At 40.4% G+C, this 117,610-nt stretch overlaps 1 protein-coding gene across 2 annotated transcripts; it reads right to left on the reverse strand.

Moving 5' to 3' along the window:
* Nucleotides 1-48,171: 48,171 nt before the first annotated feature.
* ACSL3 (acyl-CoA synthetase long chain family member 3) lies at nucleotides 48,172-114,025 on the reverse strand. Of its 2 annotated transcripts, XM_033112344.1 has the most exons (16): nucleotides 113,767-114,025; nucleotides 98,714-98,773; nucleotides 77,871-78,288; nucleotides 68,717-68,894; nucleotides 67,309-67,418; nucleotides 66,167-66,305; nucleotides 64,046-64,196; nucleotides 62,608-62,731; nucleotides 62,286-62,357; nucleotides 60,893-61,032; nucleotides 59,493-59,665; nucleotides 57,581-57,655; nucleotides 55,831-56,022; nucleotides 54,223-54,337; nucleotides 52,724-52,881; nucleotides 48,172-48,914 (listed from the first exon to the last, which is right to left on the reverse strand). In XM_033112344.1, exons 3-16 carry the CDS (start codon nucleotides 78,246-78,248, stop codon nucleotides 48,757-48,759), a joined length of 2,163 nt encoding a protein of 720 aa, XP_032968235.1. In that variant the 5' UTR covers nucleotides 78,249-78,288; nucleotides 98,714-98,773; nucleotides 113,767-114,025; the 3' UTR covers nucleotides 48,172-48,756. The 2 variants fall into 2 exon arrangements, with proteins under 2 accessions (XP_032968235.1, XP_032968236.1); XM_033112345.1 differs by lacking the exon at nucleotides 98,714-98,773.
* Between the last annotated feature and the right edge of the window lie 3,585 nt (nucleotides 114,026-117,610).

A 117,610-nucleotide genomic window follows, 5' to 3' on the forward strand; every position in this document is an offset into this window, starting at 1 on the left:
CTTTGGCCATCTTCTCCGTGTGACTTTCCTCCGTGTGTCTGTGTCCTAATCTCCTTCTCTTATGAGGACACCAGTCCTATTGGACTAGGGCCCACCCTGTTGACCCCATTTTCACTTAGTTTCCTCTTTCCAGGACTCATCTCCAAATACAGTCACATTCTGAGTACTGGGGATTGGGATTCAACATATGAGTTGAAGGAGGGGATGCAAATTCAGTCCCTAATAGCAACCAACACTTGGGAAGCTTCTAAACAAAACAAAGCAGTATAATCCTCCCTCAATTTTCAAAGTAATGCCTCCCCGTAAAATGTACTATATGTTATTAAAACCATGCCCCACCCCAACAAAACCAACATTATGTTTATATGTAAAATAGAGTTGAACTCTAGGCTCAGTTTATTAAAAACAGGTTTTCCACCTGCATAGATGTTCCACTGGGCATTTGATAATTATGAAGGCCAAGAGACAATTCATTTGTGCAGGTCTATTGGGCTTTGAGCCAGTTCAGGCACCACCAGCTTCCCCCTGCCAAATGCCAGTGACATACTTCAGTTATTGTGACACTCAATATGCTCCCTAGATGGCAGAACTGGTTCTGCTGAGAATGCTTGATTTAAAGGAACCCAAGAATAAATCTTAATCTAAATATTTCTGTTTTCAGAAGAAACCACCGCCCCCATTTCATTTGTTTAGTAAGTTTTGATTTTGTTATTAGCTTTCCTAAAATTGGGGACACACTATTATTTCCTTCGATACTTGACCTTGACTGCAGGGTGAGGTGATGTACTGGAAATTACCCAAGTCAAAGAGAACCCCAAATAAAAACTGTTTTGGTTTTATGCTGTTGCAAATTAGCCACACCAACAATTCTGCCAGTTGGTCTAATAAATAGTTCAAAATTGAAAGCATGCAATAAGATAGTAGAATTTTTCCCCTTGTTATACTCTTGGGGAAAAAACTAAATAAATAACTAAACTAAATGTGCCATTGATCAAGTCTCCTAAAAATGTTTCAAAGTTTGAATGTTTACCTTGAATTTGAGTTTGTATGTGTTCCCCCATTTAAAAGGGATAAAGAACAATATAAAGAAAAGGCATCGCTGTTGAACGAGTAGTATTATTGTCCCCCAAATCCCAGAGTCAGCAGGTGGTGAAGCCACTTACCCAGCCCAGGTCTGTCTGACACCAGAGCTCTACTCTCCACCTCCACTCAACACCACGTGGATGGAATGTCCTGGAGAAGGACAACAACAAAGCAGACGCACACTATAGAAAGTGCAGCATTTCTCCAAAAAACCATGAGAGTTTTCCTGGCAGGTAGAACGTGTGTGACACTCCCCTAAAGCACCTCATCTCCATCACCTTTAGATTTTGATTTATTTAGACATAATTTTATTCGCATTATCAATGTCTAAGTCTAGAGAAAAAAAGACATACTAAAACATACATGCTTCAAATAATTGGGCTCAACCTGAACTTTTAAATTTTAAAATGTTGACTACATTATTGTTTAATGGTTAGATTTAAAGGGGTCTGACAATTCATATTATTCTTCTATGTTTGGCTAGTCCCTTCTCCAGCATATGAAAGAGTTTGCTCTGTTGGGTCTTGAGATATGCCAAGGGAATTATATTTTTACAGAGCTGGGGGCAAGACTGTCCCACAAGACTAGATACTCTCCACCGAGACTCTCTCTGTGCCTGCTCTCAGCAGCCAGGAGTTTCTTCCATGGAGAGAAGAAAGAAGGGAGCTAAAGTCTTAATGTTGTTGCCACTTTTTACTTTTTTTAACTGATTTTACTTTGCTGACAGTTATCGATGCTTTTATAGCATAAGTTTAATTATTTACAGCCATGTTTATATGTTGCAAAATAAAAGACAGCCTCCAAAATATTAGCTAGAATGGTTTTCATAGTTTCCATAGCCACTATGAATCATAATGCAAGTGATGGCATTAACAGTTTGACACAATTTTTTTGAATGAATGGATGGATGATAAGACAGATTGAAAGCACGTGAATACTTGAAAAGTCAAAATGATCTGGAATGGTGAATATGGTGACAGACATGATAAGAGTTTCACCAGAATGTTATCTTCTAGTGGACAGAAACTAGGGATTTTGTTTTAGCTAAGGCATGCAAAACCATGTGTTTTGGATGTTTTTAGACACAATCATTATTTGTATTTTGAGTCATTGAATGGTTCTCAAGGACTTTATTCTGGCAAGAAGAGATGTTGTTTATAATACATCAGATGCATGTTACAGTACTTTATATTGTGTAATTTCATCCCAAGTCCCAAGAGTCCCCACCACAGACTCTGTCCCTGTGATACTGAGGCTGTAACAGTGTAGGATTAATGAACAGGCTCTTTGCCAGTGGTGTGTAACCATTGCTCTCAGCGATCCCACAGGTTCTCCTGTGACCCTATGCCCATAGTATATACACGCTGCCTGGTATGGGTTATAAACACTGTAGGAGTTCAGAGAACATAGTAATCAAACGACATTGGATTTAACCAAATTCTTTTCCCTTTCACTTCCTTCTTCTCTGAACATATTCAGGGATGCCTTCTGTGATTGATTATATCATGCGTGCATGGATGATGCATCTAGGTCAATGTCAAGAGAAAAATACCCAAAAGGTGTGTAATCATTTGTAGGCATAGTATATTCCAACTATTATGATAGTTTTACAATAGTCAAATTGAATTTGAACAGTGCAACTAATGTTCCTTTTAGGTCACTTCTGTTATGTACTACCCCACTGACTATTTGGCAATTGATTTAAGGGAATTGTTGAACATCATTTTATAACCTGCCCTGAGACCACCAAGGGAATTTGACACCCACCCCCAAAAAAATGGGGAAATATAAATAATAGTCTATTTGTGGTCCCAGCATTCATAGTTTTCCAAGACCTTTAAAAATTATTCATCCATTCAGCACACATTTACTCAGCTGCTATGTCCACTGCATGAAACTATATCAGATTTCAAAAGATGAATAATGAATACTCCTCAAGAAATGCAACACTGAACCAGAGGACAGACAAGTATACAATGACCTATAACATAATGCTGACTGTCCAGTACCGTAGCCCTGGCCAAATGTCACTGTTGAGCACTAGCAATGTACTTAGTCTAAACTGAGTTGTGCTATAAGAGTTTAATACACATCAGATTTCAAAGAATGTGTTATAGCTCATTAATAAGTTTTATGCTGATTACCTATTGAAATGATGTTTTGAATATATTGGATTAAATAAAATACATTATTAACGTTAATTTTGCATGTTTATTTACCTTTTTAATGTGGCTACTGGAAAATTTTAATTATACATTTGGTTCATGTTCTGTTTCTATTGGACTGCACTGATACAATGTATATATCATAGGTGTGGTATGTATAGAAAGTGGTATGTGCACAATTGTGCACAGAGGAAAAGATCATAGATTCTACTGGACAGAGACTGTGACATTTAATGTTGGCCTTTAAGAGATTTCTCTGGAGGAAGTTTGAGGAGAAGACGAAATAGAAGAAGCATGAGCAAAGTCACAGAGGTTTGAAAGTACTTGATGAGTTTATAGAATGGCAAGTAGACCAGTGTAGGAGAAGGAGGGAAGTGAGTAGCAAGAGAAGAGGCTGGGAAGGCATGTGGAAACCCACCCGGGTAGAATCTTGTTGCCATGGTAAAGACTCCAACTTGATCCTGTGGACTAATGAGTATCATCAAAGGTCTTTCAGCAGGCGATGGATATAACTAGGTCTTGCTTATTCTGGGAGCAGAGAGAAGAGGCTGAGGAAGGGAGACATCATTAGAGAGGCCATTAGAAAACCATGCCAGGAATAATGAGAGCTCAGATAAGATCAGTGATGGTAGGAGCAACAGGAGTGAGACATGGTGGATAATTTTCAAAGCACTAAGGGATGCAGCACTTGCCTTGATATCAGAGGGCAGATTTCACTCCCCAAGTTTGTGCTTAGTTTCTTAAGCACACTTATTCTCATTATCAACCATTGAGAGGGAATAAAATTGTTGAGAATCATACTCGTTTTCAGACAGATTCTTTTGAATTTGTACCTTATTTCATTTCTGTAGGGCTTTTCCCCCATTTATTGTGAGTCCATTGACGACTGTGACAGCAGCTACTTGCTCAGCCACCCACGTGGAGCACTTCCTCTTGAGAGAGGCCCTCCTTTTTTCTCATGCCGTGCTATCATTGAAAAAGACTAGTCCACATGGCCAGCCTTGGATTTGAATTGCCCTTTTCCCATCTGCTTTCCTTTTGCACAAAGGCCACTGAAATCTGTTCTATGGTTCCTCTCTTGTTTACATAATAGCTACTTCGGTCTTCTGTCATGTTTTCATTTTCCCTTGAGGAGAAAAATGTTACTCTCCCCAGGATTCATGAGAAAAAATGAGGAGTGTAGTTCAATTAGCACTCATCAGAAGCAAATACTGGAGTGTTCCAAGTTAAGTAGCAAGAAATAAACCTAGTGGAAATGTTAGTGCAGGTTAAGAAAATAAAATGGAGGGCAACACCACAGCAATAGTTTAACCCAATAAAGGGAACTGGGAAGATAAAGGGAAATATTTACTTTTATTGGGAGAGAAATGAGTAAATGAAGTGAGTAAAAAACTAAAAGACACACACACACACACACACACACACACACACACACACACACACACACACACACACACACCAGCCACTGGCTACAGCTATAGAGATAAAAATCTTCATCTTTTTTTTAAAAGTTAGATAATCTTTGCTCTCAAGAGTCTACGGGATGATTAGTATTATCTTCATATCTTCTCAGCAGCCTTCTGAGAGCAATCTCTTAGGGGATCATGTGTAAGAAAAGTTGAAACTGAGTCATAAAGAGAAACATTCAATTTCCAGACATCTTGGTCTATGACTCAAGTAGTGAGACCACAGATCTGCTCGTAAGGAAAGTGTAAGGAATTCCATTCTCTAAAATAAATGCTCAAAAGTATTCTGTAATCAGCTACTGAAGAGCCAGGGCATCCTAAAAGAACCGGTGAGGACTAAGCTGAGAAGCTGGAAACCACCTAAATCGAGCAGGGCTTGTTGGCTGCAAGCAACAGAAATGGACTCTGGCTACATTAAGTTAAGAAAAAAGAAAAGTATGGGAAAGCTATAGAACAACTCACAGAAATGAAGGAAAACCAGAGTGGCCAAAATTTCAGAAAATTAAAAAATCAGGGAAGTCCTGGAGATCTACATAGCAGGAACCAAGGGACAGTCTATTCAGGGTACGGTCATCAAGATTCATCATTTCAACCGTAATCCTCTGATTGCTCCACGTGATATCCTAGTAAGAGAGCTTCTTACCAGCATAGCTTGGATCACCCATCCACTTTTTGTCCTGGGAAGACAGGGCTCCCTGGATGGAAGAGAGGCTTGACTGGTGTTTCCTACCAGCCTGAAAGCAACAGAGAATGTAGTTGAGTTTTCCAAGGGGAAGAAGGGATGATGGGCAGGCAAGAGCACCAGATGTCCTCTATTGGACCCATGCCCTTTCATCATTCATGCTATCCACTATTCTTACCTTCTCATCTAAAACCTACCCACCCTCATGGTCTACCTTCAACCCCCTTTCTCCAAAAACTCTCTGCTGGATACTCCAATCCCCAATGATCTCTTTCTCTTCTGAACACATATAATACAATGTGCCAGGTACTCTATTAAGTCCCCGTTCTTCTCCAGTAGCTCTCCTCCCCATGATGTTCTAGGTGTAACTGTTCGTATTTAAGAACTCAAGACTTTAAAGCATTGATTGGTCACCATCAGTGTTTGATACCATGATAGGTATCAACTTTGGACCAAATGCTGCAACCTAGATATAGTCTCTGGAATTGTTTTAATAACCTATATCACACAAGTGCTGACAAAACCAAAGTATTCAGAGATACTTGCAAGACAGAGCAAGTCTAAGTCATACAAGCAGAGATCCTCAATTTACATTTTATGTGTAGCTATTCATCCATTCAAGAAACGAATATCATTGATTATCTTTTCTGTGTAGGACGCTTTGCTAAGCAGAGCTGATACATTCAGCAGGATACACTGGTGCGCTGGCATCTGTTGTGAAAACTCCCACACTGGCTGGGAAATCGCCACTGCCCTGAGCCTCCAAGTACCCGTCACCACCACAGCCACCCCCCATTCCTATGGTCCCTCCTCCAGCACCCCAACTTTTCTGCAATCCAGTGACTAAGGGTTAGTCTCCGGCACAGGACCCTGTTGCAGCTCTCTGGTCAGTATCCGTTCTGATGGGTACCTGTGTCATCCCTGTTGATAAATACTTTTAATATTCTGGTTGTAAGCAAAGTGGTGGATACAAAGGTGGGCACATCTTGCACTTAAAGAACTTACAGATGTAGAACTACTAGCAAAAAAAAAACTAAGTAGATGAATCTCAAAAACATTGTGTTGAGTGAAAGAAACTAGACGAAAAAGAGTACGTACTGTATGGTTCCATTTATACAAAGTTCTAGATCAGAAAATAAACTGCCTATGATAATATAAATCTGAAGCGTAGTTCCCTGGAATGGTATAGAGAGTGGAGGCTGTTGATTGCAAAGGGACACAAAGAAATTTTCAGAGGTGGTGAAAATGTTTTATAGCTGAATTTTGCGGGGGGCGGGGGCAGCTTAAAATTTGTTCACTTTGTTGTATGTGAATTATATATATCGAAAAGAGCTTATAGTCCAACAAGGAAGATGACACCTCCAAAACCTAATTTAATACTAGTTAGAAAGCCTAAGTCCCATGAAAGAGGCACAGCTAGAACCTGCATAGCCGAGGGGTTATAACCATCCTCGCTGGGGTTGCACAGCACTGTCTGGGTTTAAATCTTGTTCTGTGTGGCTGCTGGTAAGTTATTTTAGCTCCCTCAGTTTTCTTACCTGCAAAATGGTGACAATAATAGTAACTACCTAGGGGTTGTTGTGAGGGTTAAATGAATTATCCATTAAAAGCACTTAGAACATTCTGCACATAGTAGGTACACAATTAACATTCACTATTAATAGGATCATTATTGGACTCCAGAGGAAGAAATCGTGTCCAGCTGGGAGAGCAGTGAAGAGGTAGCATTTGAGCTGAGTTTAAAGAACTGTTTATAAAATGTGGATATGGGGAGATGGGATTCCTTGTATGTACAGTTATCCCTTGGCATCCATGGGAGATTGGTCCCACAACACCCCACAAAAGCCAGAATCCCTTATATAAAATAGTATAGAACAATGCATTCAGTTGGCCCTCCACATCTGCAGATTCCCAACAAAAATACTGTTTTCGATCCACAGTTGGTTGAATCCATGTGTATAAAACCCTAGGATATAGAGGGTCGACTATATATTTATTGACAAAAAAAATCCATGTACAAGTGGACCCACACAGTTCAAACCGGTGTTGTTCAAGGGTCACCTGTATGTGTACTCACCTGGCTATTCCGGTCCAAGAATTCTCTTCAATGTCACTTCCTCAAACAAGCCTGACCATCCCTCTGGCTATCCTACCACCCTCTGTACATGCTCTCAGAGCACCCTGTACGCTCTGTGCAGCACTTAGTACACTTGTATTTAATCAATAAATTAATCAATTTGTATTTAAGTATTTATTTCATATGTATCAGTCTTCTCCAGTAGACTAGAAGCTACAGGTGGCCAAGATGCTTCCTTTTATACCCCCAGGCCCTAGCACAGAAACTTGCAGAAATTATTAATTATTAGTAAATGAATAAATAATGAGTACATTATGTATTTTATATAAATCAAGTTATAATTTTAGTCCATTCAACTTGATTCACAGTTTGTTTATTTGAGGAACTGGTGGGCTTATGTGCTAGCTCTGCCATTTTTCTCCAGATGAACGCCGGGAGCAAGTTAGTTACGGGTTAATATGTAGTTACCTGCTAATATCCAGTCTCTTTATATGTAGACTAGGGCAGTAGGAACTCATCTGCATAGATTTGTTGTTACAAACAACAGAATGTCTATAAAGTATGTTGCACTGTGCATATCACACAGTAAATGCTCAAAAAACATCAGTGTCATTATCATTCTCTTTGCCCAATCTATGAAGCTACATCACTCCACCCAAGATGTTGTTACACCAAAATCATCAAAATGTACTTAAACATGCCTGACTATAGGGATCCTTCTTCCCAGACTCTTCCCACAATCCACTATTGGTGGAGCGTGGAATAAGGTTCATAGGTGCTTTGTCTCCATTGCATGTGTCTTGCACAAGAATGCATTGTAAAAAATAAAATAAAATCTACACCAGTACCAACCATTTGACTCTCCAAGATCCTATTTTCTAGTTCTTCCCAATAATGAGTTTGTGAGTTTTACAAAATACTGAGCTTTCCAAAAGCATTTTAAATTTACAGAAAACTTGTACCCACTTGATCTCATTTTACACTTAAATTAAGCTGACTGTAACATTTTTCAATATGAGATTAGAAAATGAGGAAGAAATGATATAATCTGTCCCACCCCACAGAGAGCGAGGGGTAGGGCCAAGTCCAAATCCAAGTCTTCCAGCTTCAAACCCAACATTCTTCAGCTTCCAATCTAGAAGTCACTTTCTGGAAATTTCTATAGTAGGAAACAAATGACATTTCTGAGTATCTATCAGTCTGGGTATGATGAGGCCCAGTGCCTGATTTCTTCTCACTCTAGATCTAAGCTCCAGGGAAATCAGATTATACTTGATAAATACAGCCTGAGTTTTCAAGATTTTAATTAGTCACTGGCCTAGCAGGAATTTCCTGGAACAAAAACCCAGCTGAGTAAAATCCAACCAAATCCTAACAAACATCTTGAAAAAACTCCTACCTTGAAGAGGTGATGAAATTGCCTGTCACATTAGCAGAGAAAAATAAATTCTTAGAATTAACAGCCCAATCAGAGCATATAAACATCTGCTAACTGTGCTTCTATTTTTTTCTTCTGCATCAAATTCTATTCAGAGGCAATGGAATAAAGTCATTTTCTTTTTTATCCTTTGTTAATTACCTTATTGGGTCAAAAGTACTATATTATGTCATATGTATTTATATAATTTATATACATATATAAATTATACAAATATTTAATGGGTTTTTTTTTTGTGTGTGTGTGTGTGTGTGTGTATTCAAGTGTAATTTTAAGAGTTCTTTTACCTTAATAAAATACTAAATTCTTAAGTGAGGAAATAAATGTGAGATTTCTATTCAAGGCACATTTGGGTACTCAATAAATGCTAGGAATCTGCTTAAATTTCTTTCTGGGGGTCTTTTAACTTTCCACAACAGGCACCCAAGATGAACTTTTCTCGTAACCCTACCATGCTACTAAATATGCCAGAACACAGAGCTCTTCTGAAGCCCTATTCCCTTGCCTAAGGAGTTTTGACACATCAAAATACCATTAAGTAGAGTTTTGAAAGTCAAAATAATCTGACCACTTTTCACCACAAACCCTGGAGAAATAAAACTGCAAACAGCTCATTAGAAAAGCTGAGAAAAAGCCATTTTGAGGGCGATCCAAAATATTGTCTCACTATTGAAAATTTTCTCTGGGATGTTTTCTCTCTGAATATTGCAAGAAAAAAATGAGCATTTTCACACGTGAGTATGTCTAAGACCATAGGCTCCAATTTCACACACAGAAGCCTCGACAGTGCCCTTTTTTTGAAAAGAGAAAGGAAGACCAGACTGATGCTTCCTCATTTGCATTTACCTCCCTGAGCTGCTTTGCAGGGTAAATGCCATGATTTTAAAATGAAGCTTGGCTTTTTCCACATCCAAAATGTCTTTATTTGCACCATGGAAATGGTGCTGTCAATTGCCTTACAAATCCAGGAGGAAAAAATCCCAATTAATTGTAGTTGACAAGACGGTCGCATCTCTGATAAGGGTAGCCACAGAGCTTGTCAGCACAGTGTCTGTTGCCATAGTTACCCGGAAGGTATGACAACAACTGCAGCTCCAGACATTAGAGTGTTACAGAACAGAGAATGACTGCATATCACTTAGCTAAATAATCCCACATGGCACCTTAGCTGATTATTAGAGTGGGACATTATACTCCTTCAGGTGACAGGGCTTCCTCAGGGTTTCTATCTTCTAGATCCCAAAAGACTGTGGTAAAATGATCTCTTGCTAACTCTTAAAAGCAGTTTTTCAACCTTTGTTTTTTAAACAGTTTAGAAATGCCATGTCATAATAATTGACCAGTTGAATGACCCTAGACTATATAATGCCACTGACAAAAAAGGAAAAGTATAGTTAATATGTGACTTGTCCAATCTATATGATAGTCAACCTAATCGATCTTTTCCCATAAATAGCTGGTTGCATTTCAAAATAGTTGTGGAGGGAATCAATCTAAGTGTGTATTTCACTAAGTGTGTATTTCACTAACTTAAATGAATGAGAAAAAATTGACAAATTACTTAACCTGCTTTTACATGTAAATGGGTCCATAACTTAAAGATTCTTGGCAGCGTTTACTGAGCTCCATGCCTGCTTCCATCAAAGGAGAAAGCGGAGAATCAGAAATAATCTGTTTAAGGCTACCCCGCTGGTTTCAGACAGCTCACACAGAGCCATTCTCAGCTCCTGGAAGCTTCTTAAAAGGTAAATTAGGTACAAGAATCAAATCTCCTTAGAGAAATAATGTTAACTTTATTACAGTGTTTAGCAAGGAGAGGAGGAATTGAAGTCTTAATGATAAGAGAAATAATGTGCTTTCCCTATAAAAGATTAGATTGTATTGTTAAAAATAAACACACACACGCACTTTCTGTGGTGAAATATATTAGAGGGTTGAGGGGTAGGATGTAGGTGTAGGTTGTAGGATGTAGGTTGTAGGTGTAGGATGTAGGTTGAGGGTGTAGGATGCCTCAACCAACAAGTGTAGACATCCTACACCCACTACATTTTCCAAAAAGAAGGGTTGCCATAATAATTGGAATATAAAAATATAAAAAAGATAAAAGGCCCAGATTTCCCACAAAACCCTGCCCTAAAAATGTACAGAAGAGAAACACTTTTTGGCCAAGAGCTGAATGGTGTTTTTACTCTTCATCCAGAAAAACAAAGATAATGCAAAAGGAGTATTATGCTTTCCCATCTGATAGAAACTTTGGGGAAGAAAAACCTACATTTGCATAACATCTTCATAGGCGTTCTTAGTACATCATTGTGATTCGGGTCCTAGAATTTGGTGAGCCTAATATTTTTGTCTCTGTGATATTTCTCAGCTGCCTGGGATAGCTTGAAAGTGTTTAGCCTCATTTCCCTGGTGGCTCCATGTCAGAGACAATATCGGAAAAGGAAATCCAAAGCCCTTATTTCATCGCTGACATTGGAGGGGACAGCAGAGGGATCACAGGCTAAGGCTGGCAACCAGTCCCTTTTCTCACAGAGGAAAATTACCAGAACTCTCTGCGGATTGGACTCAGAGCAGCCAGCAGGGCTGCCCAGTGTTCTCTCAACTGAGACCAAGCAGACAGAGCTTTACAAATAAAGGAGAAGCCAGGCAGAGCAGGCCACCTCTGACCAGGTGGTCCTCACAACACATCCAGCAACATTGGACAGACGGCATGAAACATTAACGGGCAAATGCACCGCAGGTGCTTCCTAGAACAGCGACAACACTGGAAGTCACCAGAATGGCCCTCACGGCTAGGGTGGGTATCGGCTTTTTCTTAATACGCTTGTGGAAATGGAAGCCCCCAAGATACCATTGGCTTATCCAATTGCCTGGCAGACATCAGTCCACGCTGAGGCATATACTCTTGACAGTGCCCTCCCCGCATCTGCTCTAGATCTCAGAGCTGCTAGGAACTACAGGACTCCCGTGACAGAAAAGAGAGGAAAACCAGAAGTCAATTGAATATTGTATTGTAGAGATAATAGAGATGTCAATTTATTGCCTGATGTTGTATCGGTTATGAACCTCATGAGGGCAAAGACCCTCTGGCTTATATTTCCTGGTAGGGAAACAGGCTCCTGCTAGAGAAATGGGTTCCTGGTGGAGAAACGGGCTCCTAGCAGAGAAACAAGCTCATAAGTTGCTCAAAAAAATAGTACATGAGTGAATAAAGGAACAAGTGAATGAATGAGACATTACCTACTTTTCCTCCATAACCAACCCTAATCATAAAATAAAGCTGATATGTGCGTTGTGTGGTGTGTGTGTGTGTGTGTGTGTGTGCATTTTCATTGAATTCCACCTTCGGAATGACTAAAATCCAGAGGAAAATAGGATCTTTGTACATGGGTAGCTAGTTAGACCATGACCAGAGAATGTGGGCTGTCAAAATGTCCTACTAATTAGAGATTTTGAGTCTAGTGATTCCATGGATTAAACCACACATTTCAATGTTTTAATATTTAATTCTTATCTTCCCATTGGAGGTAGGAAATGGAGCCATTCCTGGGAGAAGGCAAATGGGTACAATTGCACCTAGATGAACAAACACTCTGGGGAGCAAAATCCCAGGCACCAGTGGAACCAAGGCAGCAGGCAACTGTCAGCTGGCAGTTGAAATACAACTAAAATGCAACTGCAGGCATCCTACCACCTCCATCATCCACTGTCTCCTGGTAAAGCCCTCAAGATACTTGTTATCCCTCTCTGGTGCCTCCCCTCAGAAACACTTCTTCCCACCAGCGAGACTTCCTGATAGCAATACCCTCACTCTACTAATCACACCTACTCTGAATATTCTCATTAAGCAGTTGCTGCCCATATGCCAATTTCAAGGAAGAGATGAGCACCTTCCCTCACCTCTGGCCCTTTGGAGTTTTGGCCCTGACAGGAGGACAATTGGTCTGGGATATTCCAGAACAAAGAAGAAGCACTGTAAGCCTTTAGCCCTTTCCCAAGCAGAATCTATTAGGTTGGTGCAAAAGTAATTGTGGTTTAAAAGGTTAAAAACAATTGCAAAAGCCACAATTACTTTTGCACCAACCCAATACTATGTATGAATGAGGCGGGATCTCCTTTCAGAGCTAAATGTAGCAGCACAACTTTCTGGGAAGATCATTGCCAGTGATATGGGCAGCCAGGCTCCAGGGCTCTTGCCCCCACCATGACCTTCTCTTCTATAGACAGAGCATGTTCCAAGAGTCCCTTTTCCAGACTGTATCCACACAGAAAGGGTAAAAAGAAACAGCACGAAAGAGTCTTCACCTCATCCTGCTTCTGCAGTTTAGGCAGGTCAGCACTGCTATTGCCCATTCACCCACATGGACGGCCACCCAGTTCTCCCCCTAGAGAAGACCGCCTATTCCCATATGGCGACTGAGCACGCCAGAACGTTGGACACTTAGTTCTTAGGCAAAATGAGTCATCATGGAAGATGATTAAAATCTAGCTCTTGGATTGGGAGTAAAGGAAGCCTGAATGGGCCCCACAGGCCCTTTGGGGTTGCCAAGGTTATGTTTTCCAGCAAACTTTAGCTGAACAGGCTGAAAGGGAAGGTTCTGAAGTTCTGGAAAGGAGTATGAAAAGGAAAATAAACAGAATGGAGAGACAGCTGGAGTATGGATGCCTGAGTTCCTCCTGAACTTTGTACAGGGAGACCTCACATGTTCTCATCTCTTCCCTCACAAGCAGGGAGAGATGGACAGTCCTGCCCACACGACCAGACTGGGAACCCCAGCTCAGTTTTTGAAAATCCATAGGGATTTTTCTCTCTGGTCCTGAACCTGAGGTAGTAATGTAAAGAGGTACAGCCTTGCTTTCCCTTCCCTGCTGTTTCAAATATTACTCTCCACACTGTAATCTCTTCTAATTTCATCCCTCTCTCTCTCCTTCATAGCTCTGCTCTTAGGCCTCCATCCCATTCTCATCACGGGAAATGGGAAAAGAATTCTTGGGGGGTAGAGGGGAAAGTGTAAATTTCTCATCACAAAAATAAACTTTTGGTGTTTACCCTCAGAGAGTATCTTAAACAACATCTGTTTTCACTCATTCAATAACTATTAAACACCAACTCTGTGCCCAGCCCTGTACAGAAGATATCAAGGTGAACAGAATGCAAATCTGCTACCCTAGGAATCCCAGTGCTATTATAATTTGTTTCTGCGCCTTAAGGTTTTCATACAAATAGGAGCAATGCATTGTGGGAGTACAGTAGAATAAACTTTTAATTGTCCCCAGAGATATTGAGGAAAGCTTCTTGGAAGGGGCAATATTTGAGCTGGCTCTTAAGGGATGAATACTAATTTTCTATGCAGTCAAAAAAGGAAAGAGCTTATGAGGCTAAAGGAAAATCATCTTAGAACATGAGAAGATGAAAAATAACTTATGAATTCAGGAGACTGCATTTAACAGCAATATTAGAGATGAGACCAATCAAAGTAGGTAGAAGCCAGAGCAAGGAGGGTCTAATGCTCTGTATTTAGAGGTTTAGACATTATCTCATGGAAATTAGAGAAACTGACGTGTTTTAAGTTACAAAGCATTATGATCAAATTTGCGTATTAAAAAAGATCCCTCTTGCCATGGTACTGGAGATAATGTAGTCAGGGCAAAACCAGAGGCAAGGAAACTAGTGAGGAGATTCTGAGAAGTCCAAGCCAGAGATCATGAGCGTCTAAAGTAAGGCAGGGTAATGGGTTTGAAGAAGAGCATTTCATATTCTTTGTCACTCAGTTCCCAAGGTAACATTTTTTTCCTAATATTGTGCTGTGGAATCAAACAAGAGAATATCTGCATCTGAAGGCCAGGACTGTGTATTTTCTTTGCTTATATTTGTTAAAAAATTATCTTGTCCTGAGCCTGAACTAAGCTCTTCCACACAAAGCGAGTGATGGTGGTGCTGGTGGTGGTGGTGGATTGTCATTGTTGGTGATGATGATGGTGATGACGATGAAAAACCATGTAGAATACGAAATCAAAATTCAAACCCTTCTGAATTAAGACTGAACAATTATTCCCACAAAAAGGTTTGAAGTTATATTAGTAGGTTGATGCAAAAGTAATTACGGTTTAAAAAGCTACAAATAATTGCAAACTGCAATTACTTTTGCACCAACCTAATATCTTCAGAGGTAACACTACCACCATGAGTTGAGGCTATTCTCGCCTTCAACCAGGATCCCCCCAGGCACTGCTGAATATCCAAACCAAAGAACAAAGACATCTTCTGATATAATGATTCTAAAACTTAAATCTAGAATGAGAGGCCTCCTTATCTACGTTCTTATTGATATTTACTCTTCATTTTGCTGTTCCAACCACACTCCCCAAACTCCTCCACTACCCTGCCTCTTGCCACAAAACTCTCACCAAATTTTCCACAACTCTCACCCTTGTACATGTTGTTCCATTTAACTAGGAGTCTTTTCCTCCATCCACTCTGCCTGGGAAACTTCAGCTCATCTCTCAATTTTTAGCTCCAAGGTCACTGCCTCTTTGCAACATTCTCTGATCCCAGAGTGGAGTTGCTTGCTTAGGACTCCAGGAGCCCATAGATAGCACTGTGCTCGAAACTCTGTTACAATGCGTAGATATGATACTGAAAGAAAGAGAAACTGACTGAGACAACGAAGGAATTACTGAGAAACTATAATCATAGGAAGACAGCGCTATAACCAACGGTGAAGTACAGATTAAAGACCTAATATAATTCAGCAATGACCAATAATTAAGAACCAGGACTAAATGGCACATGTATGTGTATTTTTCTGGACAGAGGGTCAATAGCTTATCAGATTCTCAAAGGGATCTGAGAATAAGTGATTAGAAGAATACTTGTTATACACAAAGTAAGAAAGGGTTAACATAAAAAATTCTAAAAGAAGTAAAATACTCCAGTGTACTCGGATTTCTGTTGAGTCTTGTTATTCAATCATGTTTATGTAACTGATTCATTACATGTATCAACAAAGAACAGAAATATTAAATATAAATATATCACTTAAGCAGTTTTTAACTCAAGGAAGAATAGTAATAGAATGGCAATATTTTGTAGTAATAGGAATAGAATGATCCAATGAGTTCTGGCCTTGAATCAGGCAAAGCCATATAAAATATCAAAATCCAATAGGATATAATTTTAGATATTTTTACCTAAAAATAAGATGTAAGTGTTGTATGGTCCCAAGAATATAAAAGGTTACAACAATTCTAAAATCTATGAAGTTACATTTCTTAAGATCCCATCACATTCAAAGATTTAAACATAGAAGGGGAAAGACATGTGCATATCATAAAAGCTTATCCGCTTAGTAGGAGCCATGAGCTTTTCCCAGCAGACAGAAAACTTAGGTAACGTGGATGACTTGCATTCACGTAAGTGGACTAAGGGGACATTCCCCTCATAAAGTCAAGGAATCGTTGACATTACAACATAAATAAAGTTAACACATAACCACAGACCCTCAAGTTCACAAACAACAAACAAGATAGCCTTCTGACCTACAGCTCTTCTAGTAAGAATATAAATTGCAACAGAGCCTCCAGTGCCAAGGTCATTCCGTCTGTTTTCATGGTGTCCGCAGGATCGAGGACCGGAAGGCGCATCCCAGGAAGACTCAGTTATTTCCCGGCTGTTTCCCCAACACCCAGACACAGGCTGCCATTGCTGTGTCACAACGCCCACGCAAGGCCGACCGCGTACTCCACATCGGCACATCCAGTCCAGCAGTAGAATGGGTCCACACAGATGAAGTCTGAAGAAAGAAGTGGCAGATGTGCACCCAGACAGACGGGGTCTGTGAAATCCTCCCAACCTCCTTCATGGATAGAGTCTCCCTTCCAAATCAGCTGTGCTCTGTCAACCAGTGACCCATGGACCACAGACCTTATCACATGAAAGAAAGATGAACTTGACTCTTTTACAAATCACAGATAGCTCAAAAATCCAGAAGGGAATCCTTCGTTTTCTTTGTCCTGTGGCAACATTAGCCTAGAATACGAAAATATGTGCCCTGAGACATCCTTATTGATCAAAATTGAATCTCAAAGAACCATGAAGAAAAACAGGACAAGAAACATCAGAATTGCTGGTATGTTCTGGAAAACCACTGGGCTGATGCTGTGAACTACAAAATGAGAAAGTCTTGCCCTGGCTCCAGTTGTGGTTTGCTTCTGCCCATCAGGAAGGGGCTCCTTCCATACCCCTTCACTTGCCCACCGCCCTCAAATTTCTTTCACAGTAACAATGAGGAATCACAATCCCTAGCAAATTACAATATTAGCCAAAAGAAAATATAGATATGAATATGTGGTTCATACATACATAGAAGGGAAAATAGTGAGGAAAGTAAGCACCAATGTCAAAAGAACCTTATGTCATGTATTTCTAAAAACTGCGGAAAAAATACTGACTTTTTTTTTAACTACATATCTGAATTATTTTTTTATAAACGTATTTTAACCTGCATCTACTGGGACTGCTTTTGCTTTCAAACTGCATATTTGAGTTCCTTTTCGGATGTTTACATACACACACACACACACACACACACTCACACACACACTCACATACACACACGAGGTCAGAAAATTAAGTTCTCACACTCATCCTAGAAAAAGTGCTACATACCTCATTGCTGAATATCACTATGGTCACCTTCAAAGTACTCCCCTTGGGAAGCTATGCACCGACACGAGTGCCTAGTCCACTCTTCCAAGCAATTTTGGAACTCTTTTTCTTCAATGACCATCAGAGCTGTCGTCATATTACCCTTGATGTCCTGAATGTCACCGAAGTGTATTCCTTTCAATATTTCCTTTATCTTCAGGTAAAGAAAGAAGTCATTGGAGGCCAGATCAGGTGAGTAGGGAGGATGTTCCACTACAGTTATTTGTCTATTGGCTAAAAACTCCCTCAAGACAGTGTTGTGTGAGCTGGTGCATTGTCCTGATGCAAGAGCCATGAATGGTTGGCGAAAAGTTCAGGTCATCTAACGTTTTCACGCAGCCTTTTCAGCACTTCCAAATAGTAAACCTGATTAACTGTTTGTCCAGTTGGTACAAATTCATAATGAATAATCCCTCTGATATCAAAAATGGTTAGCAACATTGTTGCAACAAGTTGGTAAACTTAATTGTCAGACCTCCTGTGTGTGTATGTGTGTGTGTGAGTGTGTGTGTGTGTGTGTGTGTGTATCTTTAAAATTAAAAAAAAAAACACTGAGATGAAAATATGATGGCCTTGGCCACAGGAATATTAATAGCCATTTCAGGACCTTTAGCAAGAGTCCATCTTTGTATTTCTGGAGCATGAAAATGCAGGAGCCTGGAACACCACGCCAAGCCGAAGCAGCAGATCTCCTGGCATTCTTTTCCGCTCAGAATTGATCCAGAATAAGCAACGTGTTCCAGATAGCATCATGGGATAGATGCTTGCTACTCAAAACGTGGTCTGCAGACTGAACGCAGCTGCATCTCCTGGGAGCTCGTGAGAGAAACGCAGAGTCTCGGGTCCCGCCCAGACCTACCTGATCATAATCTGTATTTTTCTAAGACTTCCAAGTGATTACTGTGCACGTTAGTGTTTGAGAAGTCCGGGTGTGGAATGTACTACCTATCCTACCACTGGCACCTGGGGGAAAGGAAAGGGAGAAAGGCACTCACACGTCCACTTCGCAATGGAGGAAAGCAGGACAGAGCTGTGGACCCTGATGGTGCTTTCCAGGCAGAACAAGTTGAAGATTTGGATGAGGATGACAGTATGCCTCTCTCAGACGGACTGGGAGTTTGCAGACTCGAGTGGGGTTGCTTTAAGGTAATTAAATCTCCCTCTACTTCTATTTTGACTACTAGCTAACACTTTTGACCACTCTATGCCACAGACTATTTAAAGTTCTCCGTGCGTACTATCTCAAATAACCCTTTTCATGACCTATGAGTAGGTTCTACTGCTCTGCCCATTTTGCAGAGCCATTAATTAACTTGCTCAAAGTCACAAGTCCCTCCAGCCCCAGAGCTCTCACTCTTTTCCTCAACACAATTATCACTGCTTCTATGTGGGGTAAAGGTGGGCTGTGGGGTCACGAGCAAAACCTTTATACACATCCATAACCAGATGATTGAGCTACAGGAATGCCAACCGAAGAAGGCAACCACAAAAGTTCGACATTGCAGAGTCAGAGGTACATATTGGCTTCAAAGAGAAAGTCATCACTCTGTGGGCAGGGCCCTTCCCTGGCCACACGGAAATGGCCCCCAGGCTGTGATGCATGGTAGCCAGAGCTCTGTGAAAAAGCTGCTATTTAAAGCATTTTGCTGAGACAGGGAAAATCAAAGCTGATGTTCTCCTTTGAATAAAGCACTCGGATCTCCTGGGATCCCCCAAAAGAAGCATGACTGACTGAGGTGAATATTTCTCCACCTCTGTTCCTCTCCCTGAAGAGGACACTGGGTAAGGCTAAGTTGCTACAGGAGCAGGTAGAGAGAGAGGCAAGCAGTGGGACACTAACGACTAGGGGAGCAGCTGGGAAGATTGTGACAAGCAGGAGACTGGGGCAGACGTCCAGAGGAAGTGGTTTTCATTAAAGCTTACTAAGAGCAACAAAGGTTCTGGGAAAACTGAGGGTGCCATGGGGAGGTGAGTGACACAGACCTTACAATATGTGCTTCTTGAGATCAGAAATTGTCTACTCACTGTGGCTTTTTTTTAAAATCAGAGTCCTACTGGATAAACAAGGTTTCAAAAGACTTAACATTTTCATTTTAATCAAAATCCAATCTGATTCCCTTGAAAGCCCCTGTGTCTTGCTTTCAAGATGCCTTCGCTCTCCTGGATTTCAAAGCACAGATGTCAGGTTTCCAAACAGGCCAGTCTACTTTCGAGGATCAGAAGTAAAAGCAAGAGCAGGAAGAGATGAAGAGCACAGTTGGTCTGTTGCAAATGGGAGTTGTTTGTGTAAGGCACGGGGGCCGTCCTCAGTTCTGCCAGCTCATGTGCAACTATCAAAGTGATTATACCCAATGCAAGAGGCAGAAGTGCCCTCAGCCTCACTGCAGAAACAGGACTTGAAAAGAAGAGCGTCTTCAGAAGCTGTTCCGTCTTAGATCCTGGGGTTCAAAGATGTCGGTGGTGCAGCCAATGGGAGATAGCTAGCTGGTAATATTGTTTCTTTAATCTGAGTGTTTTAGTTTTATTTTATATGGGAAATTCTCTTTAATCTTACAACAAAGAGATTTGTTTTAAGTCTTTTTTTAAAATCCCTTAAATTAATGTTTGAGCCATAGGACCAGAAATAAAAACATGCCACATTCTAGAAACAATCGTAGGTTTGTCTTGCATTTATCATGTCTTGTTTTCCTTTGCATGTTTTGTTTTGTTGGTCCCCACTTCTGAATCTTTTATCAGGCCACTTTTATTTGTAATCTATTTCATAAAAGACGAAAGCATCCCCATTCTGGAGATGAAGCTGAGAAGGTCCTTTTCCTGTGACCAGTGTGTGTCGTCACTCTGTGAACAGAGGCTTAACAGACTTGAGTAACAAAGGAGGGGGAAACAGACGCCATAATTTACATTTTTTTATATTGTCTATCCATTGGTCAATTTTTGAAGTAATCGATATTCTTAATTCTTTTGTCCTTTAACTTTTACACTAAAATTAAGAGTCGTTAACATCCAACCATTACACTAGTACAGTATTATCGAACTGTCTTTATATTTGCCTTTATAAAATGAGTTTTATACATTTGCATGCCTATGTCCAAACTCATAAAATTGCATACGTTCAATTTTTGCAACTTTTTGTGTATCAATAAAGCTGTTTTAAAAAAACAGCTAATACATATTTTTCTTAAGGAGGAGGGAGAGCAGCCTCAGGCTATCTCACCACACCCTCAGGCATGCGGGGAGGTGGGCAGATGGTCTTAGCGTAGGAGAGAGAGTGGGCACCTTGCTCACTCCTCCAGGTGGGACCTGGCACACTCTTCAGGGTGAGCTAGGCAAAGGAGCTACAGCTGTATTGGAGGTTGTCCCAGAAGCCTTTGAACATTGTGAAGCCACATCAGATCCTCCCCAGTAATACTAACTATGTCTCATGGGACTAGCCAAATGTGTCAGGGAGAAGCAGCAGCAGCTTCCAGCTGGGACACACAAATTCACAGTGGCTGGAAGCAGTTCTGCTGGGTCAGGCTGCCCGAGGAGAGGGCCGGTGGGTTTCTCCTTTTAGAGCATGAACTGGATGGAGACAAAGCTTCTAGGCCGCTACAGGTTAAGCTGCCAGTGCACAAATCACCTTCCAAACATTTTAAATCACTAAAAAGCAATCACACTCTGATTTAAAACTCATTTGCTCGAAAATTTTAACTTCTACACTATGACAAAATGGCATCATCTTGTTTTAAATTTTAGGCCTAAAATATTCAGTGATTTTTTTTGGAGAATTTGGTGCTTGCAGGAGAGCCTCTAATTATGAAGACCCAAACACAAACAGGGTAGAGGTTTTTCCCCAGGAACCACTACCCATGAAGAAACTTAGGGATAAAACAGACTCCCGTGGGCTCCTGAGACCGGGCATCCAGGGCCATTTTCCGCTAGCTGCAACCAGACCTTAGCCTCATCATGCACTCTCCCAGGAGCAGCATCTCCTCATGTGCTAAACATCCCACAGGCACCTCTTGAGCCCTAAACATTCTCCATGTTCAACAAACTGAGATGGTTGGTGTGAAAGACCACACCTTAGCGCCAGAAAATTTCCAAGACTCTCCCACAGGAATGCTGTCACACCTTTCTTATTGCCTCATTTTTAAACCTATCTAAATGACAGAAAGCAATGGATTCAGTCATACTCTATTACATGCATATTAGAAGAGCATCTGCGCAGATCAGAAAAGTAGCGTTATGTACATAGGAATGTCTGACAATTATGTTCACAAACTTGTTGCAATGATCTCACTAATCTTTTTTGACATCAGAGGGATTATTCATTACGAATTTATACCAACTGGACAAACAGTTAACCAAGTTTACTATTTGGAAGCTCTGAAAAGGCTGCGTGAAAACGTTAGACAACCTGAAATTTTTGCCAACAATTTATGGCTCTTACATCACGACAATGCACCAGCTCACAGAGCACTGTCTGTGAGGGAGATTTTAGCCAGTAAACAAATAACTGTATGGGAACACCCTCCCGACTCCCCTGATCTGGCCCCCAGTGACTTCTTTCTTAACCCAAAGAGAAAGGAAATATTGAAAGGAAGACATTTTGGTGACATTCAGGACATCAAGGGTAATACAATGACAGCTCTAATGGTCATTACAGAAAACGAGTTCCAAAATTGCTTTGAAGTGTGAGCTAGGCACTGGCATCAGTGCATAGCTTCCCAAGGGGAGGACTTCGAAGGTGACCGTGATGATATTCAGCAAAGGGGTATGTAGCACTTTTTCTAGGATGAGTTCACGAACTTAATTGACAGACCTTGCATGCATGATGCAGTATTCATGAGTCTAATGCCTGGTGTACAGACTGATCTGCTGGTTCCTCACAGGAATTTAAAGTTCCCGGGACCACACGGTCCCATCTCTGCTCAGAATGTGTGCTTCCGGTTCAACCACATTAGAGCAAAGCACCAGAGCACTGGACACTGACCTGTGGTCATTGTCCCTTTCCCAGGAAAACCACCTCCCCCAAGGTCAAGTACCATTGGACTCAAAGGGCCATCTGGCTGGAAACAATCCTCACTGTATTTTAACCCCCAAAGACCCATCACTGCCTGAAATTGTCTCAAAATCCTAGAAATATCTTCGAATTCCCAAGCCATTGTAGTCAGCAAATTTGGTGATATTTATATTTTTACCTCAATGCAACCGTGCATTCTGTAATCTCCCTCTTGCCCTGCTCTGCTCATGAGTGTGCCTTCACGCTCTTGAGACCCTGCCGTCAGTGCAGAGTAACTGAAGTGGCTCCTGCACTATTCTATTACAGCCACAATTTTTTCCTTCTCTCTCCTCTTCCTCCTCCTCTCCTCTTGCTGGCCTCCTCCCTCTCATTCCCACGCTAACCACACCACCTCCTCCTTACTTCCATTTCCCCCATTTGTGCAGTTCTCCCACGCCCTAGCTCCAATGGTAGCACCATAACCACCGCACACATGCTCTCACACTCAGGACCAAAGAGGCTCTGATCCACGCATAATTTTAGAGATTTTCCTGCCTGTGCAGTTTCCAGCAACAATGCAGGCTTCTTGGTAAAAGAGATAAGTAACCCAAAGTGTAGAACCAGACAGAGCTGAGGTCAAATAGTGCTTTGTTCATGTTCCCATTCTTGCACCTTTTAAAAAACATTTGTTGAGAAATTTCTATAGGCCTAGTCCTCTTTTAAGTGGTGCAGATACAATAGGGGACAGAACAAATTCAGTCCTACCCCTCTAGAAGTGTCCAGTAGAACTGGGAAGGCAAATTTACTAAAGGATTTTATGAATGATTGTTGAAACTTGCAATAAGTAATATGAAGATTATGTACAGGTGGGATGAGAATATCCAGCAGGAAGGTTTAACTTAGTCTGCGAGGAAGTAAAGTTTAAGCTGAGACCTTAAGAGTGAGTACGAGTTGGCTGGGAGGAAGGACAGAGGGAACAGAAAGCAAAGAGAGAAGGGAGAATGGCTGCAAGACCAGGCTGGAGTCACGGGCAGTGCCTGAAAAGCGTTTTGATGATTTGGGATTTTACTTAAAAAGCAATAGGAAACTCATATCTGAAATAATATTAAAGAAAAAAAAAACTCCTACAACTCAAAAAGAAACAGACAACTCAATTAAAAAGCAGGCAAAGGTATGAACAGGTGTGCCACTAAGGATATCAAAACGGCCAAGAGATATATGAAACAGTGTTCAACATCGGGAGTTATCTGAGAAATGCAGATTAAAGCACAGTGAAATATGACTACATATCCACCAGAATGGCTAAAACTAAAAATGTGACAGTACTAGTGCTGATGAGAATGAGAGCCAACTGGAATACGCTTACACTCCCGGTAAGTGTGTACATTTGTACAATCACTTTGGGAAAATGTGTGATGATATCTCCAAAAGCTAAACCTACGCACGCGTACACCCTGTGATCCACCTTTGGACGTGTACCCAAGATTTCTGATGTCCACCAACAAAATGTTCATAGCAGCTTTTTTGGAATAGGCCCAAACGGAGAACAACCTAAATGTCCATCCACAGTAGAATGAATAAATCAATTTTGAAATATTATTATAATAGAATACTACACAATGAAAAAGAATAAGTGACCAAAGCACACATGAATAAATTTCACAGACATAATGTTAAATGAAAGAAATTGAACAAAAAAGGGTACATGCTATATGACTCCACGCATATGAATTTCAAAAATAAGCAAAGCTAAGTTATGGCGTAGAGGTCAGAATACAGGCTCCCTTGTGGGGATCTGACTGAGCGGATCACGCAGGAGCTTTCCTGGGCACTGGAAATGCTCTACCCTTGACCTCGGTGGTGGCTACACGGGCGTACACATAACTGAAAATCCATCACACTGCATAGTTAAGATGTGCTCACGTTAGTGCACCTAAGTTATACCTCAATATTTACAAATGAGGAGAAAGCAATGAAGAATGAATGCAGGCCAATGGCGGAAAGAGACAGGTGGGTTCGAGGACAGAGCAGAGAGTCTAGGGGAGAGTCCTGCCCTGAAGACTGAGCTGGGAAGGATGAGGCAACCAGCAAAGAACACAGAAGGAGGAAGAAAACAATCTAGCGAGGGACATGGAGGCCAGCTGACTCAGCCCTTACAGACTTTAGATATGGAAGGATGGAAATAGGGTGATGGGGCAGAAAGACCCTCCAGCCTCAGTGGTGAACATAACATACAGAGAAAGGTCATAACTGCTTGCGAGGTTTAGAAGTTATCGGGGTGATTTAAAAACTTGCTGGAGAAGCATCAAGTCTCCATTCAAGGTAAATGGGAGTCATATCCAGGCACCACCGTCAGAATCCAGAGGAAGCTGGGGATCCATTCTTCCAGACCCTTCAGAAATGGACCCCAGTGGTCTGTTTTCCCCTGACCCAGACAACGGGGTGACCTTCAGGGGCACCTGGCCAAATGCAGAGAAGAGAGGACCTGAATGAAGGATACATTATATTAATAAACACCTACAGTTAAGTGAAACAACTTCAGTTTTCAATGTATCATTCGTCGGAAAGAGTTAGAATGAGGTTGATTTTAGGGTTATAGCATATTTGGTACTGTACTGGGGACGACTTAGCAAAGTGGAGGTTTTCTACAATGCATCTGAAGGACAGGGCTTGTGGGCAAATACCATTCCCTCCTCATGATTTCTAAAGCGCTTTGGTGAAAGGCTTTCTCAAGACATCCATTAGATTCGTCCTTGTTTTGTGTTTCTTTGTGTACTCTCCTTTCCCTCCATATTAGATTGTCAACACCCTGAGACAGAAGCCAGGTCTTTCCATCTCGTATCCACTCACTCCCCGGTGGCTACACCCACCTGGTCCTCACTGACCTCAGACGCCTCAGGTGTGGGAAGCCTGAGCGGCACCTGCATTGTGGGGATGGAACCAGAAGGGTGAGTCCACCTTGCGGGCATCCAGTTAGACTGAGTCACACCATCATGAGCCTGAGGCAAGACTGCTTCTCTGAGAGAAGTAAAAATAAATTGTTTAAAATTCAAGGAGGCATTTCAGAGAAACAGAGAGTAGGTGAAGGCAGCTCTTGGAGAGGGAGTTCTGAAGGAGAAAGACAAGGTCGCCTCGCCCTCAGTCTCATTAGTGCAAATAACACTTACAAGAAAGTAACATCTTTTAACGATGTTTGAAAGTTTCCTGGGTGATCATGAAATTGCTGGTGACAACATGAGATTTTAAAAATATACAGAGCGTGCCCTCAGAGAGCAACTCAATTGGCAAAGCAGGGACGTGGAGCTTTTCTTCCCTTCTTTAGCTGTTAATGAAGAAATCTGATGAAGAGGGTAAAGGGAGTCAGGCTTATGGGGAAAGAGGGAGAAAGGACTCTGGGTGGTGAGCCCACAATGCACTATACAGATGATGTATTATATATAGAATTGTACACCTGAAACTTACATAATGTTATTAACCAATGTCAACTCAATAAATTTAAAAACAAAAGAAATCCGTGACATATTGGGGACTTGATGTTACCTAATGGGTGAAAGCTCTCGATGGTGATGACTAATAATATTGGTATATTCAGGACTTGATCTTGAATTTGATTTCCTGGGGTGATTAGGTGTGAGCAGCAAGGCTGGTCGTCTTACTCTGTGATAGATGTTTGATATGGGTATACGAAAACTGATTGCCACGGGGTTACGAAAGTTAATTTGGGGAATGCAATCAATAATGCTGTAAAGATTTTGTAGGGTATCCGATGGACAGTTGTCTCATTAGGGAGACCACTTCAGGGATGATGTAGATGCCTGATCACTGCACTGTACACCTGAAGCTGACCAATAATGAATGTCACCTACAAGTTTATATATATATAAACTTTATATATATATATACACATACATACATATGTATATACTTACAAGAAGCGGAGCACAGCATTAGGAATAGAGACGGTGGAAATGTAATGGCTGTGTGCGATGTCAAAAAAAAACTGCAGTAAAGCAAGAGGAATAAAGAATTTTACCCTCTTGCATTCTCCCTCCACACACACCCGACAGTGGTCACGTGGAGGTGAGCAGTCTTCACATACAGGTGGGTGTTCTTGGGAAGATGTGCAGGCATCCATGTTGGCCAGCCAGCCGGCAGAGTTCATGTCAGAAGCTCATAACAGGCAGTGAAGCAAAGACGTTTTAAGAACGTGAACTCAGAGTCAAGCACGTGTGATTGTTCTTCGCTCTGCCCCTTACCAACCTCAAGCAAGCGTCTTAGCCCCTCTGAGCTTCGGTTTTACTCTTCTGTAACAGGACAATAATGATGGAACCTACTTCAGGACTGTTTTGAGAATTAAATGAGATAAGACATATAAAAGGCTTCGTGGGGTGTCTACTTCCTGATTAACTGCTAACAGAAATATTATTATTATTTTGATTACTCTCTGAAAATGTCTTATAATTTAACCATTTGGGTTTTTTTTTTTACAAAGTCTGAACCACTTTGTAATCGTCACTCCATCCAAGGAAAGAGGAAGGGACCCCTGCTGATGGAGAAAATTACAAACAAGCGGTCATATGTACAGATTTCTACCTTGATGCTTAAAAGACAGCTCTTGATCAAGCCTCGTGAGGACCACACAAGGAGACTTTAAGAGCCTGTTGACTGAGGAGACACTCAGTAAATATTGCACATTATGGAGGTATGTTTATGGTTCCAAAGTAAACCAAGATCTTTGGAGAGTAGTCCTCTGCCAGACTTGTTCCTTCTACTGCTAGTAGAGAAGGGTCTCTTGAATTGGTGTTGGCATGTTGCCATAAAAATGGGGATGGCCAACACAAGGTAATCAAGGCCTACCCTGCAAGCCAAGTGGCACTTACAAAGTTTGCGTAATTATTAATGAACGGGGAATGGAGGCACCATGGCCATTCATTGGGATATTCTTGGCTTTTCCCTTCCCTTGGCTGAATAGAGTTATCCAGCCTTCTTTACCGAGGATATTCTGAAGAGGACAATAAGACGGATGGGCTTTTCTCTGAGACTAAGCAACCTCAAGAGAGAGAAGGCATGAGGTCCCATCACTTCAGGGGAATGACACAGGCACATTGATATCAAGTACTTTGGCTAGCAGAGTCTCAGTGACCTAGGCACCAGCATCATTTGACCAAAGCACAAATAGCGCTGGATGCTAGGGTTCATGGCCAAGAAGAAGTGGAAGAATAAATTAAAAAATTTAAAAAGAGGAAGGAAAACGTTTGCCACATGTTCAACAGAAGGCCCCTCAAAACAATAAGTCAAAAGATCACTTTTCACAGTTATGGATCTTCTCTGATCTTGCCTTCAGTTAGATACCAATTTGTTGGGGACCTCAGGTTCAGCAAATTACAGAACCTCTTCCTTGACTAAGACCTAGAACTCCTTCATTTCTGTTAAAATAAGTCAAATAATCCCCCCAAATGCCGACGTGGAGTCCAGACCTGGGCAGAATCACCAGGGCACATTTCCAAATGACAGATGCTGTGAGCTCATCTCACATGGACCGCTCTGGACTCTCCAGATGGGTGGTCCCCATCGTTCTAAGCACCTATGACGACCCCTGCTGATGGTGATGGGCAGCCAGCTTTGGGAAGCCCTGGAACAGGCCGTTTCCATGCCCAGGTTTACAGTGTCCGCACCTGAACGTCACGTCCTCATTCACAGGCCTTCTTGTAACTCTCATCAGAAGGCTTGCCCAGCAGGTTCCAAGAAGGTCACACGACACTGGTAAGTCTACTTACCCAGGGTTTTCTTGCTGTAAAAAACGTCTCCTTCCAAAGTCCTAACGCTTTCCACTTAAATTGGCCTTTACTTCGAGCCATATCTGATCTTCCCCCTCTCAAAGCAGAATTCAATTCACCCCTTCTCACCGTGAAGATGTTTTCTGTTGAGTCTTATAAATGCAACATGAGTTTGCCCTCTGAACATATTGGCTAAATGTCCAGAAAAGGAATAACAAAATAATCATTCCAATAGGTACTCAATAAAATTTCTAATGAGCCCATGGAGTGAGTATCTGCTTTAAAAAAAAAAAAAAAGTGTTTTATTTCAACGCAGCGTGCGCGCGCGCGTGTATGTGTGTGTGTTAGGGGAGGAGAGATTTTGAGTCAGATTTAAGCAAAGCAATAAATTAATCTTGTATTCCAATGGGGGGAAAACAATCTGACCTTGTATCTGGAAACTAGAAGACAGACAAGTTTCTCCTTTATCACTTTGGAAAAATGCCAGGAGTGGGGAGGCAGGAGAAGTAAGGAGGGCAGAAGCGGAGGTTTTTCTTTTTTAATCATAGTTTTTAAATGGTATAACATGTATTGTCATGCCTAAGTCTTCATAAATCATATTTCAAAGGGAAAAAAAATCTTTTAACCTTCAGTCTTCCTTTGTGGGAAAGAAAGATGTCATGGAAACCATGCTTGTGCCTAAAGCAAGAGATGGTGAAACTGATACAACTGTTTCTCTGACTCCAAAAGGCGATGTCGGTCTCTACACAAACATTTATCAAACGTCAGGAATTTTCCCCTGGCTGAGATGCCTCCGTCCACTCTGCCCCAGTTACTCTCCGTCAATAGTCTACACAACTTGTAAAGCCAAATTCAAATTTGTCAGCTTCTCCAGAAGCCTTGTCTCCCCTCAGTTAGAAGAAATCATCGTTCTGAATGTTAGCTCTTCAAACCTTCGGTTAAAGTAGGGGCTCTCCATCAGGGTGATTTTTGTCCATTGGGGCACTTGTGGCAACGTCTGGAGACGTTTTCGGTTGTCACAACTGGGAGGAAGGTGCTCCTGGCATCTAATTAGTAGAGGCCAGGGGTGCTGCTACATATCCTACAATGCACAGGACAGACCTCACAACAAGGGATTATCAGCCCCAAACACCTGCAGCGCCAAGGTTGAGAAATCCTGCTTGAGAGTGATTTGCATGCTGGCACTGCAGCAGCCGACACAGCTGATGTCTCCCTCCTCCTGGACTTTTTCCTCCTTGGCTGCTAGGACACCACACTCTTTGAGTTTCCTCCAAGCTCACCGGTCCAACCTCTTGTCTCCTCTGCTGGCCCCTGAACAACTCCCCAACTTCGAAACATTGGAGTGAGCCCAGATTCCGTCCTTGGACTTCACCTCTCTACCTATTCTCACTCCGGTCTATGCCTTTACGTATTTACTGACCCCCCAGACCCCTCCCCTGAGTGTATATCTCAGCCCAGACTCCTCCCCTGAATTCCAGGTTCATAGACGGTAAACATCTCCCCTCGGGCGTCTCCAGAGCTTCTCGCACAGCACATCCCAAACTGAGCTCCTGATCTTCCCCCAAAAATTCTGTTCCTCCAACTCAAGTCAGTTAACGGCAATTCCATCCGCCCAGTTGCTCAGGGAAATAACTTTGCAATCTTCCTCGACCCCTCTCTTTCTCTCAATCACTCGTTCAATCTACCATCAAATCCTTTTGACTCAAAATATGTCCAAAATCTGATCACTTCTCTCCACTTCCTCTGTGGTCCCCCTGGCCCAAGCCACCATCATCTCATGTCACCTAGAACATTGCAATAGTGTCCTAACTGGTCTCCGGGCTTTACTTCTCTCCCCTTCTCCATACAGGAGCCAGAGTGACCCTTTTACAATGTAAGTCAGGCCATGGCCCTTCCGTATTCAGAATCGTCAATGGCGCCTATCATTCCGCAGTAAAAGCCAAAGTTCTTATCATATCTTACAGAGTTTTGCACAGTCCTTCTGCTTCAAAATCCCCTAATCTACCCCAACAGCAGCTCTGACCCATGTCCTACTCTTGCTCCGGTCACTGTGCATCTACACTGGCCGCCAGACACCTTCCCACCTCAGGACCTCTGCCGCCGCTGCACTCTCTGACTAGGACCATCTTCCCACAAAATGCCATGGCTTGTCCCATCAATCCTTCAGGTGTTACCGACATGTCACCTTGTCTCAGAGCGACCTTCCACGGCCACTAGATTTGCAGCCCTCCTCTTCCACTTGTCCGTTTTAATATTTTTTCCATAGGGCATGTCACGGTCTGGCACTCTACTTATTTTTCTTGTCCAATTTGTCTCCCTTTCCTCCTAATAGGATGCAAGCTCTCGAAAGGCTGAGAACTTTGTTCATTGTTGTCTGTCTGCACAGTGCCCAGATAAGCGCTGCCCATGGTAAATGCCCAATGTGATGAATGAACGACTCCCAGGTGCGACTTCAAGATTTTCTAGGCACATGAGATGCTTTGCATCACCTCACAAAGCATCTGTCCTCCCTGTCTGTCTTTAAGCCCTTGTATAGGCAGTCGCTGTATAGGGAGCGTTGGTACACCTTAGTAATTTCATTTAATTTATTAGAAACTCGATCCATTTTTAATTGAATATTCAATCTCAGTGCTTAAGATGTCAAAAGGCATCTTCTCCACAGCGAAGGCTTCATCACGCCTTCCTAACCAGTTCATCAATCTGCAAAAGAGCCTGGCAGAGGCTCCAGTCCTGCTGTAAGCGGAGTTTCTGCGCCATCGTGTGGACATCCTGGGAACTACATTACTGAAAGCGGTCTTCCTGTGTTCCAGCGTGTGTGAAATGCTTTGGTTTACCGACGTCTCCTCCCCACCCCAAGGGCAAAGCCAACCTCCTCTCCTGCCAGTCCTGGACTTCCCAAATTCTCCTTGGCTGGGAGTATTTTAGGTTAGTGATTCTCACTCTTCTTCAGGAAAAATATAAATGTTGAGGTTTTGATTTCTCCCAAACCGTCCATCCAATTCAACTCCCTAAGTCAGGAGACCCCGTGGACAAGATCAGTCTTTACTATTTAAAGTGGCTCTCCTACACAGCGTGACTTCAGTGGCACCTTGGAAGGCTGTCCCACCCTCAGTTCTCAAGACTCAACACCCACCAGTCTGGTGGGAGTTCTGTTAAACGCCTCTTATTCCACTATCAGAACTAGGTTTTAGATGTAAATACTCCTGGAAGAGATGACAGCTTGATTTCCAATCTTACCAACCTAAGTGACCCATAGCCACTCTAAGGCAGGTGTTAAAGAGTGAGGACAGAGGAGAAAGGCCATTTGTCACCTAGAAGGAAGGTCTAAATGTGGACACTAAGGGGCAAGGCCTGTGACGAAGAGACCAACAGGGCCCCCAAATGCAATGTGACACACTTACAGTTTCCCTCCTGTTCAGCCTACCTACCCACCGGTCATCTGCGACCACCACTGTGCATTTGGACTGGAGAAAGGGAACAGGTCAATCTTCGGTTGTGGAAATTCTCCATTAAAATAATTTATAAAGCAGTTCTATTACTCTCAACAACCCCAAACGATATTAACTACAGCCAACAAATTTGGGAAGATTGTAGACAAAGATGAGGATTTGTAATCAGCACATGAATTGTTTGAAAGGAGCTTGTACTTCTGAGGTATGAGAAGGTTCTCGAATCACTTTAGCCAACAACAGAATTGTTTGTTTTTGTGATATCAATATAGAAAATGAAAGAGTGTGGAGTGTTAAATCAATTTAAAATTTAAACCAGTATATCTGATTGCCATCAGAAGAAGAGAAGAGAGTGAACATGTATTAACAGTTCTTATGGAAAGCACTACCTAGACATATTACAGAATATTTACCTAAATTTAATAACTCTCTTTAGAGGCCAGCTCCGTGAACTCGGGATAGTAGCTTAACCTCTCTGAGCCTCATTTCCCTCCTCTGTGAAAAGATGCTGATGCAAAACAGTTTGATGGTTCCTCAAAAAGTTAAGTATAGGATTATCATATGACCCAGCAACTTGCACTTCTGAGTATAGACCCAAAAGAAGTGAAAGCAGAAACTCAAATAGATATTTGTACACCAAAGTTCAAAGCAGCATCATTCACCAGAACCAAAAGGTAGAAACAACCCAAATACCCATCAACAGATGAATGAACAAACAACACGTGGTACATACATACAATGGATTCAGCCTTTCAAAGGAATGAAATTCTGACACATGCTACAACATGGATGGAACTTGAAAGCATTCTACTAAGTGAAAACAAACACAAAAGGACAATATTGTATAATGCAACTTACATGATGTACCTAGAATAGGCAAACACAATTCATAAAGACAAAAAGTAAAATAGGGGTTACTAGGAGCTGGGTGGAGGGAGGAATGGGGAGTCAGCGTTAAAGAGTGCAGAGTTTCAGTTTGAGATGATGAAAACGTTCTGTCAATGGATAGTGGTGATGGTTGTACGATATTGTGAGTGTGCTGGGTTGTACTTAAATGGTTAAAATAGTTATATGTGTATATATATATATATATACATATATATGTGCCACAATGATAGATAGATAATAGAAAAGAGTGATGAGTTATTATTCAAAATCATGTCTTCCTTAGTCCTAAAATCAATGTCCTTTCTACTATATTGTCTAATTCCAAATGTGTTAAGTTGTGGCTTTGTTAAATTGTACTCTATGCAAAACGTGTGTTGAATAGATGTTGTGAATTAACTGGGGGTAGTTTTCTTAGTTACTGAAACACAAAAACAGAAAACCATTACAACGTATTTTTCCAAGTACAAAATACACAGTAGAAAAGAATTTTCTAGCTTTCCTCCTGAGCTGATTCTACCCTGGACCAGCTATCTCCCTGGGGAGACCCCAGCAGGGCAGGCGATTTCTCTTCTTTTACAGTTCGATGAGAAAAGTCTCTGCGATGTACTTTTTTTTCCCACTTACAATGTAGAAGAATGACTTTTTTCCTCCAAATTTAGTTGAGATGGAACATTCCAAGACCAAGAAAATGTCATGCATTAGACGATGAGTAAGCTGCACATCATGGGAATGACAGTTACAGGACACAGCTATTAGCCAAAAATGTGACCTATGGGATTTAAGGACCATGTCACACTGCCCCACTTGATGGGTTTTATTTGGATGAAATAAAACCACCGATTTAGTTTTCTTTTAAGGGGAATGATGTCCAGTGTATACTAGCGGGGCCAGGGTGCATGCAAATGCACACGTCCACATGGTCAAGGTCGCGGGGAAGGAGGGAAGGGTGCCTGCCCCCTTACTCAGGGAACTCTGGAACTTACAAGAGGAAATAACTTACTCTCCCTAGTGAACCAAAACAACAAAAGCAAGAGATACAGGATAATAAAATGCCCAAGTTACGCTTTTACCTGGAAGAAAAGTAACACCAAAGAACTGTAACTTTGAAGACAACTTATAGAATATGAGTCTCTCCACATAGGGAACTTACCATATTTTCTCACCTCTTTCAGATCTCACAGAAACGCATGGTCAAGACTGAAAATATAAAATGGAGACACAAACTGGAGGCTCTCCAGATGTGAGTCTATTCTGTGAGAAATCACCTTGTGAGGACAGATAAAAATGTGAAACAGGAAGAAAAGTGGTGGAGCTTAAATGTTAAAGCCAACTCAGTTGATAAGCACTGATTGAGCACCTACCACATAAAAGATATTGCGCTCCAAGAAATAAAGAATGAAACAGGACCCTTTCCCCTGTCCAGATTATTATCTAGTTGTCCACTTTAAAAAATCTAGTTCCATAAGCAGAAAACTATCCTGATTTGAATAGTTCATTAAATGAACAGAAAGTTCTAGATGGACGGGTGAATATTTGTATTTAGTTAAATACATATGTATTGAACTCCTCCCTCTCCTGAGTTCTCATTAAAATTGTAGCAAGAAAATGTAAAGAGACATAAATCCACAACAGTAAAGAAAATAAAAGGGGCCTATTGTTGATGAAAATTCAACCAGTGTCTGGAAGATAGAGGATGGATGAAGGCGTGTGAAAAGGAAGTTCAGAGGAAATCACAGCCTAGAGTCTGCGTGGAAGGGAATATATTCCAGAAAAAAGCCTGTCTATTCTGCCAAATCTTGACAAGGTTCAGAACTCAGACACAGCAGGAATGACAGAGGTCATGAAATGAAGCCGTGTACAAGAAACAGCTGCCCCACTGCGCTCACTCAAATCACCTGGAAGCCTATACTAGAGGAGAGGAGCAGCTCGGCTTACATTCTGATCTAATTAAATTAGATCCCTCTGCGGCCAATGTGGGCATCAGACAGAACGTCAGTGAACAGTATGTGTCTCAAAAACCATGCTACGTGCTCTGACCCTGAGAAATACACATCTTCTTACCCTGGAGTAACTTAGTTCAGTGGTGGGTTTTTGGGTTCCTTGCTCCATGGGAAACAATATTCTCTCGCCCCTCATGAGTTCATTTTCCAATAAATCTCCTGAGTTCATCCACTGTTGAGAAATCACCTCCCACCAGTGAAATTCCATTTGGCTTCTGGTGTGGTTCTTTGAGAAGATTGTGCCATTTCATTGTTAATATTTGTGTCATATGTTAGCTGGAGCAGCGTTTACAACCATTGGACTGATTCATAGTATTTTCATGATATAAAGATCAAAAAGCCCTTAGTCAGCTAGATAATGCTTGTGATTTAATCATGAAGTTGGGAGGTGATGACATTTCCAGTCATGTAACAATTCACACAGCACCTACTATGTACCAGGTACTGTGTGGATGCTGGATACAAAGGCGAGACAAAAAATTGCCACTGCCCAGATCCTGGAACCATTAGACAAGAAGGGCCTGGGGTTAAAATTATAAAATTTAAAACTGTGACTGTGGCAAGTGCTATAAAGGAGAAATTACACGGTGTAATTACAGTGGAAAAAAAGGGGGAAGTTGGATCTAATCGGGGAGCTCAGAAAAGGCTTCCCTGAGGAAGTGACAGTTGAGCTGGGATTTGAAGGATGAGTAAAGTTAACTAAGTGAAGGAGGATGGATGGAGGTCCAAAGAGCTTTTCAGACCTACAGCTTAGTGAAGACAAGGAGCCAAAACAGTCCACTGTGGCCAAGTCCTGGAGCTTAGAGAGAAACCGGTGGGCCAGGTGGGATCATTCCGTGAGAACTAGGGCACCAAGAAAAGAGGGACTGAAAAGAGGGACTAAGCACCATGGAATGTCACTGAAAAGCTCTAAAAGAGGTATGATTAACCATAAGATCCGTAATTCTATTCCTAGGTAGACACCCAAGAGAAATAAAAAAAACATGTGCACATAAAAACTTATCCACAAATGGTCATAGCAACATCACTCATAAAAGTCAAAAAGTGGAAACAGCCCAAATGTTCCTCAAGTGATGATGAAGGGGTAAACAAAATGGCACATCCATGCAACGGAATATGATTCAGCCCCCCAAAAAGAAGGAAGTACTGATACGTGCTGCAAAATGGATGAATCTTGAAAACATTATGCTAAGTGAAAGAAGCTAGTCCCAAAAGGCCACATACTGTATGATTATATTTATAGAAAATGCCCAGAGTAGGCAAATCCAGGGACAGAAAGTAGATTGATGGCTGCCTAGGGCTGGGGGCATGGGGGACGGGGAGGTGACTACTAACGGGTATGGGGTTTGTTTTGGGGGGCGGTGATGGAAATATTCTTAAAATTAAATTGTGGTGATGTGTGCACAACTCTGTGACTTATTAAAAAGCATGAAGTTTATGTTTTAAATGGATAAATTGTATGGTATGTGAATTATATGTCAATGAGACTGTTCTTTTAAAGCATGATTAGATTTATATTTTGGAAAGATCATTCTGGTAGTACTGTGGGGAAACTCAAAGGAGTATAAAAAACTGAACCCAGAAGGACCAGTGAGGAGACCGTTTTCACAGCTGAGGTGGGTGTTGGTGACAGACTGGACTACCAGCCACGGGGGAGACGGAGACACGTGGAGCGTGTAAGAGAGGTTTAGAAGCAAGATAACGCTGGAGTTAGTGTCTCGTTGGCTACTGGGAATCAGGGTGAGGCAGGAGCACAGGATGATGCCGAGGTCATGGCTAGATGGACAGGTGGCTGCCGTCACTAAGACGGAGCACGCTGAAGGAGGACCAGGCTTACTTTTATGGACAGGGTTGTGATGTAGCTCAGAGGGGCTTTTGAGATGTTCAGACAAAGATGTTCAGCAAACAGAGACACTGGATTGGCACCCAGAGAAGACGGAGCTGGAGACAGTGCTGTGTGGGTTACCAACCAGCATGTGGCAATGAAGCGTGGGGCTTGGGGTGGGGGGCAGTGGGGTGGGGAGCAGAGAAGGGTCTCGGGCCAGAGCCTGAGGAACTCTGTGTAAATGGGTGGCTAGAGGAGGACACACCCACACAGGGGAAGCCAAAGAAAGAGCTAGAAATGTAAGGGGAAAGCCAGGGGAATGGTGCCAGAGAGGAGTTGTGCTTCCAGATGAGTCCATGATGGGGCGGCCGGTTAGCTCAGTTGGTTAGAGCACGGTGCTCTTAACAACAAGGTTGCCAGTTCGACCCCCACATGGGCCACTGTGAGCTGCGCCCTCCACAACTACATTGAAACAACTACTTGACTTGGAGCTGATGGGTCCTGGAGAAACAAAAATAAATAAATGTTTAAAAAAAAAAAACAAAAAAGATGAGTCAGTGGCATCAGAGGGTATTGTGAAGTCCAGGAAGGTGAGAGCCAGTCGTGTGCATTGGGTTTAGCAAGACCCTGTTATCGGGGCTCTATGTAACAGCTGCTTCATTGGAGTGACGGCCCAGAATTGGCATGGATTTAAAAATGAATGAGAGGGGAAGAAATAAAGATTAGGTGTTTGGGGTTAGTTAGGTCCCCAGAAGCAGACTCTGGGACAAAAGTTCAAGTGCAATTGATTGATTAAAATGTTCCAGGAAAATAAAATACCAGTCAGAGATAGATGGATGAATGCATGGACGGGAGTGGGGAGAGAGAAAGAGAGAGAGAGAGAAGAGAGAAGAGAAAAGAGAGAGGACAGAGAGAGACGATAGAAAGAGGAAGAAAAGAAGGAAGGAGGGAGGGAGGGAGGGAAGGAAGGAGGGAGGAGATCGAGTACGAATAGATGATTGATAGATACTTATAGATAGATGATAGATAGATAAATAGATAGATAGATGTAGAAAGAAATAGAAATGTCTCCGTGTAGCTGAAGAATAGTCCATCATAGGACTGTACCACCATTTGAATCTGACTATTTCCCTGATGTTGGATACCAGGTTTCTTTCTTCCTTGCACCTTGTTACCACCTAGTCTGGGGTCAGACCTAGTTTATGCACATCTATGCTGTGTGATCAAGTCCAGTCCAGTTTACTTAATGTCTCTGAGCCTCAATCTTCCTCCTCCTTGGGGCTGTACACGGACATGTAACACTGGTGTGTGAAGTGCCCAAATGAAAGGTGAAGGCTTGCTGCAGACAAAGCACTCGATGACAGCAAGGACTCTTTTCCTACATAGCTCAGCTCCAGGAGCCCAATTCCTGCTATGAGGATCTCAGGCCACACCCCAGGTTATAGAAAGCACATCTGCTTCAGCATCTTTTGCAAACAAACAAACAAAAATATAAGTGGGGCAGAGAAGAAAGGTCTAGGAGCTTAGGAGCACGCATGCTGTCATTGGGCTGTCTCCTGAGATGAGGTAAGGGGCGTGCTTATGTCTCATCAGCATTCTGCTCAACAGCAACACCGGCGACCCACTCGTGTCACCGAAACCTGAAGCAGGACCGTGGGAAGATGACAGCCTCTCGAGCCAGGAGGAACCACGCATACGACCCCACCCCCCACCACCATTTCCCGAGCAGAGGTAGACAAGCTGGGGAGGTCTGGGTGAACCGTGGGCCCAGAGAAGATGTCTTTGGTAGCTTAGGACATGCCAGGTCTCTGTTCCTCCCCCATAATCTCCCCACAAAGGTGAAAGGGTCCAATAGAAAGCTGGGAGGAATCCTGCTGGAGCTACAGAGGGTGTCCATGTCCCCATAGGAGTCCCATATATGAGGCTCTGGGTGAAGTCGCCAGAGAGCCTGCAGGTGTCTGGGGTTCCCCTAAAGAAGCAGAATGGGAAGCCACCGGGTTGAGAAAAGCAATAGCCAGGCTGTGAGCACTGGTGCAGGACACCACAGCTGGAGCTGATAGAGAAGCAAGGCCCAGAGGGTCCACAGTGCAAATTCTGCCCCCTCCCTGAGAAAGTATTAAAGAGTCCAGGGCAGGGGGCAGGAAAAGAAGCGCCAGCGTGCCTGTAAATGGGCAGGAGGCATCTGTCTGAGGTCAGGGAAATGTTCGGGGTTGTGGTAATGGTTGCCCAAGTCCACCAATTTACTAAGTATTAATATTATTGAATTACACACTTAAAACGGGTGAATTTCATGGCATAGAAATTCTACCTTAATAAAACTGTTTAAGAAAAGAAAAGGGAAACCATTGGAAGGAAAGTTTAAATGGAAAACGTGGCCACAGTTTTCATATGCAAACCAACATAGAAAGACTGACATGTCAGGCATGCGATAAGTAGGTTGGCTGCTCTAAGCCAAAGGTAACAAAACTCTGTTCTGAGACTACAGTAATCTTCCTGTTTGCACATAGCCAATGCGTTTATTTATACCTGGTCAAACTTAAGGCACTTTGCACAGTGCTGGGCACACAGTAAGCCGTTAGCTGAGTGGTGTCGTTTCATTGACTGTTCAGGACAGATGGTCGGTGCCAGGCTTGGATGCTGGGGCCGACCCAGAGAAGCAAGGGCGGGAGGCTAGCTGGGCAGCATGCGGCTAGCATCACGGGCCAGCCAGGCAGTGCGGCCGGGAAGAGAGGTTTGGAGTTCGTAGAGCCAGTCAACAAGTCAGGACCAGCAGGATGGCTCTGATAGGCAGCAGTAACCAAGAGAGCCAGGAGTCTGGGAGACCAGAGTCCACCAAACTAGTTTGCAAAGTAGCTCAACTGCCTGGGTTCCTCCCCAGCTCTGTCACCTACTCATTTAAGCTCTGTAAGCCTCAGCTTCCTCATCCGTAAAGCAGGGTGAATAGAAACACCTATTTTCATGGCACTGTCATGGGGTTTCATGGCGGTAACACACATCAAGTACTTGGCAAATTCTCGGTGCTAACTGCTTTCATTATTATTATTCCAGAACTCACAAGCATGAGAATTACCAGTGTCTTACAGAGCATGGCTACTCAGGAGATTTTTCCAACAAAATGAAGTCATTTTTTCTGTATCTTTAAAGCAAAACAAAAAGCAGGAAGCACGTGGAGGGAAAAAAAGGGAGAGACCAATCGGGAAATTCACAAAGCAATTCTCATTACCAATACTGCAATTCCAAAACCACTCTTTTTTTCATGATCCACCATCAGTTTCAACATCAAGGGCATGTAGGTGACTAGTGATCGTGGGTGTCTCGTGGTGGTGGGTCTGCATCCGTCATCCTCTCTACCTCGAAAAACAGTTTCCTGCTACACCTGATCCTCATGACTCTGTAAGAGAAGCACTCTGTGTCTGTGCCACTCCGGGAAGACAGAGCTGGTGAACGTCAGCATGCGTGGCCGTCAGCATCACGGGGCTGGTGAGTCACACAAAGGGAATGTGTGGCAGACGGTGGCAGACAGCAACATCAACTATCCCCACACAGTCCCTGCTGCTTTTTGTAAATGCTGTGGGGGAGGGAATACACAAAGATACACAAAGGCAAGGCTGCCTTCAGGTTCTACATCAAATGCCTGCAGAAGCCTCTGATTAATAGTACTGTATTCATTTTTATTTTACTCATGATTTGTGTGTAACTGGGAAAGGATAGAACGAAACAATTCCACAAATGACTCAAAAGGCATATGAAATCATTATTTATAATCAGAGATAAAAGGAGGAAAAGAGGGAGGGAGGCTGGAAGTAGCTGGGGGAAACACGTGACAAAAAAAAAAAAACCAAAACAACCTAACCCAACACAGGATCCATAGAAGCTCCCAGGGATAAGGGCTGCCTGTCACATTGTACATTACCTTTACCCTTATTCCCTACATTTTAGCTTGGATTAAAGGCTAAAATGATTGATCAAAACCATATTGTAGCACACACTTATTTGGAATCTCTTAATAGAAAGACATATTACACTAACTAAACTCCGGGGATACAAAGAATCACGAAAGCATCCACATTCTCAGGAATTCAAATTTACCCAAGGAGTCAAGATATACACATTCAAAACAAAATACCAATTGGATAGCTTGCAAAACCTTTCAGGTGTGATCTAGCCAGGCCACCATTAGGGAAATATCCTACAGATACTCGAGTTTTCACTTATGCACAAAAATCTTAGTAAGAGCTGTTTGTTGTCACATGGATTGAAATTGGAGTAACCTAAATGCCCAGCAATGAAAGAATCATTAAATACATGAAAATACACCCATGCTATGGAATATTATGTCCATGACCATTAAAAAGGTTACTTTATGGAAGAGATCCAAGATGGCAGAGTAGATAAGCACTGTCCTTCCATGAACACATTAAAATTACAACTAAATTGCAGAACAATCAGCCTGAAGAACCATCTGAAGTTTAGCTGAATAGAAGTTTTATAACTATGGATATAAAGAAGGCAGGTCGAGACGGGTAGAAGGGGCGGAGACGCTAAACAAGCTGGTCCCACACCCACCTGTAGCAGTTGAAAATCAGGAGAGATATCTCAATCACAGAGCTTCCCCACAAAGAAGCAAGGGGCCCCAGCCCCCCATACCAGTCTCCCCAGCCCACAGTACTGGTGTCTGGAAGAGGAGCCCCCACAACTTCTGTCTGTGAAAAACAATGGGGATTCCGACCTTCTGGGTAGGATGGAAGGCTTTGGAAAACCCAGACGTCCTCTTAAAGAGCCCGCGCAGTCACTCACCCTGGGCTCCAGCAGAAGGACGGTGACTTTGGGGGTGTCAGAGATATATGGGGTGAGGACTGAAGGGACAGTCCCCACTTTCCCTGTGTGGAGCCCTTCTCCCATTCAGGCGGCAAGCAGGCGGCATCTTTCCTGTGTTGAGCCCACCCCCACAGGCCTAATCTGAATCTGATTGGCCTGATGAGCTCCACTGCTCCACCCTGCTGACTCGCTGAGACCCTGCCTCAACCAACTTGTGTACCGCAGGAAGCTTTATCAGCTGCTGAACCTGAAGGGAGCCAGCAGGTGCAGCAGGACTCATTTTGCAGCGTGGTCTCTCCATGGGCCTCCAGGTACAGCACAGGCAGAAACCAACCGTGGATCACCTTGTAGTTTCTACCAGGTAGTCCCTGGTTGGTCACAGGCAGTGGGTGACCTGGGACTGCACCAGAGCCCCTCCCAAGAGGCCCCAGAACCAATACACTTGAAGGTTGGCTTCAGACCACTGAAGCCAGAGCACTGAACAATTAGCCCCACAAATGGTACACACAAAGAGTGGTCTCAACAGGCATCAGGGCCCACTGGGGTGAATCCGGTTCCATGGAGTAAGACCCCCCACACACACACACAGCAGCCCATAAGCTATGGATGTGGCCAAACCCCACAGCCAATCAGCCTGAGGGTCAATACCACTCACTGACATGCCAATAGCAATCGAGGCTAAATTATAACAGGAGGGCACACACAATCCACACAAGGGACACTCCTGGAGCACCTGGCTCAGGTGGTCGGGAGACTGTGTCAGGGCCCCACAGGACCCCTAATACATAAGGCCACCCAGCAAGACTGGGAGACATAGAAGATCTACCTAATATATAGAAACAGCCAAAATGAGGAAACAAAGAAATATCTGCCAAATGAAAGAACAGGAGAAAACTCGAGAAAAACAACAAAACGGAGGCAAGCAACCTACCAGAGACAGAGTTCAAAACACTGGTTACAAGGATGCTCAAGGAACTTAGTGAGAACTTCAACCAAGAGATAGCAAGCATAAAAAAAGGACATGGAAACCATGAAAAAAAGAACCAGTCAGAAGTGAAGCATACAATAATTGAAATGAAGAATGCACTAGAAGGAATCACCAAAAAAATGAAGACAAGAGACCTGGGGGACAACATCAAGCGTAACAACATTCGTATCATAGGGGTACCAGAAGGAGAAGAGAGAAAGCAAAAGGTTTTCTGGTTCTTTCTTTACCAAACATGAGACAATTTCAAGAAAATTTCTCTTAAAAATTATTAATTTTGCCAGGATAAGAAAAATTTGAAAAACTTTAAACTATTCTCATTAAGTTTGGATTTTCACAATAACAGTAACGCCATTACAAGAAAACAATGTATAAGAAAAATATGAACGGAAAAATAAGTCAGCCACCATTCCATAACCACATCAGCACATTTCCTTCTAGACTTTTCTCTGCAATATGCATGCAACACATTGCACACATGTGCACAACTTTGTGACCTAAAATGCCTATTTTACTTTGATTCCTACTTTCTTTTCCCCAAATAATTCATAATATGAAATCACTCTCATGCTATAAACAGCTGTGTAAACACGTTTGTTGCCTCTATAATCAATGAAGTGGGCGTTTAGCTGTTTAGATACTAGGGCATTTGGGTTGCTTCCAGCAGGTAGGTCGTTACTGTAAACTTCACAATGAAGGTCTTTGTGCAAAAACTCTAAATCCCCATCTGTTGGGTAGTTCCTTCGATTTCCAGAAATGGAATTCATGTGCCAAAAACATGGAAGCATTTTTTCGGCCTCTGATGCATCTTGCTTCCTAAAATAAGATGAGCAGTTGATCACTTGAAAAGGTTTCAGACAGATTCTGGTGGCTTCTTGCGACCATGGCTCTAAAACAGCAATATTTCCTTCCATTCGTGGGGCTTTTTCTTTTTATTCTCACAAGTCTTGCCACACTCCTCTTGAGGCAGAAAACATTCAAACCAAGAGGCTGGTGTGACAATGGTGTCAGCACGGAAGCTGCACCACGCATAGCAGGCCCAGCTCCCAGCAGTGCCCTGGGCTGGCTTGCAGGTTGCAGCCCACAGCGAGGCTGGGCGGGCAGCTGAGGAATCACGAGGCCCATCTCAGCAGCAGACATAGGGGCTCCCAGGACAGCACTCTAACTGCTGGGCGTTAGAGCTGCAGATTCCACACCCGAGCTGCTTCCCGCCTCTCCCCTCCTCTCCAAGCCAGCCTAAGTCTCCTGCCCATCCAAGCCTCCCCTGAAAGCCATTCTCTGATCTCATTCAGACCTTTAGTCTTCAGTATCCTCTTGCCCAATTTCCGACATCGAGTATTTCGGCGGGATGACAAGGTCCAGAATAGGGCAGTGGGGGTTGACAACGCCTAATGGCTGGGCAGGGCAGGGCATAGGCTTGACAGGCATTTATAAATAAAACTTGGAAAGCCGAGGCATCAAATTATTTGGGCAACATAGTAGTAGGTTTTTCATTCCTATTTTGATGAATATGGGATTTTGCAGTATCATAGAACAAATCTTTCACAGCTGTGTTCCTCTAAAAGCTACACTTTTTTCCCAATGGAAAGTTGCGAGTCAGGGGTGGGGGAGGTACATCCATCCTGAGGAACCTCTCTACCCTCTCATAACTTTTTATCTTAATATGACTATGGTCATTAAGGAAAACCAAAGTGAATGATTTTCAAATTCTACATGTTTCATGGGAAAGAATAAACATTTTAGAAAAAATGTGTCATTTAGAAATATCAGATGTAAGCCAAATGCACCAAAACTTTCTAGGGTCCTCTAAAATTTTGTCAGTTTCTTTCAGATTGGAAAAATGTCCTGAAACCAAAAAGTGTGAGAGCCACTGCCTTAATCAATATATGAAGAATCATACAGGTATAAAATCCTGACTGTAAAATGTTGGTAAAATCTTCAGGGACTGCCCTTCCCTTATTCAACGTGAGTTCACACACGTTTTTTAAAAATTAAAAACCTACACGTGAAGAAAGTGGGGACATCTTTAGCTGCAATGCATCCTTTAGTCCACATTGAGGAATTTATACTAGAGGAACTGGACAGATGTGGTTCTTGTGGGAAAACCTTCCCTTGTAGCTTGTCCTTGATAAACACGGAAGAACCCACACGGAATTGTACAAAGAAACCCTGTGAAGGCAGACTGTGAGAAAAGCTGTAGCTCAACCTTCTCTCAACATGACAGAACACTCCAAGAGAAAATCTATAAATGCGCTAAATGCAGAAAAACACGTTCCACATCACAAAACTCGTACTGGACAGAAACCCTTTCCTATAAAAGTAACTCATGAACTGGCTTCAATCTGAGATTGTTTCACTGGATAACAGAACTCGCAGCAGACACTAACTTTTCTTCACAAAGAACTGAGGAGTAATCTAACAAGGAGTCACCAGATGGGGTGAGTTGCTTCTGAATGAATACCACCGAAGTCAGTGTTGAAAGGTATGAGTAAGGCCCTCAATGGGGGTTTGCTATTCTGCAAAGTCTGAACTAGAAAAATGTGCGTAACATTAAATGCAGACACACATATATGCATGTCGTCTTCACTGACATTTTAATTCACTCAAAAGTTCTTGAACATCTGCTAGGGGGACCAAGCACCATGTTAAGCCATGGGGCAGGAGGGGTTTCCGAATGGTTATGCCCTGTGGGCCACCCTGCCACACGTGGACCGAGTAGAAGGGACCCTGAGATACAACTTTTTTCAGGATCAGATTGAAGGTATTTTATTACTTAGATCAGGCACTACATGTACGTAGCTTGCTGTTTTGATACAGTGAGAAGACTCTCTACATACGTCACAATATAGCCCTGTCTTATCCTAAAATTACAGGTGGATTTGGTGTAGAGGAAATACTAAGCTACCAATGTTTAAAAGAATAATCTGAGGAAAGTTAATGACAGAAGTGAGACACATGAAACAAAAAACACACTGAAGCTGCTAGATGCTTAAGTATGTCTTTTTAGAGGATTACATACAAAGACCTCCTATGACAAAAGTGTAAGTTAGGGTACAGGTACACATACCCAGTTTTGTCAGAAACAAACTAACTGCTGGTTGGAAGCAGGGAGGGCCTGGCTGCTGAGACATCACGTAGAACTCTCCCTCTCACAAGCAAAAGATTAAAAGGTTGGCACAAAATATGCCACATTGCTTCTACCTCCAGACTTTAATGCCAAATTATTAATTTCTCAATTATCTGCATTCAAGACTTCATGTTGTGAAGAAGCGTATAAAACATTTTATCAGCAGACTTTAAAATGTTGCCAGCATAGCTTCAGTGTAATCATAACCAAAAGGAAGGAATGGAAAGGAGGCACTCAGAAAGGGTGGGAGCGAAGTGATAATAGAAGAATACTAAGAAATAAAGAACAAAAATCCTAGAATAAAAAATTTTCCTTCAAATGGATTGTTAGGCCAAGAAAGAAAAATTCCTCCAAACTTCTTTTTCAACAAGTATTTCAGGAAGGTCGCCAATTCAAGTTTGACTTTATTATAGAGGAAGTATTTTTTTTTTTTTTTGGAAAAACAAAATACTGAGTTTTAGTATCAGAAATGCTTTTACATATCTTTATTATTCAAACTTCATGTCAAATTACAAATAGTCCACACCATGTAGCTTCTTTATGTACACTTCAGGCAGAAAAATAGCAATAGCCAAGTAAACATTGAAAATTAACTCACAGTAAATAACCAACTGTTAAGTATAGAAAGGAGGCGTTACATTTCAGTGTGCTCCAATATGACATTGTTTAAAAGTGGAGCCCCTTTAAAACGTCACAGAGGTACATAATTTTCTTACAAAAGATCACAGGGACTAACTGTTGAAAAATTCTAAATCTTGTGAATTTTAGCAGGAAGGTTATATACCAGGTTAACCCATTTTTAAACATTGCTGAAAAACTTGCAAACTTTAGAGAACATTATGGGTACCAAATCCATTACTTAAAACCAAAGTACTCCTTAGAAAGTAGGTCACACCTTCAGCTTTGTTATAGATAAAAAATGAAGTTGAAGCTAAAAAATACCAGCAGGGGAGTGCAGGTAGTCACCCGTCTATGTGCTATAAACTAAACTTACTGTAACAGGAAAGGTTTAAGAATTCTTCAGCTTCTTCAGAAAGCAACAGGTCTTAGGAACCATTCTTTTAGGCTCTATATTCAGCTGTATCAGATTCAGCAATTTACTTTGAAATTCCAAGTTTTGTTCCCCAATTATCTTCTCGGTATTTCTTGTAATAGTTCTAGTTTAGGGTTGTTTTTTTATCAGCCAACTTTTTCTTTTTGAAAGTATAATATTAAAACATACTATTTTTCAAGTCACTAAAGGTGGTTTGCGTAGGAGAGTTGTTTGAAAGGGGATTCTACTTATTTGATTTCCTACTCTGCTGTGACATCTGACACCAGACATCTGATATGTTTAAGGCTGAAAGAATTATAAAAAATGAGAAAAATGGAACTAGATATAGATTAATCCAGTCTTATTAGGTATTTCTGAAAAGAAACAACTTTTATTCTGAATCAATGATAAGCTACATATTTACCTGACACTATTTCAAGTCACAATTTGCAGTATTTCTCCATTGGAGCATTGAACCTTCTTTTTCTAAACACAACCTTTTCAAAATCATTTGAAAGCAAACAATTATTCTGAAGGTAAAACATCTGAAACAAATTCCACTCATCCCAATTTTAATTTTTAGATCACAACATCCTGATAGAGACGTTCCATTTAATTTCTTTCTTATTTTAACTTCTTGGCAGTTTTTCCAAACTTTATGATAAACTATGACAAGGAGAAAAACATTCAAAACATAACACAAATATACAAGAATACAAGTAAAGTTCAATACAAAACACCATATTGCAGTAGCTCCAAGTACGATGTGTTTGCGATCTGACCACAAACTACATACGGGGCCTCAACACTCCCACCATCCTACACAGATCCCTTCATCTCTCCTAGTTTTCTTTTGCCTTTTGATGTCTGAAAGTAAATGAGAACCAACAAATCAAGAAAATAACTAATAATGACATGAAAAACATGGCACCTGTGATTGAAGTTTTGACTTGAACACATCTTAATTGGTGGATTACTCTTACTAATAGTTCAATTAAAAAACACTATGTATCTTACAAGCAGTGTTTTTAGAATCACAAGTAACTTGCACATTGACATAAAACCCTACAATTTAAATCTTAACACACTTCATTAAATTAAGTTCTCATGTAAATTAGCAAGAATAGTATTATTTGAAGCATTTTGAATTATTTCATTTTCTAGTGTAGAAATGTTATGGTGGAAAGAAAGGGTAAGGTGCTTTTTAATAAGCTACCAACAGACACTAACACACGCACACACAAACCAGTGCAAACAGAATCCTAATTTTGAAGCGAAATAGATTAAACATCTAGACTAAAAGTAGGATAAATTTCCATTATTAACGTGTCATAAATATAGACAACTCAATTCACATATGGTCAATGAAATGAACAATAACTTTCTATCCTTTGTTTTCTAAGTTTTACCCTGTGTAACTTTTAGAATGAATTGCTTCCAATTCTAAAAGTTTGGGTATTTTCCTAATTTCAGCAGCTAACTAGAAGACTGAATATTTAGACGGTAAGCTACCAGAGACTAATTATCCACTGGTGCTACACTGGCTGTGTTTTCTTCCTTACTGTCATGCCATAACCCTCTCCTGCTGTTTTGTTTCATGCAGCACCAACCAAACTTCATTTTTTTCTAATAAAAATAAATATATAAAGACGCTGTCCAAGCATATATTCACAAAGTCTCAATTTCTTAAAACATAAGTATGAGTATATTTATTTCTCTCAAATGCATACAAGACAATAATTACACAGCAACAAAGCGTTTGTTCAACAATGATTTGATTCATAAGCATTTGAAATTTACATAATTTCACATCCATACCCTTGCATTTTTAAATACTGTAAGTAAAAAAGCCCCCCAAATAACCAATTCTTATATTTCCTATTTATCCCTCTATACATCCAAACTTTAAAAAGTTACAAACTGAACATTATACAGAACATATAAATCATGTTTAAAAACTTGAGGTTTTAAAATCACTGTTCCTCAGTACGATTCAGAAAAGTCCTCATGCTGACAAGGGCAGTCCTAGGTGGTGGAGCAAATTACAAGAAGGTGGAAGAAAGAAGAGACAGACACAAGTTTGCTGTCTTAATATTTTACTCATCCTGTCAGTTAAAAATGGTGATGTCATGAGAAAGAACAGTTTAGGTTTACCATGAGGAATGGAGTTTGCCTCATAGTTTGAGACATGCATTTCAAGTATTTTCCTATTTGCTCTGAGCTCCCTGTACCAAACTGGTGCCGAAAGAGGATCATTTTCCTCCGTACATTCGCTCAATGTCCGCCTGGTAATGTGTTTTAAGCTCTTTGCGTTTCAGCTTGAAGGCATCTGTCACCAGCCCAGTTTCAGGGGTCCATGGTTCAGGGCTCAAACGGATTTTCACTGGAATTTCAAACTTTTCCAGACTTGCTGAGATGGTAGAACAACAACAAGAGTAAATTCAAAGTCATGAAAAATGTACAATTACAATTCTCAGCAAATAGTGTAAATTCCCTAGTCCTTTCAGCACCCATCAAATGCTCCCCAGCTGCTCATGAATTCACGTCTAAGCAATCTTTCCCTCAGAAATACTAATATAATTAAAAATATAGATGGGTATCAGAATTATAATGGCAAAAAACTTTCAAATACATGTCCATCAACAGAATGAGTTAAATAAATTACGATACAGGCATAAACCAGAATGCAATTCAGTCATCAACAATGAGTTAGATCTGTATGGTCTGCACATATAAAATTTTTGCAATATATCGTTAGGCTAAAAAAGGCAAGGTTTTTTTTAAATCCTAGATAAACTTATATGCATCTAGATGTGTAGCATAAGAACGATACACACCGAATTCTAAACTGTATGTACCTCTAGTGCCTAGGACCCAGGATTAAGAAGGAGGGAATGTCACTTTTTACTTTATACCTATTTATTTTCTTTGAATTTATTATAAGAAGCACAATCCCTTTAGAAACTAAAAAGTAATAAAGGTTTAAAGAGAAGATGCTCTTTGTCACTGAACCAGGATACTCCATGTAAAAGCTATGAAGGACACAATGTTCACTCACTACTGTGTCCCCAACACAATGTCTGACACTCAGTAGTTTCTCAACAGTGGAGGGGGGAGGGGTTGGAGGGAGGGAATGTCAGGTCTCTAAGTATCTTGGAAACAAAGAGATACATTAATTCTAACTTGTAAAAATAAACATAGCGGTAACAAACAAGGTTTTATTCTTCAAAGATTAAGTCTAGGAGTGGTTTCCAAGAGGAAAAACCACCATGCGCAGAAGCAGCAAGGCTCAGACCACAGGACTTCAGGGACAGAGTCTGACGGTACTGAGACACAGGGGAGAGAAAAAAGCAAGCACTGAAGACCAAGTGAAGTTTTGAAATTTCAAACTGCTCAGCACTGCACTGCATGACCTGACTCGCCATCATCTAACCCAGTGTTGGAGGGAAATAAACACCGCGATGAGCACAGGACCAACTGGGGAAAGGAGGAGTGTGATAATTATGAGCATTGCTTCCTTATTTTGTTGTATACGTATTTTTGTTTTCTTTCTCCTTATTCTTGGCTATCATAACATGTATTAATAAGTTAACGTGGTATCACAGTATTTAACTTATAGGCTATGAAAGGAGAAGAGTAAAAGTCATGCAGGCGGTCTGCGTCCTCTTCTGTAAAAAGGTGTTTTCCACTGTACACAGAACAGTTGGACCAGGTATGCTAGGCACAAGTCTGACTTTATTGCTGTCTTTACTTGGAAATAACTATGGTTTGAGGAGATGGACACGGGTGCCAGGCTGACCAGGGTGATGGTCAGTGAGACTATGTGTCAGCGGCGCTGGAGTTCCCAGTTATTCAAGTAAACACGAATCTCGGTATTTATTGCTTTGAAGGTATTTTGTAGATGTGGTAAGTCTATAATCAGTTCATTTTACGTGAGGAAAATTATCCTAGATGATCTTAGGGGGTCTGATGCAGTCAGTAACAGGCCTTCAAAGCAGAGCTTGAGGCATCTGTGGACAGCAGGAGCCTCAGCTCGTGCCGGCCTGAGGACTCCAGTCCACCCTTTCAGCAGTCTGCCCTACCGATCGCCAGCTGTGCCTGGCCAGCCCCCAACAGCCATGCATACCAATTCCATACGCTACCCACCTCTGTTTCTGTGCTGTAAAGCTGAGTAATAGAGATTTGACTTAAGAATGAAACCGAATCCCTTCCTCACATTACATATAAAAATTAACTCAGAATGGATTAAGGACCTATATATAAGGGCTAAAACTAGAAACTAGAAAACACAGGGGTATATCTTTGTGGCCTAGATTAGGCAGGCAATGGTTTCTCAGATGTTGATACCAAAAGCACAAACAAAAGAAAAAATTTAAATAAATTGTACCTTATCAAAATTAAAACTGTTGTGCTTTAAAGGGTATCATCAAGAAAGTGAAAACAATTCATAGAATGAGAGAAAATATTTACAAATCACATACCTAATAATGGACTTGTATCTAGAATAGATATATAAAGAATTCACACAATTCAATAATAAAAGGACAAATAAATTAAAAAACTGGGCAAAGGATCTGAATAGACATTTCTCCGGAGAAGATATACCATGGCCAATAAGCACATGAAAAGATGCTCAAGATTAGCCAGCAGAAAAATACAAATCAAAACCACAGTGAGATACCGCTTCACACCCACTAAACGAGGATGGCCAGAATCAAATGGCTGAACAATAACAAGTGTTGGCAAGGGTGTGGGGAAACTGGAACCCTCACGTGACACTCGTGGGAATGAAAAGAGTGCCACCACTTTAATAGTTTGGAAAAAATATTCTGGAAAACAGTAGTTCCTCAAAAGGCCCAACGTAAGGCTAACAGGCTCAGCAATTCCAATCCTAGGTATCTACCCGAGAGAAGTCAACATGTCCACACAGAAACCTGTATATGAATGTGCGTAGCAGCATTATTTAATAACAGCCCAAAGTGGAAACAACCCAAATGTCTACCAACCGATGAATGGATAAACGAAGTGTGATACGTATCCAAGTGATGGAATATTATTTGGCAATAAAAGGGAATGAAGTATTAATACACGCTACAAGGAAACGAATGAACATGGATGAACATTATGCGAAGTGAAAGAAACAAGTCACAAAAAAACATATATTGTATGATTCTACTTATACAAATCTCCAGAATAGACACATCTATAGAAACAAAATAGATTAGTGGTTGCCAAGGGCTAGGAGGTTTGGGGTATGATGGGAAGTGACTGCTAATGGACACATGACTTCTTTTTGGGGTGATGACAAATGTTCTAAAACTGGTCTGATTGTGGTGATGGCTGGAAAGTTCTATGAATATATCAAAAACTGTTTACTTGTACACATTAAACAAGTTGTTTGGTATATGAATTTTAGCTCAATAAAGCTGTTAAAAATATAAATAAAATTTAGAAATAAGCAAAAAAGTACATAAATTTAAAATTATGCTTAAATGTTTCAGTACGCTATCTTACTTAGAAATTATGTTCTAATCAATGTCTATTAACTCAATTTAGCATCAATCCAAGGTTTCAAGCTGCCTAATATTTTTGGGAACTATCTGCAAGCTGACATATAACAAAACGTAATTACTGCTGAAATAAAGGGTCAGAGAGAGTAATGATTCCACCTGGTTCAATTCAATTTATATTTTTCATAAACGTGAATATTAAGAGAATAAAAGTGCATACTTGTATTGTACTTAATGCTGATGACTCAGAAGATATAGCTGTTTTTATTAAATCAACATTAAACTGGTCTCATTGTTCCCCCCCCTCCTCCCACCCACACACACACAGTATATGACATATTACTAAAACCAACTACCAGTCCACTAACTGTAGAAAGTGTAAAAAAGAGTCTTGGATAATTCGCTAAGAGCTGAGCCAGGAGACAGCTGAGGAAAGTAGAGAAAAGGGCCAGCCCAGAAAACAAGCCTCCGAGACGAGACCATTCTGACACACGTACATCAGGCAAGGGCGTGGATGGCTTGTGTGTCCTGTAGCAGGGCTTGAAATGGGGGCTGAGAAGTATGTTCTTCTATCTACTAATGGCAGGAAAATACCATTGGTTTCTGAGCAGGAAACGATGTAACCTAAGCCTTGTAACGTAACAGGATAAATAAATTTAAATACTCTCCTCCCATCTCACTTCTCAGAATCAGTTTAACACTCACTCACCTGAAATAGCAGCTTCAGAAAGCACTTTAAGTACCTCATTTTCCATTTCACAACTGTTGCACAGCTCCTCCCAAGTCCCTTTAAGTCCTTTCTTTCGAGCTAGTTCTGTTAGTTCCTTTTGATTTGGCACAACAAATCCAATGACATAAGAATGATAACTGAAAAATACAAAGGATAACTTAGCTAAGGAACTAAATGGAATACCACGTTAACTGCAGTTACTGATTACACTGGCATTTTAGTAACCAACTCTTTACTGTTTTGAATAAAATACATGAGGCATATTTGGTACATGGAATACTTAGTTCATGTAACAGCCAATTTTACCGTCTGATTCATAACACTTTCCACTGCTCTGGCAGAGTTCACTGCTAAATAAACCTCAATCTGACATTTCATGATCAATTTCTACTATGCATAACTATTATGTACACATTTTTAAAAGAAAATTATAAATATTAGAAAATTCATATTTAAAAAAATCAGTAATTCACGTCAACAGGTTAAACAAAAATAAAAAGTAATGTAAATTAGAAAATGCACCTAAAGAAACCTGGCAGCCAATCAAAGTAATGTGACTATATTTATTTCCTTCTTTTGAGAGAATTTTTGTTGCTAGAGGAACTGAGTGTGCCAGCTGAAGGCAGTAACCTGAAGACATGGCAGCAGCATCAGGAAGAGGACAGTTCTGGTTAATTCCACACAAGTAAAACCCAGAACCACTGCATCACTAATAAAAATACTTCATTAAAAGGCCGAATCATTTATAAATCAATGTAATAAAATCTTTAACTGGGGCTATCCCTTAAAGTCTGGTTCTAAATTGAATCTTCTGATACCAGATCTTATTTTTTTCGTAATAATAATTATGTCCACTGCTGTAGTGAGGCTCCTAGGCTGGCCACAAAATACCTGGTCATTAACACCAGAGAATAATTACCACCTGCAGCTGTTACAGAAAAATGTAGTCGGAATGGCAAGCCAATTACAATACATTTCCCAAGAATGCATTTCTGGGATTTTAACTTCAAACTCTCCTTCCAGGCTGCCTCTAAACCATCAAGGGCTTGACAGAGCTTAAGGCAGAAGCCCTCAGCCCTGGCCAGGGTCCCCAGAGGGCAGGGTAGTAAGAACACAGCCCCCACCTTCCTCCTTCACCCCTTTCCTCTGGACGGGCTTTGGAAGCTACCGCATGCAGAGAACCAGGTGGCTGGGCACCAAGGCAGCAAGAAGGAGGGGGGGCTTCACTGTCCTCCCCTCCTGAATACACAGGAGCCTGCAGGAGCCGTGGAGCAGAAAACAGGGACACAGAGGAAGATGAGGAGGGCGGCACAACAAGTCAGCTCCGGCTGTGAATAGCAGAGGCCGTTTAGGGGACAACAGATAAGGAGGAAGAGTTCTTGGCACAATTTTACAAAGAAGGCCATATAGGAAGAAAATGCCAGCAGCACACCAAATGTTTTAAGTCAAAGTAGCATGAATTCTACTTTCTTACTTACCTGTTTGCATATGCACAAATGTTATCTATTAGCGGGAGGTTCTTTAATGCTGCCTCTACTTTCCCAAGAGAAACATATTCTCCTGCCTGTAGCTTTACAAGGTCCTTTTTGCGATCTGTGCGAGATAAAGGCCAGGAGGGGAAAACATGGAGGATAATATGAATAAATATTGGCCATTCCTTAAGTAATTTGCTATCAATTAAGTTCATTATAATAGTTACACTAAAATTAAAAGCACATAATATTAAAGCCTAATTTCTGTACTATTAAATATATTCTTAAAAAAAAAAAATAGCTTCTGGGAGGCCACTTTGGCTCAGTTGGCTAGAGTACAGTGCTCATAACACCAAGGTATCCGGGGTTCAATTCTCACATGGGTCAGTGAGCTGCGACCTCCACAACTAGACTGAAATCAATGACTTGACTTGGAGCTGATGGGTCCTGGGAAAACATACTGTTCCCCAATATTCCCCAGTAAAAATTTATTTAACAAAAAAAAAATTAGCTTCTGATTAAGGGACCCAATATCAGGGCTTCAGGGATGTTCTGCTGAACAGGTAGGTCCAGACATACGTTAACACCAGAAGGCAATAAATACACTCGGTGCCACCTGAAAGATCATCCTCTACCTGGAGATGTAGGATGCAAAAACATACGGCTTCAATAAAATAGGGTACTGAGTATACTAAGTGTTAAGACTCTCCGACCTGCTGCTATGGAAAGAATTCCTGCAATTGAGGCCAGAGCTGAGTCCTGAGGGAAGACTGAGTGGGGCTGGGGGAGAGGGGACCAGCACTGGCAGAGAACAGAACAGAGGGGCAACTCAAATCACCACAGCAGAGGAGGCAGAAGCAACTGCAGGTGAAGGTGGAGAGGTGGCCTGAGCCTCTAAGCCACTATGGGGTTTTCAGCAGGAAAATGGCCCAGGGAGATAGATCAGTGTCTAGTCATCACACCGTGGCAGTGAGAAGGTGCTTTAATGGGATAAACGAGGCAAGAGAGGAATTTCTTGCAATAGGGTGACAGAAGGCCTAACCTACGATCTGTGGTAAGACGATAATGAGCTCGAGGCCCCTTTCATTCGGTCAATCAGTGGGCTAACAGGTTAGGTAATGGGGAGCTGACGGAAGAGCCTCTCACTGCCTCCCAGGTCTCTGTCAGCAAGACTGGGCTAGAAAAGCCAGTAACTGAGAAAGGACCTCAGAAGAGCAGCAGGGGCAGGTGTTTTGCACCCCTTGAGCTGCCAGGCCTGCCTTGCTTCTCACAGGCAATGCAAGGACATGGTTCCGACAGGAGCACAGAGCCCTGTCCAAAACCTCTAGTTATCAAAGATCTCACAGAAGTGAATGCTCCCTATGAGGAACTTAACTCTGTAAGGGTTATCTAGTACTAACTAAAACTAGCACTGGTGAACAGATTTGGGGACCTCATAATATGTCAAGCTTTATAATTCTACCCGGTCCCTACTATAAATTTTTATATTCCAGGGATGACTCAACAGACCATAACGACATTACATAAAGATATATTCTTATACACAGCATCTCTTTTTAAAAACCATTTCAGAAACATCCACTTTCCAAAAAAAATAATGATTACATAGCTCACCAATAATCTTTAAACAACCATCAGGGTCGAACTCTCCAATATCTCCAGTACAGAGCCACCTCTGTCCATTTTCATCTTCAAAGAAATCAGTTTTTGTTTTTGCTTCATTTTTGTAGTATCCCATTGTCACATTTTGGCCACCAATAAGAATTTCACCCCTGGGATGTGGTTTATCAGAATTGAAGTATCCACCTAACAAACAGTCATTTACAGTTAATTCAATATATATGCATAATGCGAAAATTTCAAACTGTAAGTTTATAAACAGGGACATCTGATTTTAATCCAATGAGTTTCCCAAAGAAAATAAGGCACATACTAGGAAGAAATAAAATTCATCAATATAAAACTAGGTGCAAAATTTCAGTTGCCTAACCATAAGCACTTATGCTTTAAACTACTATTCCAAGAAAAAAAATCACACTAAAAAATCTCACATCTATTGTATTACATTAGTGCAAAAGTAATTGCAGTTTTTGCAATTAACCTTTTAAACCGCAGTTACTTTTGCACCAACCTAATATAAAATAATTACATACACTACAGGTAAATTCCTTTAAGGATTCTGTAGATTCTTAAATATCATACTAATAAACTAATAAAAATATTAATAAATCATGCATTTAACAAGAGACCAATAAATCTCTGTATAAAATCAAATTACTACATATTTAGATTCCTTACAGATAATTTCAGAATGACTCCAAGTTTAAATTTATTGAACATTTTCCAACCACGGGTGGCTCCGTGGGTTGGAGCGCCACGCTCCCAACGCCAAGGTCGCTGGTTTGATTCCCACCTGGGCCAGTGAGCTGCGCCCTCTACAGCTAAGATTGTGAACAACGGCTCGCCCTGGAGCTGGGCTTTGTGAGCAGCCGGAGGTTGGTGTGGGCTGCGGTGGGCTGCGGTGGGCTGCAGCAGGCTGCTGAGTGCTGCCGCGAGCTACCTACCGTGTTCCAGCGTGAGTGGTCGGCAGCCGGTGAGAGCTGCCACGAGCTATTGTGAGCGGCCGACCGACAGCCTCAGTGGGGGGGCGGGAGGGGCACAAGCTCATAATACCAGCCTGGGCCAGGGAGCTGTGTCCTACACAACTAGACTGAGAAACAACGGCTTGAATCAGAGGGGCGAGGGAGGCAGAAGAAGGGGGGGGGATTTATTGAACATTTTCACTAATTCTACTAAGAGCTGAAGAATTACATGAGCCTTAGAATCTTTATCTTTACTTTGGATAAAAGAGTATCCAAACAGATAATATGTATGTGTTAACTGAATCAAATAAAATTTTAAAAAGTAAATATTATTTAAATGCCATAAACAAGAAATTTTTATGGATTATAGTGATAATTTCTTTATAATAATTCTTAGTTGATGCACTCAGGGAAAAGAAAAAATGTAAAAATTGTCAATTTCATAACATCAATTTTATGATTTTGTTTCTACAAAATGAAGTTATGATCATACCTAATTTATTGACGTTATTTAGCACAGTTCTCAAGTTCTGCATAATTCTTACTTGCATTTATATAATAAAACAATAAGCAAAACAAAAATGGTAATTCTTCAGAATCATCTATTAAACAAGCAAAATAAATTCATTTGTATAGATCTAGATAAAGTATTTCTATTATAAAGGACAAAAATGAGCACTTGTAATTTATATTCTAAAATACAAAAGAAAATGAAGCACAATTCTAATTTTAAAGCTTAATATTATACAAATTCATGCTCTGTGGTTAAAACAGGTTATTACCTTCCTCCCAGTTCTTTAATTTGATTTCACAGCAAACTAATGGTGCTCCCACTCTGCCAGTATTGTAGTCCCACACTAAGATGCAAACGAAAAAATATTTGATTAAGGTAGTGAACAAATTGACTAATTTTTCTAAATTACCAAAACTGATGATTTAACCCAAAGCTTAGAAACCCCCAGAGAATCCTGAGAAACAGAAGTTGCAAACTGGTGAACCACAGGCTGTGTTGTGTGGCCAACACTGAGTTTTTCTTTTTGTTTTGTTTTTAATCTGAATTGATTATTGACATTTAAAAATCTAGACTTTGACATGTGAGTGTGGAATCTCCTGGAACAACGGGCCCACCTGTCCAGCCCAGCTGTGTCCTCATTAGATGGGGCAGGCCTGCTCCCATCCCCCGATTCCTTAGCCATCACATTTTCCTCCGTCAGGGCCCAGTTCCTCATGTAAGTAGCTGCCTGGTTCATGAGTGTGTGGCCCCTATTGTAGGGAACATGGAGCACAAAGGTTTACACCTATCCACGTTCTCATTAGACGTGGCAGCTCCGCAGTACAGATAACCTCTTCAGCCTTCTCCCATGTGTCATCATTTCAACATGAGACCTGGGAAGCCTCCCTCACATCAGTTATACTATCACACCCTGTGTAAATTCATACAAGAAAGGCTTCAAAGACCAGGCAGGCGAGTAAGGTTGCTAAAAAAAGAACCCGCCACTATCATGAGTTACTACTGCACTGTGTGTCTTCCTCAAAGATCATTCAAATATCAGAAATGCTGATATTTAACACTTTACAGTCTTATTTACAACAAACTATGACTGATTAATCACACATTCAATGTTAATCTTAAAACAAGAAATGAAGGATCCTCAGAAGGAATCATATATGCATGTATTTAAGATTGCTTGTTTATTTCCTGTAAACAAGACTTAGAAGTAGCTTCCAAAAATACATACAATACAGAGAACATAACTGAAAAAAACGAAAATACAGAAGCAATGAAGATAAATCTGGCATAAGAACGGTACACAGAAGTACTCAAGGTAAATGGGGAAATCATCAGTTAAGAGGTTTAGTACCTCTCAGTATCTAGAAAAAACAAAGTAGAGACATAGCTCTTTCTAGTACTGGGAAACAAAGTAACTTTCTTCCACAAAAGGGACACATGAGACACTATGGGATTGACTCATGTGAGGACACTTGGATCACTTCCTCAACCACATCATCATGACAAACTCTGAACATTCTCTGGACCTGAATCTACTGTCTCTATAGCTGCACAGACCATCCCCGCCAAGAAACATTTCTGAAGTTAAGCCTTATTACACATAACTAAAAAACTAAACCAAAAAAAACGTTAATTTTCTACAAAAACAAAAATTTAATCACTGATGTAAGAAAATAAATGTATACAGTATAGCCAATGCTTGTTACTAAAACTTATTTTCCAGAATGCTGTGGTTTTTAATATTACATAGTTTAATGAAAACTTCTAGATGAATTACTATTAGAGATACCTAATATATTCTACCGTGTTTCCCTAAAAATAAGACCTAGCTGGACAATCAGCTCTAATGCATCTTTTGGAGCAAAAATTAATATAAGACCCTGTCTTATTTTAATATAAAACTGGGAATATAATACAATATAATTAATATAATACAATACTGGGTCTTATATTAATTTTTGCTCCAAAAGATGCATTAGAGCTGATGGTTCGGCTAGGTCCTATTTTCGGGGAAACATGGTAAAACCTTATATCAATAATCAGAGAACCTGGAACTGACCGTTATTCTACTGTACAAATCCCTTAACCACTCTTCTATGTACCTACAGAAAACCTTACCAAAAAAAATTGAGTCGCACCCAGCCAGCCTCTGTTAGAAGCCCCACTTTGTGGGTGACACTAACCTTCTGTAATTGTCCCAGCCCCCGCAGATTCAGTGAGTCCATAGCCCTGACCAACGGGGCAGCAAAAACAGATATTCATGAATCGCTGCGTGGTTGCAGAAAGTGGAGCACCTCCACACAATAAAAGCCGTATATTTCCACCTAGCAAGCTCCGCACTTTCCGGAAAATGAACCTAAGAAAAGTTAATCAGAGAATCACACGATTTTAAAGCTGAATCGCATTTCCCAAATCATCGAGATTAACCTCCCAATTTTGATGCATGAAATTTGTAGATTAAATGATTTAGCCAAGGCTGCAAAGCCAATACAACAGATTCTCTTGACACACTACTTAAATCTTAATTTTCAGAAGTTCATCCAAGTAAAGAACATACGATTTTCTCTTAAAAACTTTTCAAGTAATACTTGAATTCAACATTGTCAGGTTTAATTTTGCATCCTAATGGAAAACCCTTGCTAATGGCCAGAGCAATTCATTTTATATCATTATATGTATTATGTCAATACTGAATAATCCTATTATGTCTTTATAAAACTTAGTATTAAAAGCAAATTAATTTTGCTTTAGCTTGCTTCATTAGAAATGTGTATATATTTTTATACAGCAATCTAACTCTTAAAAATTTCACTAATTCAAGTTCTAAAGTGTTTATGGTTTGAAAACTATCTGGTAAATTAAACCAATTCAAACATCTAACTGAAATGTTCCTGAATATACGCTAATAAAAAAAGATTATTTACTACTTTGATCAAAAGGAAAGGGTTTTTTTTAAATAACTTTGAGAAAGGCAAAAACTAAGTGGCAATTGTTTTTGAAAAATAATGTTAACAAGCTTTACAAAGTTGGGTACATGTCTCACTAAAGAGATAATTAAAAGGCAGGAAAAAACTTTAATAAAGTTTTAAATAACGTGAAGCATCTGAAAACTCTATTAATATTCCCATAAAAATAATCTTTAAGTAATATTTTCAAATTTCTAAACTATTCTGTAATTAAATCTACTTACTCTATTAGCACTACAAAAACAAAAAATTAACAAGTTTATAGTAAAATTGGTCATTTAATACTTTAGACGCAAGACATTTAATCATATTTTGTTGCTATTTTATTTATATTGAAATAAATTGAAAGGCAAAGAGAAACAATTTCTCAAAATAATTAAAATCATGTGTCCACATAAAATATAAGCACACTATTAAATACAGCAAAACTGTAAATGAAAATGTTTTTCAAATAATGTTGCAATATTTTTTATTGTTCATATTCTTATGCAAGATGGATTTCTAAAGAGTCTCTTTGACTTTTTAAAATAAATTTATTTCTCATAACTACTTCAATTAGTGAAGCTATTAATGTGAACAAAATGACTAAATTATCAAGAAGGAGAGCCTGTACTTACCTGTCACACAGTGGAGTACTACGCCCTTTCGAAATCTGTTCCATTTTGTAATTATAAGCCAGAATAAATAGATTACGTTGAAAACTACTCATTTCATTCACTTTATTCATGACATTTTTGTAGATGCGATCCATGATTTCCTAGATGGATAAAAATGAATTAATACAGTCAATAATACTATCAGCTGCCTTACACATATTAAAATTTTAACGTCAGATTATTATTTCTGTCAACATTGAGGCATTTCAAAAGACAGACATTCTAGCAGGAACAAACTTTTAAAAGAGAGATACAGTTGGATTAAAAATGAGGTTTCTGTAAAAATAATTTTTAATAACAAATATATCTGGATGCTCATATGAGTAGTAAAACAAGAAAAGCCTTAGGGCAGTAATATATCATTGATTCTTTATATTGTTTTTCTTTTTTATCTTATTTATTCTGAACTAAAACTTAAACTCACTAAATAAATGAACAACAATATGAAACAGTTTTTAAAATTCTCCTTACTTTATCTTATACAGAGTGCCACATTCTTGCTCATAAGAGGAGCATGGGTTATTTTGGTTAGTTGTCTTTCAATGCTGCACCCAGGAAATTTTCCTTGTCTGCACTGCATTTTGCTTGCTGGGCCTATTACTAACGTGGGCTATTACTACGAAGTATATTTTAAGGACTTCAAATAGTTTGTCCTCCACAATTTTACATTATATTTTTTACGTGAACTGAAAATTTAAAGTAAGATACTACTACTAAGGAAACTATTTACCTACAGAAATTCCAAAACTGCTGGCCATTTATATTTGACTTTGGAAGAACTATGTAATTATGCTTAGATGTGAGTGCTCGGATAGCTGATAATTCCGAACGCTTTCAAACAAAATCAGAAAGCCACATAAAACTTACAGTAAGGAGACAGCAAACTCACTGTGTCTCACTGAGCTTATTCTCAGACCCCGCCCCATGCCTGGTATTACATTAAGATGCAGAGTGCTTCTCAGGTAATTCAAAGTTGCACCAACTTCTTTTCTGTCAGTTTTTTTGGGGCCTAGGCCAGACTTTCCCTGAGGACTGAGGCACGGTATTCTACGACTTGCTTAGAAAGAGGTGATTTTAAACCTTCTCTCCTACGTCCTGGGCTTCAGGTTTCTAATAATAGCAAAGAGATCTCATGAAAATGAAGTGAACAAGAAGCTATTTATGGAAAGGAGCTAATATCATATAAAGCTGAAAAAAAAAAAAAGCCAAAACAAGACTGACTAAATCCTGTAGAGCTTAAAGCAATATAGATAATAAAAAATAAATCCTACACAAACTACCTTGACAACAGCATCATTTCCACTAGCATTTATGCCCTGCAGCAGATAATAATAAATTAATGGTCAGTTCTTACCGGAACCGCTGCCATCAGTGTTGGTTTCAACATGGACGTATCCCCTTTGCTTCCTTTTTTTATTTTTGAAGACTACAGAGAGAAAAAGCGGTCTGTATAAAGCGATCCTTATTTTAAAAATTCAATGGAATTCTTAAATCAAAAAGTATATTATAAATGCATCATTTTAATTACTTATATTCTGAAAAGCACTTAAAAGGCAAGTGCTTATTTTAAAATGATTAACTGTCATCTTTACAATATATTGTCAAACTAATGGGGGATAATGAGTTAAAAATAATTACGATTTTTCAGTATCTCAAGTCCCAGACATTTAATTTACCTGATCTGCTAAAGTCTGTGGTGAAGAGTAGCCAATGCGACACCCATGAGAAAGACAAACGAGCTCAGCACTTAATTCTAAAACATGGGCCAGAGGCAAATATCCAATGTAAACATCTTCCTCTCTGAAAGGAAAGGGAGATATAAGCAGCACAGTGAGGTGCGTCTCTGCTGAAGTGACCGCAATGGGAGCAAGCTTGAAAGGGCACATGGAACGGCCCTCAGAGCATCAATCTGGCTTCCTGCTCCTGGTAGAGAGAGAGAGACAGACACACACACACACACACAGACACTCGGGTGTCTCGGGAAAAGATCTATAGCTCAACCTAAAACTGAGGAGGTGGACAGTCTAAGTGAGTGGCTCTGTTTCCAGTCCTATTTGACAGCACTCACTAATAAATCGTGAGTGCTGAAGTAGCAAAGTGCTAAGGCAGAGGAAACAGGAGTTTGGAGGGAAAAAAAAAAAAACAGAAAGGTTCTTTAGGACAGTAGAAATCATCTGAGGAGGAAATGGTCTTTAATGCCAGTGGGCTACCAAACAGAGTTCAAATAGAATCCACAACTGCCTGCCAGGAATCTTACAGAAGACAGTCCTGTTCTGAGAGGTAAATTAAACGATAACAAATTATACCTTATATAAGGAAATGTCTATGTATATATACTTCAAGAACTGTCCTCATTCCCAAACTAGGAAGGGCAACTGAGGCAAACCCAGAAGGAAACTGTTGCTCTTAATTTTTTTCTGAATGTTATGCATACATGACAAATCTGTCCATCCCCAAATTCAATTCCATAGTAACCTGTGTGTGCATGCGTGCATACATGTGCACATGTGTGTGTGTGTTTATGTGTGTGTGTGTGTGATTTCTATACATAGGGGCATCAAAAATATGCAACCACTGCACCAGGTCAGACATCAGCATATTGATTCCATCTCTGGGAAGATTCCTTTCCAGTCCCCCGAAGTCCCACCTTGTCTCCTCCACCAGCATCATTCCCACGCCAATATACCCACCCTCCCCTGCTACTACTGGAGTCTGTCTTGAAAAGCAAAATCAGAGACTGAACACAGACCCTCAATAAACATTTACTGGGTATATTATTTGTTCACCTGAATTATAATATACTTTGGTATAAAAATGAATACAGAAGCAACACCCACCAATTAAAATAATTTAAATTAAGGGATTTAAGTCAGTTAAAATTTGCAGTTTTAAAGTAAAAATTATTAACAATAATACCTATGACTGTATTTTAAACTTCACAATAACTATTTTGTAAGTAATTTTAATGTCCTTTTTTGAAGGACATGCCTACAGTGAACAGACTTCGAAGGACTCACTGAACCACATCCTGCTAAATGACACAAATGTTTAACATCACAACAGACATAAACAGTGGACCCCACCCCACACCCACACACGTCTCCCATGACCTACCCCAGCCGTGGGATCCTCTCTGCCATCCCAGTTATCCCAGCGATGATGTTGCTGTGCGAGATCATGACCCCCTTGGGCAGCCCAGTGGATCCACTCGTGTACATGATTACTGCAATATCTAAGGGAGCTGGTTTGCTAGGAGGTTTGCTTTCTGTATTGGAGAAGAAACAACAACACACTTCTCAGAAATTTAGCCTTATCACCAATTTTTTTCATAATCATTTGTTAATTCAATTCAACATCTATTAATTGTAATCATACAAAGGTCAACAAAACAGATCAAGTCCGTGCATATAAGGGTCATATATTCTGTTGGGACAGACAAGCATATAAATCTATAGTATAATAGAGCTATGAAGAAAACAAAGCAAGACAAGGTGAGAAGATGAAGGTAGAAGCTATTAATATATAAATGGGAGAGACAGGAAAGACCTTTCCGTAGAGCTGATATTTTAGTGAAGACCTGAATGAAGTGAAACAGGGAGCTATGAAAATTCACCCTGGAATCGGGAGACTGTTTCAAGTAGAAAATAAACAAAAGCAAAGGCCCTGAGGGAAAAATGTGCTTGGCACATGTGAAGACCAGTAAGAAGCGTGGTGGGGCATGGAGTGAGCAAGAGGGCAAGCGGCAGGAAATGAAGGGGAAGCCAGGACCAGCGCATGCAGAGCCTCAGAGGCCACGCTAAGGACTCTGGATTTCACTGTGGGGTGGAAAGTGCTGTTGTTTCGAACAGGGGCTTGGCATCACCTGTCGTAAGGACCGTTCAGGCTGCTGTGTGTGTGTGTCTACTTCAGAAAGGAGATAGAGACAAAAGGCTATTCCAGCAGTTCAACTAAAAAATCGGGTGGCTGGACGAAGGTTGACATGTGCTCCATTTGCACCAAAGTCACGGATGGCGCTGTTCATCTGCCTGAGTTAATCTTGGAACCACTCTTCTTAAATCCGTGTGTGGAGAGGGCGGCGGGGGGGGGGATCTTAAACACGTTCCCAGGTGAACCCTTTCTCTCCTACCTGCGCAGATATGTTTCTTGACCATTGTTGCCACTCCAGTCCTTACTTCCTCGTCTGCCACTCACTCCTTCATCCCAGGGCACCACACTCCTCCACCAGCACAGCTAAGGGGACGTCTGCTACGTCGGATGGTCCTCTCGCAATCCCTGTGTCACCTGACTCCTCCACTGCACCTGGGTCCTGCTCACGACTCCTGCGCCTCACCGCCATTCTCCTTTCACTTGTCTTCCACAAACCACACTTTTCTTCCTTCCTCTCTGACCAATGCTTGCTGGCCTCTGGAGGCGCCATTCTCGGTGGGTGACCTCACCTACTCCACAGCTATAATTAAAACCTAAGTATTTCCAGCTTCCAAATCCCATAGCTCCAAACTTAACTCCCAAGTACTAGACCTGCATAAGCCACTGCTCATTAGATATCGACCTCTGAATGTCCCCCAGCACCTAAAATTCAATATGCCCCAAATTATTAATGTAAGTCTAACCCATTCCGGAGCTGAGCCAACGTTTACCTCTAATTCATCACTAAGTTTCCAACTGTAAAGGAAATACAGCCCCACCACCCTAGCAGCTTTTTGTGACGCCCCTAAACATCAGTGCACTGTTTAACATTTTTGGACACTTATTTCAAGGTAGGAACTTCCCGAAGTCACCAGGCCTCGGGGTGCTAACTGGAAGATAAAACGATGCTCCCTCTGCAAAAGGTAGAGTTGGAGCAGGGAGTAAAAGGAGGGATCTTGGTTTAGCCACTCTAGCTATTTGTTAGTACTTACAGGTAATTCACAGAGGACAAGGTTAATGTCATTATTTATAAAACTAACTTTGTATCATTCAAAACCGTCAGAAAAAGGAAACAGAAAAACTGTATAATGTACAACTAAACGTATTTTAAACTGATTTCAAATATATACACTTTTAGAACACTCATAAATTGTATTTTTCCTTAACCCTTCCTTTACAAGGTAGACATACACCTAGGAGCGATGGTCTAGAACCGACGGTCTAGAACACTGACTTGTCACTTGATCTAACTTTGGGATCGCATACTTGGACGACGCTGGGGACCGTGGCCACTGTGAAATGACATGGGGAACTGGAGCTGTGACTCACCTGTGCTGGCCTTCGCCCCCAGGGCCTGCACAGCGGCCATGGTGTGCACAATGACACCCTTGGGGAACTCGGACCACGTTGGTGGCTTACCATCCACGGTGACGATGTGCCGCAGGCGGGGGACGAGAGACACGATATCCTGGACAAAACACAAGCACTCGTCACGTTCTTCATTATTCATCATGAAACAGCTTAGCAAACAGTCCAGGACACAAGAAAAGTAATTAACCACATTCAGTGAATTATTAATTTCTTGCTTAAAAAAAAACCCACAGGGGAGGCGTACACTGGTATGAATAGCACTTTTTTCAGGTGGAAAAATATTGGACTGAAATTTAAATTGCTGTTTTATAGCATTAGATTTACTGGGTGTACCGGTCTTCGATAAAATCTTAACAACAAAGTGACTTCCTCACAAAATGGACATGTAAATATAAGCTGCCTGAACTACAGGGTAGCTGAAACTCCCCACGTTTAAAAGAGGCTAATAAAGATACAGGGGGGGAGGGGAGGGAATTCAGTTATAAACTTGTATATATACCGGGAGTGCCAAAAAATGTGTACACGTGACTTGTATCCATCTTTTGTTATCGGTATATATTGAGTATCACAATTTTAATGCCATTTTTTCCTTTCTTAAAATGTGTATACATTTTTTTGGCACCCTCTGTATATTTAAAAAAAAGAACAAATCAAATTATTTTCATGGGGAGTTGCTGCGAGACTACAGAAACTCCTTTTTCCTGTAGTTCCATAAAGTTTCTCTTATCCCTTTAAAATATTCTGAAAACTCATGACTCAGTGCTTCAGAAATAAGATAAATGAATTACTAGCTTAAAAATGAACCTCCAAAATTACAAATTTATTGAAAACAGAGTAGAGAATACATGAGCACAATAAATTTGTAATCCCTTCATCTTAGATATGGGCATATTAAAAATTAATTTAACTCTCTACACCACTTATACATAATTATATACAAAACGTCCTTTTTCTTTCCTAAAGGAACAGAATTATGATACCCCTAACAGTTTATAAAGACATTACGGATTTTAACGCTCATAGAAGAGCTATCACTACAGCTCATGACACTGCAATTCTAAGGCATCAGACAGCAGTTATAAAATACCTCCAGTCCTCACCTTCAACTTCGTTTGTAAGAGTTCCTTACTAGTAATGATGTTGGTCACCTCAGTTTCATTTAATCCATGAACAATTGCTGGACCTCCTAGAGTCGCATATAAGGTAACAACTACAGGGAAAAAGAAGAGCAAGTCAGATATTCGAATATTTCATGGGAGTACTAAACATAAGCAAAGCCCCTGAAAGCGGACATGAATCATAGTGGGGCATGCTGAACCCTCAATCATTGGGGCCACAGTTTATGATCAAACTAAATTACTGTAATATACTAATCAACATTGTGCTTACTCACCTTTACCTAATTTCCCCCAACATTTCCAATATTTTACAATAAAGAACTCTTACATTTTATTTTGTTTTACCTACAGATGTTACTCTGGGACTGTCATACTGGAAGGAATTACGTCTGACTTCTAAAATGTTTAAGTCTTAGTTATTAACTAACTACTTGGTACCAAAATATGAAAAAGAACATATACCAACAAAATAACATGTTGCAGGTCAGATTTAAGGTATTATATGTTAAGAAAATAGCATGAACAAGCACCAGCACTACTTATTCTAAAGTAGAAAAATATAAAGAAAACCATTCTTAAAAATGTTGAAAGTAAATGTCGATTTTTATTTGCTTTCTGCCTAACTCAAAAAAGTTAGACTTAGAGTGACTTTTTAAGAGATCACAATTATTTTAAAGCTTCTCAAAAAAGAAACATTTTGTAAACAACCCAAACCTGTGAAAACAAAAAGGTATGCTAGTTTAAAACAAAAACAAAAACAGTGGAGGCATTTACAACAAAAACAAAAACAGTGGAGGCATTTACAGCGAGAAATCTGATAAAAGTATCTTTTCTGTTTCATCGTAAGGATAAGACAACGGCCATACTTAACATCACATTTTGGCACCAAGACCTCAGAACTAAGCTTCCAGGACTGCCTCACAGACTAAGGTATCAGGATTACCACTCAAATGGTTAACAATATAAACATTCCCTATCATTTAACCTAGCACTGAGTTTCAGGACTGGAAGTGTTTTAGAGGACAACTGTTACTGCTAATAGAAGTGGCGTAACAAAATGACACCAATTTCAAAGGGGAATTCCTAAGAGGTGATAGTAGAGCCCATAGGGCAGGCATAGTTCCCTAGACCCAGAAAGTCCCCTATGAATAGGCTCAAGTCCCCTTACTACATCCATTAACTGCACCTACCATTTGTTCTACAACTGGTTCCCTTTCCAAAGAAGACCAATAATTCTAAGTTGTAACAAAGAGTTCTCCGCTGACTGGACACAAGGTAAAAATTAACATCAGAATTTTACTCTCTTAAGAGTGAAACGTTTGTAATAATACTATCATCTCTCCCCCAGTAACAAAAATCCACTCTTCCAGAAAATAAGAAGCCTACATACGCTGAAAATTATACATAAAGCACGCCTGTGCAGCAATCATCCATTCGGCCCTGGTTTCACAGAAGATGGCAATGTTGGTCTTTGGTCTCTGACCCAACATCTGTAAGCCGTTTCCAAAATTAAAAGCTCTAACGAAGACATCTTCGTAGGAGAGCCAATTGTAGTGTCCAAGAATAACCTGATGAAAAAAACAACAAAAAAAAATACAAATAGCTTTCAGTAGAACCAAAATACTAATTTCTAGAAAGCCAGGACGTGTTCCAAATTTTGATAAGCCAGAAAGTTATGCTTGCATGTAATTAAACTATTTTTTAACAAAAAGCTGGAAAGTGGGTTTCAAGTGAAAAATCTATTTTGAAAATTAGTTATTTTGTAGTATCTTCTATGACAATTCAAATTTTATGCTAAATCTTCAATTGTAATTTTTTTTTTTTTTGGAGGGGGGTTCTTTTTCAAAAATATTCAGGGTTTGACAGGATCTTAAAGATCAACTTTCTGGCCCAAGGGTCATATGCTAATAATTCATTTACAGGTTTTATTTACTTAAACGATTTAGATATTAGTTTAAAATTTAGCCTAGTATCAAGTACTACTAGTACCAAAATTTTACTTTCCCTTTACTTATGAATTCCTGAATTTCAGTATCAGGTGGTAAAAACACGATTCACAAACAAATTGGCCAGAACGAAGCTAACAGAAATATTTACAGCTGATCAATTTCAATTGCTGCATCTAACTGTGGATAAGCGAAGTGAACAGTCTCTAGTTCCACAACCAGGTGGGCACTAGTTATGTACTCCAAGTCCCTCTGCGGAAGCCGTAAGTACTCCCCAGCACCGCTGGACTTCCCACATCCCATCTGTGCTTACCAGAAGTAGGTACCAGCAAGTCTACATGGGCAACAACCTCGTTGTAAAGATGGTTAACATATGTTGTCTTTAGGAATTTTCTCCAACTTAGATCGGACTATAAATCCCCAACTATATGTAGATTGGATAAAAAGCTCCTCTCACTGCAAAAATATACAGGCTGTTCCCAACACAGGGCTGTGTCATCAATATATGTCTTACACACCTTAAAACTGTATTCACTTTCAAAAACGCATACAACATTTAAGAGACTTCCACAAATAAGAGGTCGGATGAAGCTAAAACTGGAAAAGGATAAATACTGCCCTCTAGTGTCCTGTTCCATAAAGGACTTAAGAAATAATTGTGATGGATAAGGCAACTAACTGTACTTAAAATACTTATTTAACTTCAGGATCCGAAACTCTCACCTTGCTCTGCACCCCCACGAAATGCTCAGCACGAGGAGCTCCAATGACTTCAAAAGGAGCTCTGTGGGGGTGAGAAGACAGATGAGAATTCGGCGGAACTTGCAGGAGCTGGATTACAACTGTTAAGAATTTTACACTCCAAAGATCGCATGAGCTACTGCCTTGATTCTAGAATCTAAATGATGAGCTTTAGGAGTTTCAGAGGACACACGAGTTCTGAAAAGGCATTAGGTATACAATCCAAATACATAAAGCCATGTGATGGTGCCACCGTGTGGCAAAGAAACCAGATCATGAGTTTAATTCAAGTATAATCAAAACCCGAGTTTCATTTAATTCTTTAAATCACCGAATCTTCTAGTAGTGATCTTTCCTATAAATATTACATTCAGTGAACCCCATAATTTTATCTGACTTGTGCTGCAAAAAGTTTCCAATCCTAACTTTATCCTTATGGTGACCCCAACGTGAGATTAAACTCATTTACTAACTCCCTGCCTACACTATCGAACACAGCCAACCTTATTAAATCCAGAATCACAGATTTCACCACCCAGCAATCCTATTATGCTTCCCTGGAATATTCATTTTCTCACCCTCTGAAATGCCTATTTGAAACTTTCTCTCCCTCCAAATATCCTCTACCCTTTGTCTCCCTTCTCCACTTCCAGGTGATGATAATGTTTCATACTTCACTGAGAAATCAGAAATTAAACAGAAACTCCCCTATCTTCCTACCACCAAGTTTAATGACCTGCACACATCTATTCCCCTATCTTTGCAGTCCTTTCGGTATTGCAATGGTTGGAGTGTCCCCGACAAAAGCCAAAAACTCACAAGGACATGGCTTCAAAGCGCTGCCCAAATTTCCATCTCCAGTCCTGACCGCCCCACCCCACTTACTTTTTACTTGCTTAGTCAACTACGGCGTCTAACAGACATTCCTCAGATCCAGCCATTTCCTTCCACCTCCACTCTGTCCTGCTTGTCCATCTGTCTCCTGAACTCACGAACGCTGATGACTGGCCAACTTGCTTCCATTCTCATTCCCCTACAGCAGTGAGTGGTTTTTAAAAAACATCAACCAGCTTACTCCTCTGCTTCCTGCTCTGTAGTGTCTCCCCCGTGCAGTGGAATGGAGTCCAACACCTCACCCTGGCCTACAAAGCCGGAAGGGACCGGGCCGTTGCAGGTGTGCGTGCTCATCTCAAGCCCTCCTCCCCTGACTCACTTCCTGTAAATACGACTTTGTCCTTTCTGTCCTTCAAACAGGTTGGACCCAGGCAGGAACTAGGAAGAGGCAAGAAAGGTGCCTGGGGCACATCATTTAAGGAGGCACTCACCCTCAGGGTCTGGAATGCCTTCTCCACTGTGCACCCTAAGCGCCTCGCCCAGCTGGGCTCATTCCTGTTTGAGAGCCACCGCACTCTCCTGGCCCACTGCACACAAGGTTCATCACCCAGACCTTCAGAGGTGGTCCTCCTCGTTCTGCAGTCCTCCACGTAGCCATAACCTACTCAGCAAGGCGATATCTGATCTCCCGCCAGCTGTATTTCCTCACAGTAGTTACTAAATCTGTTCACGTATTAGTTGTCTGTCTTCGTCCCATACAAACATCAGATCCATGAGAAGAAGAACCTGTGTTTTGTTCATTAGTGCCCTCCTGGTGCCTACAGCAGTACCTGGCAGCAGGCACTCAGCAATTATTTGCCAAGTGTGTGGAATGGGTGGTGTAATCAAACAAAACTTCAGTTCCTTCTGGGCTCTGAGGGATTTTTCTAACCTCTCTCCTCCAGCAGCTGCATTTTTAAAATGATTGCTTTGAGGGGAAAAAAATCCATGTGCATCTGATCATTTAACTCCCATAGCTGCTTTTGTTCTGATCACCATTCAATCGCAAACGTCCTTTGCCTACCACCTCCTAAAAGCCCTGACCCATGAGCCATATAAGACAGATATGTTTAATCTTCCCGAGTCATTCAGGAAAACGAACGCCTAGTGTGGCCGTGTGAATGGTTTACTGGGGAGTCTCTGAGCGGTTCCCTCGTTTGTGAACTTAAGGGGAGCAGTACCAGGATCCCTACCATCCCCTTCCTCTCACATTTAGCTGGCTGTACTCTTATTCCATGACACATATGACATACACAAGTGTAACTATCAGTGTTGTCAGACTCTCACCTCCTGGGACACAGGAACTTCATTTACCATGTTCAAGAACATGAGTTAGGTGTCTGATAATGCTGATGATAAGGGTCTCTGATCTCAAAAGAAAACTATAAAAATAAAATGGAGATAACATATAGAACATTCGACAGAATAGAAGCACACAAATACTTAACCATTCAGGACCCTGAATGAGAATGAAGACAGTCTGATGAAGAATGAGACAGTCTAATATAATAAAGATCAAGTTTTTGGGTGGCTGCAAGTTTATCCTCTGTGAGCACTAGGACATTTTTTTTTTTTTACTTCAACCATTTAAAACAGAAATATTTCAAAATTATACGCTTTCCTGCCTTCTTCAGCAAAGTATACCTGGTTTCATTTAACCTTTCCTTCTGCAAATGAAGATCATTATAAACAAATTATTATAAGGGAGGTAGAGAAAGTGAAAATATTCGAGGAATCTGGATGGTTGGTAATAATCATGATGATGACAGGGCAGCTAACCTTTACCATGTTTCCTACCGTGTTTCCCCGAAAATAAGACCCAGCCAGACCATCAGCTCTAAGGCGTCTTGTGGAGCAAAAATTAATGTAAGACCCGGTCTTAGATTACATAAGACCTGGTCCTTTATATTATATAAGACCGGGTCTTACATTAATTTTTGCTCCAAAAGACGCATTAGAGCTGATGGTCTGGCTAGGTCTGATTTTCGGGGAAACATGGTATGTGCTAAGTGAGCTGCAAACATTGGCTTATCGAACTCTCACAATAACTCTAAGGGACAGTTACCATTATTATCCATATTTTACATATGAGAATACTGAGGCACAGAGAACGTGTAACTTTCTCAAAATCGCACAGCTATTAAGTGACGGGACTAGAACATGAACCAGGCAAACTCATTCCAGAATCGAAGTACTGAATCACTATCGCCAACTGCACTACAGAAAGGAGCTGGGCTGTTACTGGGCAGGTGAGTAAGGTGGCCTGATAACAGCTTAAAGGATCGTTTCAGCTGCCCGGTGTGCGTGGGTTACAGCAGAGGCAAGAGCGGAAGCAGAAGATCTGTTTTTTAAAAAGCAGGGGTGTAAGGGGGAAAAAAGAAACACCCATGTTTTTTTGCCTTGAGTCATTTGTTGGTACACGGTGGTGCCTCTAACAGAGATAAGGAAAGGGACAAGTATGAAAAGGCAAACCAAGAGTTCTGGTTGAGGAGAATGATATAAGAACCAAACCACAAATGCTGGCCAAGAGACTGACCATTATATGACTCAGTTATGATGTAAATGCCCTAATAAGTCAGAAAATAAATAGCATACCCATATGCAAATGTGACTCTGCAGCAAGAACACAAAAGTACGTGCTGAGGAAGAGGAAAAGAAAACTAAGTCAACTCCCAAGAACAGAAGTAAGTATTTCTTTATCCTTTTGGATCAATTTAGAAGGAACGTCATAGTGTAATCTTATCTTTGTAAACACTATGATTAGAGAATTCCTTCTATTTTCTTCTCTCTAATGTGCATAAAATAGAAGAAAAAAATTAGTGTTTCTGGTGGGTTAGATCACAATGTTTGAACCAGCATTGTGTTCTTTTCTGTTTCACTATAAAATTATTTTATTCTCTGTTCTATTTCAGGTACATGTATTCTAGAGATGCTCTGAAAACCAATCATTTCACTGTTCTTCATTTCAAAAGATATGCTGCTGGGAAGGTGGCAATCAGGTGACACTGACACACACTCCAGGTGCGTAACTGCTAATGTTGTAAAACCATAGAAAGGAAACTACATGACGGGGCAACAGTGCTGTAGAAGCTTGCCAAGCCTCAAGAATACTGCAGCCTCTGCTTCTTTGCCTTTTGTTTTTCAATTTGTGCCCCCCAGGAAGACCTGTCTAGGTGAAGCTGAGGGCCACCCTGCTTTGGCATAATTAGTGCAGAATCAGCACCATTGCCTTTTCCCTTTCACTTCTCTTCCCTTGGGAGCTCAAAATAGACTTTTAGAATAAGATAGAAACAAAGATCCCATTTCCAATCCATTCCATTCCCAGTTCATTAATTGGAAATAAAGTTTTGGGTATCTTTGTTTCAGTTATATCAGATACATTCTAGGGTTAATCCCCAAAGCCTCAAAACAGGGAGGAAACTTTTAGATATTGCTACATCATTACCTTTGTTTCCCAATTAAAGACTGTCTTCAAATACAGAAATTATAAAATGAAGACACACTTGTGAACGTGTCTGTGCTGCACGGCGAGTGAGCACCGAGTAAAAGCCACAAGGCCCAAGCAGCCCCACCATTACGTCTACACGCCAGTTGTGAAAGGTCCCCTTTTCACTGCCCTGCCACAGCAGATGCTGTTACTGCTGCAATACAATGGGTGCAAGAAACCGAGACACCGAGAAACCAACAGGGGAGAAGAAAGCCTAGCTTGTTTGACACACAGCTGAGATCCCCACAGTCCAGTCTGCAGGCCACTGCTACCGCTGCAACGCAGACCAACAGAAACTAGTCTTAGATCACCAGTGGGACAGCACACTTTCTTCTTAAGGCTAACAGAAAATATTTGCTTCATTTATTATACACAAAACCTAAAAATTAATTTTATTTTCTAATGAGCCTAATTTCACACAAGAAAAATATAACATGTTTTCTATACCAGAGTTTATGTAAAGACTTCCAAAAAAGTATGATGAATCACAAATGCCAATGATAGACAGACCTTCTAATGGTAATGCAGTATAGACAGAAAAAGTCACTGAGGAAAAGTAGTTTTCCTCACCTTCCAACTTTTCTATTTGCGTTCAAGTATTTCTTTGTTGAATAAACAATGACCATAAAGGCACCATGGTCAGGAAAGGGAGGAAAAAGCCGTGTGTGTAAACAAACACACACACACACACACACACACACACACACACACGGAAAACAACTGTCCTTATGTCCACTGTGTTATCTGGTCACATTTAAGGAACTATGATAGTTCTAGGATTTTACTTTGCCGTAATTATACTGATATCTAAATTAAGAAGGTATTTCATAGTCACCATATTTTTAAAAACTTGGGACCTCATTCGCTGCTGTGAGTACTGAATGATGAGTAAAAAATAGTACTTACACCATAAAAATGCCTCCAGTATGTGTGAAGTACTGGAGAAAAGTTATACTTCCTGCTAAAATAGGACTTCTGTTATATGTGCTTAGATTCATAATAAGAGAACCCAGCCTTTGAATTCAAATAGCATCAGATCAAAAGATAAAGGTAAATGCTTTTTAAATAATATGACTAGCGTAGAAAAGAAGGCAGGAGTGGAAAACTTTAGCAACTGAAAAAATGCAGTGTTTTCGGTACCTCTTATAATGACCAGATCTCTCAAAAACAGAATCAAAGATGGTATACCATAAAAAGCACCAAATAAACATGACAAAAATCAGACATCATTATGAAAACAATGTTTTGTAAATTATAATCTATAGGCTACAAAATAATCAAACATGCTTAACTATATCACTTCAATTTCTAGAAATATGCTATTACCTCCAGTTAGATCTTAAGTTAATTTAGTAGGGGGGAAAAAACCAAAGAAACAGGGAATATGCCTTAAAAGTCGAGTAACCATATCATTTTTCCAAACCAGTTCTGAGACTCCCAGGGGGACGTATTAAGGTCAGATCAACAGGTATAAATCAGGACTGTGCCAGGCAGAACAAGATAAAAGATCATTCTATTTTAAGGTGGGAAACATTTAGATTCTTGTCTAGAGTTTAAATAAATTTAATTTCTAGGACTTACTGACATTAGCTTGCTTTCTGTCTCCTTCATGTTTAGGAGAAAAAACATGGAATTCGTATGCTAAGCACCAGAGCGAAAGGACCATTAAGTAGTTTAAACAACACGGCCTGGCTCTGCAGTGAGAGGAGCTCTGAGAATTTCATTCCCTATTGTGATTACTTGGACTTTCCTCCAAGATCTGAGAGTTCCTTCATGACTGATAGAAAAATGAAGCTGGAGTCAGGATGTAGTTGGAAAAAAAGGGTAAGAGAAAACTAACGTTGCCTACACAGGTATTAATCCTATAACCCAGCCAACGTTATCAAGCAACTACAGACCATCTTACTGCCTCTAAAAGGTTTTATCTTCAGTTTTTACCTACAGGGGCTTCAAGAACTGCTTTAACAAAGTCATGTATCCAAGTTCTAAAACAGCCTTTTCATGTCATTTCTATAGCTTTGTGGATTAAAAAAAAAGGGGGTGAGTGGATTCTACGGAAAGTCACCTTACAGGGTGATCTGACCATAAATTCCTAACTGGGTAGGTCATGGTGGGTCGTCACGCCCCAGGCACATAACTTCCTTAGTGAGAGGTTTTAAGCCAGCCTGTCCATTTTCCTTGTCTATCTAGGTTACCACCAGAAGTACCAGGAGTAATACTCTGAAGGGGGTATTAACCCTCAAAAGAGCACATAATTTTGTTACTATTCTATAATCCAATCCCCACCTCAATTTCTCTAATCTTCCTTACGTCCCTCTCCTTAATCTCAAATGCATAAAAGAAGCTGCAAAACTGTTAATTCTCGGGAGCATTTGAGGTCTTGCTCCCCAGCATGTGACGTCAGTTTGGCTCAAATAAACTTTTACAAAAACTCTCTACAGGTTGGAACGTTCTTACATCAACATTTACTACCCTTCATTGTGCCACACTACTCCATCATCTGTCTCTGTATTCACTGTAGTTGTTCCCACTGAAATCCCAGTAACAATAATAGAAGCTAGAGCATTTACACTAGATGCCAAAGTGTGCCACGCATAGTGCCTGTGTGCGCATGTGTGCTGGGATTGTTTTAAGGGGTATGGAGCGAGAGGGCCTGGGTTCTAGCTCTGGCTTCAGCACTAGCTAGCTGCAATGTCCATAGGTAGGTTGCCCAACCTATCTGTGCCGCTGTGTTGTTATCAGTAAAGTAAGGATAACACTAACTCATGGGGCTATTAAAAGCCTTAAGTTTAAGTTGACATAGGTAAAGCTCTTACAGCCTGGCTCAAAGAAATGCTATTATCAGCAATGATCATTATCTTCATATTATAGATAAAGAGAGGCCAGATTGTTAACTGACTTTTCCTAAGTCACACAGCTAGTAAGTGGAAAAGCTAAGATTCAAACCCGTAGACTGGATCTGAAGTCCAGGCTCTTATACCCTGTTTCAAATCAACAATGGCAGGTTCTTCTCCACTGGTGAAAAGAAATCCTTCAAAACCATGCAAATGCCACAACCAAAGGACCAAGACATTAAGTGCCCAGTGGAAGCGACATTAGAATCAGAAAACAGCAGGTCCCATCCCAAAACCCAGAGCAACCTGAAGCACATACAGGTGCTCTGGAACCACCAGGAGTTTTGGGTGTCCGACCCCAAACTGCCCTAGACATTCTACTCCAGGCCCTGGAAACCATTTGGGTTCAGTTGTGCCCCACCCCCCCACGCCCTGCACCTCACACCCGTGGGCTTCTCAGGCTTTGTGAAAGTTCAGGACAAGTAAGGGCCAGAGGGTGCGGCATGAGATTAGAGCAGACCAGTCCCTTCCTACCTTGTGTCTCCTGCCCCATGGGCAAATCCCCACAGAAGTAGGCCCGTGCACGTCCCTTGCCCCTTGCCACCATTTCTAAGAGTACATGTTATGGAGAGGAAATTCAAAGGCAATGAAAGATCGCCTTACCTTTTTAAAAATTTTTCCATTTGGTTGCACTTCATCTTCCTCATTTAAAACTTCGCGTGTTCCCAAGAGTCTTTTGTCCTTAAATTTGTTTTTTGCATACATAAAAACTTTATCTAGTGTATCACATCCAGGGTATAATACCGAGGCCAAGCCATCCAAACTGTTAACAGACCTGTATGCAGACTCAGGTTTTGAATTCACAGGCTTTGCTTTAATTTGGTTTGATTTTTCTTGTCTTGACTCAGAAAAAAAATAATATGGAATGTATGTTAAAATAGTATAAAGTGATATTATAAAATGTATGAAATATAAAAGAATGGGGTTGATGGTCTGTTTTAGCTTCATGGTTGTTGGTTTTGAAGATACGTGGTTATTCATAAGTGCTCAAAAAGTAGAATTAACAGATCTCCGTAAGAATCTACAAGGAAGAGAAAGAAAGATATTAATTCAAAATCACTTTTAAATAACAAATAACTTTGAAGAAAAATTCTTCACATTAGATAAGCGAATGAATACTTTTTGTTTTTCGCCATCAAGCAGCAGCTACTGTGTTTCCCTGAAAATAAGACCTAGCCAGACCACCAGCTCTAATGCATCTTTTGGAGCAAAAAATTAATATAAGCCCCAGTCTTATTTTAATATAAGACCGGGTTTTATATAATATAATGTAATATAATACCCAGTATAATAAAATATAATAATATAATATAATATAATATAATATAATACTATATAATACTCAGTAGAATATAATATAATACCGGGTCTTATATTAAGTTTTGCTCCAAAAGATGCATTGGAGCTGATGGTCCAGCTAGGTCTTATTTTCGGGGAAATGTGGTGGTAACTGGCCCCAGCAGTGTCCTGTCCACCCGATACTTGTAAGAGACTCATTTGTACCACGTCTATTAACAATGGAATTACCACAGAAAGTTTCCACATCAATCTGTAAACAGGTAGCTTTTCCAACCTAACCCCAAGTAGTATCCCCAGACACTTCCTAGTGGCAAGAAGGGAGCAAGCAGAAGACCTACAAAAGAATGGAGACCAAACACACCCACTTCCCTTTCTTCAGCGGCTCATGGCAAGAACTTCGCACATCGCCCCTTCTCTGGGGCCCACGGGCCCACGCAGACACTGCTGATCCCTGCATTCCTGCCCAGTGAGCCCACGTCTCTCACTCGAGGCAGCAGCAAGCAATTGGAGTTGGCAAACAACATAAAACTCACTTCCCATAGTGGTTCTAGATATTTTTTCAATGTAGGCAAGTTAAACTGTGAAGCAACAAGGTGGTAAACTTTGATCATTTTATACTTTGCACTCATCAAATTTACTGAGAATCTATTATGTTTCAGATACCATTCTAAGTACAGTGAATGTAACTGAACAAAGGTCTACGTCCCTTTCTCATAAAACCTACACACGCGAGGTGGGCAAACACACTGCACGTCTGCACACAGAGGAGGTCGTGCCGGATGCAGAGCCGCATCAGAGGGCTCACACTGCAGAAAAGATAAACTGCACTGAACAAAGGAACAAGCACACGACACCACAAGAAGCCCTGAGAAAGCGGAGGGGACTCAGAATTCAGAATTGCTATAACACACCCAAAATGTCCAGTTTAAAACAAAAAGGTATTAAGGTATGCAAATAAATAGGAAAGTATGGCCCATACATATTAATATATCGGGGGAAAGCAGGAAACAGAAATCGTCCTTCTGAGGGCCCAAATGTCAGACTGAGCAGAACACACATCACAGCAGCTATTATAAATATGTTCAAAGAACTAAAAGAAACCATGCTTAAAAAATTAACAGTACAATTCCCCAATTTTACAAGATAAGGAACACCTCCAAATTTGCCCATGCACAGCTGGTGAGAAGCCAAGACTCCAAACCGATCCCCGGGCTCTGTTCTCCACCACTCCAAGCTGTTTTCTGCGACAATGTATTGTGCAGTGCTCTGGAGAACTCTGTATTTTTGCCATAAAAGGCATGGCGGGGGGCCACTGAAGGTTTCTGTAGCAGAAAATGGCACAACGAAAACTAACAGGACATCTGAGCTGTAAAGCATAGATGCACCTTAGTAACTAGGAGAACAGTGTTAACTAAGTACTCTCACTGAAATTTAATTTTGCATGTTTGTATTTTGAATTAAAAAAATCATACTGCGATTTAAAGAACTATCTTTATCCACAGATATGACTGTACATATCCTAAGCAATCCACTAAAAAAAAAAAAAAAAAACTAGTAGAATAAGAGTTCATCAAAGGTTGCAGGATGTTAGATGAATATACAAAAGTCAATTGTGTTTCTGTACACTAGCAATGAATAATCAGAAAATGAAGTTAAGAAAAGAATTATATTTATAACACTAAGAAATAACACTTAGGATTAGATATGAAACTGCAAATTTGTACTATGAAAACCACAAAACACTGTTTAAAGATATTAAAGACCTAAATAAATAGAAAAACATCCCACATATGGATTGTAAGACTAAATATTGTTAAAATGACAACATTCCTCAAATTAATGTACAGATTCAACACAATCCTTATCAAAATCTCTGCTGGCTTTTATACAGAAATCTGTAAGCTGATTCTAAAATTCACATGGAAATTCAAAGTTACCAGCCAAACAGCCAAAATTTAATTTTGAAAAAGAACAAAGTTGTAAGGCTCAAACATCTTTATTTCAAAACTTACTAAAAAGCAATAGTAATCAAGACAGTGTGGTACTAGCAAAAGGACAGACATTGATCAATGAAATAAAACTGAGGGTCCAGAAACAAACCCTTATATTATGGACAACCGATTTTCAACAAGTGGGAAGAGAATTCAAGAGGGAAAGAAGTCTTTTCAACAGATGTTGCTGGAACAACTGGATATATACATGTAAAACAAACATAGAGCCCTTTCTTATTAAAAAAATTAACTCAAAATGGATCATGTAAGAGCTAAAACTAATCATAAAACTAAGTACTAAGCACTGAGTGTAAACAGTACTTCAGGAAGAGTAGAGTGAAAGGTAGGGGGGCTGGTTCTGGCATTTTCTGAGAAGTCCGCTTGACCAAATGACAGCTTATTATGCTCTTTCAGACTGGGGAGAAGAATAGATGATCCCCCAAGTCTGAACAAGCACGAAAAGCAGGAGGGGTTCAGGAATCAGCCCCTCGGGTAGAGCAGGGTGGGGATGAGATGAGGGCCGGGTGTTTAAGGACCCAAACTGTAAGGGTCCAACTGTTGTGGTCTTTGATGCCAGGGAAGGAACTTAGTTTGCATTCCCACGTACACAGGTGCCGTTTTAGAAAATAACTGTACGCAGAGGATAACTAACCTCAAGGCAGCAGAAACTGGAGGCAAGGAAATTAGATTAGAAAGTAGCTAAAATAATCCTTCCCTCCTAGATAAGGAGGCAGGGTGGTGTGACATGGAGCCAAGCAGCCGGGATTCCCAGCTCCTGGTGGCCCAGACGGGGGCAACAGTGGCAGCTGTTACTCCAGCCCTTCCCAACAACCGAAACCTTTCTCCTTAACATAGTGAGGATGGTTTCTGTATCTGAATCCTCAACAGAGCAAAATCACGAATTAACACAGCAGCAGTGAAAAAAGGGAAAACAACACTGATGCCTTCAACTGAGACAGAGGGCTGGTCAGTAAGTCGGATGGTTGGTGGAAAGGAGATGAATACAACTCTTGAAAATAATGGGTTTAAAATGCCAATGAGTCATCTAAACAAACTGTGAAAGTAAGGGGTCAGAGCTAGAAGCATACATTTTGGAGTGATAATGATGGAGGATGAGACTGCCCAAAGAGAGCACGTAGGAAATCTCCAAGATCAAGTTCAAGGATAGAAAACTTTGAAGGGAAAGCACCGCTAAGACTAAGAGGAGACAAATCCCACTGCAAAGACAATGAAGTATGAGACCTTGGAGGGGGCGAGTCACAAGTCCAGGGAGAAGAGAGCCAAGGAGTAAGGCTTCAGCAGTGTCCAATACAGCCGAGAGGTACCAGCCACATACAATTGAGACACTTGATTGTTCTAAAATGTTTCAGATAAACTAGGCAAAGTAATATACCTTTGGCCAACTGCATCCTGTTTGCTGAAGTGGATATGGAAAATCTAGAGAATGAGGACACAGTCAGAGGTACTTCACTATGTTGCCACACCTTACAAACAGTCATCACCTTTCAGAAAGTAAACTTGGACAATTAAATTTGTTAATTCTCTCCTTCACAGCTTCTAGGTTTCCAATGTAGTTTAAGAAGGCTTCCTCCATCCCAGGGTTAAATTAATGGTCAGCTGTATTTTTTTCTAGTATTTGCATAATTTTTACATTTAGATCTTTAATCAAGTAGGTAGTTTATTTTTCTATATTGTGTAAAGGAGAAAGCTAACTTTTTCTTTCAAATGAACTGCCTTGAACCATCTATTAAGTAAGCTACCCTTTCCTCAATTAACCAAAATGTCACCTTCAATAAGTTCCCATATGTGGATCTGTTTCTCGGCTCTACTTGTCTACTGCTTTGACAATACCACACTATTCCAAATGCAGCAGATTTGCAGCAGTGTTTCTCAACTATGATCCAAGAACCACTCATATAAGAATTACCTTAGAGAATACTTAAAATGAAGATTCCTCAGACATATCTGCCCTTCCCTTACCTCCCCAATACCTATAAATTGAAAACTCTAGTGGCAGGCTCATTTTTAAACAGCATCCATGTGACTTTTATGTGCACTAATGCTTCAGAACTATGGCTTTAAATATCTAATAAGACCCTCAATATCCTTATTTTTCAAAATTTTCTTATCAATTCTTACAGATTTATTCTTCCATATAAATTTTAAAGGTTTAACATATTTGTGGTGAAACAATTCAAAAATCAATAGGGAAACAAGATTCAGGAAAAAAACGAACACCTGACAAAATATACAGAGCTCCTATAATTTTTTTTTTAAAGCAACACAAAGGAAAACTGGGCAAAGGCTATGTGCAGAGACACCAAAACGGGAAATGCAGGTGACTAGTACACATAGGCAGTATGTTCTCCTTAACGTAATCAAGTTTAAAACGAAGCCGTGTCAATTTTCATCCAATAGTGTCACAAATATGAAAAAGACTGCAAGATCCAGAGTTCACTCAAGCAATCTGGCAGTACTGAACACACACACACACACACACACACACACACACACACACACACACACCCTTTGCAAGCCCACGTTCAGAACTCTGGTCTACGGAAAAGTCAGTGCATATTACGCACATATGAACAAGGATTCAACCGCTCGTTTATTTCCAAAACTTTTATTGAACAGACATCATACAAGCCCTCTTCCGGATGGTGGAGTCACAGTGAGGAACAAAACATGAGAGGTAAACAGACCATGAACAAATAGCTAAATATCATGAGGTAACAGAAGCTAATAAAGCAGGCTAAGAGGGAATGAATGCCAAGGGAGGAGAGAGGTGCTTGCTTCCTAAGTGGTTAAGCAAAGGCATCTCAGATGTTACAGCAGACAATGAGAGAGGGAGCCACAGGGACATCCCGAAGACGAGCATCTCAGCTGAACCCAGGGAGGAAGGGACCGTGAAAGGAGATGACGTCAGAGAGGATGCAGTGCGAATGCGGACGGATCCTGCAGGGCCTGGCAGACCACCGGGAGAACTGTGCTGACATGAGTGAAGTCACCTGACCCACCACAAAGAGGGTGACTGGCTGCAGAGGAAGCAAGGAGACCATCTGAGAGCCTTTGCTGAGACTGGATGTGACAAGACAGTGACTGAGACCAGAATAAGGATGAGGGAAGTAATGAGAAATGAACCAATTCTCACTTTATTTTGAAGACCTTACATACAGTGAGAAAAAAAGAGAAGTCAATAGTGACTCTAAGGTTTTTGGCTCGAGACACTGAAAAACAAAACTGAGCTATCATTTACTAAGAAAAGGAAGACGCAGGAGGAACAGGTTGCGGGAAAGAATATTCAGTTTTGTGAAAGGTTCCTTTGGGAGTTCTCAGCATACTGATGGTTTAGAGCCAAGTCTGGCTGGGACAGCCTAGGAGTGAGAAGAGCAGGTGCTGGGGGACATGTCAACATGTAGAGGGCTGGGCCGAGAGGGGCCAGCCAAGGAACACGAGAGATGGGGTCAGTGTTGACAAGGGAAAACCAGGACGGTGGAAGTCACAGAAGGAGGACACTGATCAGCTTTACACGTAATCTACACGTCAACAAAGGACTGAAGTGGAAACAGAAGCCCCAATGAGGTGAGACTTCACACCCATTAGGACAGCTACTATTAAAAAAAAAAAAAGTACGGTAACAAGTATTGAAGAGGATGTGGCGGTGAAGAAACCCGAACCCTCCTGCACTGCTGACGGGAATGTACAATGGTGCAGCTGCTGTGGAAACCGGTATGGTGGTTCCTCAAAAAATTACACATAGATTACTACAGAATTCCATTTCTGGGTATATTTCCAAAAGAAATGAACGCAGGGACTCAAACAGATTATTTATTTGCACACCGAAGTTCATAGCAGCATTATTCATAATGGCCAGAAGGTGGAAACAACCCAAAAGTCCACTGACAGGTGACTGGGTAAACAAAATGTGGTACAGCCACACAATGGCATATTATTCAATCCTACAAAGGAATGAAGTTCTGATACATGCTACATGTATGAACCTTGAAAACATACTATATTAAGCGAAATAAGGCAGACACAAAAGCACAAGTATTGTATGATTCCACTTATATAAGATACCTAAAAAGAGGCAAATTCACAAAGACACAGAGTATAATCAGTGGTGGTTGCCGGGGGCTGAGAGGAAGAGGAAATGGAGAATTGTGTTTAATTCCTTCGGAGTTTGGAATGATGGGAAAGTTCTGGAGATGGATGATGGCGATGGCTGCACAACAGTGTGAATGTACGGAATGCCAACGAACTGTTAAAGGCGGTTACAACGGTAAACTGTGTTGTGTATATTTTACTGCAATAAAAACATCAAAAAAAGGATGAAGACTGAGAATTAGACACAATGTGAAGGTCACTACTGACGTTGAAAAAAGCTGTGTGAGGATCAAAGCCCAGCTGGAAAGAGTTCAAGAAAGACTGGATGAAAGTGCTAAAGAGAAACGGAGAAATGGGTGACAAGACACAGCAGATTCTTTTGTTTCAAAGACAAGAGATAATATAGCTTGTCTGCATATCAGGCCTGTAACCCAGGAGAGGAAAGAAAAGGATCATGCAGATAAGAGTCACATCCTTGGGTAGGAGAGGGTAAGATGCATTCCCAAGTAGGGAGAGGGGGGAGACCGGGGAACTATCTCCAAGGGAGTGGTTATAACTCATCAGGAAATTTTAAGTTGAGGAAAGCTATGAGGGGAGGTGGGGTTTGTGAAAAGGAGACGAGATCAATAAAATCAGATCCTGGGTTGGGTTACAGAATTGTTGGAATTGAGGAACTAAAGGGGAGCAAACTGGAACCACAGGAGGTGATGGACTGAGTAGAGGGCTGGAAACAGACTGCGAGGCTGTGTAGTGATTTTTCCTGGGGAGGTCTAGATTATACTAATGGAGAAAGGCAGCAAAGGCAGACTCGAGTACGAGATCATTTAAGGACAGGAGGTTAAGGAACCGAAAGGCCACAGAACTACAAAGATAGTGAAACCACTAAGAAGCATGACAAGGTGGTAGTAGAGTCACAGGAAGCCTGATGTTCAAACAAGAAGGAAGAGTAAGCAGTACAGTCTGAAGGCAAACCTTGGAGGACACAGCAGTACTGTTTCACAGACAAAAGCGTCTGTGTTCCAGTAACCAGATTAGGCCCAAGCGAGAGGTGCTCCTGCTAAGCCCACATCAGCAAACCAAAACATAACTGAGTTTCTACGCTCGGCTCTTCCAGAAAAGGAAGGCCTAAGTCAACCAAGCGCTTGCCGGCTCGGCCCAAGTTACCCGACCCAGCTCCAATGCCTCCCTCGCTCCGTGGAAGGAGTGACCCTGCTATAACCCATCACAACGCCAGTGACTCCACCTCAGTCCTGCTCATGTCCATCCTCAACACTCTCGCCTTGTACAACTCTTTGCAGCACCTTTCTATCTGCAAGACTGGATGGTTCCTGATTCACGAATCACTGAATAAATCCTACTAGATCAGTAAACTGTGGAAAATTTTACTTTAACAACTGAAAACAGAAAACAATCTAAATCGATCAAAGAATGGCTGAACTTACACATCCACGTATAGATGATTATACAGCCATTAAGTTAAACGTACAAGCAACTGGAGGATTCCATGAACCTTACTAATTCTTTATTTAAAAACAAAAACAAAACGTGTATATAGGTATGCATGGCTCTATGGCTGACTACAGTAAAAGGTATGGACAAGTCAAGGTTTTTCAGTAGTTATCTTTAAATATTTAAATGCAGCTGTAACGGCTTAAAGCACATTAATCTTCCACGATGAAGAATATTAACTTTCACCTTTACTTTGAGAACTGCTAATTAAAATAACAAGGTAAGTCAAGTTAAACAATATTAAAAGAAAATGACCAATCACTATTTATACAACGATAATTTAGTAAACACTTAAGGAAAGAGTGAAGACAGGGAATATATAAAAATGGAGTCACTTCAACTAAGCTGCTAAAATTATTAACATTAACTATAAGGGCTGAAGCATGAGGAAAGACTCTTGTTCACACCAGCCTGGGAACTTCTGAACTTTCCAGACCTGTGTTAATGTCTGGATACACATCTAGACATACACCAGACCTCAGATGACCCTCTGATTAACCCCTGAAGAACTCACATATCCAGAGCACCTCATGATATTCACCAAACCCACTATCCAGACCAGTGGACGTGACCAGACCTCCTAACATCTGACTGATAACCATCCTGACCAATCCTAGGGCTAAGATTGCAGACTGATTAACTTTCAATAATGTACTTTTACTATAAGAACTCTTCTTTCTTCTTTGGAACACTTCTGGGTTTTGCCTAGTTGCATTTCTGGTTTATAAACTTTAAGACCCCTGAATAAATTTTTTTACCATTTATTTCTAGCCAAAGCCTCCAGACTCTATTTGAATTTGTTTGACTATATAATGTCAGTGTCCTGAGATTCGAAGAACACTCTGCTTCAATGCCACCACTGGATTCAAGCAAGGTAGCTGCTTGAGCCCTTTAAGCTCTTGGTGTCTCAACAGCTCCACTGGGATTCCAGTGGTGTGAGTTCTGAGTTCCAAACCTTCTTTCGGTGAAGGTTCAGAGCTACGAGCTCTTGGGTCCTCTGCTACCAATTTTTGTAACAGGAATCCCTCTTTCTAAGTCTGTTACGGAGCGACAACCCCATTCTGGACCACCAGCGGGATTTATGGACCATCCTCTGCTAAGTATCTGTCTCAATGGACTTCTGATAAGAAGAACAATTTGGAATTACAGTAGCTACTCTGGGGATTTGGGGAGATACTGAAATTGGTATATTTACATGCACAATTAGAGAATCTTAGAAATGTTAAACAAGCTGAATGGCAGACATTTTTCAATTGGTATTGAGAGGCCTCTAAAAAATTAAATGATTCAAAGATAACCTTAACATCTCTTTTGTCTTTTTGTCCAACCACGACAGCTTTCAGGGGAATTTATCTTTACCATGAGATCATCACCTTCTAAAAGCCCCCCAAAAGTTCCTTCCTTAGGAACTCAAACTAGTTATATGTACAAACATTTGGTCCCTCCTTTTGTGCCTTTTTAATAAATGGACCAACTTAGCCAAAATAATTTAAAACTCTAATGGCCATTAAGGGAAAAACTGAGCCCACATCAGGGGCCCTCCCTTAAAGAGAGAATTCCAAACCTCTCAGACAATAGAATGCATTCTGTGATTATATGCAGAAGGTTCTAAAAGACAAACTGACTTTTAAAACTGCTCTAAAGGGATCCTAAAAGAAACCTGGCCATCTGAGCAGCTCCTTTAAGATTTTTACTGTTTCTCCCACCTGAAACCTGTTAAGGTATTTGAAAAGATTTAATAATTTTTTTATCAGAAATTTGGGAAATTGGGAAGCTAAAATTTCAGAGCCTGATAGGAATTTTTTTTTAAGCCCCCTCCTCTAGGCTAAAATACAACTATACTCCCAGAGGGAAAGTCGTGACTTAGGAAGATGTAACTGGACACATAGAATAACCTATCATGTAACTTAAGTGACGAGTATAACCCAATTCTCTGGGAAATTGAGAGTAACTGTCCTTATATGTTGGAAATCTCTGTGAAATCAAAAATCCAACTGTAGAAGCAGTTCAAAGCCCACGTAGCTTTACCACACTCAATTCCTCAGACCAAAGGGAAGAAAAAAAAAAAAGGAAACAAAGGTTTTTTTGAAAAGCATAAACTGCTGCTCTGACTCCTTGCCAAAAATAAATACAAATCTTAATTGTCTTCTCCACAAATATTAGTAAGAAAAGGCCTTAGCCATCTGAATGAATAAACTTAACTTATTCCAACTGTTATAAATTAGTGTGGTTTTTGCCTTATTGTACCTGTCTCATGGCTGAAATTTTAAAACAAAACTATCAGGTCTCTAGTTGTGTTTGTTTATATATGTGTGTATTATGTCTGTCTCCCAAGGATATTATTAAAATGGGATTGTAAAGAATTCTGTTTAATTGGTTTAAAGGAATTAAGTGTTTGTAGTAAAAAAAAATTCTCAAAAATATGTATAATAGGAAAAAATCCAAATGCTTTTCAGGATCTCATGATCTAGGAAAATACATGCTATTAAAGCTGGTTTGAGTTTTGTTTGGTTAAAAAAAAGGCATGTCTTTAGAATTATCAGAATTAAATATAATACTTTTATTTTACCTGGGGTTACAAAAATAAGTTCATACTATCTGTTACAAAATCTGCAAGCAGGAAAAATTCTTGGTATAATAAGTAGTCAATTATTATTAGTGTCTGATATCTCATGCAGTTTTCATGGGTAATCTAAAGATAAATAAAAATAAACTAAAAATATGTAAGATAAAAAGGTTTTCTTAGGTAAAAGTTTTAGCAATTATATACTATATGTATTTAAAAATAGTTTCCCAAAATCTTTTGGTAACTTCTAGTTTTGCCAAGTTAAATGAGTGAATTCACTGAATATCTAAATCATTTCCAAGTAAGATAAAAACACTAAAACATTAATAGTCAAGTAAGTCTATCTATATTTGACCTCTTATTACAGAGAAATTAAAAGAAAAATTTAGATCTTTTAATGAATGTTTTGTGCCTTGTTGAGGAAGCATTTATTTTCTAAAAATTAAGAAATATATCTGCCAGTAAAAGAACCTGTTTCTAGAGATTATAAAATGTATTCATAAATTTGCCAATCCAAACAATGCTGATTGCTTACTTCTTAGTTGTCATTAGAAATTAAGGTTTCTAAGGATTAAGAATTCTAATTAATATGGAATGATACGAGTTTTCAAGTAAAAGATACAAGGCATAGAAATGCATTGAGGGAATTAGCATGGTTTGTCCTAAAAATAGCTGAATACTTCTGAATAAGACAAGACAAACTAAAAGGAATGAGGAAAGTTGTAGAAGGTTTGTGGAAAAGGAATCTTAAGAAAGGAAATTTATGGCTGGTCAAGCTAAATGAGATTAAAATGAATTTAATTAGTGAGTTTAAATATCAAAAGTAAGCTGAGGCAAAATTGTGGAGTTTGGTTCTTTTGTTAAAAAGGCAGTTTTCCTGTACTACTGGTATACTCTTAATAAGGGATTGTAAAGGCAAAGGAAAGATTTTGTGTCTTATTAAAATTATTTCCTGTGCTCTGTATCATTAGGTCTTTGATTGCTTAGGTAAACCAAGTCTTAATATTTAAAGAGCTATATTTTGCTTACAACTATTTAACTTACTGTATTTGCCTGTGAAGTCTTTGTCACCATGATTAAGTAGATAATTAAACACTGTTTCACAGTGACCTATGATCCTATTTGACCAGGTGTTTTAAAACTTTTGATATATTTGACAAACTTCCCAAAAATTCAAAAAATTAAATTGTCTTTTTCTTAACTTGAAAACCACTAAGATTTTTTTAGAACTATACCTGAAAGATTTCAAAGGATCTCTCTTCTCTTCTCTCTCTCTCTTACATAAAAGGCGAAAATAAAACTAATTGGGTATATTTGATATTCTAAAATTACATGGGAACCACTGTCAAATAAGAAATAATTATGCTGTATTTGTATGCCTATATTGTTAAAATATTCCAGAAATTATATAAAATTTCTATGAATCTACAACGTCCTGATATAATGCTGCCATTTGTAATTCTAGTTATCTGAAAATGTGTGTTGCAGAGAAAAGCAACTTTCACAACTGCAATATAATCAGAGATCTTTAACAATGCCATTTTTAGTCTGTCATTTACAGAGAGCCATCGTATTCCGCATATTTTCTGTAAATATGTTTCATCTTCAGAGATTCATGAAGATGACTCTGACACTCTAAAAATACAGGTTTCTGATCAACTTTCAGGTCATACTTTTGAACTGGGTGAGGATTTGCAGAACTCTAAGAAAAACTGGATTCATAAAACTGTTAAAAGATTAAGACCAATAAGGATTAATAACATGAGACTGAATGAATTTAAGGATGGTTATAATTTTTATGACTTATTTAAAATAGTACTGGTTCTTTAATCTTTTGTTTACCAGATACAAGGAAACCTTTTCTCTTAATCTCCCTATGACTTAGAGCAATATGGTAAATTATCTTTGTAAGCGGAACTGAAACTTACCTTTTTCTCCCTACTTGATCCCTCCAGAATTTGGAATCTATCGGTGAGTATTCTTATTTTCATGGCAATATTGTTATTTGCCTAAGTTCAGTAAGAACTCAGTACTGCATAATATAGTGGTTCTCACTCTCCTTTACTAAAGACAAAGGAATTTTCCTTTCTAAAACCCTGTTTTAAGACAATCTTTAACAACTTTGAAGATTTCAATTCTGACCCCACAGCTGTCACTTCTTCATAAATGAAATTAGACTGTACCGCTGAAAATCAACATCATTAATCCATTTAAGTTCTTCCCTAATACAACAAATAAAAAGGTCAAGAAATTCTGGGCCAGAAAGTCGATTAAAAACATTATTAAGGATTGAGTCATACTACCATCTGGATTAGATGAACTTTCAATTCACAACTAGGAAATTTGATGAGGAAATAATAGTTCAGCCTTTTCTTTTTCTTTCTTTCTTTTTTTTTTAAGAAAACTACGAGGCTTGTATTTATTCAAACCTCAAAAAATGAAATTTTGGCCATAAAGACGTATGTTGGGAGGGAGTAAAGGAGGGAAAGAAAATAAGGGAGGAAAACTAGCAAGTCTTTGCCATAAATACATTTAAATTAAAAGAAGCAGCTGAACAGACAACTAAATTTACATAACCTTCAGTTATCTACCGTGATTTTTAAACATTTTTAGTACTTTAATTGTAATAGTTGAAATAACAGGACTCTTGAGTATTCACCTTGATCCACAAATAGGCTCCCCTAACCCTGATCAAGGCACATTTTTAAATCTACTTTTATTCTATCTTCCTTTTCTAGATAAAAGTCCAAACCAGATATTCTTAAAACAAAATGAAAATGGTTTGTCTTGGCATAAAACCAAATAGGAAACAGAGAAAATAGGCAAGGGAATTGATACCTTTTCCAGCTTGATGCAGACCAAGGATTATGACACACACCTCTCTTCAGTTAACATGAGACCTCGTCCAAGTCACTACATCTTGCTTGGCTCACCATTAATGACGATAGAATTCAACTAGATGTGGTTAGACTATAATCTACTGATGCCTAGGACTCCCAGGTCAATCCAGGAGTACTGACAATCATCAAATAACCTGAAGAACCCATTTCGTCTTCTGTATACCGTGTTTCCCTGAAAACAAGACCTAGATGGACAATCAGCTCTAATGCGTCTTTTGGAGCAAAAATCAATATAAGACACAGTCTTATTTTAATATAAGACCTGATATAATAATATCATATAATATAATATAATGTAATATAATATAATATAACATAATATATAATATCAGGTCTTATTTTACTATGGGACCAGGAATAATATAATACCAGGTCTTACATTAATTTTTGCTCCAAAAGATGCATTAGAGCTGATTGTCCGGCTAGGTCTTATTTTCGGGAAAACACAGTCAAGATATTTTTCCATACAGACACTTTTTTCAGAAGGGAGGGGTACGGAAAGAGTTCCCCTGGTTTAAGAAAAACACTCACTGAGAAGACTTCTAAGGTCCATTTAAAAAATTCTAACATTTTCCAATCAGAGCAGATGGTCTCCATGATGGGCAAATGAATAATAGGTGTGAGAAGAGATGGGTACAGCCTTCACTTCCTTTTCATTTTGAATCATGTCAATGTATTATATTAACAACAACAAAACTACTTTTTAACATATAGTCTAAAGACAGTACGGACAGTCTGTGAAAATGTGCTGGTCTTTGACAGACTGATCCAACAAAGATGGAATGGGTACAGACCTGCGTTGTTTCCTGACAAGTAAATGAGAACTGCTATACACCCCATCCCCCCGCCACAAACACACACACACACACACACACACACACACACACACACACATTTTAATGCACTAGACAACATCTGGTTTCATATATTCATCCTGACTCTTGCATCTAACTCTGTCCACCAACTAAAGAACAAGAGTCAAGTACCTCAGAAAAAGAAACTGCCAGATGGTGCTTCCTTAAGCAGATTAATGTGTGAAGAGTAAGGTCCACCCAAAAAGCAGCTAAGTGGACTTTCACACACCAGAATGTCCCTTCACTCTTAATTAGTGCCAGATTTAACAAATAAAAATACAAAATGTCCATTTAAATTTGAATTTCAAATAATCAATCAACATTTTAAAGTACACATGTCCCATGCAGTATTTGAGATATATAGTAAAAAATTATTCAGTAGTGCCATTTCTGACATGGATGGATCTTGAGATTATTATGCTAAGCAAAATAAGTCAGACAGAAAAAGTCAAGAACTATATGATTTCACTGATATGTGGGATATACAACTGAAAACAATAAAGAAACAAGACAAACAAACAAAAACTCACAGACACAGACAATAGTTGAGCGCTTACCAGAGGGTAAGGGGGGAGGAGGGTGGTAGATGAGGGTAAAGGGGATCCAATATATGGTGATGGAAGGAGAACTGACTCTGGGTGGTGAACACACAATGTGATATATAGATGATGTATTGCAGAACTGTACACCTGAAATCTATGTAACTTTGCTAACAATTGTCACCCTAATAAACTCCAATTTAAAATAAAAAAAATTATTCGATGTTTATCTGAAATGCAGATTTAACCGGGTGTCTTGTATTTTATATGGCGACCCTACTCCCATTCCCAGTCCACCACAAAGTGTGACAAGTAATCACCATGACCACCCCCTCTGGCTTGCCTGGGACTGAGGGGTTTCCAGGGACACAGAACTTTCTGTACTGAAACCAAGAAAGTTCCAAGCAAACAGGACAAGCTGGTCACCCTATACTTAGTTATCTCATGGAGTAAGAGAACAAACTAGTAAACTGTAGCCTGAGGCTTACCACTAGTTAAGTTTGATCTTTTTCTTTGAAATAGTGTTCCTGTACCTTACTTCCCCATATGTCATCATTTATCTAATAGAAAAAATTTACAGTGAGGATAAAATGGAACGCAGCAGACGTAAAGGACGTTTGAGAAATGCAAAGGCATTATAAATGCTAGTTACTAGTATAGCTGTTATGGGTACCCAGTGCTGTTTCAGGCAGTTTCAAAGCCGACAGGTATTGCTTTATGAAGGTACTGTTACCGGCAACACTGGTTTGACTGCATATAAAAAGTGTTCAATAAACCTGCTCCTTTCAGAATTATGGCATAAGCTCTGGGTTTGATGTTGCGCCCCTTTATTCATTGTGTAACATGGGACAAGTCCCTTAACATCCTGAGATTCAGGCCCACTGTAAAACTGGGGTGATGACAATAAATACCTCACAAAACTCCCTTTAAGGAACAAACAAGGAAAGTAGGTAAAAGCACTCTAAATAACTTACAAAATACAATGTATGTTTTAATAGCATTTCAAATTTTGTTGTCTATACAAAACTATGTATGACAACATTTTACTTTTGTCTTATTTCTTACACCCCGCTGACTCTGAAGATACTGAAATCAATTCAACTATTCTCACTAAGAGTGCAGGCTCAGGAGCCAAACAGACCGGGTTTGACACTTAGCTCTACCATTTACCAAATGTCACCTTAGCTAAATTTCCTTTCTAAGCTTCAGTTTCTTTATAAAATTATGAGAATATCTGTATCATGAGATTATTAAGAAAATTAAACAGTTAACACATGTAAAGCATATAATGCCTACCTTATAATAAACACTCAAATCTCAGCTGCTATTACTATCATGTTTAATACATTTACAATTTCAGAGGTTAGAAGAGGCTGACATATATCCATCCATAAAGTCCCTTATAAAGTAAGTAAATGGTACTTAACACATCCTGTATCTAGAATTGGTACTGATCCATTTAACATCCCTAGTTAACTAGTCACTTTGGGGGATTTGTCTCCATGAGCTTCAGTTAGATGACAAATTTATTTCTGTTTAAGGAAATTCATACACTAAGAATATTTTTTCTCATGTCCAATACTCCATGCTAAACTTTAAATGTCCTTCGATTTTATGAAACTGTTGAACCCTACTTTTTGGATCCCACTCCAATTCCAAAGGTAGAGAATTATGTGGACTATAACTCAGAACCAACGCTGTTTAACCACTTCACCTTACACCGCCCTCCTACATCTAAAAAAGATGGTCTTCAACAAGCTTCCTAACTCGCAAGGCATTTATAGTCTCAGGTCTACCCTTAACAACCCCAAGCCAAGACCTCAGCAACACACAGGGGAGTCCTCAGAGGTGGCTCTGTATTCCATTCATCTGTCTCATTGTCACGGGGTGTACACACACCCAACACCCAGTTCAGGGTTCTGAGTCACACTGCCTCCACTTCCTCATGTATGGGAAAACCTAATCCTACTCTGCTTTCTACTTACCTTCCCAAGCCACATACCTACCTCTTTCTATTATTATATCCAAAAGAAGTGATGTGAAATTCTCCATACAGAAGTAGAGCTTTTTATGTTAGAATTTTGGTCAAGACCGACTCATTGAAGGGGGCGGGGGAATGGCAAGTTCAGCCATCACTACGTTATCCTAATGGTAGGGCAGGAGCTCTACTTAGTACAATTGTTTGACATACTTATCAGTATGGACTAAGGAGCCAAGAGCTGAACGCCTTGACTGTATTAAGACAATACTGAATAGGACTACTTACCCCTTTAGTACTATTCCTATTTATTCCAATTACCACCTTCAAAATGGTCAATGGGAGCCAACTATACAAATATTTCAGGAGAAGATGAACTATGACATACATACTGGTATCAGCCTGGCTAGATAATACTCGAGGGTCTTAATAACTGCAACTCAATCTAGCTAAGTACCGTATTTAGTATTACATGAACCTATACCTGGAGAAGGAGCAGATGGACTAATTTTAAGTGAGGCTTGTTTTAGTTGGATTAACAATTTCACTTTCAAGTTTATCTATTTCCTTTCCAAGAGTAAAATAAAAATAAAATTAAATAAAATTCAAAAGTCAGAGGCTAAATATAATTGTTCCAAACATATAAAATATTGTCTGCAAAAGTAAACATGATTATATTGAGCGAAGTATTCATATTTGAGAAAAGATGAACCAGGTAAATTTAACCTCTGAGGATATAAAAAGATTAAAGTGCCTAATTAAGATTTTCAAGATCATTTTAAAATAGTCCATTTATGAGTAAAAGCTGCAACAGCTTAGGATAATTTTGCAATCTAAGTCTATCTGAGACTATCCAATCTAAGTCTATAGCTTTTCTTTCAATGTCAAGGATTTATAAATTGTTTATTTAGTCATAGTTCTCAGATGTTTCCTTATCTTTTCCTCCATTTGCCACTCACCCCAAAAGTCCTTATTTATATCTTGGCATATCAAACTTAAGAAAAAGCAAGTACACATACAATTAGAAGTTTAAGTATATTCTGGAAGTATATATAACTACAGGATAAATTACCTGCATCACAACTAACATTGTATCAACTTCATTATTTGTACTATCTAAACGTTAAATAGTTAAGAATAAGGTTTAAACATGCAATTACTTCCTTTAGTCAATAGTCTTTATTATATTTTATTCATATAATCTTGTGCGTTTTTCCTTTTTTAATTCTTTACATAAAGTATTTTCCTCTTCCCATAAATTCTCAATTATTTTACCACTAATAAAGCTTTTCTTAAACAAGTTTCAAAAATCAAAAAGCTACTAAGATAAAGAGTTGTCTTCCCTTTTCTCTTCATTCTCCGTGTGCCCAATTTTCTGGCTTCTGGAGCTTTTCCATAAGTGTTCAAAAATTAAAGTGTGTTTTAAAAATAGAAGGCACCAAAAATAAGGAATCCACCTTGAAAGTTATAAGAAATGTTTGGCCTAACTCTAAGAAACCCTTTCCTGATAAGCAAAGGGAGTAGCAAACCTGCTGCTGTCCCAGTCTCCTTCCAAACTTCTAATCTAGATCATTTTCACACACAAAGGAAAATAACCTGGATGCTTTCTCTCCATTGCATGGCCATATGCAGAGAGATTTCTGCTACTGAATGTGGAACACTAGATCATCAAGATGAGTGATTAAGTCCTGAGGCCATCAAAGCATGTCTACTTTATAAAATATTTAAATATGAATTACTAGAGTCATGAACAGAATATACTTTATCAATACATCTGAACATTAAGAAAAAATAAGAACATTGAACTTGCTGTGAATCTGTAGCATAGACTTAAGACACTATATAATAGCTATTATAATGAGTCTAAATTTATTCACGCGTACACAATTCTATTTGTTAATGTTCTCTTTCAAATTCTACATGTAATTTTTTTTTCTACATGTAATTTTTTGATGGACTAGTAACAGCATTAAAACTATCAAAATCTGCTTATTCAAGATTTTTTAAGGAGTTTAAAATGCTTCAATCTAACAATTACACAATGGACACATACACGTGTGAATCAGTTCAATTTTTACATTATTTCTTAATAATGTAAGACATCTGAATATGGGTAGTTCCCAAATGTGAACAGAAGAGGTTCTAAATTTTAGAATTCATGACACTGGGTTCCCCAAATAGTCCATGAAATTCCCTTTACATCATAATATAGTTAACTTTTATAAAATGACAAATTTCCTTTCCCTTTTTGGGGACCTGTTTAAGTCTAGGCAAAATTATGAGAGACAAAGTTACCTATGTCACTTTGCCATAGCACTTTATTCCCATGCCCCACCCCTCCCCCTTAGGCAGAGATACTAAACTCCAAAACCACTTCCCAATCTAGCTTACCCTCTATCTCTATAAAGGTAATACTAATTGCAGTCATTTATATAAATGCCATACCTACTGTTTAATGTGCAGTAAATGACACTTGTGCTGTCAATCTCACTGTAAATCTAAACTCTGTTGATCCATTCTTAGCTAGAAATTCAAAGTTTGGGGTTTCCATACCCACTAATCAGTAAAAGAAATTTGGAGGGAAAAGTACTGTGTTCCAATGTATTTACTTAGTCACTTGAAAGCAATCTTCATTTGGCCAAGTATATCACTCAAGAAGATGTAGGAAAAGAAATGTTTAAAATATGGGCAAAGTACGTTTCTTTTTTCATCACACCCATCTCATTAAAAGATGGTGATCTTGAATATGTACATAAAAGGTCTGGAAGGACCCACTCCAAGTGGGTAAGAGGTAATCCCTAGCAAGAAACTCGGGGGATAGGGAAGGTTCCGTTTTACTTACACACTCCAATGCAGTTTACAATTTTTAATAATAAACATACTACTTGTATAACTTCTTAAAATCAGTAGAAAATATAAGGATTAATAAATTCAACTGATGTAAGCATATATTTTGAAATGATTTTCTGAAACTAAAGATAAATGTCAACAATCATGATTCTAATAGATAAAATTAAGCTTATTGCTTTTACAGACTCAAAGCACTTTACCAACATGGATTATTCCTTGTAACAGTTCCACCCACTTTTACTTTCATTTCTCAGAACGCTAAAATCTTTCAGGTCACTTAAATCCTTAAATTCTTGCCCCAAAATTTCACAAGCTCTAATTCACTTCAGAAACCACAGTAAGGAAAGAATAAAACTGTGCTATATGAAGTATTTTACCCCATGACAACTGTAATTAACATGCAGAATTTGCTATAGGTTAACAAAAAGCACACTGCTCTTTTCCTGGCCTTGAACCTGCTTCTGTTAAAATGTTCTGTTAGAAATTTAAAATAATTCACACGAATTTAAAATGACCAGCACATTTTGAACCACCAATACCAGTCTAATTAGTTCTAAGCTTTGCAAAATAAAGAGGCTACTGAGTTTAAACTCTTTCACAGATGCTTAATGAAATTCAAATTAAGGAAAGGAAGGTAAATAATACTGCTGAATAACATGGCTTAATGTTCCAATGGGTTTGTATGGAATGAACATTAGTATGAAAGCTACCTTCTCGTAACTCACAATTCCAGAATCACAAAATGGAAAGAATTAATTTTTTTTCTTTGACATTTAGCCACACTTTAACTTAATACATTTTATGCCTAATAACAGAAATATCCTGTAATTCAAAAAACGAAACATTTTACCAGATGTCAATGGTAGGAGGTGCTAGTGCCTTCAAGATATGCGCGCCTTTGTTTCAATACCTGACAAAAGAAAAACATGAAGATAAGCATTACTACTCATGGTTAACCAGAGGCAAATATCAACCTTTCCCTGGGAGTATTTCTACTTCCAAACCTCACAGGAAAATTTCTGTCGAGTTTTTCTGGAAACACCATCTATCACACTAGCAAGTGACATTTTATCACGTAAACTTTCACCAAAAAAAGCGTATTATGTACCATTACACACCTATTAGAATGGCCAAAATCCAAAACATTAATATCATCAAATGCAAACAAGGCAACAAGGATTTGCACTGACTGCAGCTGCTACTGAGAATGCAAAAAGGTGTATCCACTTTGGAAGACAATTTGGTGTCCTACAAACTAAACATACTCTCACCATATGATCCAGCAATCGAGCTCCTTGATATTTACCCAAATGAGTTGAAAATTTATGTCTACAGGAAAAAAATAGACACACATATTTACAGCCGTTTTATTCACATTTGCCAAAATGTAAAAGTAACCAACATGTCCTTCAGTAAGTGAATGTATAAACTGTGGTCCACTCAGACAACGGAAGATTAGTCAGGGCTAAAAAGAAATGAGCTATCAAGCCATGAAAAGACATGGAGGAAACTTAAATGCACAGTACTAAGTGTAAGAAGCCAATCTTAAAAGGCTATAAACTGTATGATTCCAACTATATGACATTCTGGAAAAAACTATTGAGACAGTACTGAAATTAATGAGACAACAGAAGGTTGCCAAGGGTTAGGAAGGATGGTGGAATGAATAGGCAGAGCACAGAGGATTTTTAAAGCAGTGGAACTATTCTGTATGATAAGAATAACGTAGATGTATGTCATTACATATTTGGTAAAGCCCACGGAATGCACAATATATCAAGAGTGATCCGGAATGTAAACTAAGGACTCTGAGTGATAAGGACACATCACTGTCAATTCATCAACTGTAACACATGTACCATCTGGTGTGGGATGCTGATAATGGAGGAGGCTGTGCAGGTGAGGGCAGGGGCTACAGGGGAAATCTCTGTACCTTCTGCTCAATTTTGCTGTAAACCCAAAACTGCTCTAAAAAATAGTCTATTTTTTTAAAAAGGGGGCACATCCAAAACTTTCTTTAAAAGTATATTGTTTATTCACTCATTATGGATGATGGCCAAAAAGTACTTTTACAAATAATACTTCCCTGTGTATACAACACTTTTATACTTTATCTCAATGATTTTCTCAATCACTTGTGATGCAGCTAGTTAGCTGTCACCATCATTTTTAAAAAAACATTAACAGAAGCCTAAATTCATAGAGCTGGCAAGTATTTTGAATTAAAATTCAGCACACCACTGCCTCATTATTAATTTCCTCATTCCCAGGAAGGCAGCCAGATGTACTTAAAAAAAAAAAGACAGGCCTTAAAACCAGATATATCTGGGTTCAAAATCATCCCTGCTCTGTTTCTTAGCAGCTGTGACTCTAGACAAGTTCATTCATTTATTCATCCACCTATCTGTCCATTGGGCGGGGGGGAATCGTATAAATTTACTTGTTAGTTTCCTATGTAAATGAGAACAACATACATGAACAATCCATATACATATTTGGGGAATTTTTTAAAGAAATAACTTAACAGAAAAAAAAGGGCTATGTATATGCACCAAAATATCCAATTGTCAATTAACTATTAAAAAAAATGATCAACCTCACTGGTTATCAAAGAAATGCAAACTAAAATATCATTTTGCCCAACAGTCTTTTTTAATGAAAAAAAATCACAAGTATTGGCAAGGATATAGGAAACAAGTCAGCTCTGGGCATTATTGGGGAAGTGCAGCCACTTCGGAGAGTAATTTGGCAACATCTGTAATAGTAAAAGCTGAAAATGTAAATTCCTATGACCCAGCAAATCCCTTCTGAGAAATCTGCCCTGGAGAAACTTTGGCACACATGTGTACTTACTTCACCGTTTTGTTTTGTTAATTAAGTGGTCCAACATGACAGGTTCTAGTGTTTAACTGGCCCTCAATAAACATTGAATCTCGTTAACAAGTATGAAGTGTGATCAAACAATACCATGAATATTTAAATAAAAAAATATATTACCGTAAAAGACACACTGCCATTCATCCCCCTCAAAATACTCCCCCTCGCTTCAAACACACTTACCCATCGTTCTTGCCACTTTCTGAAGCAGTTCTGGAAGTCCTCTTTCATGAGTGTCATTAGTTGCGATGCCATGGCTGCCTCGATGTCCTGAATCGATTCAAAACGTTTACCTTTCATGGTCATTTTGACTTTGGGGAAGAGCCAGAAGTCACACGGTACGAGATCCGGTGAATAAGGTGGATGAGGACAAACTGTAATGTTTTTATTTGACAGAAATTGCCGTCCCAGAAGTGATGTGTGACACAGGGCCTTTCCATTGTGATCTGAAAATACAGTGAATGCTGCTGCCGAGTGGCATCCAACAGAAAGGCAGGGATCTTCAATATGGGAAGCAGCACATCGATCCTTAGTAACAGTGTCTGACAAGTTTCAACTTGTTCGGTGCAGTCAGTCGAATGTGAGCTACAACTGAGAGAAGGTGTGTTTTAAAAGTGTGCCATAAATTATCCTCCATCATGACAATGCTCCGTGTCACACATCACTTCTGGAATATGGCATTTTCTGTCAAATAAAAACATTACGGTGTGTCCTCATCCACCTTATTCACCAGATCTGGCACCTTGTGACTTCTGGCTCTTCCCCAAAGTCAAAATGATTCAGGACAGCGAGGCAGCCACAACAGCGCAGCTAAAGACACTCACGAAAGAGGACTTCCAGAACTGCTTCAGAAAGTGGCAAGAACATGGGATAAGTGTGTTTGAAGCGAGGGGGAGTATGTATTCTTAGGAGGATTAATGGCAATGTGTCTTCTACTGTAATAATTTTTTTGTATTTAAACATTCACCATACTGGTTAATCACACCTCATATATGTATTCCTTTGATAAGTTTTAAAGACAATTTCTTCAAAGACAGACTTGTTCTAAGTTTTGTACTGTTTTACAAGAGCTAGATCCCACAGGTTAACAGTTCAGTCACATAAGACTGTTCTCCATCTGCTGGTCACAAATCCCATCAGCTATAAACCAGGGATTCCCACAATCCCCTCCTCAGGTTCAATAATTTGCTAGAATGGCTCACACAACTCAGTAACACTATGAAGGATATAACTCAGGTACAATCAAATGGCAGAGATGCACAGGGCAAGGTATGGGGGCAAGAGGGCACACAGCCAAGCTTCCAAACCTCTCCAGGTGCACCACTCCCACACCTGAACCCGTTCACCAACCTTACTGAATCTCACCATGCAAGAGTTTTTATATCGCTTTAATCTCTGCCTCCCTCACTCCTGACAGGAGGTGGCTGGGTTGCGCCTCAAGTTCAAATCCTCTAATCTCTCGGTCTTTCAGGTGCCCAGCCCCTCCAGAGGCTAACCAAGGACCCCACCCTAAATCCCTTCATTAGCATGAACTCAGGTGTGATCAAAAGGAGCTCTTATGAATAACAAAAGACACTCCTATCACTCAGGGTTTTAGGAGCTCGGTTCCAAAAATGGGGACAGAAACCAAATATATTTTTGTATCATACCATAGGACTCTATTATTATAATTCTCTATATTTTAATAGATTAAGTGGGAAGGAAAGGTGTGATGTGATGTCAGTATATGTTTTCAAAAAGTATTTAAAGAAAGTAAATATCAATTATTAACTTTAAAAGGAACTTTAAAAGGGGCAGCGGGATGGCTCAGTTGGATGGCTCAGTTGGTTAGAGCGCAGAGCTCTTAAGAAGGTTGCCAGTTCAATTCCCACATAGGATGGTGGGCTGCACCCCCTGCAACTAATGCTTGAAAACAGCAACTGGACTTGGAGCTGAGCTGCACCCTCCACAACTAGATTGAAGGACAATAACTTGACCTGAAGCTGATGGGCCCTGGAAAAACACACTGTTCCCCAACATTCCCCAATAAAATTTAAAAAGGGGGGGGGCATCTTACTCAGAAACAAAAGAAAACTCCTTTAACTTAACAAAAGTATATGTATTCCTCAGAAGCCAATAGCAAACATCATACTCAAAGGAAATGTCCATTAAAGTCAGGAACAAGACAAAAAAGCCGGCTATGACCATGATTAGTACAGCTGTTTAAGAAAACTCCAGCCCTATAACCACTAGCCACATGTAGCTACTGAACACTTGAAGTGTGGCTTGTCCAAATTGAGATGTACTCTAAATGTAAAATATACATGGAATTGCAAACATAGTATGAAAAAAATAATGTAAAACATCTCATTAGTAGTTTTTATATTGATTATATGTTGAAATGATAATGTTACCATAGGCAGAAAGAATAGGGCCAAGGACAGAGAGGGGACGGAAGTGCGGGACAACAACGGAGATGAGATTCCTTAAGAAAAAGTACAGCAACCAGACAGGCCAGAATTAGATTTCGGTGGCCGAGAGCAGATCCAGGTCCCATCTCGTCCCTCAAGGTGAACTTCAGCTAATTACAATGGATTCTAATATTAGTACTGCCGTCAGGAAAAATCTCCACCCCTCTGTCGCCATGACAGTTCTGACAAGAGCCAAATGAGGACAAAATCCCTCCCCACAACGGGAAGGCGTGGCCAGCCACCTGCCTAGGAATGAATGCCTTGGAGTCTTGAATATTTTGCACCCTCATTTCAGAATAAATGCCTAAGCCTCTTTCTTCTTAGGGGCAGTTGCTCTTCTCCAGGCCGGCCCACTCTCCCTTCTTGAGTGCACTGTCCTTCTGAAATAAATGCGCCACTTGGTTGGCTTATTCAGTGCATCCTTGAATTCTTTCCTGTGACGATACCAAGAACCCATTTTCTGGCAACAATATTCTGGATATATTAAGTAAAATATATTAAACTTACCTGTTTTGTTTTACTTTATTTAATAAGCTCCTAAACTAAAATTTTAATTTCCACAGTGGAAAGTCTCTTCAAAAGGAAGGGTTCACTAGGCCAATTGCTAGCAAGAAAAAAGAAAACCAAGCCCTGGGGCGTGAAGTCTGAGACACGAGCAACATGGCTCAGTGAACAAGCCAAGCACATCTGCCATCCTGGAGTTGGCAAGTATTTTTAAACATCAAGTAGCGGGAAGAAAGATACAAGCCCTTCTGAAAGAATTTACATTAGCTCTAGACAAGGGGGTGGGGAAGGTGAAGTGGGGCCAGTTCTGGGGTAGGCGCCTCGGAGCCCACGAGGAAGGATTGGCTCTTTTGGGTTCACTGCAGGCAGCAGTCCTGAAAGCTCATGTGTAAACAAGAAGCGGGGCTCCAGTGGTTCCATGGAGCCTTCTCCCTTTTAGACGACTGTGCAAATAGCCACCTGGAAATTAACCCAAAATTCCAAAATGCACTCAGGAGAGTGAGTGGGCTTTTGTGGGTTTTCCCTTGGAGTTGTTAAGTGATTAACCCCTTGTCTCTTCCTTCCATCCTCTGGCCTGTTGCAATTTAATTTAGGACATCTCAGAATTTACTTCTTGTTGATGCCTACTAGAAATTTAAAATGACATATATGGCTCATGTGTGCCTCATAGCATTTCTTCTGAACAGCACTGCGGTCTAGCCAATGCGAAGACAAAAGAAATCGGTAGCATAAATACTGGAAAAGGAGACACAGAATCACTACTGTTTGCAGATAATTGGCTGTCTGACAAGAAAATTATCTGAAAACTATCCAACCAGAGGGAGAATTCACTAAGATATCTGGAAATTAGGTAAAAATTGATAGTGTTCCTATATACAATAGCCAGTTAGAACACGCAAAGGGAAAAGATCTTAGTCACAGCAGTGAAGGCAACTTTAACATACTTAATGTACACAACACCTTAAACATATATATGTATTTGTGTATGTATAAAATGCTACTGATAGACACTAAAAGACCTGTATATATGAAAAGACAGGCTAGTTCCTGGGTAGAAAGAATAAATATAATTCCACCAAAATCAACCAAACCAAATGCAATCCTAATCAAAATCCTACTAGGACTTTGTTGTTTGTTTTGCATGATTATTTGATATATTAATTCCAAAGTTTATCTAGAAGAAAATATTTTAAGATTAGCTAACAAAATTTGAAAACAAGAATAGTTAGTGCATACTTGCTCTATTAAATGTCAAAATTAACACTAATTGTTCTGGTACAGAATTTAAAAATCAGAAAAAGTCAGGGGACTTTTATATTTGACGATGGTGGCATTTCAGATGAGTGGGTAAAACACTGATTATTCAATCAATTAAGCAGCATCCAAGAAAAATCAGAAGTGAGCCAGTGGCTGAATGTAAGTCCTAGAAAGATGAGAGCAGATCCCTGAAGCAAACAACCAGCCCAGCAATACCTCTCGTCCACAGCTCCACGTCCCCAAAATGATTTGTTCCCAACTTTTTTTCTGATTACAAAACCATCTCCTGGGCTATCACAGGGGTCTGCACAGCCCAAATTGCCTGGCTGACTACTGCTGGGGAGAGAAGCACTGATTGTGTTTGAACTCTGTGATGTCACTTTGCTCCCATCTCTACTCAAGCCGACTGGCAAACATGGCACCACAGGGTTCCAGCAGCCTCTGACGGGTGAGGCCTGTATCAGAAATGCAGATACGTTGGTCCAATAATGTTCTCTCCAGAACCTGGAAATGAAACTGAATTAAAAGAATTGAAGAGAATCGAAAGCTAAGAGACCGCCAAAGTAAACTCAACCTTCAAGATTCAGCTGAAGCCTCTATGTGAAGTTCTCCTTGATCCCACAGACAATCTAAATTAACCCTCCGTGCTCTGCTTCCTCCCTCCACTGCCGCCTCACACACAGGTATGAAAGAGCACAGGAGGAGGAATCACAAGTAGTTTGAGAAAGTGGAGAACACAGGAAGAATAAGGGCAGTTAGAAATGAAAATGGAAGGGCTGGCCCCAGTGGCTCAGGTGGCTGGAGCGCCGTGCTCCTCCTAACGGCGAGGTCACCAGTTCGATTCCCACATGAATCAGTGAGCTGCACCCTCTACAGCTAAGCTTGTGAACAACAGCTCTCTCTGCAGCTGGGCTGCCACAGGTTGCCATGGGTTGCCGTGGGCTGCTGAGTGCTGCCATGAGTGGCCGGCAGTGGGCGAGAGCTGCTGTGAGCGGCCAACCAGCAACTGGGGGGGGGGGGGGATCAGCGACTGGGGGAGGAGGGAAGTGCAAGGCTCCTAACACCAGCATGGGCCAGGGAGCTGTGTCCTACACAACTGGACTGAGGAACAACGGCTGGAACCGGGTGGGAGAGGGGGGAGGCGGAAGAAGGGGAAAGGAAAAACAATGAAAATGGAATATCAAAATATGTTGCAGATAGAATGAGATAGGTTTTTAGGCAAGGAATTTGATTTTGCAGAATGACTACTTGGATCAACACAGAAAACAAACCAGAAAGGATTCCAGGTATGTAGTTATTACAAGAGCCCAAGTGAAAAATGAAGAGGTCCCGAGTTTATGGCAGTAGATACAAAAGAAGCGGACCAACTATAGAAACTTTTCTGAGGTAAAACCAGTAGGAAAGGGGGAATGTGAATATTAATCTCTGAAGATTAACGTTACCATTTCTAGAACACGGGGGACTTGTGATAGATATGAGTAATACGGGACAAAGAGCTGATACATTTAAGAGTGCATGAGTGCAGGGTTGGCTATGGTTTGTGGGAATGACCAGCAGAGATATTCAGGATATTGTCAGAAATACAGAACTGGGGCTCTAGACGGAGCTGAAGATGTAGATTTTAGAGTCAACACTGACTCTATCCATCTTACAATTGAAAGCATGGAACCTCTCAAAAATAACAGGAATGGTGTGAGCTGCGTGGGGATTTTTTCAATAAATACATACAATATTGTAAATGTATTGTCACTTCCTTATGATTTTAATAGCACTTTTTTCTTTAGCTCACTTTATTGTTAAAATACAGTGAGTAGGGGCTGGCCCGGTGGCTCAGGCGGTTGGAGCTCCATGCTCCTAATTCCAAAAGCTGCCGGTTCGATTCCCACATGGGCCAGTGGGCTCTCAACCACAAGGTTGCCAGTTTGATTCCTCGACTCCTACAAGGGATGGTGGGCTCTGCCCCCTGCAACTAAGATAGCACACGGCACCTTGAGCTGAGCTGCCTCCCGGATGGCTCAGCTGGTTGGAGCGCCTCCTCTTAACCACAAGGTTGCCGGTTTCGACTCCCGCAAGGGATGGTGGGCTGCGCCCCCTGCAAGTAGTAACGGCAACTGGACCTGGAGCTGAGCTGCGCCCTCCACAACTAAGACTGAAAGGACAACAACTTGAAGCTGAACGGCACCCTCCACAACTAAGATTGATAGGACAACAACTTGACTTGGAAAAAAGCCCTGGAAGTACACACTGTTCCCCAATAAAGTCCTGTTCCCCTTCCCCAATAAAATCTTTAAAAAAAAATACAGTGGGTAATACATATAACATACAAAAACATGTGTTAATCGATTGTTTATGTTATCAGTAAGGCTTCCAGCCAATGGTAGTCTATTAGTAGTTAAGTTTTGGGGGACTCAAAAGTCATATGTGGACTTTCGACTATACAGGTCCTTCTCCCCTATATGGTTGTTCAAGAATCGACTGCATAATCACTTAAAAGGATTAAGGACAGACACTATAAAAGCCAGCTAGAAAGGTAAAGAAGCCAAAAGCAGTGTCCTAGAAGCCAAAGACAGATATGAGAGTCAATGAGGACATTGTCGGAGTGTCAGAAGCTACAGAGACGTTGACAAGTGGTTATGACATTGAAGTACAACAAGCAGCTGGCCTGGCCTGAGGCAATTCATCACACTTTCTTGCCTTCTTGATCGTATAATTTTTACATTATATCTATACATATTACTCAAGCAGCTAGCTACTCACATGCATATCTTATCAACAGTGAGTCTACTCTTAGACATTTCCTGAGCTCCCAATAGAAAGTGCATACTCGTCATTTTGATATCAGGAAGTTGGCCTTCCAAAAATTTTCTGGTATTTATGCTCAACTCTTTCAACTCAATTTCACAAACATTTACTTAGCATCTCGTGTCCATGTGCTACATGGCAGAGACGCAAAGATTGATTCCTTCAAAAAATGAGTCTCTTCTATATGCTGGGCTCTGAGTGTCCATTGGTAAATGAAACACAAATATCGCTATCCTCACAGAGCTTTCTTTGCAGTGGAGGGATACATTAAACACTATTCTCCCTAAAGGAACCCAAAAGAAACATGCTTTAGATTTACCTAAAAAAAAATACCTTTATTATTTCATACAGCAATTTGAAATTAACAATAAGAAACACGAAACTGTAATTAATCACCTATTCTTAACATGCCTTCCCTCTGGCATCATGCAATATAAACATTATTAACTTATATATACCTACAGTTGGCTCTCAGTTATCTGTGGGTAAACTATCCACACTCCAAGAACAACTCCCTACTACTGACTCGTGTTTCTGGGTTATGTCCTACCCAAATTTCTACCAGGCGATCTCCTAACACATGATATAGTGTGAGAATATACAGTTTAAGACTTTCACAAAGTAGTAATTCAAATCATTACACATGCCAGTTTTACTACATCCACTACTTTTCAGATGAACTTGCGGGCACATACTCCCTAAATCCAAATTCCTTCCTTTCCCAGAGCGAACTAACCCGAGCTCTTCAACTCCATTCCAAACTCAGTTCACCTCTGAAGCTGCCCTCAAACTAGGTAAGTCTCCAAGCATGGGCCTCACTTGTATATACTAGCTCACCATCTCAAAACTTTAAGGATCACAACAAGCCCCTTTTGGTAAAAACTGCTGGCATCCCAAACATGTGCACCTTTAACGTTGTATATAGTTTTAATATTGTTCCAGCATACTGTGACTACTACAAGTCGTACATAAAACATAGAAACTTTTAAAAACAAGAAATAAAATTTCTAGCATTTTCTTCCAGCACCCAGAGATAGGTTGCATACACACGTACTCTTCAAGGCAAACATCATCTTTATCTTAAGAAACTGAAGCTCAGAGGTGAAGTAATTTGCTGTGGGTGGTCACAAAACTAGAAAGAGGTAGAACCAGATTTGGGGACTCAAGCAACAGTGTGGTCACAAAGCTCAAGCCCTTCATCACTCCTCTAGACCACACTAATCTCCTTCCTCATACTTGGGGTCCCACAAGCTCCCTCTAACCTCACACCTCACTCCCAGCCACCCACTGCGGCCCACAATGCTCCTCCCACTTCAAGATGCTGTTGGAGAGAACAAGTACTCTTTTTTATGCCTCGGTAAGTGATATACAAAGTAAACATTTTTAATTTCTAAGGAGAGTGCTATGCTGTCTAAATAGCCATCAGTCTACAAGTCAAGCTGAGTTTCAGAGTAAATGACAAACACAAATTCTTAGACTCTAACACATAAGCGATATGGAAAGTTACAAAACAAAAGGAAAATGACTTAGGGAAATATCAACTGTGAATACGTAAAAAATGACTCCATGTATTATGGTCCACGTGGTATAGTTTCAATTAATGTCAATTCTGTTTAGCTTAAAATTATGTCAAATACAGTTCTATGATGAATTTATTCTGGTTCATTCTGGTATTCCATGGAACTACATTAACTCCCTGCTTCATCTTAAAAAGAACTCAACTACCCGACCCTACCCCCAAATGGGAGGTATCAAGTCCAGAGAGCAACAGTCTCCAAGGGGAAGAGAAGAATTTCTGGTTGTTTTAGTCTTACAGTAAAAGAGCCAAAGTCAAGGTCCAGAATGAGGATGACTGCAACCCCCAAAAAAGCAAAATAAGTAAAAATAAGAAATTCTGGGGGTTGAAGTAGGAACTTTTCGTAATTTTGGCCAAAATGACACTGATATCTTAAAACCCAGAAACATCGATGCAGAGTAACAAACTGTTATAAACCTACAAAATCAATTCAGAACTAAAATAATATTAAAAAGGTTGACTATCTATGCAGCAGTGTAGTTAGTATCTATAAAACCCATCAAGCACCCCAGTGAATTCCGAGTAGTAAACACATAAAATACACAAGGGGAAATGCACAACGCCACTAATAAAGTTTGAAAGAAACATAAGAAAGAAATATGGTATAGATAATAAAAAGCCTGAGCCAAGTAAAACAGAAAGGTGAAAAGGGAGGTAAAAGAACACTGATGGAGAAGCAGATCATAACTTTGTTAAGCAAGAAAGGATTATAGACAAGGAAACTAAGTTCCAGAAAGGCTAAACGGAGGGACGCTGCCTGGCTGTGGTGTGCAGTGCCGTGCTGACAGTCACAGCAGCAGCATTAGAAACAACGTGGGCCAGACCCCAAATGTCCTTCTTATAACAACTCAGAGCCCATGGGGTTCTCTTCACTTGCTGGCTGCTCAGCCTCCCTTCCTCTTCCTAGGACCTTCCATTCATTCAACACTTACTTCCTAACTTGAAGGAATCAATAAATAAAGGAGTTTATGCCAAGTCTTAATTGTACTTGTCCTCCAAGTCTGTTTTTGTTCCCCCCCCAGATGTGATTTATCCTCACAGTTTCCCTAGTCCCCCCAAAAAGTCGATGCCTCAATTTTATCTGTCAATTCTGCTCTTCCCCACTTGAATACCCTCTTCAAACTCAACTCTGCCCTCAAATCCAACTTATGTCTCGTTTTGCTCAGCTGATCTTTTCCTGGCCAAACATGGCCTCTGTCCTCTGCATTGCTCACTCCACATTAACCACATCTGGTGCAGACCTTCATAGAGCCTGAATACTTTCGTCCTTAAGTAATTCATATTTCCTGGTCCCCTTTAAGTGATGTATGCTTTTAGACAATGGGTTCACTCACACACCAGATTCAGAATACCTTGTTACTGCTTACCAAAAAAACTGGTAAAGTTCAGAGAAAAACAAAACAAACAAAAAGAGAGGGACGAGGAAACTTGGAGGTGATGACCATGTCTATTACCTTAACTGTGGTGATGACTGCACAGGTGCATGCGTGTCCAAACTCATCAAATTGTATACATTAAATATGTGCCAATTTTTGTATATCAATTAAAGGACAAAGAAAGGAGAGAGGAAGAAGGAAAAAGAGAAAAAATGCTTGCTGGGGTGAATTGTTCTAAAAAAGACTTATGTCATAAGTGAGCTAAAATTGCGCTGATTTGTATAGAAATTTAACAGTTCTTGGCAATTTTTTGGAAATTGTTCAGGGCTCAATAATAAGGTACTGATTCGTATCAGGTCAGTTACAGGCCTGTCTTCTATTACTGCTGAAGAAGTGTCCCTCCTTCCAGCTTGTGCTTTGGCTCCCATCCGCTCCCATCCTCTCAGGAACTTTGCACTAACAAGTAACACTTCTCTCATCTGTATTCAACCACTCCCTCTCAACACACACCTTCCCTACTGCATTTGAACATGCTGACACCAAAACTCTCGGAAGCAGTTTCCTTGCTTTCTGTCTCCATTTCTCCTTACCTTCCGCTCACTTCTGCTCCCCTCCCCACCCCTACCACCACATCAATCTCCTGGGAAGGTCACCCATGATCTCTGAGGTGCAAAATCCAAAGGATGGTACTCAATTTTCCTCCCACAGGAGCACTACACAGTATTGACCGCTTCCCCCGTTGGCTGCAAGGACACCTGCTTCTGGTTGTCCTCTGACTTCCCTGGCCACTCCTCCCATCTCCTTTGCAAGCTCAGCTTCCTCTCCCCTGCTCCATGCCAGGCTTCCTCCAGTTCTTACTCCAGTCTCTGCATAAGCAATCTCAGCCAGGCCCATGGTTTCAGCCATCACCTCCACATTGAGGAATCCAAAATGGTAAACTAGTAATCACTCAACATCTCCTCCCATCCCATCTACTACTAATCACCGTATCTGGCAATTATACCTCTATAGCTCCATTTTTCTGCTCATGATATTAGGTTCTTATGAGGATCAAAATGGGCTAACATGATAGTACTTTGGAAAAAGGGGAAAAAAAACACTTAAATCTGAGTACTGGTAGTGATTAAATTGAAATCTTCAAAGTAAGGACTTTCTCAAGTTCATCTTTTTGTTTGTTCCACAAGGCAGACCCAGTACAGTGCTTTGCATGCAGGTGGCCTTCCGTAAATGTACTGCAATGAATTCCTGTATCAGCTGAATATTCCTGTATTCAACTGAAATATTCACCTATTCAACAGTCTGTATTTCCCAAATCATGTCATCATTTTCATCTCCTAAGAGGTGAAAATCTTAAATCACTCTGTAAACAACACTGGATACTATAGATAATTACCATGCTGCTTACCTAAAGTTAGAAAAACCTGTCACCTTTTTCGGCCTGGCTTTCCTGAAAACATCCACTCCCATCTTCAAGTCCAAATCTCACATAAAGATTTTTGCTTCCCAACAGTTCATTTTGAGAGGGGAAAATTTAAGCATTATAGGAATATGCAAGCCCTACACCCAACAACACTGTCATTCTACAGAACCAACCCTTTTTGTAAAAGGGAGAAACCAGGAAAAGTCTAAAGAGAAAAGGCCAGAGTGACTACAGAAGGCTTACTCATCCCTAAGGGTGAGAAGTGCACAGGAAAATGACAGAAAATAGAAGAATAAAGTCTGTGCAACAGACTCCCATGTCTCACCTCTTCCCAGTTATAACCTAATCTGCTTTCAGGAGCAGCTCAACAGCACCCTTCAACTCTCGGAACTAAACTGGGGAAAACAAAGAAGGTTGTAATGATCATGAAAGATGGTATCATCAAACCACAGTTCTCCTGGCCACCCAAACAAAAATCCACTGTGGCAACTATTCAGCCAGCCACCAAGGAGAGGCAGCATAATACAGTGGTTAAGAGGTGAGAACTCGGGGTTTTTAAACAGGCCACTCTGACTCCAGGCTTTTCCTGAGGTTTCTCCAGACTGCAGTTTCTCCAGCTGTAAAATGGGAACAACCACTGCCCTAGAGGGTTGTTAACAGTGTAAAGATACCATGTATAAAGCTCTTAGTACAGTGCCTGGCATGTATTAAATCCTCAATAAATGTCAGCTATTTGTCACTTTATTCATCTGTAATCACTTTCACGAGGCCTATTCCCTCGCTAGCTTCCATACCATTTTAAAGATGTCGTTCTACCCTTTCTATTTTTTAGGGCCATATATTTAGTAGCGGAGAGCTCATGTTTTAAAACCAGACTGGACAAACCAATTCAATGTCTCCGCCCCTCAGGTTCCTCATCTAAGAAACGGGCCTGATAATACCTTCCCCATAGGATTGCGGGTAGTAAGCGCGCCCTCCGTGCTACACAATCTATTATTGGTATATGATTTAAACGCACCTGGGGAAAAGTGAACCTTCAACTCTCAACCCCCAAAATTCAGTCAGTCTTAATCGCAGTCTCACCACCACAGATCGTGGCTAAAACAAATACCAAGGTCGACCCCTCTCACACACCCTATTTCTTCTCCTACTCCGCATCAAGACACGCCCGCGGGCAACTCCAGCATGGTTTTCCGAAATCGCAGGGCTCAGTTTCCTCCCAGGGATCGCGTCAGAGCCGATCTAATCCAAGTTGCCAGGCCCCCACCCCGCCCCCAAAGCGCCAGGAGACCCCGTGCATCCTTCCTCCCCCGGATAGCGCGGCGTCTCCCGCTGCGGTTCCCCCAGCTCACGTGGGCCATTCGGCCGAGGCCCCACGTCACCCGCTTCCCGGACCCCACCGCGGCGCCTCCCACCCTGCCTGGCAGGTTCTCCCCATGCCGCCGGCCGGCCCGAAACCCCGCGGCCGCCTGCGCACACACCCCCGGTGCCGGGCTCGGTGGCCACGTCGGGGACCCGGGGCTCCCAGGACGGCCGCGTCCCTCCCCCAGGCAGGAGCAAATCTCCGGCCCAGGCTGGCAGCACGCGGAGGCCGCGCCGCCAACCGGTCCCCGCCTCTCCCACAACGGGCGCCGCACTCACCGCGACGCCGGGGCCCCGGTTCCTGCGGCCTCGGGCCCACGCAGGCCTGGCTGCACCCCAGAGCATTCACGACCCGCGCCGCCTCCTAAAGACTCTGACGCAGCCGCCGCGGCCGCACTGCGAGGGGGCCACCGTCTGCTGCCCCGTCTGCCGCTGCCGCCGCCGCCTCGTCCCAGCCCCGGCCGCGGCGACAACTGCAGCGCACCTCCCCGGCGCCGGCAGACCAGCGTCTGTTGAGCCGAACCGCCCGGGACTCGCTCCCCCGGCCGGCGCTCGTTGCATATGCAGAGAGGACGCCGCCCATTGGCCCGCGGGCGGTGGCGCGTGCGGGGCTGGGCCTATCGAATTCCAGCCGGGGAGCGCGGCGCAGGCGGCCGGGGGCGGAGCGGGGTTACTATGGGTCATTCGGCCTCAGCCGCTGTGCAGGGGACCTAGCCGCAGCCGGCGCGGGGCGGGGACGGGTTCGGCCGGGAGGGACAGGTCCGCGGCCGCAGGAGAAGGGGAGCCGGGCTCTGAGGCAGCTACGTGGGCAGAGGAGCCAGGTCCAGCAGGGTCTGAAGAAGAGCTGTCTCTCCAGGGGAAACAGATCAACCCTCCAAAAAAGAACTGCAAACACAGTTATGGCTGTAATGTATAAGTGTTAATCTAAATCCTGAAATAATATGTATTATTTTCATTCTTAACTACATTGGTTATTCCGTTCTTGCACAAATTTCTGTCATTTTGTCAAAATGATTTGTAGAAATTCCAGAAGGGAGAGGAGCTCAAAAATTCAAAGCATATTCCTTTATTATTTCTCCTTTTTGGTCTTCACCTGACCCAGCAAATAACCCATCCTCCCTAAATTCACTCACTATTTATGCAAGATTGACACTTGTTTTCAAAGGATAAGGTTTACTCCAAATTATTGTTTTGAGACGTTCTTATAAATCTAAAAGTGTTTATTTTAAAGAGTTTGCCATTGGATCTCATTTTAGACACTATGGAAAGGAAAAAAGATATCGAGGACGGGTAGATTTCCTCCCCACAAGCATAAAAACAGAAACCAAAACACAAAAGACTAAAACGACAATTATAGTGCACTGTAAGAAAAAAGAGCTTCATTATCGTAGTAGTAGTAGGATTGGGCTTTTTTTTAATTTAACATATTATTTAGTTGGCCTATGAATAAAGTTATAACATTAAATCAGGTTTGATACCACAGGAAATAAAATAAATCTGGAGGGTTTTTATTTTGGTTTTAGGTACCGTAATGAAGGAGCTAGAAATAGTAGTTACTTGACTAGAAATTCTCGCTGAGATGCAAACTTTGTTAAGTAGGTGAAAGTTGACGGTCATGAGCCAGCCTAAGCCTTCAGGGGCTCATTTCCCTGGAGAATCTCAATCGGGGAAGCCGCCTGAACTTGAACTAGGTGGAGTGATGATACACAGAGCAAACCAAGCTCACTCATCTTGGGTCCCAAGCCAATTTAGCTCCGTAAAAGAATGGATACCTGACTTAGGCAACCTGTTCTTCCACAACAAAATGCGATGCTCGCTAATCTAAACGCTATCAAAGGATACACCCTGAAGATAAATGGAATGCAGAATTTCTTATCTTCACAGCCTACTATCATTCTACATGCAGAGGGAAGTATATTTTAAAAGTGATAGTTCCAAAACTAGGAAAAGCCTCTAGAAAAATAAGTAATTACCAAGGGACAAAATCTTATTGAATCTTATTTTTCCATCAATAAGCATAAAGCAGATGAGTCGAATTCCAGCAACATCTTATCATTTTTCATTATTTCTTTCTTTTTTCATCATCTCTATATTATAAAATACGGTGTGTGTATATATATGAATACATATATACACATACACATATACATATATATGACATTTTTTAAAGAAAATATTCCTTGGAATTAAAATCCTAAATTCTTATCTTGTTTGCTTAGGCTAAACAGAAATGTAGTATTTTTAGATTGTAGGTGTTTTGTTTTTTAAATAAAATAACACATGCCTAGTTGCTTTTCTTTTAGAAAGGGTTTCAGTGTATTTTTATTTTTATTTAGAGCTTTCGAGAGTTCTGGAATCTGGCTACATTTTCCTTCTTTTTAGAAAAATTCAATTCAGAAACTGTAATGGCCAACTAAATGAAAATATCCAGCAGTTCCTTTTATAGTTTTGTTATTTCAGAAGCACTGAGGCGAAGTGCCTTTGTAATTCTCATGAATACCTAATGATCTGTTTCGTTTTAAGGGTCGAAGAAATAGTCTGTTACTGTATAGCAAATTACTGCTAGCATTTTCCATAACCATTATAATGTACAACCAGGAGGAGCTGTTATTTAAAAGTTTAACAGAAACTTTTTTGTTCTTTCATTTCTGGTGGACTGGGGGTTGGAAGCAGAGAGAGCTAAGGTGGCAAATGATACTGTGTTTTAGTTAAGATGGCTCTGGCTGCAAGGAGCAGAACATTCAACAAAAACCAACTTAAACTATGACATTTGACCTCACATGAAGATAATACAAGAAGCAGGGCAAGTCCAAGATGGATTAGGGACTCTGCCATGTCACTGAGGACCTGAGCTTTTAAGCGTCTTTCATTCTGTCAGTTCTTTTTGCTGACACTGAAAAAATCAAAGGTGAGCAAGCTGATTAATATGCAAGCAGGGTTTATTAGTGATACATTCTAAGGGAAAAGAATGGACCTAGCAGAGGTACCGTGTTTCCCCGAAAATAAGACCTAACTGGAAAATAAGCCCTAGCATGATTTTTCAGGATGACATCCCCTGACCATAAACCCTATTGCATCTTTGGAGCAAAAATTAATATAAGACCTGGTCTTATTTTTGGGGAAACACGGTAGGAGAGAGAGGCATAGGCTCCCAGTATTAGTGATGCGTTCTCAGGAAAGAGACAGGGCCCAGCCTAGGTGAGAGAGAGAAAGAGAGAGAGAGAGAGAGAGAGAGAGAGAGAGAGAGAGAGAGAGAGAGAGAGAGAGAGAGAGAGAGAGAGAGAGAGAGAGAGATAGTGTCCTGAGGACTTACAGTTTGCTGGGTGGGGTGAGGGAGTTTCATGTTGATTTGATGGGAAAAGTGGGTGCATGCTCTTCCACAGGAGGATGTCACCTCCTAAGATGAGTGGAGATCTGTTGACTCAGATCATTATCTTGCTCCAGACCACCTCTGGGTCATCTGTTGCTGTAAAAACAGGTTCGTGGCTGGAGGAGGTTAATCAAAGCTATTTATGAGCTTTTTCTGTAGGCTCCATGGACCCCTTTCACCCCTCCTCCTTCTCCTACATTTTCTAACTTCTACTAACATTAGCATCTTTGTCTTCATCCTCAGGCAATCGGAGTCACAGAGGCAGCCACAGCTTCAAGTGTCACATGGAAACACAACAGCATCTGGCCAAAGAACTGGGGCATATTTCCTAAACACTACTTCTTATTAAGGATGAAACCTTTTCTCAGAAGGCTCACACCAGACTGCCCCTCAAGTCCCACTGGACAGAATTGGGCCACATGTTCATATCCTCGCTGCAAGGGAGAAAGGGTCAGTATTTTGGGCCTCTCCAATGGAAAGTAGTCACCATCAATACAGAAACAGCCATGGAAAAGAATACATGTGGGAGGGCCCGATCAGCAGAGTCTGCCATGAATATCACCTGAAAGTGCCCATCTCTGACTAAAAGTGGCTTAAACAATAAAACCATCTGTTATCTCCCTTAAAATGTCCAGAGGAAAGCAATTCCAGAGTTGCTTCAAAGACTCACTGATGTTTCAAGGAACCAGATTCTTCTATCTCTTCACTCTGGCATTCTTGGGGTTCATGTTCTCTCCCTTCATGGTTACAAGA

This window comes from Rhinolophus ferrumequinum, chromosome 8 (assembly GCF_004115265.2).
Source record: "Rhinolophus ferrumequinum isolate MPI-CBG mRhiFer1 chromosome 8, mRhiFer1_v1.p, whole genome shotgun sequence".
NCBI classification, from domain to species: Eukaryota; Metazoa; Chordata; class Mammalia; order Chiroptera; family Rhinolophidae; genus Rhinolophus; species Rhinolophus ferrumequinum.

Coding starts and splice junctions, on each gene's coding strand:
- ACSL3 (XM_033112345.1), bottom strand. CDS start 78,248: ATGAATAACCACGTATCTTCAAAACCAACAACCATGAAGCTAAAACAG. Junction 64,197..66,166: donor GGGGGCGAAGGCCAGCACAG/GTGAGTCACAGC, acceptor TCTCCAATACAG/AAAGCAAACCTCCTAGCAAA. Junction 61,033..62,285: donor CACTGATGGCAGCGGTTCCG/GTAAGAACTGAC, acceptor TTATCCATCTAG/GAAATCATGGATCGCATCTA.